Source organism: Acanthochromis polyacanthus, chromosome 7 (assembly GCF_021347895.1).
Source record: "Acanthochromis polyacanthus isolate Apoly-LR-REF ecotype Palm Island chromosome 7, KAUST_Apoly_ChrSc, whole genome shotgun sequence".
Taxonomy (NCBI): domain Eukaryota; kingdom Metazoa; phylum Chordata; class Actinopteri; family Pomacentridae; genus Acanthochromis; species Acanthochromis polyacanthus.
Window position 1 is genome coordinate 22,190,344 of NC_067119.1, and position 144,179 is coordinate 22,334,522.

At 40.2% G+C, this 144,179-nt stretch overlaps 6 protein-coding genes across 9 annotated transcripts; 4 read left to right on the top strand and 2 right to left on the bottom strand.

The window, feature by feature from the left end:
• Nucleotides 1-1,959: 1,959 nt before the first annotated feature.
• On the bottom strand, nt 1,960-9,108 carry LOC110950477 (uncharacterized). Of its 2 annotated transcripts, XR_007942870.1 has the most exons (11): nt 8,884-9,108; nt 8,290-8,429; nt 8,124-8,188; nt 7,910-8,044; nt 6,199-6,297; nt 4,118-6,111; nt 3,214-3,356; nt 3,055-3,119; nt 2,675-2,803; nt 2,478-2,573; nt 1,960-2,386 (listed from the first exon to the last, which is right to left on the bottom strand). XR_007942870.1 is itself a non-coding variant. In XM_022193065.2 (6 exons), the coding sequence occupies exons 1-6, from the start codon at nt 4,226-4,228 to the stop codon at nt 2,298-2,300; spliced, it is 633 nt and encodes a 210-aa protein (XP_022048757.1). In that variant the 5' UTR covers nt 4,229-4,319; the 3' UTR covers nt 1,960-2,297. The 2 variants fall into 2 exon arrangements, 1 of the variants encoding a protein (XP_022048757.1); XM_022193065.2 differs by lacking the exons at nt 6,199-6,297; nt 7,910-8,044; nt 8,124-8,188; nt 8,290-8,429; nt 8,884-9,108 and having other exon boundaries at nt 4,118-4,319.
• Nucleotides 9,109-11,172: 2,064 nt separating this feature from the next.
• ssbp2a (single stranded DNA binding protein 2a) lies at nt 11,173-68,957 on the bottom strand. Of its 2 annotated transcripts, none has more exons than XM_022193043.2 (17): nt 68,727-68,957; nt 43,064-43,136; nt 38,628-38,689; nt 38,207-38,291; nt 20,626-20,715; nt 19,290-19,349; nt 19,111-19,177; nt 17,847-17,917; nt 17,670-17,737; nt 16,651-16,699; nt 16,533-16,568; nt 16,385-16,439; nt 15,785-15,855; nt 15,542-15,620; nt 15,372-15,400; nt 14,496-14,594; nt 11,173-13,450 (listed from the first exon to the last, which is right to left on the bottom strand). In XM_022193043.2, exons 1-17 carry the CDS (start codon nt 68,780-68,782, stop codon nt 13,421-13,423), a joined length of 1,080 nt encoding a protein of 359 aa, XP_022048735.2. In that variant the 5' UTR covers nt 68,783-68,957; the 3' UTR covers nt 11,173-13,420. The 2 variants fall into 2 exon arrangements, with proteins under 2 accessions (XP_022048735.2, XP_022048726.2); XM_022193034.2 differs by lacking the exon at nt 68,727-68,957 and adding an exon at nt 62,288-62,409.
• Nucleotides 68,958-84,241: 15,284 nt separating this feature from the next.
• LOC110950449 (arrestin domain-containing protein 3-like) lies at nt 84,242-91,022 on the top strand. Of its 2 annotated transcripts, none has more exons than XM_051950424.1 (6): nt 84,242-84,660; nt 84,741-84,807; nt 85,011-85,158; nt 88,538-88,640; nt 88,751-89,016; nt 89,182-91,022. In XM_051950424.1, exons 1-6 carry the CDS (start codon nt 84,384-84,386, stop codon nt 89,278-89,280), a joined length of 960 nt encoding a protein of 319 aa, XP_051806384.1. In that variant the 5' UTR covers nt 84,242-84,383; the 3' UTR covers nt 89,281-91,022. The 2 variants fall into 2 exon arrangements, with proteins under 2 accessions (XP_051806384.1, XP_022048713.2); XM_022193021.2 differs by having other exon boundaries at nt 84,246-84,660; nt 84,738-84,807.
• Nucleotides 91,023-96,922: 5,900 nt separating this feature from the next.
• Nucleotides 96,923-111,652, top strand: LOC110950431 (arrestin domain-containing protein 3-like). Its single transcript, XM_051951125.1, has 6 exons — nt 96,923-97,004; nt 109,861-109,921; nt 110,036-110,180; nt 110,308-110,404; nt 111,040-111,296; nt 111,398-111,652. The coding sequence occupies exons 1-6, from the start codon at nt 96,923-96,925 to the stop codon at nt 111,650-111,652; spliced, it is 897 nt and encodes a 298-aa protein (XP_051807085.1).
• Nucleotides 111,653-121,594: 9,942 nt separating this feature from the next.
• LOC110950421 (arrestin domain-containing protein 3-like) lies at nt 121,595-128,916 on the top strand. The gene is made up of 7 exons (XM_022192994.2): nt 121,595-122,061; nt 123,701-123,745; nt 124,119-124,179; nt 125,248-125,398; nt 125,762-125,858; nt 125,938-126,194; nt 128,313-128,916. The coding sequence occupies exons 1-7, from the start codon at nt 121,644-121,646 to the stop codon at nt 128,577-128,579; spliced, it is 1,296 nt and encodes a 431-aa protein (XP_022048686.2). The 5' UTR covers nt 121,595-121,643; the 3' UTR covers nt 128,580-128,916.
• A 10,961-nt stretch (nt 128,917-139,877) lies between these two features.
• LOC110950612 (arrestin domain-containing protein 3-like) lies at nt 139,878-143,484 on the top strand. The gene is made up of 6 exons (XM_022193303.2): nt 139,878-140,196; nt 140,338-140,398; nt 140,491-140,638; nt 140,750-140,846; nt 141,957-142,216; nt 142,613-143,484. Exons 1-6 carry the CDS (start codon nt 139,938-139,940, stop codon nt 142,904-142,906), a joined length of 1,119 nt encoding a protein of 372 aa, XP_022048995.2. The 5' UTR covers nt 139,878-139,937; the 3' UTR covers nt 142,907-143,484.
• Nucleotides 143,485-144,179: the final 695 nt, after the last annotated feature.

The following is a 144,179-nucleotide window of genomic DNA, read 5'->3' on the forward strand; positions in this document are numbered from 1 at the left end:
AATTCAGTCACAACAATAAGATATATATTTTTCTTAACACAAATGTGTGTATTTCTTTTCTTCTCTTCTACATTGCTGCTCACTCAGTGCTTTCCTTGTTGTCAGGACACAGCTCTAAAAAAAACAAAGACAAACTGTGAGACTTGAACAGAAAAGAGCTAACATGATTCCATTTGGCTCCATTTTCTAAATGTCTGTCACTTAATTGCATGAATGTGAAAATAATTAAGTTAACTGAACAAAGACATAATGTAATCATATTTACATATTGCATTTTACAATACAACATCTCCACCTTGTGGCGATTTCTGTAAGATGCTGTGTCCAGCAAACATGTAGATTTACATGTAGAATCACAGATCCAGCATGGTTGCTGCAGGTTGCTGAATAGTTCCTGACCTGTTTTGCCATCGTAGCTGTGAAAGTTCTCTGGGAAGTTCAGACACCCAGCTTGTTTCTTGAAAATTTCAACATCTTTGGGATCTATTTTTCCTGTCCTTGCTGAAAAAGAAGCGAGGGTTAAAAAGGAGACTTTACATTTACATCTTGAACCAAAAGTGTTGATGAGGACAAGACTTACTAAACTGCATGATGTATCGACCAGTGACGTCCCCGTTTCTAAAGGTGTCCGTCCACAGCAGACAGTCAGAGCAAGTCTGCAGGATGTGTCCTTTGTGGTCCGACAGATTTTCTTTCAAAACAGAATGACTTATTATTATACAGCATTCTTTATACTGTTATGTCATTCTAAAGATAACTGCCTGTAGTTCACTTACTGCGAAATGTGGTGGCAATTCTTGAGATTGTTGCATTTACCTCCCCCAGTATACACCGGTCACTGAGAAGCAACAAGTTGAGACAGAATTCAAGTTTTCACAAGGTTAAAATTTAGCTTTTTATTCTGATACAGTGAAAGAAACCTATATGCAGACAGATGTACACTCACAAGCAATGATCTCCCCATCGTAATGTCACAATGAGACTGTTAGAAGTGGGAGACAAGTCGATCCAGGAGCTTTTCAGGGATGCCAGTGCATTGTGGTACGTCTTGGGGTCACCAGCACCCAGAACATACACCCATTTTCCAAATACCTTCATGCAAAAACATGTGTCTTAAAAAAATAGCTGCACATGCTTATTGTTTTAACACAAACTTAAATTTTGTTGTTATAAATAAGACTAGAAAAAATTGTCTTAAGCTCAACTTACCAGTTTAGGGTCCTCTGGCATAAACGGTTTGATCAGGTCCTTGCAGTCTGGTGCAGAAGCAGCACTGAGGGAAGTGAGAGTGAACAGAAACACAACTACAGCCAGAGCCATGGTCAGACAGAGGATGTTGCTGAACCTGCAACAGAAAACTTCTACTGCTGATTCATTTTCCCTCTGGGGGTTTCAGACAAAAGAAGTTGTTGTGCAAGTGCTTATACGGGGGAGGAGGAGGGGGGGTTCTTACATGCTCAAATGCCCCGGTGAAGGTTGTCACAGAGACGTAGAGATTTCTTTGGATTCGCATTGAAAGGCCACCTCAACGGTCCTCTGTTGCCCACACCGCTGCTCCTGAATGAACTCCGGCAAGGTGCCACGGCTCGTCTTGGACTGTTGAAACCTTTAAAAAAGGAACTTGAAGCAGCTTTTCATCAGTAGAACGAAGGTCGTTTTCCTGTGGGGTTGAGTGGACTCCTTGTGGCGACAGTTTAAAGTTTGACATCTTTTTCTTTCTTTTTTTTTTATTCCCCCTGACGGTGAAGTTACTCAACAACATTCTTTGTTGGTGTTTCAGAGAACAGTGGTGCACTTTAGGGGAGCTGTAATAGTTTTGATAAAGTGTTTAATCTTGACATATGTCAGCAATGTCTGGCAGCTTTCATTTCTTTAGAAAAAGGAAGACATGTTGGTGCTCATAAGCCAGACACTCTTACTGAATAGGAGTAGAAATAAATGACTGGAACACAACAGAGGCAGAGTGATAACCTTTTATTTTATTTACCACAGGCAGTGGAAATGCTATATACAAATATCCCTAAATAGATTTAATTGAGTTGTTCAGATGGATTTTTAAGCCTCCAGATTTCAGATCTGAGCTCCTCAGACTACACTACTGACTTTATATGACATGAAACCAGAAATCGTGAACTGTGTTTCTGCCTAAACCATGTGACTAAATAGTTATTCTACAGCCCAACATTATATCAGTGCATGTACAGATCACATTACAACATTATTTAGTACATGTTATGCTGGATTTGCTTGGATGTTTAGTGAGTGATCACAGAGCTGTGACTTCTCGGTGCTCCACTCTACACTGTAGTCGACTGAGTCTCGGTTTGATCATTCTCTGCTTTCTCCGAAGCAGGTGAAGCCGTTTCCCTGTCATCTGGACACAGATCTGAAATAGGAGAAAATCACAGAATGAATACAGAGTGCTTTGATCATTGCACCGGGTGCTGGGAAGATGCAGAGCTGAAATGACTGCTAACCTGTGCCTCCATAGTGGTACTCTGGGAGGAATTTCAGACATTCTGCCTGCTTCTTAAAGGTCTCTAACTCAGAGGGCTCCAGAGTGCCGGTTCGTGCTTTAGAAGAGGGATCAGAGAGAGAACAGAAGTGATTAGAAAAATATACGTGTTTATCAGTGTGTTGTTACTTAAATATGTGATGAAAGAAAACGCCTTACTGAACAGGAACAGGTATCGTCCTTTAGACTTGCCGTCAGGGAGCAGGGTGGTGTCTTCAGACAGCAGGCACTCGCTGCAGGTCTCATAGTACCTCCCATCATGATATGAAGTGTGGCCATTAATATTAACTGTGAAACAATAGGAAAAGTAGGATGCTGATTGTAACCTTCAAAGATGGAAAGCAGAGCTATAAAAATGTAAAAAAACAAAATACTCCAATAATTTGAGCCTTGCAGGACTATTTTTTTTTAATGAAATCCACCTACAGCTTGGTATAATGTGATTTAGCTGCATGCATCACCCACATCCCAGTGAGAGATGGTGAGTCAGAGTGCAAAAATAATGAAGCAAAATGCAGAGAATATTTTGAAACACATACAAGTGGTGTGACTGGTCATTCCTGAAATGGTGGCGTTGGCTAAACCCTGCAGGCATTTATCATTTCTGCAATGAAAGAGAAGGAGTAACAGTCAGCATCAAATTAAATTGCCATCTTAGCTCCGGACAGCTTTGGAGAGATAAATGCAATTTTCCTTACAGGCGGTCGGCCCAGTAGATGGTCATGACTCCGTTGTCTGAGGAAGCCGACAGTTCCACCCAGGAGCTGTTCACCGACACCAGGTCGTTCTTCAGCCCAGGTTGGTCCCATGACCCCACATGAAGCACCCACTTCCCATAGATCTGCCACGCACAGGGAAAAGTGACTGGACTTGCTTGTGTTTCAGTGTGACGCATCATTTTCCAGGACAATGCAACAGTTTGTGATGGACATAAAAAAGTTGTTTTCATGAGATTTATAGTTCATTTCTGGTCCTCCCTCCCAAAACAGCTAAAAATATTCAAGCTGGAGAAATTTTCTTAAATGTCCTTGAAAAAGAAAGATGGGAAATCTCACCTCTTGTGATGACTATGCAAATTCATCTGCGGAGGAGAAGCGGTTTCAAGCAGCATAATGTGAGGGGTACATGTTTTAATTACTAAACACTGGTTTATTTCCATCGAGGGAAAGTGACTTTGCTATTTGTTAAGAACTGCAATTTAGTTAAAAAAAAAAAGGACATTTCTTCTAAATTTCTTAGGTTTCTTGTGAAAAAATATTCAATTCCTACATATTTCTAGTAAGTGTGCACACAATGTACATTAGATATATACAAGATACATCAATGTGGACAGGAAAGTTAATCTGCATCAGGTTTACATATGCAAAATGATAAATTAAGATAATCGCTGCACAGATGCTGCAAGTTGCAACCATTAATGACAAATATACATATATATATTCTACGACCCCACAGTATCCTTGCCTAAAACATTTGTTTTACTTCCATTTATTTTTAATCTCATTATTGCAATTTCCAATGCAAGTAACTGCAAAAAGCCAAACCCAGCGCCGAGGCTCGTCACAGATGACCAGCTCATAACAAATGATCTCTGATACTCACAGGGCTGTGGCTGTCCAGTACCAGAGGCTTAACCAGCTCTTTACAGTCCGGTTCAGATGCGGCACCCAGGGAGGTGAGAGCCAGCAGAGCTACAACCAGCTGTGCAGCCATGGCTTGAGACAGCAGGCAGCCAGAGAGCAACGCTAATGTCAGGGATCCTGCTAGCCAGAGCCTCCGCAAAGGAACTGGGGGAAGTGTTCTGTAACAGTGGGCTGGACCGCACACACACACGCACGCACACACACACACACACACACACACACACACACACACACACACACACACACACAGGTTTTCTCTCTCTCCTCTGGGGACGAAGTGGTTCACTTTTCACATCCAGACAGCAGGGGCTTGTGTTCCATTTATCTTGTTACATAATAGCCAGCTGGCAGAGTCTGAATAGCGAGACCCATGCATCTTTCAATATGTGAAGAACACTCCCTTGCACAGAGTCTCTGTCACACACAAGGGGCAGAAAAATAGAAAGAAGGACACAAACACACCTACACAACCACAGAAACCTCTCCTCTCATTTCCCAGTGATGGTGATGCCTTCAAAGCATTCTGCACATTTCCACTGACTGCTGTTATTTGTCAGGACAGTGTGCATTAGAGTGATTATGTCGTGTGCTTTCAGTCAAAATGCCCCATTTGTGCATGTTCAGTGTTTACATTTACTATGCAGTTAGACCACTGTCTGATCTTTAACATCATTTAGTGTCTACAGAATGATAAAGAGCAAAACATGCAGCAAAAACCATTAAACTGTTTGCCTCTACTGGAATGAAAAAACTACACTGGCTTCCTTTAGGACTGGTTCTCATTTACCCAAAGTAAAGAACTATTATTTGGTGGCCAAAAGCAACAAAAATATAAGTTATATTAATAAACAGTGACTCCAACAGAGCACACAGACTCAGCATGGACAGAGCTTTTTGTTTTGTCAAACAGACTCAGCATGGACATTTGTGTCTTTGACATTAAATAACTTTTTGTTTCCTCATCCAGGTGCAATATTACATAACATGCCTTCACTTTTTTCCTCTGAAATAGTTTAGTATGATTATGTCCTGTTCTTTCCATTCTTTATTTGAAGAGGGAATGAACCCTTTTATACAATAAAAAAAATGGCCCCATAGAGATTATAGAGCAATATAGAACATAGAGATGCCTTAATGTAATTTGGTAAAATGGAGCTTTAAGAGAATCAAAAGGAAGGTAAAAAATCACTTTTTCTTCTTTCAGGTTGAGCACCATGTCGTGCAGAGCAGCTTGTGTGAAAGGGCTGCATTCCTGCTGAAGTTTCTCACAGCCATGTGAAGCTGTGGCTCTCCATCTTTCAAGGGGCCTTTCAACAAGCAGACAACATGAAAAGACTGCAGTCGAGGCCGAACAGGAATAAGCATGAATGAAACAAACAGCCTGCCCTGATTAGTATTTCTGGCTTTTTAGTCACAGTCGCTGTGACTCATAAAAAAACCAAAACTCTTACTTTGCTGCAGCCCGTGTTGACCAGTATTTAGCAGAAATCAGTGGAAGGTGCAGAGTAGTAACAGGCAGAAAGCACAAACAGATTGCATTTATGCAAAACATGTGAACGCACAGTGTCCTTTTATTAAGCTTTATGTGATCTTTTTCCATCATGATTTAAGTCATCTGACAGCAAATGTGAAATCATTTTATTCAGTTCCCTGTAATACAGCAAAAGGTATCTACTGAGGACAGCAGGAGTAATGATGGATCGCTTCAACAGTCGACTGTCAGCACATCTAAGTGGTACAGGGAGATTTGTCAATGAAAGGAAGCACATCTGAACACAGATTTGACTTGTGGACTAAGGATAAAGCGGTGTATAGAGAATGGATGGACTAAATTCAGGACTCAGGATAGATTTGAGGCGTACGTTGGGGGGCTGCAGTCTGTTCAACGTGGTTTTGTTTATTGGTTTTCCTTCGTCACGTCTGTGGCAGCCTCCTTCTCGTCAGGGCACAGATCTGAAACAGAGGAAGAAATTCAAGCTGATAAATGTCACATTCAGGTTACTGTTGTGTGTAAAGACAGAGAGAGAAAAAGCATTTTACCTTTATTCTCTCCAAAGTGGAAGTCTGTGGGGAAGTCCAGACACTGAGCTTGTTTCTTGAAAACTTCCAGTTGAGAAGCATCCAATGTGCCAGACTTAGCTGGAGGGCAGAAAAGGGGAAATGAGAAGTTAATTCATTGGCTAGCCACAGCATTGGCAGTGTGAAATAAATCATTAAGACAAATAATTTAAAAACATTTAACAATATTCAATTTTTTAAGGACCCTCCACAGCAAAAATAATATTTTTCTACCTTGCTAACATGTCTATATAGTGTTTTTTTTGTTTTTTTTTTGTTTTTTTTAAAAACATATTATGACCAGCATAAGCAGTCAGTGCAATGGTTGAGCATTTTATCATGAAAATGCAGTGTTCCTGTTAGAGTCTTAACCCTCGTGTCTTCCTGCAGGTCAAATTGACCCGTTTTAAAGTTTGAAAATGTGGGAAAAAACATTAATTTTCACAGTGAAAACCTCCACATTTTCAACATTTTTGGGAAATTTTTGAACATTTTTTGGTGGAATAAAAGAAATGTTTAAAAAATGTTTCTTTAAAAGCAAAATTCGCTGGATTTTTCCCCCCCAAATGTTCTTAAAGAAAATAGAACTTTTACTGATATATATGGAATCACTTTAGATATTTTTAGGATTTTTTTGGAAGATTTTCATTCATTTTTAAAAAATATTTATAATTTTAATTTTTAAAATTTTTTCCATTTCTTGCCAAATTTGGGGATTTTTTTTTTTTTAAATAAAACTTTCAAGGTAAACTTTTAAGGAGTTTCCTTCCTGAAGATTTGGGGAATTTTTATAAACTTGGGGAATTTTTTTGCTGAAGTCTTGGATTTTTTTTTCAGACAGGGAACAATATTTTTTCGTGCTGTAAATGAGGACAACAGGAGAGTTAAAAACACAGATTCTGACATTACAGTTTTCCCAAACTTTAAAAACCAATCCTGTCAACTATTTTCCATTAAAACTGATTTCCAGTATAATCATGTAATAAATCACTCCAGTGCTACCACTTGGCATTGTGAAATTGTCAGAGTTTGAGCAGAGTCTGAGGTGAGCTGGTGTGCTCGAGCTGCAGAGGAGTGGATGGGGAGGGAGGTGGGAACTTCATAAAGGATGCAACACTACAGAGTTACATACAATCGAGGTGGTCCTTTCCTGAAAACGTGTCTATCTTGTAGTTGATGAAGATGAAGACATATCGTGAGTGAAATTAGCACTCGTCGCCATGGTTCAACATCTCAACCATGACGGTGCAGCTTTGCAATTAAAGCCTTAAAAACACAGATGCTCACTTTCAGGTTTCCATGCCTATGAAAGTGAAGGAACCAAGTTATTCCTCTCTGAAATCTGACTAAACTACTCTAATACAACAGCTTATCACTGTGCAATGTAAAATAGTTTTACAGTGTTTGAGTAGAGTCCTGGATGAGCTGGTGCACTCGAGCTGCAGAGGAGTGGTCGTGGAGGGAGGTGGTAACTTCATAGATGTGCACATTTTAACGGATGCAACACGATAAAGTTACATCCGAACCCTTTTAAAGTAGGACGGGGTTATTTTTAGAGATAAGAAACTTCTGAATATGTAACTTTGATACACAGAGGTGAGTTTTAGAGATTAAATCAACATCAGAAAAGGTACTTTAACCTGAGTGAACATATAAGCAGCTTCAAACAGCTACTAACTAACTGTGAACTCACTGAAGAGGTAGATGTTTCTGCCTCTTTTGGTTTCCCCGCTGCCCACTGTCACTGAGTTGTCTGTCCAGAGGATGCAGTCAGGGCAAGTCACCAGGTGCTTCCCAACATGCTCATGGGTGGTCGAGTTGTAGAAAACTATTAGATGGAGATACAGAGCGTTAACCCATCGTCATGTACTTGGAGCATCACTGGTACTGGATGGTTATTTACTTACATGTCACGGCAGTAGAGTTTCCTGAGAAGGTGGCATTAACGCTTCCATAAACACATTTTCCATCCCTTGTATAAGGAAGATTAAACAGAACAAGCACATCAAAAAACCAATTACTTTATGCTCTGGCTGCCTATGTATTAACATTTTCTGAAAGATTATCAGTTACATTTTGTCTCCATAGCGCATTGTCATGTCGTCACTGTCAGGTATGGGTGAGAGTTCGATCCAGGAGCTCTGGATGCTTTTAAGATCCATGATCCCTTCAGTGGCTGATACTCCAGCGTAGTAGATCCATTTTCCATGAAGCTAAGAGACAGATGAGCAAAATTAAAACTCGATTTTCAAATGTGGACATGTACACAGACCTGACAATTCTCTTCGAATGAATAAAAATAGACTTTATTTATAACCATTTATTAGGGCACCGCATGTGTTGAATTGTCTGCATGTTTGTCTTGATATGTGTTCAAGTGATCCTGGAAAACTCCAACATGCAAGACATTGGCACTTCAATTACAACTACAGTTTCAATACACTTCCCTCTCCAGCTTGTGAGTACCTCCCAGATGTTGGAGGTTTGTGAAAACACAATAATATGAAGACAAAAAAAATCTAAATGTCTGTAACTTTTATATATTTCTTCAATTGGAAGTAAGGCAGGGTTGGATTATTACATGTAAACATACCAGCTGGGCCTTTTAAAACAAGGACAACTTGATTCTGCTTTATTGTAAATGTCGGCACTGAGGCTTTGACGTACCTTGCTTCGATCCTCCAGAGTTTTAAGCAGCTCTTCACAGCCTGTATCAGACGCAGCCGTCAGCGAGGACAGAGCCAGCAGCGCTAAACAAAACTGAACAGACATGATTAGAAGTCAAATGACAGTCAACTGGATGCCACAGCAAAAGCAGGACTGGCAGAAGTGTCGTCCTGCAGGGAGGCTGCTATGAAGAGAAAAAGTCAGATGAGAGGGAGACACTGAGTGAGGTCTGGGGAGGGAGGACTTATAGAGGTGAGGCTCGGAGGGGTTGTGTAATGGTGGGGTTATGTAATAATGATTAATATGAATCTCTGCAGAGATAAAAGCAGAGACCAAGCAATTCTGGCACTTTTCCATAGGTTTGCCATTCATTCCCAAATTTGCAGAACCAAGGAACAGTTATTTATTTAATGATAAATATCTCTTAAAGCTATCTCAGAGTGTAACAAGAGAAATACTGTATTTGTGGCTTTGCTGAGGCCCACTCGCATCCCCCCCTGCTGTCTTCTGTTGTGTAACATGAATTATTTCTTCAGTGAGTGATGGCGCTGCTTCTCTGTGTGTCTTGGGCTCCTAAGGACACAAAGAGACACAGAAACGTGTTTATGCCATGTACTTAGATCACACAGTCTGTGATGCGATCTCACTCATTATCTGTATACAGTATCAACATTTGGGTTGTTTGGAGATAACAGTCAGTCAGTAAACAACTTAACAAGAATCAAGAAGACTGATACCAGTCTCACATCAGTGTAAACATGTAGCTAAAGCCAGCAGATGGTTACCTTGACTTAACATGTAGCTCAGACAGTCTCTTTAAAGCTCACTAATTATCAAATTTTAAGTTTTTATGCCATTTTATGTTGTTTTAAGTCTGGTAAATGTTCCTTTTTCTCTCTTACTTTTACCGACTTATCCAGGCAGACTTTGTTGTGGCCCCCTTTTTGCAGGAATCGCCTGTTCACACTGACAGAGGCCATAAATATAAGCTTTCCTGCTTACTTGGTGAAAGGAAATGGCTAAGGGGCAGTACCAAATTTATGGTAGTGGCTGGTAAAATCTGGATCAAGGGGCAGCTTCTCAGACTGAAAAATGAAGCCAAAAACTTGTTCCTCAAAAGGCCGCTTGAAGCTAAATCCATTAGTGAGACCACAGAATGGTCTTCATCATTGTTCTGCCCTTAGGAGAAGATATGCTCCGGTTTGTTTATATTTCTTTAAACCAATCACAATCACATCGAGTGGAGCTCAGCGAAGAACGCAGCACATCAAAATAGCCAAAATAGTGGTAGATGAATTATTTTGGTGGAACGTTTGCATGCAGAGAGGCAAAAACTATCATTAAAATGGCTAATTCACTGACAAAAACTAGCACCTCAGTACGCAATCAAAAAATTTCAGTAGAACTTCAAATTTTCAGTGTGGTGGCCCTGAAATTGTTGTTTATTCTTGTGGCGATGGAAATCTTGAAGAAGGTGCCACACTGATGGCAGGAGGAGAAAGCTACGTAGAATGGTCGGCTAGTGGGAGGATAATCTACAGCCACGGAGTCAGACTATTCTTCATAGACCTCTATGTTAAAATGCTAAATGTAGAGCAGAAAAAACATGTTAACGGCATGATATAAACAAGGTTCTGGTCTCCATACGGTCTTAATTTCACTTTACGTACCCAGATATATCTGGTCAGTCCTCGCATTATGCACTGTAACATGATGGTTGGCAGCCAAGTCAAGGAACAAACCTCAGCTGCAAAATATCCTTTGGTAGGATTATCATTCTTTGTTGTGTTGTCACACAACACACAACTTAGAAACATGGCCTGTGCTAATACAGGGTGTCCCAAAAAATTGGCATCATTCCGCAGGTCAATAATTTTGGCAATTCTTGTTGAAATAACCTCAAATTTTAACAGAATGTACAGAAACAGATCATGATTTTAGATGTAATGTTTTTGTTCTGTTTTCAGGTTGAGCCATGCTGTTCACTCCCAAAGAGAAGTCATATTGCATCTTGGAATATGTCCGCACACAGTTACCCAAGACTGTGCAGCGTGACGTGTGACATCTCTCAGGTGGTGCACATATCGAACATTTATGAAATCGGTCCCATAAGAAACTTATGATGTTCAACACCTAAACTGTTCACTTTCATTGAGCTAGACTTAGTAGTTTTCAAGATAATTGCTTTTAAAATGACGTCAAATTTTTTTGGGACACCCTGTATATCTTTACACACACATTCAAATAGTCCCCGGCGTCCTCACAAATGAAAAGCGCTGACACCTCGGCTAAGGGAAGAGAAGCTTTATACCAGCATATTCAAAACCCATGAAACTTCTCTGTGTATTTACAAAAACATAATACAAGAATAAAAAAGAGAAAATGAACACATCACAAATGTCCCACATACTGCCACGAAACAGAAAACATGATCCAATTTACAAATGCGTCTTCTTGTACTCCCACTTATGGCTTCAATCTATCAGGGAAACAAAATATAACATCTCTGTTCAGTTGTGATGGTGCATCATCAGTCCTTTGCCCCCTTTAATTCTCTCCAGATTTATCTTTAAATAATAATAATAATAATATCAAATACACATACAAGACAGAGGAGCTACATTTGTGAGCTGTACACTTTGCAGTAAGGGAAGGGAAAGGAGAATGTTCACAGGAATATTGACCCTTTGTACATGATGAGCATCCATCCTGGGCAGTGAAAAAGGTTTAAAACATTAATCAAAAAAAGCTTATTTTAGCTTTCTGTACCCACCTAATTTTCATATCAAACTCAAATCACAGTTTAGCCGGATGTTAATTAAGTGACCAAAATGACTTTAAGCTTTACCATCCGTACTGGTAATCTGCCTCTCTTTCTCATTGTAACATTTCATGTCAAAAGAAAATGGATCCTTGTACCCATTTGGCCGTTGTGGCTCCAGGATATAAACTGATGAATCATTTGGAACCAGATTCAAAGAACTAGAGAGCAGAGAGGTATTAGCTAAACAAAGGAACAAAATATTTAACAACTGGTTCTGTTCAACTCGATAAAAAATTAGATCTTTTGGTGACCTTTTCTCAGATTTCAGGCCACGCTGATGCAGTCGATAGAGTGCAAAGTCCCTTAAAAGCTGTCTCATTACTCATACAGCGTAACAGGTTCAATTGCAACAAAAGTGTTCAGCTGAATACAGAAAGATGCATGACTTATTGTAAAAAAAACTGGCCAATCTTTTACTCTGTACAGTTGTATTGAGGGTATTGTATTATCCTTTTAAAACTGACCTCTCTCTTATTGTTACTGCATTGTCCAATTAATTCACAAATAGCATAGCGACTGGTCAGATATGACAGACAGGGAGACTATGGAACTTTTGAAGGCATAATTAACATCTGTTGCTCTCACAAATGGACAACTGAATTCATAACTAATAAAATGTGCCAGGGATTTGCTTTTACAGCCTTACTGTACTTGGTTTGGTATGACCAGTGGCTTTTGGTTGCTAAATGTTAGCTAAAGTAACAAATTTAATCTAGATATTGCTTTGTAATGGACATCAAAATGTAATTTTACCATGTTTGTGCACATTATTTCACCATTTACCATTTTTTACTTCCGGTAAAATGGCTTCAACAAAAGTTACATAGTCTCATTTTAAGCTCATTTTCTCAAGAACCATTTGAAATAATTTCAAAATGAAAGCACTTCAGATTGTGCTGAAGTCTATCTGCAAATTACACTTAATGTCTCAATGCTGACTTTGATCTGCGCCTGATTTGGAGAGACAGAGTGAATGAGCTCACATTTACCACATTTGTGGCTCAGTTTGTGGATGGAAATCAGAAACGCATAGTACTGAACCCATAGTAGTACAAAACATAAAACACCAGGTTAGTGGTCGTAAAGATTTAGACAACCACAAATTCTGAAAAGACTTCACAAATATCTGCACAAGTCTCAATGAAAACCTCATGGCAATATGATTGTGATGTCTCTCAAAGTAATTGTCAAGAAAAGAAAAAAAAAAGTCGAATTAATCAACTTATCAATCAAAAAGTGCCAATATCTATTTAAATCCACTGGAATTTAAACTTCATGATAGTGGCGTTTTGTTTTTTTGGGGTATTAAACTCTGTGACATGATGCAAAAGGCAGAAACATCTGTCTGTAACTGGAGTGTGTGAACTGTCTCCCACACACTGTATGCAAATATACAAAGAGTTCTCCTCTGGGTTGCTTCAATTTGGTTCCTTTGTACAGTCTCATAGTTGCAGAGGAAGAACTGATGAATGTAGCAGAGTCACCACTTAGAACGGGAGAAGAAACCGGGGGGGAAGAGACATGGACAGAAACCATGGAGGGGCAGGGTGGGGAGGGGTGGTAGAAGGATGGTGCCTGGGGCAACTGTCTGGACTGGGCAGCCGGTGGTGGAGGAAGAGTCACTGGCCTAGATGACATCCCATCATGTCTCTCTGCTTTTCACCGATCCACACCAGAATACCAAGCGACGGAGCAAACCTGCTTCCAGAGACTTCACACGCTCATCGTCATGTTTGGAGAATACTGCAGAGGGAGAAACGAAGGAACATTAATTTCAGTTGAACCTGCAGTACAAAACCTGTGTGTCCCTCTTCTGGTCGCGACAATAACAACAGCACAATCAACGTGTGACATACAGTTGTGAACAAAAGCTTCCGTAAACTGAATTTGAAACGACCATGTATATCATGGCAGTCCTGAGCTTCCAATGACTTTTATAAGTCCTAATATTCCATTATTGAATCACTGAAACACATTCGTCTTTGTCACGAAAAACAATCATATATTTTGGCTCTGACATAGATTTATTTTATCGGTCTTCCAGAACACATACAACAGTATACCACGCTATCCTTCATCTGACTGCAGAGTTTTGTTTTCATCTGGAGCATTAGAAACGTTTCTTGGACACGTGCTTGGTTTGTCTAACATTGGCCCCACTGTACTACTAGTTGCTTTAGCCTAGTCTCTGTTGCTACTGTTGCTCCTCTTTTCAGCCTTGACAAACCAGTCGTTGTGGGTACAAATGGATCGTGGGAGCGTTGCCATAGACATCAGGTTTAAAACTCTGAGATTTACCTGGCACTGACAGGCTTAATGAGCACTGTGAGAGCTTGTTTGGCGAGGGCCTTAGTAGAACAAATGTTCATCTGTATGAACAAGTCACTCACTCAAGTTTTAACACTACTGTATATTAGTCATCTGAATTATAAATTCATATAAAGTGGTATGAATGGGAATGTGTTATTTTTATTTCTTGAGACTGACAGTCTGCTGGGTCATCTGGAGGGGCTTAGCTAAACATAAATGCACGAAACCAGGGGGACTCCTTTAAAGCTCACTAACACAATATCTCCTGTAACCCTAAGTGACTACCTGGAGTATTGTTGTCCCAGTGACGTTGCTAGACAACCAGTAAAAATTAAATATTAAAATATGCATTTAAAAGTATTGCTATTTAAAAAACAAACAAACAAACTTGTTGATAATTTATTTTGGGGGAATTCTCATCATCAAACACCTCTGCATCCTACGAATCATCTCGGACAGTAGATCACAATTTACTCACACTTTCATTCTGGAAAGGGTTAAGGAAGTTTCCTCCCATCTCCCCGTCCTCCCTGGGGGTTCCAGGTTGGTTACTCATACTTAGGTTTCCAGGAGAGTTCTGTTGAAAGATCAGTAAAACATACAAAACAAGATGACGTCAAAAAATGTGAAACGACGCAAAATTGTATCAAATTTCAATAACTGCATTACATGGAACTAGACTAGAAGAGCATTTACTCTAACAATCAAAAACTACTTCTTTAGAGAAACAACATTGAAAATATAAAATCAAAAGTAGAAAACTCAGTACAACAAAAATGAACACGTCTGTGATCAGTAACACACAAGTTCTGAAAATCTGAAACTAAATTGAGCGCACTTGTAATTTCCAACAAGCCTAACTGCATCAATGCATAGCAGATCTGCCCCAACACTTCTGGAGCACTTTAAAGAGAAGGACAGTGCAACAGAACCCGCACAGCGAAGAACTGCTGAAAAATATGGCCTCTGAAGAATGGCAGAATATTGCTCCAGAAATTTGTGCAAAACTGGCATCCCCCATGCCCAGGAGGACTAAGTCTAATCAAAAACTAGGTGGATCTATTAGGGATTAAGAAAAAATATTTGAATATCAGTAATGAAAGGTGAGGACATTTTTGTTGAATTAAGTTCGTACTGTCTGGTAATTTTAAATTAAAGACCGAAATACCCTGCTGATAACTTAGAAGCCATGAAAATACTGAATGAAACATAATTAGAAATCATTTGGCAGGGGTGTATTCACTTCTTGTTGTACAACTCACTGGCCACTGCTATTGTTAAAGCTACAAAAATTAAAGCTACAATGCCATTGCAAACTGGAAATTTACAGTAGGTAAAAAAAAAAATCTCTTACCTTGGGGAGACTGTCCATATCACCCGACCCTGTTAGAGTAAACAAAAGTATGAAAATAAAGAAAATCACTATGACAAATGAAATGAATGCTAATTTTTCATAAGCTATTTGACAAATTAGAGACAACACAGGCAGAAGAAATTCAGTGTCACTGATAGACATTCCTCTACCTAAAGATCCATTCATGTGGTGGGGCTCCATTCCAGCCATTCCTCCTAATGGGCCGTCGGTACCTGCGCCCATAGGAAACTGAGGAGTACATACACAGGAAATAATGGTACACAGGTAAGAATATACACCATTAAAATAAATTCTACCACAGAAACAGTATTCGTTTTTGGAAATTAAAGAGCTCTTCCACACACAGACTTTGCAACCACTCAGTCACTGATATACAGAGAAAAACGTCTCACATTTGGTCGGCTTCCACCCGGAGGGACTGTGTTTATCATAGTGTACATGTTGTCACCAGAGTTGGTTGAATCTGGAAAAAAAAAAAAAAAAAAAACAAGGACACAATAAGAGGAAAAAGGAATTGTGGATCGGTGTGTAGTTAGGACACAGTGAGCCTTCTGAACAGCACGATGTTACCCCACTCATTTTAGCAAAGTACAGGGATCATTAGTGAATGGCCTGTTTCAAGTCCAGCTACAGATTGTTCATTGGATTAAGGTCTGGGCTGGGGCTTCGTCACTCCAGAACAAACACCTTGTTGTCTTTAAAACATTTCTGTTTAGCTTTGGCTGTATGCTTGAGGTGATTGATGGATTTAATTGCATCCAAAGGGATATTCAGGGACTTGGAAATGTTTTTGTTTAATTGATCCCTTGATTTGTGCTTTTCAAAAACTCTTTCACAATCTGCTTTTACTCTGACAGGCAAGAGTCCTTTTGTTTCGTAAATTCTGGTCAAAAAATCCTAATTAAATTGACCATGTTTCAATGTTGAAAAGCAACAAAAGGAGAAAACTTTCAATACTTTTTACAGGTACTTTGCATATTCACAGAACTTACCTGCTGGACTTGGCATTATTGGGGTTCCAGGTGGCCCCCCTCCTCCAGGAGGTCCCTAAAGTTAGAGTTTGGTTTTCATAAGATTACTTCATGAACTAATGAATTACAGCCTATTAAGCATAAATAGTTTAAAGTACATTATACACACCACATAGCTTCCTGGAGATGCAGAAGAATAAGGGGTCTGCAAAAACACAGAAGAAAAACATGAAGCTAATGAAATAAACATTAAGCTCTGTGTTAGCTGTCTTTGTTTGAGCACTTACAGAATTGGAGTTTGGAGGATTTGGCCAGGGCCTTCCTCCACCAGGTCCCCTGGAACACACAAACACACACTTTAGCTTTGTGCTTTGGCAGGCTTCTTTGTTTCCGATTCATTTGGGCAGAATTGGCAACAACAAGGTCTTCTGATGCCAGAGAAAGGTGATGGGAACAACAAGTTGAGGAAAAAAAACAACAAAAAGTAAAAATAAAAAAAAAAGGCAGCCACTTTCGAGTTCCACTTCCAAACCCAAGAAAATACAGCAAAGCTGCAGTAAAAGACAGTGTTAGAGTTGAACTTGTAAATACATTTATCATAATCAAGCCCTAGGGCATAACTAACTGTACATAGTGTCTTTATATAATAATTTTCACTAAATACCCACACACACACATATATCTTGCTCTCCTAGTCAGTATATTTCCACTCTTTCAGCTTAGCACAACCCCTTGTGTAACTCGAGCTATTTCTTATCTTACGCCATGTCTTCATTTCTGCTTGTGTATAAAATAAACCTTGTATGGGAGCAGTCTTTGTAGCTCGCACTAACGTGTTACACTGTGCTGTGCTACCCTTGCAAGTAAAATTACTGTCTCCGTGTGTTTTTCTGATTTGGTGAAGATCTTCTTATGTTATGTGGGAGCTCTCAGCGGAGCTTCTCTCTGACAGACAGTAAACGAGAGAGATTAGGAATATTTGGCATTGGTCGATGTCGTCTGAAGTGAGGGAAATCTGGAGCATTAAGTTACATGTCAGAGAGAGAATAGGAGGAGGACTTTCCTCTTTATTTTCACTCACTCTGGATGCCTGTCATTTTGTATATGAGAGAACTGGGTTAGATTATATATGTATAGGTGTATGTGTATATATATATAGACACACATATTTCTTGTGTATTCTTTATTATTGTTTCGGTCTGGAACAGGTGCACAATGCATTTCACTGTGCATTATACTACGTATAATTGTGTTTGTGACAAATAAAGGTCTTGAATCTTGATTATACTACGTTTGTACCACTCACATGCTCATGCCAGGCATCCCTGGACCAACCAAGGCATTCAGCGGTGGTCTCATTCCACCTCCATAATTCTAAACAAAAAGAAGAAAACACCCAAATTACACTTAGTTATATCCACAAAAGAATAACTATCAGCAGAAATGCTTTGTAGTTATCCCTACAAATCATCTCACCCCATACCTGCGGCCCTAGTGGTACCATTCCTCTGGGTGGAGTCATCCTCTGCATAGGTCCTCCCATGTTTGGATGTCCTTAAAGGAAAACAAAATCAATACAAAACCACTCAGTCAGTTTATTGCAGGATGGAAAAATTAGGATTTAGGCTTTCCTCGGACATTTTTTGTTTTTCAGCTAAGCATTTTTTGGACAATGAGTATTTTTATAATCTTTTTTTTTTTACTTTGGAAGCTCAGTATATATTAACTGAACTCTCTTTAAACAAACACTGTGCTGTTTCAGATCCATCGAACATCTTCTTCTGAGATTAATTTACACATCTACAGCAACTAAAGATCTCAAGTCTTTTTACCTCTGTATATGTTGTCTGGAGGAGTGACAATTAAGTGTACTTACATGATAAGAAAACACATTTTATTATCAACTGTTTTACCATGAGGAGATGACACTAACTATGAATGAATCTTGCCAACAAGTATTGTTTGTGTATCTACAGACTGATACAGCCTCTGTGCTCTAAAACTTCACTGCTGTCAAAGAAACTATTAAAAACACATAAACGTGCCACACTGTTGTGACACACCGGGTGACATGTTCCTTTGTTTCTTTGAAAAAGCAAATGTGCCGTCAATACATCTCATCAAAAACAGCAACAGTATATAAAACCTTTTTCCAGTGAAAGCTAAGCGATCGCTACTGTGAGATCAAAAGTACAATTATGCAACCGAGTTTATTGAAATGAAAACAGTGTCAGGCAGTGTAACGGTAAGGACGCTTTAATCTTTTTTTTTTAAAAATCCAAGCTAGTAATGTGGCTTGAGGGATGGAAAAGGAGAGTAAGAACATATTCTTTTGATCCTGAATGAAACATCTCAACAATTATTTGATAGATTACCATGAACTTTAGATTTCATGCTCCCCTGAGGAATACTCCTGACTTTGGTGATTCCCTGACTACCCTCCAGTGTCACAGTGAGGTTGAAATTTTTGTTGTATAATGAATTTTCTAGGATAAAGCGGTGTATAGAGGATGGATGGATGGATGAATTTTCTTGACAGCTACTGGATGGGTAGCCATGATATTTGGTGCCGATATCGGTGATTCTAATCATTTTTTTCTAAAAGGCAACAGTTCTTTCAGGCTTTGATGTCAGAGAAAACACAGCTTGGTTGGAATCAACAAATAAAACCATGTCAGTGTGATTTTTAACAAACTGGCTGTTGACCGAGCACGTGTATCACATCTCATGTCTGTGTTTGTGTGTACCTTGCTGTCTTGTGGGATCCATTCCACTGGGTAACATAGGCTGGCTACCTGGAACTCCTCCAAGTCCCTGGAGAGGGAATAGGATCCATCTCCAGCGTTATCATCACTGTCCCACACATGCAGCCCATTCCAACTGTCTAGCTATGTGTGCTGCCTGCAGGTGTCAGTGTGGCTCTCACCTGATTCGGTAATCTGAGAGGCGGTCTGGGTCCTCCGGGGTATCGAGGTGACATAAATGGCTGAAAAACAGGTCAAAGTATTTCCAACCAATCTTCAAGAACACCAGAAACTGTGGTGAAATGGTTGAATTGTCAGGTGAGGTGACAAATTCAACAGCATTACAACCATTCTCACAGAAACAAACGGCTTGTTAAAACGGCAGGGGGCCACAGTGGGAAGTTTTTCATGATCCAAAACAGGAAAGCGACCAGAGATATTCAACGTGTCCTCTGACAGCTTTAACGGTTCCATGACAGCACAGTGAGGAAGCTGACCGCATTTTGTACTGGACTGAATTTGTGGAAAAAGAATGAGAGAATAAAGGATGAGGTTTGTTAATAGTGATGTCAGTGCATGTGTTAACAGCGTGGAATTTGGCAGCGTGTGTTTGGAAGCTCTTTTGCAGCTGTCAGTGGGTTTTCACTCGTCCACACCACAGACAGTAGCAATGCTGTTGCTATGTCTGCTGAACTAATGCCACCGGGGCTAGAAAAGCCAGTCTGCTGTGCTGGAAGAAGCAATACTATACTGTGCCACTAGAGAGCAATGGTCCTCTTAATTTGATTTCTTAAATGAGTAGCCTCGCTGTGCCAAAAAGACATGAAATAAATACAACTACAGCACTTTAGGTCTATTGAAGTGCTACAATGATTTAAAATGTAGTTTTTATATTATCAAAGAGAGCAAACAATGGAGCAAAGAGAGTAGGGAATGAGTCGAGGAATGACTTAATTATTAAACAGAATCAGCCACTGAATAAATAAAAGATATGTGCGAGCACAGTAAATATTATCAGTGATCTGCTTGTGTTTAGTGAATTATACAGCAATGCAAACACCAACTGATCGGATCCATACATGAAAACATTTGACACTTAGGTAATAAATCCATTTCTTTAAGTGATAGGTTTTGACAAGCAAAGAGCAGCTGATCTTCAAAGGAGATAAAAAAGGATGTTGAGACTCACGTTTGAGTTTCTGAAAGCGGAACTAAGAAATGCCTCAGAAGGCTATCGATCTGCGTGTCAGATGTGAGGGTCTGACTTTGACCGATAATGACAGTTAATCAATGTACAACTGGCCTTCAGAAATGATCTGAGGCAATGCTGCATGTGTACGTTTATCTGCAAGACACTAATGTCTACTGTCAGACTGTTTTCTGCTCAGCTTTGGGGAACAAAAGAGTGGCGCACACGCAAATGCAGATCGAACACATACATTAACATTTAGAGTTACATTTGAGTTAGTGAGGAGCATCTAAGTCAATGTACTGTCCTTTCAAGTGATGGAAACATACCTGAAAGAACCCCGGGGGGACGGGCCCCACCGGCATGCCCTCTCCTGGGGGAAGGTTTCCCAGGACGGGGCTTGGAGCTGCTGCTGCACTCTGGAGGAGTCAAACGCACAGAAAGAAAAGAGACTTAACCTCACATCTCAAACTTGTCTGCAACTCAATAAACTCAACACTTCTCTCCTCAGCAGTGATGGAGACCGGAGAGCATGTTCAAGCACTATACTTAAGTACAAATTCAAAGCTTGATTATTTCCATTTCATGCTGCTGTATAATTTTAGTGCTTCCACTACAGTTCAGAGTGATATCTGGTACGTTTTACGCAACTACCTCTATGTGACAGCTTAGTTGTGAATAAAAATGATCCACTGATAGAATGCATTATATCACAGGCATCACATATATTTGATTATACTCGAGGCGTTTAAATGTAGAAATGTACTTGTAATGAAGTACTTTAGTGCTGCAGTATTGCTACTTTTACTTGGCTGCATCCATCCATGCTGCAGATTTAACAACTACAACACAAAAGCTCTTCTGAACTTACCACCTATGATAAGAACACAAGAGGCACGAAAACACACAAACAAACAAAGAAATTAGCAATCCGAGGGTCTTCCCCCGTCTCCCTCCTGCTGTCTCTCCCTCAGTGGGATATTTCCTGTTTCTGCAGATGCCCTGCCATGCTGGCGCAGGTTTATTTTTATACATTGTGTTTTTAGTTGTGCTTGTCCCAGACGGGTGGCGCTGGATCATTTCAGCACTGCCTCTGTCTGCTTCCTGTCGTATTGTGCTAGTAACCCGGTGTTACCACCCAGCACCGGCCTTCTTCCTCATCCTCTTTAGGCGCACAGAGCAGACAACACGCCGAGCGGGAGAGCGTGCATCCACATATACAGTGTGAGAATGTGAGAACACGTACAGCCAGGATGTCTGCATCTGTGTGCAGTTTTTTTCTTCTTTTTTGTTCTCCTGCCCACTCTCTGTTCTATTTTTCTGATCTTCTTCTCTCACTTTCTCTCCCCCTCCGAAGGCATCGGCTGGGTGCAAAGAGCTCCAGTGAAATTCACCCACAGTCTCTGAAGTTTCCGCCAGCTGACTTTTTAGGTCAGACAGGAACAAGGTTTAATCAGAGCCGAGATAAAAGCAGACTGACGACACTCCTGTATCCCTCTCTGCTCCACCCCACCACCCTCGCTATTCCCTCAGCTTTCCTCCTTCTCCCTCATATCTCCCCCATCGTTAATGTTCGGCAGCAGGGAGCAGGATGCGGCGCCGTTTCCAGGCTCCATATTCTGCTGCAAACATAGCATGCATTTGTCTCAGCAGATGAACGTACAGATGGACACAGACGGATATTGTATCTCCATGCTTCAGTGGTGAGACACATGGATTTGGTTTGCTTCTCTGTGCATACAACATCATCAAGTGTGTGTTGTGATTTTGTGAGAGTTTTTTTTTTCTCCTCCCGTTCTTTCCCCCCCTCTCACACCCTGGATTACCCAGAATGCATTTGCTCCCTGGCAGCCTGGAGGTCTGCTGAGTTTGCCTTCATGCACAGAAAGAGAGGGAGGGAAAGAGGAGAAAAGAGGACAAAGCAGAGATTATGAGTGTGTGTGTGTGTGTGTGTGTGTGCATGAAGCAGTGAGTGTGTGTGTGAGTGCACTTAATGTTTGTGCAGGAAAAGAAGAACTGTGGGAGAAAAAAAAAATCTACCTGACCTGCTGACAAAGCAGCATTTTCCAAATACAGCAACAAGGAAAAAAATAAATAAAAACAACACGGTAGGATATCTCCCGGCCCCAAAAAACAGCATCACCTTCCAACTACGAAAAACAAAAACAACACTGGAAACAACTGCTCTTGTACTGACAGTTTGTGTTGATTATGACAAATCAGATTGAGTCAAATGGCATTAAAATCAGAATGAATCACACTGGGATGGATTCACAAAGCCTTTTTCGAATAAAGGACGTGAATATTTTTCTCCTGTTTCTTCTTAAGAGAGGAATAAGTTGGAGGAGTCATAGTAGCATTAGTACAGTACAAATAGATTATGAAATAGACTTATTTGCTTTCTCACTGACTTAGATGAGAAGATTAATACCACTTTAATCCCAGTACAGCAAACGAGAAGGCAAAGCCAGCAGTTGCTTAGCTTAGCTTAGCAGGAAAAGGGGGAGAAAGGGGAGAAAAAAAGCTAGCCTGGCTGTTGAGGATAACAAAATCCACTTACTAGCACCTCCATACCTCATTAATTCATGTTAGAACACATTTGTTTATACTGTGCAAAAAGCGAAGTGTATAAATGGAAAATAAAAACGACAGAGGTAATGTGGCGAACCGTTTCTTGGCCAGTCGCACTCCTTTAAGTCTTTGCTGTTGTAACAAGAAACATAATTGCACTATGATTTATGGATAGAAACATGGTTGCACAGTTTATAGAATAGGCAAGAAAAGTCAAAAAATTATTTGTGTTTATGTAAAATATTTTACCTCAAACATTTACATCGATATTGAGTTTAAAAACCTTGCGTTACTTTGACGGCAGTAAAAATGAGTGCACAAGCTAAAATTATGCACAGACAACACCGTAGATTTTCAATCAAGCTCTGTAAACAGCACCTATAAAGTCAGTTCATTTGGAACAGATGGGAACAGTAGCGCTATGGAGTGTTAGTGGGCAGCAGTTGTTAAAGCTTACGAACCTGAAAAATCACAAGACCTGATATTACCTCAGAGTTTAATTCAATATCATTCTCGAAATCATTGCATACACAGAAAACAGAACTAAATCACAACCAATACATAAAACGTGAGACTATGAGGTGTCCCAAAACTAATACTGAGCAGCATTAATACTCAGACTGTCAACTAGGGATTGACCGATATGGGTTTTTCAGGGCTGATGCCGATAGCCGATAATTGAAGCCGATATACATTACATGTAATGTTTTGACAGCATGTTATGCCAGAGAACCTGTCATTTATAGCTGGGCTTCTTCATTAATAAGGTGAATGTAACTGAATATGTAAAACACAAATAGGACTGATTAAACCAGGACACCCTCAATGGAGATTTATCAGTTTGTCTCCTGCAGTCATGTTTGATGTTCTTCTCTATTTTCTTAATATTCCACTGTCCCTTCACTTTTTGTTACAAACTAAGGTCCATATCATAACGCATTATTAATAATTTTTATACAGTCTCACTGTAATCTGTGGGTGCCTTCTAATTTAGCCACAAACCGATAGCATAGCCTTAGCCACTGTGAGAGAAGCTAATTTCCTGCTTTCTGGCAACAACTTGTGTTCACTTTTTGCAGTTTCTGATTGAGAGACATTTCTGAGACTACAGAGTGACTGTAGACAGAGACAAGAGCTGCATCAGACCTGGAGTAGCTCATTTAATTCAACAGTAATCAGTCAATAATTTATCAATACTGATAACGCAGAAAATAACAAAATATCTGCCACAATAATCAGCCAAGCCAATAATCAGTCTATCCCCTACTACCAACTGAAGTCATACATACCTAAACATGAAACTGAGTCACTTTCTGTATTCTAAATACAAGCTACAAACCTTTACTAGTGCAGATTAGTGGTGACACAAACAGAACTAGTAGAACACAAACAAGCCACTTTTTAACTCAGCATTGTGTGGATGAACTTCCATTTTGTTCCAACTACCATTTCTTAAAATGTTTTAGAGTGGGTATAAGCATGTGAAACACATAATACAAACAAATAATATCATTCAGAAGGCCAGAGGAGGAGACTGAGAGGATCTGTAGGTCTAATTTACAGCCTCCTGAGCTCAGCCTGCTCAGGTGTTTTGCATCTCTGACAGCTCAATGCATTAACAGCATGGAACACGGGGAACAAACACAGCCAACAATGAAGGACAAGATAACAGCAACCCTGAGGCCGTCACAACATATATAATTAAAAGATGCTCATCACTGTCTCACTCATCTTTATCTGCTGAGTTGTGGATGTTGATAAAGAAGTGAATGTAATGTTTATTCCAGTGGTAACGACGTAGCATTACTGTGATAAGTGATAACAGTTTAATTAAACATGCCGATGTGCTCAGACCTTTACGCCGTCTCTCTCATTCACAAACTATGCAGTCAGTCATGGCTGTAGAGAATTATGTTAACAGTGAGATTGCATTGCTTCGCCTGATGTAATGTGACCACATCAATGCAGTGCAATTACCTTGTGTTACTGTTACTGTAGCTGCAACAATGCAGCGATCAGGAAGTTAACAGCGGCTGCTGGCTGTCATTCATACTCTGAATTTGACTTGGTAAATTCCTGTTTGCTAATTCTGTTTAAATACTGATTCACAGCCAAGCTCAACATATTCCAGCACTTAACCTTTGTAAACACAAAAGGCCCACAGATTGTTAAACACTGTTAATGAGTCTATCATTTACACCTCTCACACATCAGTGTTTACACTTTTCTGACAAGGCCAAGTGAGAGGAACAATGAGATATTGAGCTGGTGGCTCCACACATTAACACCGTATCAAAGTGTGCATTGTTGTGTGACTGCTGTGAGCAGTGCAGCAGCGCTGAGGATGCAGGTGGATTTAAAACACAGTCAAATGCTATTGCTAATTGTCATTGCACTTGATCTAATGGAGCTGGTTGCAGAATCAGTTTGTCAATAAATTGTCAGAGCTATTGTAAGACCCAGAAATCTCAAAACGGAAATTCTCAGCCGTTAAATGAAAACCAACTTCTTATTTTTAGTAAGTTTAAACATCTTAAACAAGAATAAGGCACAAGAGCACTATATTGCATCTGATCCGACACGGCTGCCCTGTTCAATCTGAACTCCCTTCTCTTTGCTCATTTCAGTCTTTTACTCTCTCTTCCGTGACCCTCTGTCTTCTTCCTTTTTCCAGAGAAATCCAGAAAGACCTGATTGAAGCTTAGCAATCTGAAAACAAGAAAATCAATTCATCCGTCTGTCCATTCTGCAGCCCCATTACATTAGAGCTTTTGATTTCATGAGTCATTGAATTGTTCAGCTATTTGCTCGCTGTGTATTGTTGTATGTTATGATCCCCACATTGTGGTTTACTGGCGCTCTAACCGAAAGGTGTTTGTGATGAAACCTGAGGCGGTGGAACGGCCCCCTCATGTCCTCAGATGAACACCTGCATCTCCTGGCAAACTCATTTGTTGCATAAATTATTCAAGACGCCTCCCTTCAGGAGGACACTACAGTACAACAGACGTACAGTAAGACCGCAACGCTACTGAATGTGCACTATTATGTGCTTTGTAATGACAAAATATCCAAAAGGGAATAAAATGAGATGATTGCCTGAAAGAAAGCTGTGCAAATATAGACACAAATGTCCACGATTTTGAAGCTAGTAAAGACAAACGTGTGTTTTTAAACGGGGGCGGAACAATTTCTGTGTAACCCTTTGTTCAGGTTTTGCTTAGAAAGCATTGAACACATAAAAAAAGACTAAATTTGCGCTAAATGTATCATATTCTAACATCAAAGACTGGTTCATATGTGTGGTGACTAAAACAAGACATTTTAGCCACCAGCTTTGTGGAAATGCACAGAATTATTCCATCAGAAATTATGCATTATACTCCTATACAGGAATATTATTTCTCTTATGAGGCATCTTCAGCTTTATGTCTGTAAAATGATCAAAACATGCTACGCTTTTCTCTAGAAAACAGAAAAATCCACTGAAGGAGCTGAAGACATTTAAAAGGAGTGCAATTACACCACAGCTCACCACTTTACAACTTAATCAGACTTTCTCCATATTACATTCACAGTACACTAATCTCATCAGACTAAAGGGCTCAGTAATACTTAATGAGATAACTTGCAAACTCTTTCATCCCTATATGTTTACAGATTCTGTCCCCCGCTAATGTGGGTGCGTAATGCATGTATACAGTACAGTGTGTGTGTGTGTGTGTGTGTGTGTGTGTGTGTGTGTGTGTGTGTGAAGGTGGGGAGTCATTTTCATTCAGTACCGCAGAGACTGAGAGACACTGAGAGATGCGTGAGTGGAATCTCAAAAGACTGTCTGTGTCCATCATCTCTCTCTCACTGTCTGTTTATCTGCCTCTCTCGCTGTCTCGGCCTGCATCGGTCGCTGTCTGCTTTCTCCACCTCTCTGTCTCTCGCAGTCACGCAAATCAGCTCTGTCTCATTTCTTTTCTCTGTCCATAAATAACGATAAGTTGCCATCACAGAACTAGTGACGTTCCACTTTTTTCCAATGTGGTCAAACCTTCCCTCCTTTATTGTTGTCCTGTTAGATACACAAAAATGAGCCACATTGTTGCACCTGAACATGAGTTTCTTCATCACAGATGCTGTAGTTTATTTTAATTCGATTCCACACGCATCGTCCTGCTGCAGTAAAAAACTAATTTGGGAGCCAAATGTTTACAGTTGAATACAGATAATATAATTTCCAAGAAAGACATTGTTTATTTACCGGTTTGTGAAAAAGCTACAGTGCCTGACTGTTTTAAGGAGTTACCCACTTTTTAAATAAATGGAACCACACAGCTGTTAATTATTTTCAAAGATTTGCACTACTGTTCAAAAGTTTGGGGTTACCCAGACAATTTCATGTTTTCCATGGAAACTCACACTTTTATTCCTGTGTTAATATAATTGCACAAGGATTTTCTAATCATCAATGAGCCAACATGAGTAGCTAACACAGTTTTCCATTAGAACACAGGAGTGATGGCTTCTGGAAATGTTCCTCTGTACCTCTATGTAGATACTCCATTAAAAACCAGCAGTTTACAGCTAGAATAGTGATTTACCACATTAACAATGTCTAGACTGGATTTTTGATTCATTCAATGTTATCGTCATTGAAAAAAAACTGCTTTTCTTTCAAAAATAAAGAAATTTATAAATGACCCCAAACTTTCTGAATGGTAGTGTAGGTGTTACAAATTATACGAAATTGGGACAAAATGCCACAAATAGGAATATGAAGGTGAGTATGAAGTATCAGAGTGAAAGTTATTGGCTATTCAACCCTCATCATATTTCATCCAAATCATTTTTTTCTGCATGTCTCATTTAAAAATTTGCCAAAGTCGGTTGCATGCTCTAACCATCCATCCATTCTCTATACACCGCTTTATCCTCACTAGGGTCGCAGAGGGTGCTGGAGCCTATCCCAGCTGACTCGGGTGAAGGCAGGGGACACCCTGGACAGGTCGCCAGTCTGTCACAGGGCTACATATAGAGAAAAACAATCACACTCACATTCACACCTATGGACAATTTAGAGTAACCAGTTAACTTCAGCATATTTTTGGACTGTGGGAGGAAGCCGGAGTGCCCGGAGAAAACCCACGCATGCACAGGGAGAACATGCAAACTCCATGCAGAAAGATACCAGGCCCAGGCCGGGATTTGAACCGGGGATCTTCTTGCTGCAAGGCGAAAGTGCTAACCACTACGGCACTGTGCAGCCATGCTCTAACCAGATTCTATAAAATACAAATAATTCTGTGAGAAGCCATGACTGGCTCAGTGGTAATCCACACTTAAGTTACAAAAATCAGTGACTTTAGGGCTGAACTGCAGGCTGTTTCTACGTAGATTGAATAGGGAAAAGTATGGAAACAAATTTAAAATGTAAGTAGTAAAATATCTATGTTTGCAAAATCACAATGTTTTTTTAAAGTATTGGCAACACTTGGGGGAACTTGGAAAACGTGCACAAATTAGAGTTTTTTTTTCATTTTGTAAAAGAAGTAAACAGATTTTTTTAATGCTTTTTGGCACTATACCTGTGTCACTCTGAACGCTATTTTTGACAGGAGTAAAAAACACACAAACAGCTTGGTGTTCAGAGAAATAATGGGACACACAATGGAATTTGCTGAGAAAATTATATGGTACACAAACATCAGCATATCCCTTAAACTTCTTCTCAGTCAATGTGACTACAGATATTTTGTCATTGTCAATAATTTGCCTCTAGTTTTTTCTATTAATTGATTCAAGTCTTGCTCAAAAATGTCCAAAAGCAAAAAGCATGCAAGAAAACAGACGAGTAAAAATTGCAGCAAATTCCTGGAGCCTTTGGGTGAGGGACAGTAATGGGGTCTGGATGGGATACCGCCAAGTCTCAAGGCCACACGTAGTACATCAGGATCCACAAATGACACACTACACAGGAAGGAACTCCGTCCATCCTCCCTCTCACTCTTTCCCGCTCCCTCTATCCTCTCAAATGCCATTAGTTCACTTCCTGAACGAGGGAGGGGAGAATGGAAAGAAGAGATGCTACCATTCTGCATGACACACACAGTTTCCCTCTCTCACATACGCACACGTGCACAAAGAAAAACACTCATTCATATACGGACATTAGAGCGTGAGAGCGGAAACACAATAAGGAGATTGATTTTTGCGTTAGTATATATGAATATAACTTTGTAGTCTGTCAGTCACTGTCCAAAGTACAACTACACAGTCTATAACTAAAGGTTTTAACTAAGAAATACATGCCAGGCAGCACAGAAGTAAAAGACACAGACTCAAAAAAACAAAGAATTTTAGCAGTGCAGAGATGAGAATGGGTTTGCTCTGTTTTTAACCATGTATTATTCACACTCTCTCGTGGCAAGACAGGTCAACTCCACTGTTGAATCCTGAGCCAAACTCACTTTTCAATTTCAAGGCAGATAGGCTTAAATTCACCCTCTGGCATTCAAAGCTCCCTTTCTTAGTCAAAACGTAGCATATGATACGCCAGTAAAACACAATGGAAAGTGGAAAGAAAGTGTTATTTCTGCGCACTTCATCCCAGGAGTCTGCTGTTTAGCCACAATGTGCGAGAGCTGCTGGTAAGTCTTTGAACCAACTCCAAGTCAAGTCTCAGGGCTGGTGGACCATCTCAAGTCACAAATCTCCTGGAGCAAATCCATATCATGCTTCAAGTCTGTACAGCGAGGGTCCAAGACGAGGCTCAAGTCTTTGAGATGAGACTCGCTGATCAATCAGAAAGTTTTTCTGGTCTATCAATGCCTGTGTGAAAGTTTACAACAGCACAAATACTTGAAAACATAAAATCAGAATGTGCACGGCGTCATTTCTCCTGGTTTCATCTGCATTTGATCACATTAAAATAAGCACCTGTCCTGATCCTGAATCTTACTAATTATTGTCATGTTAGCTTTTCAGTAAAACCTATAATGAGCAAAGTGCATGAGGGATCAGACTTCAAACTGCTCTACTGGTGTATTTCTAGAAGTCAAGATTAATTAGCAGCTTGTGTCAGTAACTCAATAGGTGCTGGCTGAACATTTTATTATTTGTTTTTGTTGCAAAATATTCAGTTAACTTAAAATTTTAAAGGCAAGGAAGTGGTGGTTCGCCATTTTTTTCTTTTTTCCTCTGTGTATATATAGAGTACAGCACTTTTTGTGATGATAATTCTGCACAAACTAATGACCCAAAATGTATGTTTTTAATGTTAAATGATAAAAAGTACCATCAGACTCCTAAGTGAAAATGGCAAAGATTAGTTTAGGATAGCTAACAACTGAAAGTACTGATAGCAATCATAATTATGAGACAAATATGAAAAAGAAATTCTTTTAATAACTACAAGTAGGAACCATCTCATAAACCAATGGTTTGTGCATTCTCACGACTGCCGGAAGGAAAACAGGCGATATCACGGATATGAAGTGGGGAAATGAGCTTTGTGTGTATAGACTAAATCATTTTGTAATGAAAAACTAATTTCCCTCATTGGAATTTGGTATTTTCTCTATTTTATTCTGGCACAACATCCTCGGCTCTCAGTGTTCTCTCCATCTCACTCCTTCTGTATCTTTACAATCTTTATCGCCTTTGGCAGCACATTATCCTGCACAACAGAGTTTCCACCAGAACCCATCCTCTAGCGTAACATTACAGGTGATTACCTGGTAAAACGGCAGCACAGCGCGAATCTATTTGGTCTCACTGGGCGATTACAGGTGGGTGATATCAACCGCACAAGGGGCGACGGTGAAGGGAGGGTGATCGGCCGTGTTTCCTTTATCACTGATGTCATTATCGACCCTTGTAAACATCTCTGAGGCTCCGAGGAGCTGTATAATATGTGAGGAGCCGCCACAGGCTGATGCTCTGTCAGATACACATCCAGAGTTGAAAATGATAGTCACTTTGGTGCTGGGGTGTCACACTTCTCCCACCACTATCTGCCTTGGTTCAATGACACCGGGGCAGATAAGGGAGATGGACTGAACACAGAGGAGAGCGTAGCAAGGCGCAGAGGAATATTTAAATGCCACGGCTGGAGATGAAGAAGAGACTGCATTATTATCTTTCCTCTTCTGGGAGATCATTGCACCACAGAAATTTAGAGGTTTTGTGATCTTTAATTGAATCAGCGCAAATATTTTAAAACATATTGTAATTAAATTGTAGAGACCGAGTTAGAGATCTGGCAGAAGTGTTTATAGAAAGACTCTAAGCGACAGGAACAACAAGTGAGAAGTTGTCTCATTTTGCAGCTCTTGTAGTGCTGGAAGGCCAGACAGCCTAAGATATGGGTGTCTACAATAGAAGAAAACACTTGGGTTAGTTGGGGTCAAAGAGATAACGTGGCATTCTGCTCGCGTCAGCATTCTCTCTGCCCTCCTACTTTCCTTACGTAGTTCTGTCGCCACTTCTGCAGCTCAGGTCTGGATCAGTCACAATAATCCCTTTCACACACATAACCCGTCAGGCTGCTGCTGTGGTAACTTTTGCAGAATTTCTAGAACTTTTCTCTCAGCTATGACTCCAGTTTAACAGAAATATTCTTGAAGCTTTGCTGAGTGAAGCTGCATTAGTAGGAGCTCAGATAACAAAAGAACCTTCACTCAGACTGTTGCAGACAAACAACATACGCTCCTCCTTAGTAAGCCCCTTATTTTCATAATCAATACCTGCAGTCCAACTAGAAACTACTCTCCTGTATTCCAACAGCTTCTTCTTATTACACCTTCTGCCTTTTGCTGCCCTCGGTTAACCTCTCCTGTTCACTCTGCACCACGGCCTCATCTTTACCCCGTGCCCGAGCGGCAAGGCGTGCATATGTCAACATCCCATAAACACTCCGCTTCGGCATGTCTAAACACGCATGTGACATGACTCAGCGAGATACGGCCGTGGAAAAGACACTCCTCGGAGACCACGACCGTGCAAAAGGCCAGCAAAAAGAGGAAGCAGCAGACAAAAAGAGGAATGAAGAGTGAAAGAGATGAGGGGCAGAGGGATGAAGAAGAAGAGAAAAAAACTGCTGATGTGAAGGAGACAGGATGAAACAGTGTAGAGGGTGATGGGGACGAGTAAGGGAGAAACACAGTGAGAGACTTCATGCTATCCTCGTATGTAAGCAGCCCAACAGACTGCAAGTATTCACTGAAATTTACTCTAAAAAAAAAAAAACAGGAGAAAAAATACAGTTGGAGATCGTGACAACCATTTCTATCTGCTCAACCTGTGGAAAGTCCCATTCTTTTTCTCCCCCTCTCTCCCTCTTCACTCGGCTCGCTCTTCATTGCCATGGCAATGATGTTACAGTGAGTCACCTCCACATCTCCCTCCTCCTCAACGCCGCCAAGACGGAACATGGGAGAGTGTGTGAGAGAGAGCGAGAGAGAGAGAGAGAGAGAGAGAGAGAGAGAGAGAGAGAGAGAGAGAGAGACAGAAAGAGAGAGAGAGGATGGTGGTGGGGTGGAGGGAGGAAGAGAAAGAGCTCTGTTTCCCTGGAAACAGACTGGGGGTCTCCGCAACCCCCATTGGTTCTCCACTGGTTGGAATCAGCTTGTTACCCACAATACTTGGAGCCAGCAGAGTCTCTGTTTCTAGGTTGTCTCTGTCCACTCTGTTATTTTTTCTTTCTCTGTTCAAATGCATGCACGCACAAACAAAACCCAAAATTCAGGTTTTGCACCGAATCAAGCTGTCAGTTGTCAGGTTTGCTTAGTGCCACTCCTCAATCAGATAATGAAACATCATGTCCCCATCAGGAGGAGTTATACTTTGAGTCATTTTTGCAGTCAGGAATGGCAGCTGCTTCTCTGAGCAAAAAAAATGCAATTCATAGCATTTTTTTTCCCTATTATTTCCTGATAAATTACAGTCATGTTAGAAAATTGCAAACCTGGGGGAAAACTGAGATAGAAGCCATCCAATATTTAGTTCATAATTTGCTCTAGTCAGGAAAAAACAAGTTATACGGTTGAGCTTAGAAGGCTACAAAAGTTTTGCTGACCTTTGAATTGGGGGACTTCAGGGGAAAGAAAGACCAACAGTTAATAGTGCAGGTCTATTTAATCCAAACTCCTGAGAGTGTCTCGAAACCGAATTATTTTAGTTTGAAAAGATCAGTACCTTTAATTCTTTTATTTTGGCCTTCATACTGTAAACATAAATCAAGTTTATTAGGCCTGTTAAATTATTGATAATCTTGTGTACAAGATAAACATAATGGAAAAACACCTGATGTAAGGGGGGAGGTGGAAATTACAGGGAGCATAAACGCGCTCAGTGAATTTCATGGCAACCTGCACAAGTGGAAATTTTAGCCAGAAAAGGTCAACCCATATTGCCATCCTTGCAGCGCTACAGGGAAATTAAACATTAATTATGAATCATTTTAAGATAACCACATTTTCCATTGCAACTTTCCTGGAAGAATTACAGTTTAACTAGTGTATTAAAGCTGCAGTGCATTAAAGAAAGCAACCAGAGTGAATCGGGTTAAAGACTTTTTTTATGGCTCATTCATAAATATTCTGGAACAGTGAAAACACATGAAAAATCTATGTTCAACTCTCTACACAAGTGTCCTTGTATTTAGTGTAGCAGCACACATTTATATTTTATGTTTCTCGTTGCAGATGGGAGCAGTTTGCAGGTAAACCCCGTCCTACAGGCTCTCACACAGAATGCAGCCTGTGTGCTTATCAAACAGAGTGCATCAGTATGTAAATGAATAAAGCAATCCTGAGTGTTGTTACATATTTACAAATCTGTGTATCCTTTAGCTTTGCAATAACGACAAAATACGTGCGCCGCTGTTAACTGAGCGCCGTGAATACATTTCCATGCGTGAGTGGGAGACAGTATGAATGTGAGATCCGGCAGCGTGAGACAGAGCTTTTGTATCAAAGGGGGTTGCTCTTGGCACTGCCTCTTGATCTCTTCTTCCCCTCTAACTGCTGTGTGCCTGCTATCTCCCACAGTGATGCCACACAATGATATCAGACCCCCCCCCCCTCGATATAATACTTGCCTGAAACACTGTTGCCTGTCTGCTGCACATTTTATGTCTGCTCCATCTCCACTTCATCCATCTGCTACTCTCTTTGTTCATCTTAACTAATTTAGCCTTGTACGGGCAGACAGCAGGGTGCGATCACAACTGTTTTTACTGGAGTTTTGCAAGTTTAGCAGCATCTTAAAACAGTAGGTCCCAATCTGGTGATGGAGACTCCTAAGACATGCGAAGATATCTGAGGGGTCATGAGTGCATAAAGAGGGTAAGGCAGAAATATAATGTACTGCAAAATGTAACTAAAGAGGAAAAAACTGCCTTTGCTTGAATTATTACTAGAGAGATTAGTCGATCAAGAGAAAAATGACATTATTTTACGTCTTTTTCTTGCACTGCAACTTAAAACACCCGCATCCATCAGTTGTCTTTTCCAATGATGCAGCGTGCTGAGCTCTCTTGGCCACCTACATTTTCATTTTCACATTTTATGAACCCAATGAATCATTAAAAATAATTGCAGATGAATCAGTAATAAAAATAACCGACTTAACAGCATCTATTTTATTGTGTTTTTTCTTCCCTCAGTGACAATCTACAGGTTCACACACTGATGAGACAAACAGGCACAGGCTCTTACAAAACACTTTCTGCCTACAACATGTAAGTTCAAAGCCCATTTTCATTCACAATGATCACTTTAAAAGAAAATGGTTTCGTAGAGGAGAATTTTTTTTTTCCAACCTACGACTTGCTGCAGTTAAAGCACAAGCCTTATCTGCAGGCTGCAGCGTAGCGGTGCAACTGTCAGACACCGATAATCTCCCGAAATCACAAGTGAGGCATCTTTCTCACTGGAGTTTAGTTCAGAGTGCAGTTCTCCCAAAACTCCCCGAATTTTTCCAACTCATCAACCCTTCTAGCACCAGTCAGCCTCTCTAAGCGTCTCCTCGAGATCTTGCCAGGAAATCCACAGAGGGGAATTTGTAGAGAGTATATTTATAATTATTCTGCAAACTCAAAGTGCCACACAAAAAAACACAATCGCGCACCAATGCACTTAACAGAATTCATAAGGGGGCATTTGTGTTTCAATTAAGCGGGCCATTTTTCATTACAGCAGATATTGTAAAGGGTCTGGAGTGATGCTAATGTTCCCAAAATGGTCATGCAGGCAATTTAAAGCTAAATTTACTGTTAAATTTGCTCATATCATGTAAAGAAATCACTCCAGTCATATTTCTCTACATGTATCATGGTGACACACTGTGACAAGTTTGTATTACAATGCTTCATCTAAGTGTATATTCAGTATTAAGATGGTTTATCTCTGTGACAGCTGTCGTCTGACAGCAGAAGCCTGAAATGACCGCCATGGATTTGCATCTTCTTCTTTAAAGACAGGAACGGTTTTGACTTTTGTCTCCAACAAGGTCATTTCCGGGCCAAGCATAAGAATTTAAAAATAACTTGTTTTTATGACTCCATGAGCCGCTGCAAATGGAAACCGCTCATTTAGTATTGAGAACACAATTTACAAAGCACTTAACAGAACTGTAAACGGCCTTTCTGATGCCTGAAAAGCCTTGTCTGAGGATGGAAATCAATAACGTTGCATCTCCCTTCACTTTGTTCATCAGTCTTTTCCTTCTTTCCTTTTTAACATTAGATTACTGTATTAATGCCCTAGAAGACCGTCCTCACACGCATACAATCTGGTACAGACAGCAGCAAAAACAGGAACAGAGCACACAAAGATCCACACAAAGCCAACTGTTTCAACATTAGGTAGCTTGAACTGGAATAAGCGTGCAAACGGAGTCAAAAAGCCTTGTCACAATCCCATCAATTACCGAAGGAAAGGGATACAAAGATGATGCGAATGAGCTCCTACATCTCCCCAGCATTAATTAGGACTTCACTCAGTAATTAGCTATCTGAAAATAATTACCATGAAAATGTCTGATTAAAATCTCCATCAGTCTCAAAGTCAGGAGAGTGAAAGAGAGACTCAAGCACCAAATTAAGGCGTGCTACTTTTTCCAACGACGTCCACCGCAGTTGTCCCCTCATTTTGTTTTAATTGAGCGGCAGATATGTGGGTAGTACCTCTGATTGGATCTGAGAAGCAGCGCGGCATCGGAGCAGTTGATTGAAAGTGACCTTGGTCTAATTACAATTGGTCTAATTATAATTCTCTGATTACATCCCAGCAGGAAATGTAAGAATAAGATGCTGCTGGTGGCCTTTGCTAATGACGTTAAGATACATTCGGAATGATTTCGGAGTTGAATTGATTCTGATCAGATACGTCGAAACTACACGATACTGCTGCTGTCAACTTGAGCACAATTAGATTTAATTACTGGTTTTTTTTGTGTGTGTGTGTCGAGACGTGTTTCAGATTAAGCGTCTGCCTTCTTCCATTTGTCCCTCTTTGTGTCTCCTTCTCTTACACCATCCATCTCTATGTTTTCTCTGCTTTTGCGTTCGTCTCTCAGGGCTGAGGTCGCGCTGCCCTCCAGCTCCCATCCCCCGGAGCTGGGATGACATCACCACATCGCCGCCTCGTCCTCGGAGTGCCTATTCATCACCCTGATCATCATCGCCGGCATCAGCAGCATCACCTGAACACACATCGGCGAGCTAGCACACCTACTGCAAGAAGATAAAAGAGGAGAGAGCCCCCGCCGCCGGTTGGACCAGCTTAAAGGAAGGAGGGAGCAAAAACCACAGAGAGGAGGAGGAGGAGAGAAGATCCTGCTGGGGTAGGCAGAAACCCCTGACCTGTGCACTTCCAACAATACATCTCAATAAACCACCGTACAGACAAATGTGATGAGTCAGACTCGAGGCTACAGAGGGAAAACAACAACATAAAAGGCAGGAGAGAGAAGACCCCTGCTCACCCACACACACACACACACACCTCAAACCTCCCCAAAAGGAGACTCGCACACTTCCTCACTCTTAGTCACCAGTTTAATCTAAAACTTCAGGAGTTCTGGCACCGCTCGCTGTCTTCCAGTTACCGGATGGCGCATGTCTGAATCAACCCGAGCCTTCATGTGCGGGAATTACAGCAGCTGGAGTGGAGTCACACTGAGAAAACACAGCAATAAACAATGTTTCCACCACGCGAGCCGCTGTCTCCCTGCCCAGTCTGCTCCTCGCTGTAATGTGCTCACTGTGCTTTATGCGTACGAGCCGCATTTCAGGGGCCGCTCTGGTGGAACACAAGCAGCAGATACAAACCCCTAAGCGAGTGCGACATGTTCTCCACACTTTATCGCACACTTTGAACATCGCAACAACAAGCGTTTAATTAAACACCACTTCAGATCAAAGATTCATAGTGAGATAAAAACCATTTTACGGGGTTGTAAAGACAAGTTGCAGCCATGCGGCAACCAAACAGTGGTAAGTTTATTGTTCTCAGATTAGATGTGAGAAACTGATAGAGGTGGTCTCGACTTTATGATCTAAATATGCAGTAAGACGCTGTCAGCCATTGTTGTCGTTAATATTGCTTTGGCTGTAATGTTTTTACAGCATAAAATGTCCAAAAAACACAAGCAAGTAGGAAGCAGACAAGGAAAAATTTAAAGTTTGTGTTGAGAATAATCTGAACATATTTCAGTTTTGTATTTTGAAACATGAATATTCAATTAATAAAAAGACATCATGAAATAAATACTTCTATAAATATATACACAAAATGCTGCTACAAAACCAGAAAATAGTGAAATAATCCAATTGTGTCCACTGTAACATAAAATGCGATTTAATCCCACTTCTTTCACTCCAGCAGTATACTTCAGGTAGCTTTCATTTCCCTCCCACAGTTTTTATTTCACAACGTACTTTTTCTAAAGTCTGCTTGTATTTCATAAAGCCTCTTTTCATCAAATGGCTTTCGTCTATCAATACGAACAGGAAAGAGCTGTGAAGGCGGTCACGCCGTGAGTTTGACTTCCCATCAAAGCAAGAGCCAAACACAAGTGAGAGACTCTATTGTTGAGAAAAGAAGCAAATGAAATACCATCTTATTGTAATGAGTTCAGTTGTACAAATTTCATTGGACTACTTCATAATTTCATGGCTTGAACGGTCACAATTTTCATGGATTTATCTATTCAGAGAGGGATTTATTTCGTAATATCTTATCTATTTATTGAATACTGAACACTTTTCCTGGTCTCCTTATAATACGGCATCTCCAAGCAGACATTTTATCTAAATGTGCCACAATGACATCAGTGCAAACTCACGTAGTCATGGAAGGCCTTCGCTTCACTGGAGTGTTCACATGTGTCTCTCCTCTCTGGAGCTGCACAGTACAGGTCCCAGAAAACACTACAACACAGAGAGAGCCAGTCAGAGAGAACAGCGACTAAATCCTGACAGATGAAAACACAAATATAACAGTCAGTTTTGGAAGTTTATGGTAATCCAGCATCGAGACAACATGTTTCTATTAGCAAAACTGAAATGGATGACTTCAAGTGCAGCGTTGTAATTTGCAAACAGCAAACTGAGGAAGAGCTTTCAGGGACAATTAATGAAATAAAGACAAATAAAAACAGGAGGAGGAGAGAGAATTACCATTTTATCCAGTAATGTCAGTGATGGAATGGAGAAAATGGCATTAAGAAGAGTGTATCGGGAATCATTAGACACGAAAACACTCACCACCACCATGAGTGGAGGAACCCCGGAGGTTCTCCTAATGTGATGTTCTTCTCCCATCGGATCTTGACAGACACAAAGAGAGGGAGAGGGAGAATGAGATGCTTCAGAAACATATTGAGTATAAAAACATGCCTGACATCTGAATTACCTGCTTTATAAGGTTGAAGAGGGTGCGAGGGAATTCTTATAGCACATGCCATTAGGTAATTATGTTATCATTCTCACGGAATCATAAGTGGATAAGTGGGTTTATGTGTGCCTGAAAGCCCGTAGATTCACAAGTATGTGAACACGTTGTGTACAAAAGTGTGTGTGTGTGTGTGTGTGTGTGTGTGTGTGTGTGTGTGTGTGTGTGTGTGTGTGTGTGTGTGTGTGTGTGTGTGTGTGTGTGTGTGTGTGTGTGTGTGTGTGCGTGTTTGATTGTGTGTTTCCTGAGTCAGGAGGTGTACAGAATATGAGGTTAGAGACATGTAACAGCCTGAGAAGCCCAATCAAACGTTTGTTCAACCCACGCACCCTCCAGTCTGTCCTCACTACATCATCTGTCCTTCTGCTTCTACCGAGTTTCATTCACAGTTTCCGATTTCTATCCTTTGCTTTGTCTTCACAAGTAGACCGTTCCTTCTTGTCTTCCCTCCCCCTCATTCCTCCCTAATAAATTGCATAATGATTGCAGTATGCTAGAAAACAGCTAGTTTGTATGACTGAATGAAAAGGTGTTTATAGTTAATTAGCTGTGCTACTTAAATATGGGCTAAATATTGGCTACTGAGAAATGTCAAGACAATCTTTCCTTAAAGGCATTCACCAAGTCCTGTTAGGTCATAAACCCACCTTAGCATTTTTTTTCTGCAAATGATAAGTTACAGAGCATTTTTTTGTGAAATGTCTAATTTCTCACCTGCCAGATCGTCAGTTTTAGAAAGTATTGTCCAATCACAGCTTAGTAACTGTAACTAGACCTGTACGTTAAGTAGAGCTGTCAAACTTAAATCTTTTGAGTTGTGTATGAGCACTAGGTGAGCTCGTAGGGTTATACCTCCATATGTAGGAGTTTTGATGGTTTTAAGGAGAGACACTACAAGGCTAACAGGGTGAATTTTTTGAACTCATATTAGTATGAAATGTCCCCACTTTATTACTTACAATATAGCGATGATTACTCGGTTTAAAAGTTTTCTCGAATACAATCCAGCTGAGGCACTATAAATCTAAAAATGCCCTAATTTGCATTAGTGTATAGAACATTTTTAAACACTGAATAAAATCACCTCTTGAATTTTCAGTTTCATATTTTTTGAGATGTTAGAAACTAAAGTTTTAACAGAATGGGATTTTGGATATCTGTTTTTAATCACTTTATAAAGCAGAAAATGCTGAATACAAAAAAAAATTAAAAACATTTTTGCCACATTTTTAGGAATAAAATGTTCTATAAAACAGTCTATAGTGGACATATATGAACAAATCCCTTTGTAACACTTTCAGAATATAGAAATTAATACAAATGCAAAGTCTAATATATGTAAGTCAAAAGGGAGTGGAGTTTATTTCTGGCTCGGGGTTGTCTGGATTGTAAAATTGCAAACATTTTTACATAAATCACTAGTTATGGGTTAAACTAATACATATGTTGCCCAGGTGATGACTTACATTTCGACAGCTGCTTTTATTATAATACAAGTTTAATCAATGTTATGCCTAAAGATGCAAATGAGGTATTATCTTCATACAAAATGTAGTGAAATAAAACCTAAATGTGTGTTTTGGGCGTGTTTTTTCCACTAGACTGAAGGAAGATATATCATGGAAGCAAAACTGACCAGTGCATGATATGCAATGATTTTGCCTATAGTAACCTGCCTTAACCAAAATCAAAACAGATGTTTGAAAGTATTAAGAATGTCTTATTTACACGCTGCAAAACCATGTCTGGCTATTATACCTGCAGTCTATTTTAACTCCCAAATCATACAAGTGAATTAAAAAAAAGCTCCTTCACAAACTATGCAGTGTTTTAAGAGTTAAGGATAATGTTATGGGTTCTGCCCTGATATTTACTGGATTATACACCTCAGCAACCACACAATCAAACCCTTTATCTGATATTGTTATTCTGCAAGCTAAAAGGCTTTTCTCGTGCATCATTAATAAGGAAAATACAAAGCATGAATCTAACCTTTGTCCTGTTTGTCCAAGGACGTCAGCTAAGCAGCAATATAGACTGATTAGAATATAAATCATACTGAGTTTAATTGGCTGACTAGTAATAGCAATTTCAGCCAACAACCAATGGCTGTTGGCTGGGAAAAAAACATTCTCATGTCGACCATTGTCCAAAATCAAGGGCCCACTGCTTCAAAAATTGTTATTACTGTAAATGTCATAAGGGCGGTGCAAGCAAGAAAACCAACTCTCAGCTTTGGGGAATTCCATAGTGAGCATCAACAAAACGTGTGGAGGGTTTCAGACACTGTTCCACCATCAGACAAACACTTTAACGCCTTACGTCATTGATGGATGACATCACCGACAACAGACACAATGTCCATGGAAGTGCACATTTGAACTAAGACACACAACTAGCAGTGAGCAGCGGTGAAACTCCTGCTATCAGACTATGACGCTATTGTTTAGTCTGCCTCTCCTCCACAAACACACATCATTTTCTAACTTTTACGTCTTGCTTTTCACTTTCCTTCACTGAAATGTTTCATAGGGGTAAAAGAACAAGACTATTGTGCCACCTGCTCTACTAGCAGCGTGAACAAGCTCTACAATAACAGGAAGAACTGAATCACTGCACTTTCAATCAGACCGTCCTGACCTCAGCTGCACATCAGACACAGTGACTTTTAGAAGGAATGCACCGCTTTGAAGTTTTTTTTGAGGAGGGACGGGAACTGCTTCTATTTGCTCTCAGTTTAACTTAGCAGTTCCTACAAAAGCATCTGTTAATTTCAAATATTACAGGCAGCCAGCGTCTTCTATACACACCATGACAAAGACGGATTTGCTTCCTCACAATTGCTCAAATGGTGCAAAACATACGCAGAATGGGCATGACGTCCCTCATTTCTCCACATTTAATTGGCTGTAGCTCAGTCCAAACAAGATTACAGACGGTTCAGGTCAGGACACTTTCTAGCTTGCTCTTTTATTCCCTCTTCATCTGGAAAGCGTAGGGGGGAAAAAAAATGCCCGCATATCCTGTGTTGTTGCGGTCTGCGCTCCTGGGAGGTTCTTTCATTTACCTTCAGCATGCTACACTGAGATCCCTGCAGCATGATTATTGGCAGATGTAGGCCGCACATTGTAGAGGCACAGTTTTCTTTCCACCCACACAAATACACTCATTTTATTTCAATCTTTGTATTTTTCTTTTCTGTGTTTTCTCTCCTTATGCTAAAGTTTACCTGTTCGAGCCTTTCGGTTGAGTTCGACCTGCCTGCGTGTTTCCTTGTTGCCTGCTTCTCCTGCTGTTTGTGATTTGGTATTTATGTTAAGGTATCTGGCTCTGATTTGTGAACTGCCATTCTGGCCTCTTGTTTCCGGAGCCTGAGGACACACTGAAAAGCGATGCGGACGATAAACGTGGACTTTAAAAAGCCGTGTTCTGCTCCACCTCGCTATTCCCAGAAAGAGCTACACTACACGCCATACTGTTTACCTCATGCATGTGTGCGCTGTATACAAGTGGCTGTGTTTATACTTGTTGCACTCTTAGCTAATGCGTTCCCACACTTGAATATGACACCGCCTATCCTTTTCATCCCCTTCATCTGCGGAAGAGAGCGCAAATGACATGGCAGGGAGGAAGGGGTGTCGGGGAGAGACGGAGAGGTGTATGTGCGCCAACACACGCCAAGCCAGAGCGATGAGAATCAGTGCCAGCTGATGATGTAACCTTTTTCCATCCCCCTCTCTTTGTTCTACTCTTCCTCTGGCCCATGTACAACAAGCCTCTCGTCTTCTACATTATAATTTACCATCATTTACAGCTAAGCACAATAATCAACTGACCTCACTTTCACCCCGTCACCTTTTATGTTTTTTACCTTTGCTTGCAAGTAGAGAAACCCAAAAAAAAGGAGAGCAAAGAGACAGTAAGAGAGAACAGAAGAAGAAAAAGAATAAGGCAGGAAAAGACTGACTGTGAGTGGATTAGACAATGATGTCAGTCCAAGATGTCAGCTCCAACTCATCCTGTGCTGCAGCTCCAGACCAACTAAATGCAGCACGAATGTTAAAAAAGCTTGTCTCCTGCACTAACCTGTCGGCTCAGCACTGTTAGGCCAAACTAATTCAATTAGCTGCTCCACTCATTGGACATATTGCATGAGGGTCAGACCGCCATTCAGAGTAGACACATAAAACACACGTGCTGCAGTCTGACACACACACACACGGACACATAAAGCATTTTTGTTGCTTACCTCTGAGAGAAAGGTCTGTGCTGACTTCTGTGCTCCTACATGCAGCAGGTACTCGTACACATAAAGCGCCAACCTGCACAAATAAAGAACACAGCGGGAAGATGTGGGTCAGTTTGTTAATCGAGACCCAAAAAGCAAGAAAAAAGAAAGAAAAAGAACTTGAGCAAAACAGAAATTGGGACATTTTCGAGAGTGGAGGCAAACAGACGAGCACAAAGAAAGAGAAAGACAAATGTAGACAGGGTTTTACAAGCACACAAAGGGGAATATATCCTATGATTGCCAAAAAAGACAGAAGAAGGAGCCTACACAGGGATACAAGTCGACAAGCAGCCCCCGAATGCTACGTGAAGTGATGTGTTGGAGCATCACGGTCCCTCACAAATCTCATGAGGAACAGAAAGACAAACACCACTGTAGGAGCGCTAATCACTTCCCAAATGCCAAACAACATTTAGGGCAACCTTTAAAGACATTTGAAATTCACCCAACATTATGCTAAATCTAAAACCCACCTGTTTAGGTGAACAAACAACATGGTGATAACAGTATACGCTTGGTTGGACTCCACTGTTCAAACACCTCACCTTCTCGCCTTGGGCTCTCCACGGACTTCCTCTCGTGGCTTTGATCACAGTAAGAATTAATTACAAGCCTGATTTGTTAATCAATTCTCTTCCTGGTGTGTCTGCGCTGGTACTAACAGCGAGTCAGAAAAGAGGTGATCTACAGGTCTATAAATACAAGATAGAAATTGATCCGCAGAGGATCAACAGCAGATCTCACTGACTCCGGATGGCAACGTGAAGATTTAGAGATTTAGACAATGAAATAACATATAGTAACTGTGTGGAATGATGAATCATGAAGTATTTGTCAGGCATTTCCAGTAAAAGTCTTTGTGAACTTGGTTTGGGCCTGAGTGGAGTGATTTCTGAGGTGTTCGCCAAACAAACTGTGGTGTATTTTCATATGTTTGAAATGTTTTTACTGTATTTAGCCATAGTACAAAATACACTGACTGTCAGAAGCCCTGAAATTATTTAATTCCGCAAACTTGCTAGTATTTTCTTATAGAAGGCTACAACTGCAATGTCAGAAAACTGTAAAAATCTTTAATTTTCCAAAGTCCAAGCTCTCACATTTAGGAAGCTAGAAACATGACGTAACACGACCTGTGTCGAGGCGTCTTTGTTTTTGTACATTGAAAGACAGTCACACCAGGACAGCACCTGTCCTCGAACCCCCACAGAAAGGTGCTACCAGTTTCCTGTCGCTGGTCCAGACTCCTATATTGAGGTAAAAATAAACTCCCCAGACAGCCCTGTCTGCCCGTGTGAAGATGATGGACTGCACACCTTTCTGCTCTGCACACAGGTACTCTATCCGCACAACCCGAACCCCTACTACTCTCCTCCATTTTCATCTTTCTTCTTTATCATGTTCATTCTCAGTGTCCCTTCATCTTCCTCTCTCTCTCTATAGATATATGTGTCTTTTCTGTCATGGTTACCCTGCTCTCCTCTCACGCTCTTGGTCATGTTTGTTTAATGATGAAGGAATAAGGGGAACCTCTTCCCTCACTTGTTCCATCCCTTCTTCTTCCTTCATTCCCCCATGACCTGGCAGTAATGTTTAACCAAAGAGATAGAGACAGAACGTTTCACAGGGACAAGGTTAAGGGAACAATGAGAGGCTTGACAAAACTCTTGACACCTCGACAACCGAACATGAATAAAAGATGTGCCCGTTTTTTTTTTCTCCTTTTTTCGAGGCACTGTACAACTCGGAACATTTCGAGGAACAAACTTGCTCATTCGCTCTGTTCTGCATCCCGTCGACCTGTCTAAATCTGTCACTCTCCCCCGTGAACCCCGACGTCAGCTACAGCAGCGTCACTATGGAGCTGTGTATTATTACTGAAAGATCTCGTGTATCTGCAGTGAATACATTCCCGGCAACGATGGGCTGCATGAATGAATTCATTGTGTGTCAGTGGGAATAAATAAAGAAATGAAAGCTTGTCCTCAGCACGCACTGGCCGGTATCCAGTCAGCTATCTATCACTGCACAAAAACACAGACTCGCACGGCAGCTGCCTTTGACTAAAAGGTTTAACCTATGATTGATTTCACAGGAGCTCTAAGATGTGACCTTTGGCCCTGATTGAGAAACAGGGTTGTAGAAAGTATGGAGAGGTGCACAGGTGAGGGCAGCAGCGGGAGCAAAGAATGAAAAACGGAAAAATATTAAGGTATCACAGGTAAGTGGGTTAATGCAAGTTTTAAAGAAGAGATGAAAGAAAAGAAAAAATAAAGGAGGTCCTAATTCATGTGCCGCTTCTGACCTTAAACACAGGGTTATGCACTAAGGCTTGCAAAAATACACTCATAAATCAGACTTAAACCACTCTTGTCTCGCTCCCTCCCTCCCTCCCTCCCTCCATTTTTTTCATTGAACACACTCCAACAGTAGGCAGAGTTGAAGTAGGACTGATAAGCAGACAGCGAAGCAGCAAAAGAAGGCACTTTGTTAGCATTCAATATCTGTTGAACTTTAACTCAAAACTACTAATTTTCTCAAAGACGAGTGATAGGCTTTGAAAACACTAAAACCCCACTTCACGCTGCTCTCTTATTGTTCAGTTACCACTTGTTCGGCTCAGCTTCCCACTGATAAAAACACCCGACTATGTGGAGCTCCACTGACTGACAGAGTCAAAACACAGAACGGAGATAAGGTTGGAGGATTAGAGGATGGCGGACTGTTCAAGGTTAAGAATCCTCTGAATTTAACATATTGAAATGAAAACGTTACAATGACTCTCTTGTCGTGTCAAATAAACTGTCACTTTAAGTAATCTCTGTAGCCAAAAGTGCTCAAATTGAGGCTTTTGTAACAGATTCTGGGGTCCATGTTAGTCGACTCACATTAAAGCTTTACGTGTTTGCCCTTGCTGTCACCAGGAAAATGAAGACACTTTTGATTTCTTAGCTGTCTGCTTTGGCAATTTGTGTTGCAAATATGACCCAAACTACATTAATCACAACTCCGACTAAGAAGATTAAAGACATCAGATGCTTTCCACTTTGTTTCCTCTCTCTTCCTGTGTGTGTCATGTGAGGTATTTGTGGTAAGTGGGTACAAGTGGATGAGGTAGGGCAGAGAGGGACGACTTTAAGCTCCACACCTGACCCATTTCTCCATCAAGTTTAGCTGGTTTTGCCTTCTGTGAGTCGCATTTAATTAAATTCATATTTCCAGCCGACCCCCACCCCGTCTGCTCCTGTAAATCTGCACAAGACCAGACAGCTACAGCAAGCTTGAACAGTCAGAGACAGAGCTTAGCCTAATGAAGGCAGCAGGCAGAAGCAGCGACCGGCTTCTGTGCTGCCTTGTTACTGTGCCCGCATTGTTGTTGCTGAACTGTCATACAGAGAGGAGATCAGACTGAAAGGCGAGGATCTCGGAGCTCACCCACAACCTCGGCTTAAAGCAAAGACATGAACCTGTTTTCCCAGGATCAGCATTTAGGAGTCCAGTGGATCTCTACTAATCAATTTACTGCCATGGCGATCAAAGTCTGGCAGAGCTTCAAATCACAACAGGCAATGGCTTTACTGATTGGATTTGCCTATTATAGTTTAGCTCCAGATTATTTCACCCTTGTTAAAGATGAAATGGAAAAGCGCTTAAAATTCTGATCTGAATCGACATGTTAAGTGACATATTTACCGTACTTGCTACTCGTTGACATACACTAATAACATACTTGACCAAGAAAATTTAATTAAATGTTGCATAAGCGAAAATAGAGGTAATCAAATCCTTCGCAAACTCCTGCCAGAGAACATGCTTTCCCCATTAGTAACGCACAAATCACTTCTTCAGCAGTCTATAGTTGCAGCACTATTGGTAAAACAGTCCTGCTTTTTTTTCTTTTGTAGCTTCCTAAACTTTTTTCTTTTTTTTTTTTGTTAAAGCTGCACCTGGAGATATTTTTTAGTAAAAAAAAGAGACACTAATGCCTCAAAGTCAAAGCACAGCAGACAGTGGTGCCTCATCCCCTCAGAATAAGATGCTATAAATTTGCCTTCTTTGGACAAATTAAATTCGGATGTTGGGTGTGGGCAGGAAATCGTGTCTCCTGTCTATTACACAGCCGTCCGTGACTGATGTGGTGAGAGAAAGATGTCTTTTCCCTTTTGGTTCTCAGTATAGATGATCACAGACTATAAGCTGTGCAGCAGAAGAGTGTGGCTTCGCTGGGTTAAATGGGATATATTTCAAATCCTGCAATATGTAATTGTGAACACGATATTGGACATAATTTCGCCTTAGAACATTCATGCGTTGAACTTGTTTAACAAACAGTGGATTATTTGCACATCCAGCAGGTACAGACTGACATTAGCATTCACCTGCAGTTGTATTTCATGTTCATGTTTAGCTCTGGCTCGTTAGTAGCTAAATGCTCCATCCGTCTTTTTTGCTAGCTAATTGTTGGCTTTGTTTGTAGGCTGTCTGATGCAGTGGTGCAGTCACATGTGGACTTTCTGTGTGGAGTTTGCATGTTCTGCCTGTGCAGATTTTCTCTAGTTGCTCTTGCTTTCTCCTGCAGTCGATTCCAAATCATAAGAGCCCTGCGATGGACTAGTGATCTGTCCATGGTGTGCCCTGCTTCCTGTCTGTTGTTAACTGGGATTGGCTCCAGCCTCCCATGACTCTCTACATGGTAAAACTAACAAATGGATAAGTGGATGTTGCCACTAAAAAGTTGCTACCCTCATGCTCAGTCATTCATTCCGACTTGTTTTTCCCTCTTAACTGTCCTGACATTTCAGATTCTTCCAATCCAACCTGCCCTGCAGGAACCTCAGCATTTCCCACCATTCACCACTATTCCTATCCACTGACTCCCCACCCCCATCTACTGACCTTTTCCCTATTCTCTCAGCAGCTCTCTCAGTATTTGTGCCAGCCCAGTTTCACTCAATCCTCCTGTCAGTCTAATGTAGCACATCTTTCTGACATTTTTTCCTGTCTGCTCAGCTGCTCCGTGTGCATGCGTTTCCTTTTTGCCTCCTCCCTTTGCTTGTAGAGCAGTTACCTCTTTCGAACCAACATTAAAAGTGAAGCTTTAATCAACTTCTGGGGGCAAAGATATGACTCCCGTGTCTTTGCCTGATGACTGTAATTTACCAGATGTGGAAATGTTCCATCACAATCAAACCAGTGCTGTTTGAAACTAAAATAATTGCACATACAGAGAATACTGAATATCTCACAACGCACTGGCAAGGGCATTCATCTGAGGTTTAAAGTCACAGCAGTGTAGCTTCCTCTAATAATGGCAGTCACATCGCACCCACTGTAGATCTCCTGTATATTTCAGGGACATTGGTGGTCATTTTAAATGCTTTAACATGTCATCAGACGTGGTTTCTTCCTTTAGACTGAATTTTCCCAATCTAGCATTTGTACAAGGGATAGAAACATTGTGAAATGTTACTGACAATGAAGTGAAACTAATTTAATTGACTATGTGAGGAAAAAAATGAGAATGTGTGAAAAAGAGAAAGGAGTTGAAATTGTGTGCTGTGGTAATCTATGAAGGAAGAGTTGTAGATTAGAAGCTCTGGAAGGTGTCAATCAGGGATTAACCTGCAATGTGTTTTATGAACAGGTCAAACACAGGTTGAACATGTGTTCTGCAGAGTGGTTCATACACAGATCTCCCGCTCTGAACAATAGAAGGCCTACAAGATACATTTTGCTTTTACATTTGGTAAAAACTTAACACATCTTTTTGGAGGTATAGAACTTCATCAGCCAAAGAATAAGAGAAAAAAAGCAACAAACAGTCAGAAAGTGAACCATATCCCTCGCTCCACGTCCAGTCTGGAGGAAAATTACAGAGAAATTGAGAGAAAGAGAGTGATGGCGTGACAGGAGCATAACAGAGTGAGATGAAAGGTTCTGGAGACGGGAAGAGAGAGAAGAAGGGGGATTAGAGAGAGAGAAAAAAGGCAGATCGGGAGGATGGAGGTGATGGGTGCTCGCGGATGAGCCCCAAGATGAATACTCGTGAGATCTGTAAACTTTCATATTCTAATGTTAGGGATTCTCACTGAGCGGTGTCTCGGTTAGCCAAGCACCCTGCTGTGCCCTCCTTCTGCAAATTAACACAAAACCCCGCAACGAAAACAGTCAGGCTAAAGCAGACCCGCTTTCCAAGAGAAAAAAAACACACAAATGACTATACACTGTGCTGCAAACATAACATACAGAAAAGGATGCAATGAAAGATACATAGACGTAGTATGCCTTGGAGTATGCACCGGATTTCATTATATTTTTATAAATGAATTTCAATGAGTTCTGTGTGAGCAGGAATAACAATGGAGAAGTAATCCTAGCTTGAACTAAGTCACAGACAGGAAGTTATATACTGTAATTATCTCTTGGACATGCTTACCTACCACAAAAGACTAAATTACCGTCCTAAATCTGTGCCGTGTGTGCTCACAGCAAAGAATAATTTTCGTAAAAGTGACACTGTGAAGTACCTACTGAGAGCTCTAGTGTCTTTGAAGCACTTTGCTTTCAAGCGAGCGAACACAAAACAATAAAGCAATAAAGAAATAATGTGACTCCCTTAAATTCCCCACAGATTAGACAGCAATAACACCATATAATAAATTAACCCTGCAGTGAGCTCCAGATCGGTAAAAGTCACACCATTTTGAGTGCTGTCCTTTATTTGTGTTACGTACAGTGGTTAATTACGAATCCTGCTCAATGTGTTTTAGAGAGTCTTGGTGAGGATCGACTTTTGCACTCCTCAGCGCAGCTTGTTTGGCAAATGTTTTCGTGATTTTTCAGACTCTTTGCTGTATTACATAATTTTGCAGCATATGTGACTGATGCAATACAGACAGCGATGGCAGTAACCACAAGTACAGAGGCAGCTACCCTGTTCATAACTGAGCCATATTAATACTAATTACAATTAACATTATGAATTAGCATCATTAGTATAATATATATATATATTTTTTTTAGCATAAACGGTTATTTGATTTGCTTTTTAAATCAATGTGATCAAGAATACTAAAGTGGACACTTCAGAATGTATAAGACAGCTTTGACAAACTATGTGATCGTGACAGTGTTTCTAAATTACCTGAAAACTACGTTGGCATTTCAGTACTGCGTTTTTTTGGACATGCACAAACACTAATATATTGAAGGGTGACAAATCAAAGGAAGAATCAAAATAAGGTGCTCTAATAGGGATTAACCCCATTCTTCTACAAGATATTCTCTCATTTGGTGTTTTCATGATGGTGGTGCAGACTGATGTCTCACATGTTAGTCCAAAATCTTCCATGAGTGTTAAACTGGTTCGAGATCTGATGACTGGGGACGGTCATAACATATGATTTCCATCATTTTCATCCTCATCAAACCATTCAGTCACAACCTGTGCTCTACTGTCATCCTAGAAGGGACCATTTTAAAGAGATAGAAATGTTTCATGACAGGATAAAGGTGACCACTCAGAGCGATTTTATACTGATTTGTGTTGAAAAGGGAAAAGTGGACCAAAACCATGCCAGGAAAACACACCCAACAGCATACAAGAGCCACCAGATCCCCTCACTACGTAGGGGTTTAAGGGTTCACGTATTTTCTTTAATTGGACTCCCATCTGTATCTGCAAAAAATCAGCAAGTAAACTGACCTAGCTCAGGAGAAGTCTGGCTTTCTTGCATGAGACAGCGGTAAAGAGCTGTTGTTTACGCTGGTTTACTCCTGCTTGTTGGTACCCTTGCTCACCGACTGAGGTGTTGTCAATGACTTCACAGCTCACCGCCACAGAGCTGCAGGCCACGAACTTTTGACTCAGAGGTGGGATCGTCAACATTATCATGGCCGGCCTACAGCCAAGCCAAGCGATCTCTCACTCTCCAGTCGAGTCCCCGAAAGCTTTGGCAGCTCAGGCTCCTGACAACTCTGGCGAGAACAGAGAGGGACCCCGCCATAAAAGAGAGAGCGCAGCGATCAAGCTGGTGCCCCCACTGAGGACAGCCCTGTGTGTGACAGCCAAACACTTTCCCTGATTAATCAAGCCTAGCAGTGGGGCTTTATGTGCCATTAAGAGCCCTGCTAAATGACTGCACTTCATTCATTAAAGCGGAGCATCCTCTGCGGGTAGAGAGCAGCCCTGCTCAGACAGACAGACAGACAGACAGACAGACAGACAGACAGACGAAAGCTGGGAGAGAGATGGTGGTGGGGCAGCAATGAGGGTGGTGGGGGCACTGAGGCAAGATAAACAACGACAAATATAGACCCATTACAATGCTGAATAATTCATCTTATACGCAGAGCTTCAGGAAAACAACGAAGGAAAGAAAAACAAGAGCCCAAACAACCATGGGGACTATGGAACCTTTATACAGGGAAGAGCATCTTCAAAACAGGACTATTTATGCACACACCTTGTCTGGGAAAGGTACAACACCAGGATCATAGCCAAATCACTTTATATGGAAAATTGCGTTCCACTAGACTAATCCTTGATGCATTTTCATTAGGCAAAAGTATAGTTTTAATGAATCCGTGGAGGGGAGTTGAACAGCTAAGGTTTGAGCAAATTAATTGTTTGAAAGTGCTGTTAGTTGCATAAAGTGTATGCTTTGTTTGAGCTATTCTTCTGCAAGCAAAGCATACACATACCCACAAGGAAGTGTACAAAAAAACCCAGAAAAGAGGGAGTTTATGGAATGTGTAGGAACATGCTGATGGTATTGAGAGAAGGACAAAGATAGGTAATTTACCAGCCAACAGAGAGATAAAGATGTAGCAATAGAGTGAAAGATAAAGAGATAAAGATTAGCAGCAACAAGAGATCCAGAGGGCAGAAAGGAAGAGAGAGACCAATGGGACAGAAGAGGAGGGAGACCGAAAGAAAGCCGGAGAGAAAGACGGAGGGGTAGAGAGTAAATGATTAATGAAAGGAGCTGCAAGGGGAGGTCAGCATGGAGCAGGAGAGGAGTGATGCTGCAGCCTGTGAGCAAAACTGAAAAGGACAATGTTATGAACGGCCTTGCTGCTGTCACACACCTACTGTAACACTGGATTTGTCGAAGCGGAGCTGAATGTGTGACTTGCAAACAGCTTGAGAAAAGGACTGAATTGAAATCAGCGAATGAGACACTTCATTCGATTTTCAAAGACAGATTGATCACTTGGGTTTAGAGAGGCTTTGTAGTGTTATTTACTCAAAAGATTGTCATGATTGCATATTACAATGACGGCAAGTGCCTCAAATACCACGAAAACCAACTTGAGAAGGAAGTTTATGGCATCATACCAGCTGTACAACTAAGCTGCCCTTTCAGTTATGTTTTAAGGAAAACATATTTTCTTGTAGATTATGCTGGTTTGTGATCACAAATATATTTTAAATCAACATGTCTTTGTCTTTACGGACTCTCCTTTTGTAGCCAACCAATCACATATTGGCTGGAACTGGATTTGTCACCCTGGCGACCCAGAAAGTACAGGAAAAGATTCAAACATGTTGTAAAAGGGTTGTATTTTAACTCAAACCATATTTCCAAAACCTAACCAATATGAAATAGAAAATTGAGAGTACAGATCCCATACAGGACACAATCCCCAGTTTCAGGGTGACAGTCCTGTTACAGGCTCATCTCACAAACGTTGTGGTGCTTCCATACTGGAAGTGTTTCCTAGTAATGTGCTTCTCTCACAACTTAAATGACAGAAAACTAGCAAAACTGAGATGCTTTACTGCTTGGCAAAACTGAAAGAACACTTCCACGAGATTCTTTAACTTCTAGCATCGTCTCACTCCAACACATGCCTTCAATTAATCCCCAACTGGCTGTGTGCTGTGGCTCTATTGCTGCCTGCTCACTGATGCATTTCTAATTGGCATTTTTGCTGATGGTCACAAGTTAAATCTATATTCTCCATTACCCTTCCACAGTATCCCCTGGGATCACTCTAATGGCTCCAGCCAAAGACAGAGCACTTGGATAAAGATATTCCTATGAAGTATATTCTCTGCGTACACGTCCGTTGCGAGGTTCGGTGTGTAGTTGAGAGTTGGGAGGAGCAGTGAAAAGTTCACTACAGCTTTGAAGATTAACAAAACACGTGTCATAATCCAGCATGGAAACAGCCGGAGGAGAGACACTCGTAGTCAAATAAACTGAGCTTTATCTGCTCGTGTTCTCACTTTTGTCTCCACTGAGATGGTCTCACATGCTGCTTTGCTGAGCAAATGTTTGTCGTAGCCTTTATCCCTCTCGCTTCCACAACACATAGTAAAGCCCTCAGTGGAGCTTTGGCTGGGTGACAGGCCTGAATGCTCCAGTACTGGCTTGGCAAAGAGCAGCGTAGGCTAAGAATGGTTTACTGGCTTACTTCAGAATCGTGTGAGAGGCTGACCAGCATCGCAAATCAAAATCTCTACGACATTACAGGTGGCTGTCGGGGCAAACACTCGAGTTATCTGAGAGATGAGGTGTGATGTTCAGACAGGATTCTTTCTGCAATTAGCTGATTAAAAACATTAAAATGAAATGTCCACATAGAAGACGTGCAAAATTGAACATGACTGGAAACACAGCAAGTTACAGTGCAAGTTTCCTCCAGCAATGAGAAGAATTTGCCCGAGGTGAAATGTCATGCGTAAAAGTATAAGTCCAAAGAATGAAGCTCATATCCTGACAGAGAGGAAGAATCCCGCATTCTCTGGCTCACCTCGCTGTAGACCTTGTGTTTACCTTTCATTAACTAGAGATCCCACAATCCTCCCCTCCCTCTCCCCACCCTTGGGACAGTCCAATACAAGGTGAAAATAAATGCTGTAAAAGACTCACTTGAAAGACAAACACTGAAATAACAGAGATAATAATGTTTGAGTTAGAACTTGTTTAATGGATGCCCAGGAACAACATTGTTAAGTTTAATGTATTTATATTAGCATCCTGGCTTGGGTTCCGTCTCTTGGCCACTCAATATTTAGAATATTTGCCTTATAGTGATAAATGCAGAACAGAACCCAAACAGAGTTATTAAAATAGCTCTAAAAGCCCAAAAGTATTCCATTTACACTGATGCTACAAGAGAAAACCATCCACAGTTTAGCAACTGTCAACAGAGGCAACATATGTCCACTATCTTTCTGCAAATGGACAAACAGATCACTGAACTACAGTGAATTACAACTATGAGACGAATAATGTCAGCTCATGCAATAACCCAAAGCTACAGGACAGAGACTGATAGCAGCCATCTTATCAAGATAGTCTGACCACAAGTCCAACTGTAGCTGCAAATCTCCACCCTGAGCTCCAAGGACAGACCACACTGCGTCCTCAAAAGGCTACACCCAAAACTGGCTATGAGCAGATGTGACTGTAAAACAGCAGACAGACAGGACACAAGTCCACTGTTTCCCCTGGGTTGAAATGGCTGTGAGGTGGTGGGGTGTAGGCAAGGGTGCCCCCCCCCCCCATAAAAAGTTTGAAAATCAAGATGCAAAATGGGGCATTCTGGCACAATTTGGAGCACATTTTGTTGTATTTGTAGTCATTTCCAAAAACTTAAATAAAATTTTTATGTTTCTTTTCGAAAAATTAGTGATAGGGAGAAAATATGACAAATATAAACCCACTTGTCCTTGCGATCAAAACATGTCAACTAGTCCAGTCTATTATATTCTGGTCAGATTTCCACAAGCCATTCCAAAATGCCACATCAGTTCTTATTACAAATTTGAAAAAGATGACAAAGGACTTGAATCTGGAATCAAGTGGTGACTTTTACTTTTTTTCTAAAAACAACTACATGTTAGGTACCAAATTCCCACTTCATTTTTATTTATAATAAAAAGGTTTTGTCATGACCTTCATTTTACTTAAAAATGTGAAAGAAAACTTCAACTCTGGGTTAACAACTGGTTTTCTGAAGGAGTTAGTTCTTTTTTCAAAACTGTTACCTTTTTGAACAAAGAAATAACTTCTTTAGAATACCAGTTGTTAACCTTGAGTTAGAATACATAATTTTGCACTGTGATATGTGTCAGGCAGCTGAATTAAAGACTTTAAGTAAACATTCTTGAAAACACAAACACCAAATTTGAACACATGCTCTCTTTATTACATGAGGCAAATCAAATATAAGTGGGGATTAATGTTGATCAATCTAAGCTTTCCATGGGTGTATAGTGTTTCTATAACCGCGTTGGCAGTGTTGTTCTATTTTGAAAAATGCTTATGCAGATATCAAAACGGCCCGCCCGCGAGACGCTGAACCATTGAAATTACAGAATTTGTTTTGCCATTGAGTGATATAATTTCGGGCACTCTATAAATCATTTTATCAAAAGAAACTAGGAACTTTATATTCCGTTGAAATCATTTGTCTCGTTCGTGAGAACGGGTTTTGTCGTGCCTAAATGTTTTAACGGGAGCCATTTTTACAGTCACTGTCAATTCGTATCGCCGCGGACAACAAAACAGTAAGCAAACTCAAGGATCGATGCCTACACTGCGTTGCTCACTTTATTTTGATAACATGCGATAGTTTTGATACTTAATTTGACATATGTCTGTGATACACACCTGCTTTTAGCCCTTAAAAACGAAACCATGGAGCACTGACGCTTCTTGTCCGCAACGGGGATGTACCTGCTGTCTTCAGCCACAGCGAGAAAAGGCTGCCATTCTGGCTTGTTGATTTCAGCGGCGAATATACCGGACTTATGTGTCAATGCTTTCTAATATTTAGCATTACTTTTTGTTTGTTTGTTTGTTTGGCGCGGACCAGTGAGGTGGCAATGTCGGCAAAATTGTAATAAGGCAGTGGCCTATACCAGCGAGGCGGCCCGCCTCGTCGGTCACATAGGAGGGGAAACACTGAAGTCTAACAGAGAAGAAAGTCAACTAAGTGTTTAGTAATGCACAAGCAACATTCATTAATTTAAATTAAAAAAGACAGAATGTCATTTAGAGGCAGTTTAGAAAATAAAGGTTACATTAAAAAATCTAATTCATATACACTGATAGTATATTCTGATTTAGCTAATGTCCAAGCAGATTCTTTATTCTAGAGAAATGTTAGAGTTCGTTATCGTATGCTTGCATGTTAGGTTTGAGGCTGTGAACATTTTGCGTTCACTGGACTGTTATTAATGACGACACAAAGTTTATTATTAGTCATATGAATAACAACAGTTACATTAGAACTATGGATTCTAGGCAGTTTAAGGTAATTTTGCAACTTTTTCATTTCTGATCTTGGCCATTCTGCTGGTGAACCATCCATGCTGTATCTCGTTTGGTTCTCCAGATCTTGCATTTCTTTTACTTGCAGATTTTAGCCCTGATATCAAGGCAAACAAAATCTGCATTATGAAAATGTCATGTTTTTACATGCATCTCACCATAAAATGCTGGCAGTAGAGAGGTCTAAGTCTTGAGATTCTCTGAATTTTGGCAATATCAGAACTACAAAAGTGGAATATTCTGAAAAAATATCTGCTTAGTGACATTACTCTGTGCTTATTTTTCATACACATAAGGAGATATCAGCCCTATGTGGGAAACAACACAGAAAATTGCAGTAATTTCAAAAGTGCATTACTCTTTCCCACACAAGAAAACAATAAATGTCATTGAAAAGGATAAGTTCTGCTGTTTATTTGGTGTGGTAGGTCTATGTTAATAAATGATAGGACTTAGCGACTCATTCAACCGTATCCAGTCATTGCATAGATATCCACCTATCTGGATTTTGACATACCTATGCAATGATGAGTTCATGAGTAATTTAAACAGGAGCGATGGGTGTTTAAACACAACCGTATGCAAGTTGTAACTACCTTTATAACATCTGAGGTAAACCTAAAATGATTTGCATCAAAAGCAGCTAGCATTGTCGGAGAGGTCAAGCTGTGTAGTTATATGTGACACCTCACTGCAATAAATACTTCAAAGGCAGTTTAACAGAGAAGAAGGGGTGTGAATTTAGACATAAAATATACCCATCAAGCTCTCAGCATTAAACATTAAATACAGAAATTAGAAAGTGATGTTCAGATACACATAGAACAATGTGAAAACAACTACTTGACTGTAAACTATGAGAAAAAGTGGATCTTCTCTGGATGCAAGTTATTCTCAGGTGGTTCCTTACAGTTATTTTAATTAATCTTTCATCTGGTAGCTGTGCTCTAGCCTATAAAATGTCAGAAAGCTGTGCAAAACTGAAACCAAAAGCATTCAATTCACTATGAAACGCAAAGAACGGCAGAAAATCCTCACTACTTGAAACCTGAAACTCGGTAGTGTTTGGTATTATTTATTTATCCACCAATCATTTTATTTAACACATTTTTCATCCATGCTACTTGCTAACATCCAACATGTGTTACAGCTCACATCCTAGTGGAGTGGTTGTAGTCGAAGCGTATTTTTTAAATTCACCATTTAGTTTGTGCATCAGTGGAAATATGAGTTCAGTGGTTGGTGCCTAACAGACGATACTGACTGACTGCTGGTGCTTCTGGCAGGATATTTGTTCCCCACCTTGTATGTTGAATACAGCAAATTAGAACTGCTGCAATTACAATTTGAACAGACATTAGAAAGGAAGCACCCCCCGCCTCATGCCAACACAATCAGACAAAGTGAAACAGTTCTTGTTCTGTCAGCAGTGCAGAGAGTCGACTGTCTCGCAGAGCAGACAACAATGCCCAGGGCTAAGATAACAGGAAATGCCAGCTTATCAGAGACGGGGAAGAAACAGAGAGAGATGGTGAAAGAGCGTGATGAGTAAACTCACTGTTTACCAACAGTCAAACTGGGGAAAAAAACCCACTTGTGTCCTCTATATGTACATCTGTAATTTACACAAAGGTCTCAGCCAGCAAGAAACCACCGTAATTTGTTTGCAGAGCATGTAAAGTGGATAGATCAAATAAAAGCGCCGGCAAATCCATCACTTTCTTAATTTGAGTTCCATTTCATTGCCTTTGATTTGTTTAGATTGAGTCACCTCTCGTGGGGAGTTTGTTTAATTTCACAGCTGAAAGAACACCAATGATTTTTAGGAGTATTTCCCTTGTTCAACTTTCTCTACAAGCTATTACAGTAAATCTTGAATGCAATACAGCCATAAAGCCCAGAATATTAAACTGCTGTTTACAGAGAGAACTTTGATGGCAACACTTAGTGATCATACAAGGTTAATTACTGTATTCTAAATCTTTTTTTCCCCCAGAGTTTCTTGGGAAAAGGGGAGTAAAATGGACTGTGAGTGTACATGTAGCACTGAGCTGCTGTAAATGTAACTAAAAATCCTCATCTCTGTGTTGTGTACATATTCTGTCAAGATGTCTGCATTTAATTTATATCACTGACCGTAGATGTAATAATTCAAAATATTTTTCAATATAACAGAATACATTTTAACAAATTGTTGTTTTTATATAAAAGACTCTTTATTATTAGCTATATTTTCTTTATTGTAGACTGCTATAACCTCTTTTCAAATACTAAAAAATACATCTCACGATTTCCCTAAGCCCAGTTTGATGTCTTTAAAGTTCTTGTTTTTTCCAACCTATAGTCAAAAGCAGAAGATATTGAATTCATAACAGCATGGTATAATGGGGGGAAAAAATGGCTTGACCCAGCATTTTGCTTGTCCCTGTCTCCAGCTCGATTTTCTCAGTTTAGCTATCAGGCTAATTAGGCCTGTGTTAACTTCAATTGGTTGGAAAAGCGGTCTCTGGTTGCTTCTCTTAATGTTTTCAGGGACTTGTTTTAAAATGAGAATGCTGTAAAAAAAAAAAAAAAAAAAGAGGTCTTAAATACACACTTGGTGGCAACACAAATGACATAGTGCGAAAAGACACACACACAGAAAGTCAGTATCTTCACCAGCAAAAGCTCAACGTAGAAAACACAGAAACTGCATTGTTCCTGTGTTGCTTTGATTAGGTTGGTCCTGACAATATGAATCTGATAAGGGAATAAATGTAAAATCACACTGCTCAGTAAACAGGTTTAGGGATAGTAAATTGTGCACTGATTTCCGACATGCAATCATTGCTGTGCCCAATTTCCTTATTCTGTTTTACTCGATGATCATATTCTTTTTTCCTCTCTTCTATTATTTTTAGTCACACCGACATTCATTTTTACACACACACACCAACACAGTGGTGTTGAGGTATTTTTTTTAGCTGCCATTCTCTGTGTTAGTACAGTAGTGGGTTATGCAGGACCTGGAATGTGACCGTCCAGCGGCTCGGCGTCATTGTTCAGCTCACACAATGCAACATTCCACAATCAACAGCAACTTTTACAAAAAAAAAAAAGAAAAACAGAAGGAGACGACTGAGAGAACTGCACTGCTCTAATCTTATAGGATTAGAATTCCTTTCTACGGGGCTCTAATAGGCCTCTATTCTTTTGAACAACAAAGCTTCAAGATGAGATCGAGAAAAAAAACGATACAGATGAAGGCAATCTGAAGCAATTTGGGGAAGAATGTGATGTTATTAAGGCCTGCACGGAGGCTCTGGAGGAAGTATAAATAAATGACTAACCATTCAGAGAAATATTTCCTTCTGCGAGCAGTAAAATTTATGCAGCAAGATGCCTGCAAATGAATAACATCATTTAATAACAAAACACACAGTAAGAAAAGATGAAAAGGCATGCACTAGTTGTACATATTCCCTGTTAGTATACATCCAACGCTGGAGCGAGTAGTCCTACTGCTGTCCTGCCACACGCCTGGTGCCACTCATTTATCCTTGCTGCTTGTCTCTGGTTGAAAAATGGGATTTAGTAGGGCCGAAAAAGTCAAGAAGTCCATGTCAGCAATTTGAATACTAAGAATGAGAATGCACTGCCTTGGTTTAGGAGGAGAGAAAGTGTCATTGTGGACTTTACAGGGATCAGTGGGCAGGCAGCCTGTCATCTAAGCATGGCAGACTTACAGAAAATTAAAGTGAACAACTCTGTGGCTTGACTTCACAAAACAGACAAGAGAGACAAGTGCAAGACAAAGAGGAGCTTGGGAGGGGGGCTATGTACAGAGAAGAGAAAGTAAAATAATGTGTGTGGGTGCAGGAGGGAGAGGGATACAGAGAGAGAGAGTGTCTGAAGCAGTTCCTAAGCCTGGCCGTCACGCATGCTTAACCTTGCGCTAGCGCCTGTGCGATGCAGCTTGCATATCAATGATGGAGGAATATCAGCAGAGAGGCCTCTAACCAACCTCCACTCTGCTCACCAGGCAGGGGGGGCACACCAGCATCCGCAGTTACGCTACGGCACCTACAATAGCGATGCAAGTTACACGGGTGAAGCACAAGAGCTGTTGTAAATGCATCCGTGGCAGAAGACAGGCTGATAAGACTGATCCGTGGGAAAAGAAGGACAAATATAGACTGCTAGATGGATGATGTGAATAAAAGAGGATGCTCTTTTTCACTGACAAACACAAATGTTCAAATCAGACACCTGACATACATATAACAGCCCTCTTCAACCGAGCCTGTGACTGTTGTTTCCAGCGACAGCATTTACTTTTAGCTGCAGCTCTCAGGTTACAGGAAGCGCTTTGAGGGAGAGCATCCCTAACTGTGCTGTGGTTTGGAGCAAAGCGCTGCATGTTTAGTGTCACCAGGGGCAACAAAAAAACTTGCAGACGAAACCACAAGATCCACCACTAACAACGTGAACAAAGCCTGACAGCATGGATCGTAGTTTCCAGTCATGGTCAACAAAGCGTGCTATGAAATGCACCCCGACTTTGCAAGTTTCGGAATTCTTCACTCCTCCAAATGTCAATATCTTAATCCTAAAGACAAACCAGATACAGTGTAACTATTGCAGAGAAGAGAAGAGGGAAGAGAAGAGAAGAGAAGAGAAGAGGGAAGAGAAGAGAAGAGAAGAGAAGAGAAGAGAAGAGAAGAGAAGAGAAGAGAAGAGAAGAGAAGAGAAGAGAAGAGAAGAGAAGAGAAGAGAAGAGAAGAGAAGAGAAGAGAAGAGAAGAGAGAAAAAATGGAAAAGATAGGATGTGATGGCGTGTTTCTAATTAAAACTGAAGCATTCAGGGACACCCATGGGGTCCTAAGGGACCAGCACCAGGTGATAAACTCACTCATCCGTACCCTCCGTCTTTTGAGGGGAGTGATAAAAGACTTTCCGGATGCTGTGCCCTCTCCCCCCTCTTCCCCTCCTCTCCTACATGCTATCTGATGCCGACGGAGACCTTTTGTCACGTCGATCCTTCCCAAGGACCCTGAGGCGTCCTGTGAGGGCGTCTTCCACAGGGTCCTGTCTGTTGATTGACACGTCACCCCTTCTTCTGCCTACGTCGATCAAAGGCTGCCTCCCCCCGACGCCTCATACAGCTCAATAAGAGGCCGCTGCTTTGATAGCAGTTCTGTGGCAAGTTACATCTCTGGCGGTGGGGATAAGAGACAGACTAGGAGGGATGCCAGCAGATAAAAGAGGACTTTTAACAGTCTCTATGTGTTCAGCAGGTTAAAAAGTGTTTTCTATCAGAGCCTTGTCAAACTGTCATCATCAGTTTCGTTTGAAGACAGCTCTGTACACCCGCAAAGAAAAGAAAACACATGAGGGCTCAATTTCGTCTCTGGTTTTCTTGTAATCCCAGATTGATGCTAATCTAAAACACCATGAGGATTACATTCACTGGCACCAGTTTTAAATTCTCTCGCCGGCCGTCAGTGTTGGTGAAAGACAACAAGAGGGAGCAGTGACAGTTCTCCGTGTTCTCGCAGTTGTTCACAAGCATCCCATGAGAGGCGGAGAGGCTATTAGCTGTGTAATGATCACTGGATGTTGTAGTTCACATTCGCACAGGCAGCGTGACAGACAGATGGAGGTTGATTTTGAGGGATGAAACATATGGGGAAAGTGCTGTGAGCAGACAGCTCAGATGGGATTACAGATTTACACATGCAGTATGCTCTCAGTTGACCCAAAGCAGCAAAGTGTGGATACGCACACATAAAACTGCACATTTTTATACTGTTTTCTGCCGACTTAAACAGGAAAGAGTAGCTTAAGCTCCACGTGGCTTCTCTGTATGGTGTGCACTGGACTCAAGCCAGCAGACCCAGGTGTGGCCACTTACCAGTGTAAGTGATCCACAGAGAGAGTGAGATGTATGCCGAGTGCAGAGGTCCGACACGTAGCCATTATGGAGCATTAGACCATGAGGTCCTGCAGGACAACTGACCCTGTCTGACCTACATGGAAAAAAAACTCCTCCTTGCCCGTCGACTCATTTCAGCTGCTGAACTTTCAAATTTCTTCCACCATTCAAGTTTCATGCTCGTTCTGCATAAACAGTCTCTCATTTCACCTGCCAAGTTGACCAGCAACATATGTTTATCCTCTGGCTACATTCTTTTGTTCATGCTATAACAAATGGTTTCCCTCTTTGCTCTAATGAGCGCACCGCCGTCATTTCTCAAGGACGACGAAATGCAGTAAACAAACAAAAATCTCATCAATTACATTCATCAGGTGGCAGCTGGCAAGGACAAAATCTGATTCCCTGCACAGTTGATGCAATGCATTGTGAGCACACAGCATATGTGTGTGTGAGATACTGCTCTATTTTTATTGTAGTTTCCCTGTAATGCGACTCACTGTCAGAGCCAGAGTGGCAGCCTGAATTGCCTCTGTCGGATAAACACTCCCAGCATGCACTGCTTTGCCTCAGTCTGCGCAATGCTGCATTGGCAGCCTCCTGGCAGGATTCTGAGGTGTCTCGGTTCAGAAGTAGCTGTGTGTGTGTCGTGTATGTATGTGTGTAGAATGATGATCCTTACAGGACTAGAAATGCTTAAGTCTGCACCAGACTGATGGTTGGCACCTGAACTACAGACTTTATTTTTGCAACTGTGAGTTTGCAGTTTGTGTTTATTAAAATGGTGTGGAAAAAAAACTAAATAAAAATAAAATAAGGTGCTGTATGTCTGCTAAAAAAAATTCGTGTTCGTGTCTGTGCATTTTAGGGAGAGTTTGTTCTATGGTTCGGTATATGCACAGAAAAGGGGGAAAAGGAATGTGCACTATGTGCTGCAATGCAACTCAGTCAGGACCACAATCCCAGAACTATGTGGAATGTGTCCTCTAACTGCCAGTGACTGAAACATACACTCGTTGAACAACTGCAGTACACAGTCGGTGGTTGTGTACTGTCGCTCCGAATCAAAATCAAGTGCGGACCATAACACAGGTAGACCCAGGCAGAGCGAGAGAGAGTGGAGACGTGGACGGTGTTGTTGTCTCAGAGCCAGAGAGAGTGTTCACTATGGCTGTATAGGTTGAAAGACTGCTTTATATTCCCAGCACACACATACATGAACTATAAATACATGCGACGAAGACGTATCCAAAAATGAATCATCAGGATTTTATTTAAAAACACGGGCATGCTATAAATATTGAAGGCATGTTCTTGACTTTTACTTAGCAGAATCCATTGACGTTACTGCCAGCAGTTTGTGACTGGAGCTAAACAGTCTAAATCTATTGATAGCTGGATCAGGGACCTTGGTACTGCACAGACATGTTTCCATTCAGTTTTTGAAATGTAATCTTTTGAAGCTTTGAGAACCAGAAACAAAATTCCATTCGTGTGTACTGAACTAATGTGCCCCTGCAGTATTTGTAGAAGCAGATACACACGTGGACAAAATTGTTGGTACCCCTCAGTTAAAGAAGGAAAAACCCACAATTCTCACTGAAATCACTTGAAACTCACAAAAGTAACAATAAATAAAAATTTATTGAAAATTAAATAATCAAAAACAGCCATTACTTTTGAATTGTTGATTAACATAATTATTTAAAAAAACAAACTAATGAAACAGGCCTGGACAAAAATGATGGTACCTCTATAAAAGATTGAAAACTATTTGACCAGAGTGACATGATTAACTCAGGTGTGTCATTTAATTGACATCACAGGTGTTTCCAAACTCATAATCAGTCAGTCTGCCTATTTAAAGGGAGACAAGTAGTCACCCTGCTGTTTGGTGAAAAGGTGTGTACCACACTGAACATGGACAACAGAAAGCGAAGGAGAGAATTGTCCCAGGACATCCGAAAAAAAATTATAGACAAACATCTTAAAGGTAAAGGCTATAAGACCATCTCTAAACAGCTTGAAGTTCCTGTGACAACAGTGGCTCATATTATTCAGAAGTTCAAGACCCACGGGACAGTAGCCAACCTCCCTGGACGTGGCCGCAAGAGGAAAATTGATGACAAATTGAAGAGACGGATCGTTGGAATTGTATCCAAAGAGCCCAGAGCAACCTCCAAAGAAATTAAAGGTGAACTCCAAGGCCAAGGTACATCAGTGTCAGATCGCACCATTCGTCGTTGTTTGAGCCAAAGTGGACTTCATGGGAGACGACCAAGGAGGACACCACTGCTGAAAAAAACTCATAAAAAAGCCAGACTGGAATTTGCAAAAATGCATGTTGACAAGCCACAAAGCTTCTGGGAGAATGTCCTTTGGACAGATGAGACCAAACTGGAGCTTTTTGGTAAGGCACATCAACTCTATGTTCATAGACTCAAAAACCAAGCATACGAAGAAAAGAACACTGTCCCTACGGTGAAACATGGAGGAGGCTCAGTAATGTTTTGGGGCTGCTTTGCTGCATCTGGCACAGGGTGTCTTGAAAGTGTGCAAGGTACGATGAAATCTGAAGACTATCAAGGCATTCTGGAGAGAAATGTGCTGCCTAGTGTCAGAAAGCTTGGTCTCAGTCGCAGGTCATGGGTCTTCCAACAGGACAACGATCCAAAACACACAGCCAAAAACACCCAAGAATGGCTGAGAGAAAAGCGTTGGACTATTCTAAAGTGGCTTTCTATGAGCCCAGATCTGAATCCCATTGAACATATGTGGAAGGAGCTGAAACATGCCATTTGGAGAAGACACCCATCAAACCTGAGACAACTGGAGCTGTTTGCTCATGAGGAGTGGGCCAAAATACCTGTTGACAGCTGCAGAACGCTCATTGACAAATACAGAAATCGTTTAATTGCAGTGATTGCCTCAAAAGGTTGTGCAACAAAATATTAAGTTATGGGTACCATCATTTTTGTCCAGCCCTATTTCATTAGTTTGTTTTTTTAAATAATTATGTTAATCAACAATTCAAAAGTGATGGCTGATTTTGATTATTTAATTTTCAATAAATTTTTATTCATTGTTACTTTTGTGAGTTTCAAGTGATTTCAGTGAGAATTGTGGGTTTTTCCTTCTTTAACTGAGGGGTACCAACAATTTTGTCCACGTGTGTATCTCCCAGATGTGACACATGCAAGTGGAACTCTCTGCAAGGGACGACGCCATTTAGGATAAGTAAGACAGTATGTTTTGTTGATATTTTTATGATTCAGTCAAAACATCCAACTCATTTACTTCTCTTTCTCTGCATATTCTCTGAGAAAGCCGCATATTTAATAAAGGGAATCAATAACGGTTATCAGCCTTTGCCACATTCAGTGAAATGCGTTTCTAATATTTTATGCAGTCGGAGTTTGTTTACTTTGCAATCTATGAAAAAAATAAGGCTTGGAGAAAACTCAGGTGTTTTTTAATATAATCTCTCCACAAGGGGCAACACTCAGCATAACATTTACAACAGTCTTGCAGGTAAATTAAACTGCAGAAAGAATGTTAAGTTGTGAAACATTACAATTATTAGTATGACATTTTGAGGATTATATTTTTATAGTGTGGACACAGACTTTAAATGGCTGCAAAAAATCTATTTACATTATTAAGTTTTGGCATCTCTGGCAGATTCAACATCCTGAAAATGTGCACGTTTATCAAAAATGCAACATTTTGTGATTCTTCTGAAGCAAGCTGCATTTGTATCAGGCAACATTACAATTTATCTCCAAGTCTAAAATCTACAAAACCACCAGATAAACATTTACAAATCTATGGTGTACCTCACACTGGTGGAGGGGGACAAAAATGTTCCCAAAATCCTTTTGCAGCAAGGACATACCACACAAATCAGATGCTTATCGCACACACGCAACAAGCAGTGAACACTCCTGCATAGAGGTCAGTTGCATTTAGAACTCCTCTACATCTACATGGGTGAGACGCCAGAGCCCCGTGTCTGTGGGGGTCCATTCTGAGGTCAATACTACAACACTGTAAACTAATGATCCAGCAAATTCCCTCAGTCCTGCTCTCTCCCCTCCTCCTTCTTTCCCTCAGTCTGTTGTTGCCCTCTGTCTCTCCCACTCTCTGATCCCCTGCTGCGCTGCAGAAATGAGAAACAACTGAAGACTCGGCAGCGCTGGTCCTGCTCAGCTTCTCTGATACACACAAGGCTGCTTGTTAAGAGACAAATGAAACTTCGGCTGGCTTGATTTTTTCGCGTTTCACCGCCTTTTCATCTGGTGTTTTTCTCGTCGCCTGTTCCTCTCTTCTGCCGTGGCCTTGGCAGTAACGCCCAATGGAACTTGCATTGAAATGTAAACACAGATAACGAAATGATCTGCGACAACACGGAAGTACAAATCAAACAATCAGAGAGGAATAAGAAGAAGTTTAGTGTGCAAGAAGAATCTTGCCTCTTTCAGTTTTAGAGAGACTAGTATCTCCTTGTATGTAAATTTGTGTACATGTTCAGGAAATAATAATCTGAAATATCAGGACAAGATGCTGTACACACAACTCAACAACAACACAAAAGCTACATTAAGTCAGGGTCTCATCATTACCTGCCTCCTTTTTTTTAAAGGACAGTTCAAGCTTCTCTAACCTGGGATCAAAGCTATAGATCACCAAACCATGCACCTATAGAAACACAGAATAGCCCATAATGTGACTCTATCTCAGCAAACTGCAGAAAATCTAACGCTCCCACACACAAAGATGTATGCATGTGATCACACAGAGTATCTCCCATCTCTGCCTGTGTTAGTATGCAACAAGGCAGCGATGGAGCCTCACTCCTCAGTCCTTTTCATATCGATTCAGAATAAAGAATGGGACTCGAGGGATGCAGATGAACTCTCAATCACACTGTTGACAAACATGAGTGAACTGGATTCAAAAGACAGAATAAATGCGCGGCGGTAGCTCGGAGTCGGAGCGAGATGATTAATCTTGTCTTTTATGGACATCTTCACAGGACAAATAACCCTAAACTGCTCTCACAGGTGGCACGAGCTGAAAAACACAAGTTAGATGTGAGGGCTGTCTGTGTTTATTATCTTTGTGTGGGTCTATCAGACTATTAGGCTCTTCATCTGTGTGGATGCTCAGACATCCAGGTTATGGCAGCTCCAGTTAAAAGCAACTGGATCTCTCTCTCTCTCTCTCTCTCTCTCTCTCTTGCTTTTTTAAATGCATTTCTTTTCTTTTTCTCTCCCTCCATGAATCTCTAATTGGTTGCAGAGGTCCCGGCCACAGAGACAAAAGACCGTAAATGTTTTAGTCTGTTCACAGTGATGGCACATCATCATCAATCACCTCCTTCCCCAGTGTGAGCTGATCTATGAACTCTGATAACTGACCCTGAGCGCCCAAAAAAGTAGTGAACAGTCAAAGCTAGTTGAAGGTCACTTTTACAGAATCATTTAAATTTTCAGTTTTTATCTCATGCATGACATCAGAAAAGGTGCAATGCTGCAAAGTAGAGTGAACAGACAGTGTCCCAAATTTCACATATTACCATGTGGAGTGTTTTTAAAAAAAAAAAAAAAAAAAAGTTAAGGTAATAACAAAACTGTCTTAATCCTATAATGTCTGACAAGGAAAAGCAGCTTCATTGCTTCAATTTGTGGGTCAAACTCATGTCTGAGCCCATGAATCCTTTAAAGTAAATAACAAAACACAGCTCAGCCATGACAAGCATTTCCAACTAAAAAAACAACAACAACTGCTGATCTTTCCTGGCTTACATGTAAACACACAAATCGCTGGACATCTTCAATATGGCTCAAAACAGCCGGATGGACGAGGATGACAAGTCTGCTGTCACAACACTAAAATCTCAGGGACATTCAACGCAACCACAATCTTCTTTTTTTTAATTTTGGAAAAGCGACACCTCCAAACACAGCAGCAGTGAAATGCGTGGACTTTCCCACCGACATCGTGGATCTGCGTGTTTACAAAACACTAAACAATAAAATTATAATAATAAAGCGCAAAATTACAGCGTCATGTTCAAAATGCTACATTCAAAGCAGACAGCGTGCAGAGAAAAATGCCAAGACATGACAAGACGAGGATGAAACATGAAATCAAATTGAACATGTGAGGCAGAAAGCGCGCGTTTCGTTCTAATCTTCTAGCGGGAATAAAACCCTCGCTGGTAAAAAATGCCTATCTTTCCTCCAATAAATGAAGCAGCCAACTTTCCACGCCGTGCAGAGCTGAGCAGAGAGCCCCACGCCGCTCACTGTTTCGCCTTGTGCCCTCCCCTACCGCAGCTCAGTGTGCGACTGCCCCCGGCCGCTCATGAACTTCCCTCACAGCCGCGGTTTCCTCCCCCATAAATAAAACTTACTTTTCTCTGGCTTGGCTGTCGGACGGCACGTTGCTACTCTTGCCTTTGGCGTACATGCTTGCAGAGAGCTCCGATTGTCACGCACCTGTCAACCCATCACAACCTCCCTGGGCACAGCCCCGTCACCATGGTGACACAAGCAGCGTCCGCTCTCATTGGATGCCCCGCTGTTCGGGACCGCCCGCTCACCATGGCAACCGCCAGTGAGTGACAGCTGCGTGGCCACGCCTCCTCAGCATGTAACTCCACCCACTCTCCTCTCTCTTTCTCTCTGCTCCACTCTGTCTCTCCTCATGCTCTACTAGTCTGTCTGTCTGTCTGCACCCTGTCTGTCTGTCCATCCTTTTCCCTGATTGGAAAGACTCTCCTGACATGCAGACAGACTGACACACACACACACACACACACACACACACACACACTCACATCCGCACTCCCTCCCTCTATTCTCCTCTCTCAGTGCATAAGGGGGGGATTTGAAACCGTCCAACTAGGATTTTAAACAACTGGCTTTGGCTGTTCCTTTTATAGACAATCACACCCTCTACCGACGCACACGCAGCGCACTGCGCAAACAACTCTCGCAAATATGAATTGCATTTCCATGCGCCGTGTTTATTTGCATAGGTGTTAAAATTTCCAAACTTGCGGGGAGTCGAGCACTACCGAGGGCCTCTACATAACAAACACACCCAGCAAGGAGCGGGGAGCTCGTAGGCCTGATCTGATAAGACGTAGGCGAGCTTTAATGCAAGCACCGACTGGAAACCTTTGGGAAGTCAGATGTCAGATAAATAAAGCGCAGGAGGACAGTGACGGTGATGAGCAGGAAAGTACAAATGATGACCTGTTGGAGTAACACACGTGTGTTCGTGGAGTGGTATGACCTTTCCCATGATCACGAGCAGCTTCAGTACATTTACATTCCTGCTTTACAAAAACTGGAGTCCATAATGATTGGAGAAACACAGTCTTCTTCCCACATCGCTGCCTCTGTGTGTGTGTGTGTGCTTTTGGATATGCAGCAGGGAAGAAGTGCTATGTCATGCTGCTGTCCAGCTTGGCAGCTAACAGAGAAGAGGGTTCAATCCACTGTCACAATGTACTTATCACAAGAGAGAGTGCACAAGAGAAAAAGAGATGAACCACAGCTTGGTGCCATCCAGGATGTGAAAAAAAAAAAAACACTACAGACTGTCATACAAAACGGCTGATTCCCAGACAGTCGTAAGCTGTGGAAAGACACAGATTGTGTGTGCGTGCGTGCGTGCGTGCGTGCGTGCGTGTGAGCTAAGGGCATAACACAGGGGCAGCAGTGTTTACGCTTACGCAATGCTCTCGCGATGTGACCCAGTTGGAATGGATGCATGCTGCCTCATTCTCTCTCTCTCTCTCTCTTTTCTCTCTCCCTCTCTCTGTCTCCCCCCTTGTCCTCCCTCTCTCTCTCCTTGACTGAGACATCTCTCCTTCATTCTTCCTCTCCCTCTGCTTCCCCCTCATGTGCCAAATGAAGCACCTTCCCCCCGGAGAGAGGCAGAGGTTCTATTTCAGACGAGCAGAACTTTTGGTTTTGGGATGAGTCCCTCGGGGTCGATCACCATGACAACCACTCACAGGCGATAACCATGTTCCAGGAGGAGGAAGGAGGAGGAGGGAGGAGGAGAGAGAGCGCCGGCGAGGAAGAGAAAGCAAGGAGGAGATGAAGAGAATGTAAAGGTTAAGAGGTCATGTTATGTAAAAAGAACATCAGATTAACATGATGTGATTGAGTCACTTGTTTGTTGTTATGCTCCCAGATAGATAGATAGATAGATAGATAGATAGATAGATAGATAGATAGATAGATAGATAGATAGATGCTTTGGTGTATAATAGTAAAAACAGCAGCAAATAGATTAACAAGTGTTTCCAGTCATACAAATTAAGTGTAAGAAGATGAATAAAAAGCAGCATTATTAGTTAAATTGACAGTAAGCGTAATCAAGGATAGATAGATAGATTTCCAACATCACCTTCTCTCTTTCTGGGATACTGTGATTGGCTCACAAAAGTCAGATCAATTGATTTATTAAAAACATATTAATGTAAGTAATCGTTTTTTTTGCAGCTTTAAACATTGACTAACAATTGCCATAATTTGGTATTTCTAATTCATCAACATTTTCTACAATCTCTCCTTTCTCTTTCCTAGCAATATGAACTTCCAGAAGCCTCAGGTGGGACATGGCGTAACGGCTTCAATTGTACTGCAGGGAGCTGCTGTCCGATCATAAGTAGGTCACCCCAGCCCCCTTTTTTATTCCCCCCCCAAAAAGAAGGGGATAAGCCCCGGAGTAGTGAAAATGGTTTGAAACCTGTCTGATACAGGCTGGTAAACTTGGTGACGGTTGGGCTGACTGATGGACTGGCTGGCTCGTTGACCAGCTGGCTGACTGACTGAAGGATTGACTGACTAGCAGGTTTCCTCCGCTGGCTCTTTGCCGGGGGAGGCAGGCTGGCTGAAGGCTGTGGATAGTCCATCATGGGGAACTCAGCTCCTTTTCCACTGACTGTGGCTCAGTGTAATCTGCGGGCCTGTGGTGACAATCAAAACGGAGCCCCAGCACGTTGCACTCCATCACTGGAACGTACAACTACATTCAGGAGAGCAAATGATCTGATCCAGACAGGGAGACGAGGCAGATGGAAGTGAGGCTGAGACAAAAGAGGTGAGGTTTTTTTTGTGTCTTTTTCAAAGTTTGATTGCAGATTTCGGTCAACTTGATTCTTCGGAATTACCTCCACCAAATTTTTTATCTCATCCACCGATCTCATAATCACTGATACCTTGATATGAGACAAACTGGAGAAGCTAAACAGAGGGAGAGGTTACTGTAACTCTTGCAGCTACTGTCAATAGTGTTGCATCAGTGTGTAAGCAGCATTTTATATCTGTAGCTGGTCAAGATTTAGCCTTTGCCTGTTTTACTTACTTTATATACAGTTAAGTAGCTTTACTCACTCCTCCGAAAGGTCACAGCTAAGAGGCTATGAGATGATTACTGGGAGAGGAAAGAAATAAATCTCCTGAAGGAATCTGATTCAGTTTCTGCTTTTTGTTTTAAACTTAGAACACTGTGTATCTTTTGACCCTCCAGACCATCTAAGAAATTTGGTGACCCCTGTTTATTGCAAGGACTACAAACCATTAAAGGCGGAAACCACACAATTGCATTGTAAAACACAGTTAGTTAGGATCCCTCCTTCTGAAACGCTATCATTCACTTCCCCCAACAGGTGCTTCCTCCCAGTTTTGCAGCATCAAGTCATCTAAGGACATCTCCTCCCGGCTGCAGTGGATTCTCAGTGCTGCCAATTTAAAACAACCTGCATATTCACTTAACAAACATCACAATCACTGTGAAAATCCCTCTCTCTTTCCTCTTTGGTACAATTTCTCTCTTTTGTCACATAAATATTAACACACACTTGCATACAGTGAGCTACAAGCACACACACACCACCCACACAAGTGATAGATTTGCCCCTCCACAGCTTTACAACAACTGCTTTGGCATTTTGGCAAACAGCCTTTGTTTACTGAGCCTGTCGATGGGCTATGTAATCGTATATTTCCACTGAGAGTGTCTGTTAGCAAGGACGCTAATTAGCAAACGATTAAGCTCTCACACAAAAGAGGTTCTTGAGATTAATTGGTGCTGAAGTTTACAAAAGCTTGTGGCTCAGTAAATAATTTAGCATGAACAATTGTACACCTTGTCACACTGTGTTTTGGTTTTCAGATGAGTAATTGCCGGTGTCACAACTAAGAATGTATCAGTGTTGTAAAACAGCGGTTTGCTGAAGTGGGCAGTGGGTGACAGATGACAGCGTGGTGACAATGCATGTGTCACCTTTTTGTTTTGTTTTTTTTACCCAGTGTATATTTCATTTTTGATGCTCAGTCATCAAGACAGCAAAGGTTCATTCATGCATACAGTCTGAAATATGAGACTCTGAGTGCAAATGTTTTCCTGGTTTTCCTGCACCTGTAAGATCTTTACACCATCTCGCCATCCATACCAGCTTAACTGTGTCTGTTCCTCGCTGAAAATGCTTGCAAAGAAAGTGGGACATACACACTAAACAGACACGGATGAATCACATGCGGGCATGGATGAATCACATCTACAGACGCGTGCATGCAAGCTCATAAGCACATATACAGCACACAGGAGAAAAGAAATACTGCTCCCAGTATCCTCTGGTCCAGGGGCATCTTGAAACTGCCTGCTCCAAAACAACATTTGCTGTTCCCTCCTCCCCCTCCTCTTCTCTCTGCTGATGAGGAGGTTGTCCCAGCTACAAGTTTTTGTTAATGGCGGAAAAAGTTACAAATCCCCCTTCTACAACTGGCTAAAAAACCAAAAAGTTGCTTTCCTAAGCACAGTGTTACTTCCAGTACAGCCTGTACAAACAATTTGCCTCTGGGTGTAACTTGATTAGCAGTGTAAACAGAGACGACTCACAATCTGGTTGCACAGTTTATCTAACAGGAATCAACACGGAAACACGCAGCCTCAAGATCATCTACACCGAGGCTGTGAAATAAACTTGGCATTCATGGGAAAAAATGTTTACTTTCAACATCTGATGCAACAGGAAAGCAAGACATGAAAACATCCTAATAAGCATGTTTCATATCATTCTACGTCTCACTGATTTCACAGACATCTAAAGTTAAGCGGTCCTGAAAATATGGGCCCTGCTGTGCCCGCTCTTCTGTTCTGATGATAGTTGACTCAATGGATTAATGCCTGTTTGCATAATAGCCTGTCAGTTCTTTGCAGGGGAGTCAACCAACCAATATGTGTTGAACTTGAGCTGCGATTCAAGAAGCCATTCATTATAAATGCACTGTATGTGTTTTTTCAGAGCTTGCCTATCTATGAAAGAGATCTTTTTTAGTACAACCAGCAAATATTTAATGGCAAAAACCACCAAAACAAACAAACCAACAAACAAAACACGCAGCAGTAGAATCTATAACGGCGCTGAAAACTCAGAAAGGCAGTTCTGGAGTTGAGCAGAGGCGTCATCTGTACATGTGGCTCTCATACAGTCACATTTGTTTCTCATTTGGAAGGAAGGATGCAGCTTTGGGAACATATAAAAACTGGTGATACGCTGTTAAGTTGCTCTAACAGACGGAGACATAAGAAATTAAGAATAAGAGAGGAGAACATCCATTGCATCTCTTAGACCATTTTACAGACTATGCTGATTCATAGAGCAATTAGACAGCTGTTAAATGGTTTATTACTAAAAGGGCCTCTGGCATTTCTACTCAACAGATGTTCAGAAATCGTACAGATGATATCACTTCATTCTGATGTCTGACTTGTATGCAGCGATGCCCACTATATATTAAACAAGATATGATAATGGATACGATGCAGATGTAAATAGAAATCCTACAGCTCATTGTAATCATCACTACATTATTGCACTGAAGACTCAAACAGTCACAGTTTGATGGTTGGAATATACTACATATATTATGTGTAATTAAGGGGGAAGAAAATCCAATCATCCTGATTTGAACATGCAAAAGAGTCTTTTTTCGCAGTTATTGCTGATTTAAATTCTTCAGTTAATTACACTGATGAGATGAAAGAACGTTTCGTCGAAGGACTCAGCAGAGAAAAAAAGAGCAGTTGAGCCAAGGTGGAAAACTCCATCACAATTAGATGTATGCACAGCCTTTTTCTGAATTCTGAGCAGGTTTCCCATCGGTGAAATTCCTGATGATCTGAGCTGGGTTGAGCGTGTGCTGGGTGCTGATGTGACAAACAGAACACTCCATCAGCGGAGCGCTGGTCGGGCTGCCACAGAGGACTCTGGGTAATAAGGCTGCAGATGAGTGTGACCCAAAAAACAAAATGGGAGAATAGGGATTGGATGTTGGTACGTGTGTGTGCATATGCATATGTGTGTGTGTGGGGGAGACATTTGTTAGCCAAAAACACATTCTCTGATCAATGAATCTGAGAGAAAGGCATGCTTAAGTGGAAGAATAGACAGTGCTGTTGGCATTCTTCCAGTTGTACACAAACACAAACCCCAGCTTAAACTATCACAACTAAATGAGTGATCTCAAACTTAATTTAAACCTTACCTTGAGTCTCCGCCCTGAAATACAATAATTTCATGCTCTGTGTTTCCAGACACAGCAAATTAGCAGCGACTATTTCTCTGATTCCCATATTTACGTTGAAAGAAACTGAAAAAAGAGGTTAAAAAAAGAGCAACTAGCTACAGGACTTGCTGATGTAACCTTATACCTGTTGGACTCTTAAACAGGCAACTATTTGCTAACATTTTTGCACTAACAACTTCACTGGGTGACAATTTGACAGTGTTACAGCCTGCTGTGCTGCTTTCAAGTGCCCAAAGTGCCTCAATGCACGTTTAAATATTAGAGTGTACCTTCAGTAAGAAAGGGCTGATTTACCTGTTATCGCCTGTTATCATTTCCAACACTTATTAAAAGATATCAAAACACCCAGAGTGGCAGAAAGTGAATGTAAAACACCCACGTTTGTCTCTTCCTAAGTGTGATATGTTAGATCGACTCAAATTAATCTGATTATGCAGCTCTTTTTTAAAGAAAAACTGGACTCTTCGGGTGTAACTGGGACTGGAGGAGAGATCCATCAGTGTTACCTGCCACGGTGTCTTTTTCTGAACCACCACCTCGGGGCACTAAAGTCACAAATCTTCAAATCCTGCACAGGCTCTTTAATGTGAAATCAGGACAGAGGCTTTATACTGGCTAAGATGTAGAGGCTCTAACCTGGGTTAAAGTGTCCTCCATCTGGATACACCTCTCACCCTCATGCCTTCTCTAAGCCAAGATGATGGATGGTCCTGCATCAAGGTCAGGACAGAGGTTGTGTGCCCATATTAACTACCCTCTTTCACTGATAGACTGTCAGACCCTTTGCGTCTGGAAGCCTCCCATTGGCCCCGATGTAAACAACTGCAGCAGCAGTGAGAGGCAAGAAGGGGAGGAGGTCGGTCTCCAGCATTCATCATGTGCAGTTTCCCGGAAAAAGGGTCATTTTCATTTTTTATTACAACCTGTCTTTTATGGTATTTTAGTGCCTCATAATATGATCAAGCCACTTTCCCCTTAAACAGGAAGCAACAACACATTAAGGAAGAGTCGGGACTACGGGGTTTTGAGCGACAACATCTCTTTCCTCACTGAGTCATAACGTGGAGTTTAGTGGGGAGAGTAAGTGGATTTGATTTCAAGGATCTCTGTTGTAGGCTGAAAGATTTGCCAAACAGTTCAAGGCAAATATTTGACCTTGCTTTGACAAGAAAACTGTGTGATTCTACAGCAGTGATGCTCTGAGTGATGATTATGATGAGATTTTAGAGCGTCGTGTGTTTGTGTTTAAGCGGCTGCATTTTTGTATGTAGGAAAAGGCACAGGAGAAGATTCATGAAGTCATTCAGCTTGGTCTGGGAAGATACCTTTTCCAGCGTCTCACAAAACATAAATGCCATTGTTGAATTATTGTGTGTAATACATACTTTAAGTTACACGTATCGGCTATAATAAGCAGAAAAGAGAAATTAACATCTGGGGAAAATAATCATATTTGTTTTTTAATGGTGTTGCTGGTCAGTTGGTCCACCAGATTGATCCAGGCTGATATTGTGCAACAATTAGATGATGATCGCCATGAAATTTTGAAAGATATTTGTAATCCCCAGAGGATAAACCCTAATGCCTTTAATAAGTAATCCTTTTCCTCTGTTGCTACAAGCAGATTGCAAATTTTGGCATAAAATGACATACCTTTGCAACAACTGCTGTCAGATTTCATGTCTCTACTCACATTTAGGCTAAAAGGGAGCACAATGGGCAATTTCAAATGATTTCTTCATGTTTTAGGTAGCGAACAATCATTTATATACAACATAACCGATGCCGTGCCAACTGAATCATAACATTTTGAAGCTTTGGTTATAGCCAGCTGAAAGAGAAGAGCGATCTGGCTTTGCCTGTAGAGTGCCTGTGTCTTCATGCTCCACTGCTTGCTTTAAAAGAAAGAGTGTTGCTCTGTTCCTCTCTGAGGTCTTTGGAAGGTGAACGGTAATTGCTGAGGGAGGATTTAGCCTGACAATGGAACAAAGCACCTCTTTTGTTTCACTGAGGTAACTCTTATACTCTGAGATGGAGCACTACTTTAGACATGAACTTTAGACATGAATATAGCATGTGGGCTGGCAGTTCCATTTTATGTTAACGTGTCGGGCTGTTTAACCACAGGGCGAGGGGCAGACCGGCCGACAGACACTGATGTGTAGGCTACATTACGAGACTGTACAGTTTCTGACTCATTAGCCATAGTGTTGGCCTTGTGGTCATGACATCATGGTGGCAGTAGCTTTTAAAGTCTGACCACAGAGAGGCAGAGACCACAAACTGTGATTCTCAGTGAAAAAAGGGAATCTTGCACTGTGACTTCATCATGTGGTAAACTTTTCAGGAAACCCCAAACAGGTTTTCTCCCATTGTCTGACTCGTATACAACAGTTATTGGTGGGACAGACTGCATTAACATACAGACAGACGTGGATTCAGACAAAGATTTTCCCACCCACACACACACAGCAAATGATATACAGACCAAGGAAAAATAGTTTGTATAACATGCTGACAACTGGATTGTGTTGTGTATGCTGTAAGAGAAAAAGGAAAGAAGCAGAGGATGAAATGAAACGACGACGGATGTGAAGCATTAGGAGTCGTGACTGTTTTGAAGTGACTTAATGCCATCCTTTCCTGGTTCTAAATGAACATGTCTGAGTGTTGATGAGTTGGAGGCTGACAAAAAGCTTGGCCCTGCCTGGTTGTCGGGTCTTTCAGCACCCTTCAGAAGCCTCCTCAGTTCTGACCAGCATTGTTTGTGGAGAAGAAAGCTATCAGAGGATCTGCACAAGATTAGGTTCGCCAACTGTTCCCTCTGTGGCTTCCTGTTTTGCCGCGGGAATTCTTTTAGTGTGTGCAAAGAAAAGAAAAAAAGAGCACATAACTGCACCAATCTGACATACTTAACCCTTTCCTCTCTTTATGAAATATTTAAACAAATCATCTGTAGATGCTTCATTTTGAAATATGTGTTACTCTAATGCTCCTCTATACCTCTTACGGACAGATGGTGTATGTGGGTGTGTGTATGTTGGTATGTTTGTGTGTGTGGGTATGTATGTCTGTTCGTATGTCTACGTATGTGTGTGAATGTATATGTGATTGTGTACCTGTGTGTATATTTGTGGGGGGTGGGAGGTTTCGGGTTTCTCACAGTGTTTTATATTTTGTTGTTCTTGTTTTTATCCTCTGTGAGGCACTTTATGTTACTGTATTGTATGAAAAGTGCCATATAAATAAAGTTGAATTGATTTGATTTGATTTGATATGCTCTAATGCTATGCTCAATAATTGCGGTTTGAAGGATTTTAACTGGCAAAGAAACCGCAGGAGGTAGGACTCTGGAGTCAAAGTGAAATTTATGTACAAAGTATGAAATTTAGTTTCTTATCACTGCAGAGGTAACTAACTCAGATCTTTAGTTAATAAAATGAGAGATCTTGAAAATGCTTCTCCTCTGAGTAATCTCTGAATCTGAGATCTACACCACATTACATTTAGGTTCACCTTGTTTCCTTTCTTCATGCTAAGCTTAGCTGGGCTGTAAACACATAAGAGTGGTATTCATTTTCTAACCTTCAGAAAGCAAATGCATGAGAATGAATGAACAAATTATGTGTTGTAATGTTATGCATTAAAATGTACACTTTGTCAGTCAAATCCTCCTTCTCTCTTCTCTTTATTTCGCTCCCCAAATCTTTTCCCTGCAGTCCACTCGTCCTCCTGCAGTCCTCTTTTCCTTTCCATTTCCCTCTCACTCCTTTCAGACCTCTTTTCCCTCTCTCCTTCACTTTCTCTCCTCGTTTTCACCCTCACATACCTCCTCCTCCACTTCTCCTTTCTCTCCATCTAAATTGCAAATGGCAGTAGTGCTGACTGCCAGAGGAGCTCCTCAATGTCATTAGAGCTGACCCTGTGGATTAACTAGAGGAGAGAGGCGGTGTGTAGAAACTACAGATCAATAACGCGGCTTATCCTCTGGGTTCTTTTACTTCACTTTGGATTTAGATCTGACCAACTGAAATGTCTGCTCGATTCTTGAACAACAAACAGCAGGGTTATAACTGGGTGACATTGTCAGAGATAGACACCATTATGGAAAAAGATTAAGGAATGATTAAAATGGTGAAATCTGACAGGAGAAGAGTGAAATACCAAGTGAATGCTCAGTGATAAAAAATGGACAGGTACACAGAAACTTTAATGATGAGGGAAGCTTATAAACCAATTGGCCAAATCAAAACACCAGCTGTTGTTGTGTGGATGCTCTAATTAACAATACGATGTGATATCTTAGAGATAAAGATATGAATAGAGAGATGGTGTGTGTGTGTGTGCAGTCATCATCCTATGTGTGGTTGATTTACCGAGTTGGCAGGCAAAGTCAAGTCACCATGAGCTCAACTAAACCTGATAGGTGCCCTTATCAGAGACAGCTAAAGTCAAAGCCTATTATAAATGGTTGTGTGTGCAAGTGCACTCAACCAACACACACACACACACACACACACACACACACACACACACACACACACACACACACACACACACACACACACACACACACACACACACGCACATTCATGTCCAGCATCCGCATCAACAGATCATGTTGCTCAGACTCTTTAACTCGATAGCAGAATTTGCTAAACACTCATCCACATCAGACTTCCGCATTGATGACAGCCGTATGACTTTTCCAAAACAAATATTACGACATACATTTTGGGATCTTTAAGAGATAAGTGTGTGTTTGAGTGGAAAAGGCCAAAAGATTTTTACATCCAACATGCATTTTTTTCCATTTTCTAATCGTTTTTCATGGTATATTTTGCTATTTTTGATGAGACCAGGTGGGATAAAAGCTGCAGAGAGATGCTCAATGTGCTCTTTATAATCTCGTATCCGTTAGTTAAACCTTTGTGTTGGAGTAAAACAATGTTTGGTGGTGTTTCATGTGAGAGCAGCTATGTAAGAGCTGTGTGTCCAGCACCATTGCAACAATGAATTCTTTCCACTGTTTATAAAGCTGAATGTCTTTGAGGGGAGAGTAACACAATAACAGACATAGTTAAAGTTTGTGGATTAAAGCAAGCTCTGCTTTTTCAGCTCTTTCTGTTTTAATGCGCAGTTGAACCACTACTAAATATTACAAACAGTCCTGTCAGACATTTAACTTGATAAAGTTTCACATTTAAACACGTAGCAAATAGAAGAGAAACCATAAAAACAAAGGAACTTTAAAATTTGGTATTAGAGGTTTAGTGTAGTGGAAGAAGTTGCTAAAGCTGACTTCTCACTAACAAAAGTGTGTCTCGCAGTGGTGTTTATTTAGTGACACTCCTCCTCATTGTGACAGATGACCATGACTTAAAAATGTCTCAGTGTTCGGTACATAATTACTAAAAAACTCTCAGTAAGCAACAAACGGCTTCCATACATCATAAACAAACTCTGATAGGTTATTTGTACAGTTTGCTGCACTTCACTACTATTCTCAGAAAAGAAAAGAGGCTTCTGACAGCTTTGTTCCCTTTTCAAACAGGACAAGCCAGCAGGTACGAAAACACATGTAGCTCCGTTGACTTGGGCCAGCAGTTTTTAAAATGCCTTTGCTGTCAGTTTTAATGGGTGATTATCTGCATTTTATGGCTGCATGGTGTACTATAAACCTATCAAAGGGCTGTAAAAACACTTGTTATGAAAGCATAACACAGCTTTATGTTTAAATATCACTGCGCAGCCTATTCCAACAGTGATTCTAAAATAACTGATTGCATCCTGAGGAGATATGACATTTGGGTTTGTAATTGCATGTTTTGCTGCCAGTAAGTTCTGTGTAGTCATGGTTTACACTGTATGAGAGCGAGCACCACAGTAAAGTATTTAGTGCCATCTAGTGGGGTAACCATTATAAACACTATTTTCTCACTTTCCTTGAAACGTGCACAAACCAATATTTACCGTTTCATCCTCAGACTGTTTTCATCTGTAAGGTTTTTGTTTTCAGGCCAATACATGCAAATGAATTCAATTTGTTCGTGGAACTCACAGTATTGGAAAAAAACCTCACTTTCATTAAACACAAATCAAAGTCAAACTTTCAATGCAAGTCATAAAACTTTTAAAACATTTGCTCCACCGTCTCTGAGCTGTTTGAAGTATTTCTAACATAAAATACAATTTATAAATATATTAGTGAAATTTTTGCTTGATCTGTCAAGCACTTTCCACGATAAACTGATCATCAACACACATTTTTTGTCACATATTGGAACTTGCAGTTATGTCTGAATCACAATATCTTAAGAATTGTTCATTTATATTTTCACTGTTATTTCTCACTACGACATTGAGACAAGTAGATCAAACAACCTGGGATTATAGGTTAGTTGCAATATGAAAAAAGTCTCATCTTTGAGCACGCATTATCAAAAGAAGTGTTAATGCAGAAGTAAACTGGTGATATTTTCTAAAGTTAATGTAGCTGCATGTCCCAATAATACAAAATAAAACATATAGAATGCAACTTTTAATAGGAAATATTTGATCACAGAAAGGAACAGAAAGTTATTTCAATTGAACTTTCATAACTGACTGAGCAGGTATGACAAGTAGTTTAATATAAAGTAAAATGCTGCTAAATAACCCGATTTAGTAGAACAGAGTTTCAAAATGGTTCCTAAGATATAACTGACAAAATGATGTTTTTAATAAGGGCACGTATTTTGTTTTTGAACCTCACTTTTATATATATATATATAAACCTTGGTTTGGAGGAAAGTTGTCATGTAGTTTTCTGTTATGGCACGCAATCTGATCACATTCTATACATTTTTCTTGGGTACACGGTTTGCCGCAGTTGAACACGACCCTCTGGCCACAATGTCAGGATTCATTTTTTATTACTGGAGAAAGAAAAGCGAGAAACATGCTCACTCGTGTCACGAGATTTATTGCCTTTAGGCTTCCCCTCGCTGTTAAATGCTCTTGTAGAAAAGGCCAAAGTCACCAGTTTGTCACTGGAATACATTTAGAAGTCAAACTGGAATAAATTACAGACAGATGACAAATTAGAAAAAGCTGAACAGTGAAGAGATCTGGTGGCTCTGTTATGCTGTTGGAAGCGTTTCGTTGGTATGATTTGGGCCCACTTGTCCCTTTAGAGGGAACAATGACTGTAAATCTACACAGAGTTGTTCAGTGTGATCACCTTTATCCTATCGTGAAACATTTCTGTCCTGATGGGAGTGATCAGTTCCGTCAGCGCAAAAGGAACGAGGAAAGCGGTCCAGAGGGTCGTCACCACTGCCCAGAAGATTATCGGCTGCCCTCTCCCCTTCCTGGAAGAACTGCACAGTTCCTACTGCCTCTATAAGGCCCAGAGCATTTTAAAAGACCCATTCCAACCTGGACACGCTCTGTCTTCACACTAAAAAGTCAGACTAAAAGACTAAAAAACTGTTTTTACCCAAAAGCCATAACTGCACTTAACACTGAAAAAACTTAAATGTGCAGTATCAAATGTCTTGCATGCATAGCATATTGTTTTTCTATTCCTTTTCCTTTTTAGAATCTTTGAATTTAAATCATCAGTTTAAAAGCAATTTTCTTTTATAGATTGATTGACTGACTGATTCATTGAATTATTACCTACATATACTGTATACCTCTGACTTGATACATTTTACCGTTTCGCACTTAAAAGGTTTGCGTCCTATTTTGTTGTACATATAAAAAGACAACTAAACATATTCCGTTCTATTATAGTCACCAGATCTCATCTCAGTAAAACATTTATGGGAGATTTTCGACCAGCGTGTTAGACATCAGTTTCCTTCAGCATCAATAAAACACCAAATGAGGGAATATCTTTTGGAATAATGGTGTTCAACCCTCCAGCAGAGTTCCACAGACTTGGAGAATTGCTGTAAAGTAGCACTGGAGCTGTTCTGGTGACACCTAATGGCCCAAGACCTTACTAGGATACTTAGATTTTTCCTTAAATTTGTCACCCATCTGTAAATGTCTATGTTTCTACAGGAAACCGAATTTAATGCAGGTCAAAACTGAATTTACATTTTAAAAATCAAGATAGTTAAATTGCAAAGCACGTTTAAGTTTATGTTCATGAAGAGCACAACATCAACACATCAAGGCAACAAACACAAAGTAGCTTTGATTTGGGCAAGAATTTGTCACCGCTGGATGAACCCTGAAGCAGATATCAGGCAGAATGGCTGATGTGTTTTATTAGATACAGCAGGATCTGAATACAATAAAAGTAAGCTGAACTCAGGAGGGCAGGAGGTGAACCACTCAGAGTGAGTAGGCTGCAGCCTAACTTGGATTTCTACTGACTGGCTAATTTAAGCAGGCTGTAGGTCTTATGACACACAATGTGGCACAAATCCACCAACTGAAAACCAAGCAGAACAGAACACAGGGGCTTGACTTGCAGAAATAACAAAAGAACAAATTTAGCACTTTATGCTTCGATTAGCTTAGCTTCGCAAGGTGCAGCTAAACAATTATGAAAACTTTTGTGGCTTTTTTTGTTGAATCTATAAATATGTTTTTTTGGAGTGGACTTTCCAATCTCACATGAATGGGCAAATATCACGTATGCATCATGGCTTAATGAAGCCATGAGGAACAATAATGGAAAAGTGATTTATGCCTGAATGGCAGGCAAAGATCACTCCAGTTAAACACACTAATGAAGGCAACAATCTTTAGTATCCAATGTCTGAAAATTACTTTAGCGCCTTCATAAACAAATAAAATAAGTAGTAAAAAATGTGGCTTGTTTATGAAATAATCCACTTGCACTAATTTGACGGAAATGATCAGTTTAAAAACAGTTATTAGATTAATAAATATATTATGTAATTAAATAGAAACTCAATTACCTTATAATGCATTCCTGTGCTGGTTATTGACAAGGACAGAGGAAGAAAGCAAGCAATAGTCAAAGAGGGCGTAGTGGAGTGACATACAGCAGATGGCCTTTCTGACATGACCACTGGTCTGTAGAGGGGAGTCTCCTCTTATAGCTTCCTGCTTGTGTTGCAGCCTCTAATGTTGAAGTGACAAGAAGCAGAACTGATTAATAACAAAGTATGAGGTGTGAAAATGACTCACATATGTTTTGATCTAGGACTTATATAGCTGATCTATACATTTGTATGGGATCTGACTGTACTTAACCAAAGGGGTTGACTTGTTATCGGGCTGTAGCTCCTCCCATCAGGGCTGGTCCCAGGATGACGCGCCTGTGGAGTCTTTTTTGCGCTTTGTTGCTGTAAAACCATTAATGCTTGCTTTCATCACTTTGCACGGACTTTTTGATTGCGAATTCCCGAACTGTTGCTCCTGTAAAACTTAGCTTGCATCCAAGCGCTTCGGATTCCTTGTTTTTGTTTCCTCCTCCAAACTCCCTCCCAGCGATGTTCGGCTCGGGGATCAAGAACTTGAGCGTCAGTGTTGACAGGCTGAATGAGAAGAACACGTTCTCCAGCGGAGACCAAGTCACAGGACGTATCTCCTTCGAGATCACAAAGCAAACGAAGATCACCTCAATAACGGTGGCGCTGGCAGGAGTGGCGCATGTCCACTGGTCCACCGGAGGAGGAGGAGGAAGGAGACGGAGGACAACCAGAAAACACCACTCGGCTAAAATGGAGTACTTTAATTACAAGGGGGTGATTTTGCAGGAAAACGGAGGTATGCACTTGTTTGGATCGCAAACAGTTTGATCATTGTCCACTTGAAAGTTCACTGAGTTTGTGTTTTCCTTGCAGCAGTTCGTGGGACAACCAAGCTGTCCCCCGGCACACATGTGTATCCGTTTACATGTCAACTCCCACAGGGGTGAGTATGAGCAGCTTCCTCTGTGGGTGTGATTTTTATTTCTCCTGTGTCTGCTACAGAGACAGCAAATCTGATGTGAATGAATGATCATAAACTTTAGGGTGCCAAAGCATGTCTCACTCTGCTTTCTGCCATGCCATAGTATCTGAAGGTGATGAATCTGTTTTGTTTCCAGATTGTTTACATTTTGGTTTGGTTTGCAGAGATTTCCCATCCACTTTCCACGGCACCAGTGGGAGAATACTATACACCTTGAAAGTGGACATCTACAGACCCTGGCATTTGTCCAAGAACTTTGAGACAGAGTTGAACTTTGTGCATCACATCAATACCAACCTGCCAGACTTGTGGGTAAGTGATGCTCATGAACGATCAGGGCAAAAAATAAAAAAAATAATGCTCAGTCGTTAATCTAGCATGTTTTTCCTGCTTTATGCGATTTTCCACAGCAGACTCCATGAAGCTTCCCCAGTGAACAAACATGTCCAGTACTAACCACACCTTAGTTATCTTTCACCCACATGTCATGTCTGTTGTGGAAAAGTTCTTCTTTGCGATGATGTGATTGAGCACATTAACTGTGGAATAAGTGTAACCGCGCACAGGAATCATCTTGGAGACTGATCCTCCAGATTAACCCTAAAGGCCTGGAATGACAAGTTTATATATGAAGAGTTTATTTGCAAAAACAGGTAACTCCATTTTAGAAATTTTCAGGAAACTTTTTTTTATTGTTTTCTTGAGATAATAATTTAGTTTTTCTCTATTTTGTCATATATTTTTTTTACTGGGTCAAGTCCACTCAACTTCAGTTTGATATTATCTGAAGTAAACAATGAAAGAAAAAGTTTTCTGAAAATTTATCAAAACGAGTAATCTGTTTCTGCAAATAAACTCTTCAGTTAAATTTAATAACCAGGAGACACCAGCTGTGACTCCATCTAATCCCACAAAGTTCCTGAATACCTGCTACACACGTGGACAAAATTGTTGGTACCCCTCAGTTAAAGAAGGAAAAACCCACAATTCTCACTGAAATCACTTGAAACTCACAAAAGTAACAATAAATAAAAATTTATTGAAAATTAAATAATCAAAATCAGCCATTACTTTTGAATTGTTGATTAACATAATTATTAAAAAAAACAAACTAATGAAATAGGCCTGGACAAAAATGATGGTACCCATAACTTAATATTTTGTTGCACAACCTTTTGAGGCAATCACTGCAATTAAACGATTTCTGTATTTGTCAATGAGCGTTCTGCAGCTGTCAACAGGTATTTTGGCCCACTCCTCATGAGCAAACAGCTCCAGTTGTCTCAGGTTTGATGGGTGTCTTCTCCAAATGGCATGTTTCAGCTCCTTCCACATATGTTCAATGGGATTCAGATCTGGGCTCATAGAAGGCCACTTTAGAATAGTCCAACGCTTTTCTCTCAGCCATTCTTGGGTGTTTTTGGCTGTGTGTTTTGGATCGTTGTCCTGTTGGAAGACCCATGACCTGCGACTGAGACCAAGCTTTCTGACACTAGGCAGCACATTTCTCTCCAGAATGCCTTGATAGTCTTCAGATTTCATCGTACCTTGCACACTTTCAAGACACCCTGTGCCAGATGCAGCAAAGCAGCCCCAAAACATTACTGAGCCTCCTCCATGTTTCACCGTAGGGACAGTGTTCTTTTCTTCGTATGCTTGGTTTTTGAGTCTATGAACATAGAGTTGATGTGCCTTACCAAAAAGCTCCAGTTTGGTCTCATCTGTCCAAAGGACATTCTCCCAGAAGCTTTGTGGCTTGTCAACATGCATTTTTGCAAATTCCAGTCTCGCTTTTTTATGAGTTTTTTTCAGCAGTGGTGTCCTCCTTGGTTGTCTCCCATGAAGTCCACTTTGGCTCAAACAACGACGAATGGTGCGATCTGATACTGATGTACCTTGGCCTTGGAGTTCACCTTTAATTTCTTTGGAGGTTGCTCTGGGCTCTTTGGATACAATTCCAACGATCCGTCTCTTCAATTTGTCATCAATTTTCCTCTTGCGGCCACGTCCAGGGAGGTTGGCTACTGTCCCGTGGGTCTTGAACTTCTGAATAATATGAGCCACTGTTGTCACAGGAACTTCAAGCTGTTTAGAGATGGTCTTATAGCCTTTACCTTTAAGATGTTTGTCTATAATTTTTTTTCCGATGTCCTGGGACAATTCTCTCCTTCGCTTTCTGTTGTCCATGTTCAGTGTGGTACACACCTTTTCACCAAACAGCAGGGTGACTACTTGTCTCCCTTTAAATAGGCAGACTGACTGATTATGAGTTTGGAAACACCTGTGATGTCAATTAAATGGCACACCTGAGTTAATCATGTCACTCTGGTCAAATAGTTTTCAATCTTTTATAGAGGTACCATCATTTTTGTCCAGGCCTGTTTCATTAGTTTGTTTTTTTTAAATAATTATGTTAATCAACAATTCAAAAGTAATGGCTGTTTTTGATTATTTAATTTTCAATAAATTTTTATTTATTGTTACTTTTGTGAGTTTCAAGTGATTTCAGTGAGAATTGTGGGTTTTTCCTTCTTTAACTGAGGGGTACCAACAATTTTGTCCACGTGTGTATATGAGTGCACATTGGGAAAGTGACAAAATGAAGTAAAAGCCACTTCATATGCCTGTACTTTTGAATGTGCTCTCGTTATTGCATCACCATCCATCCATCCTGTGGACTGATGAGTCAAAGGTGGAACTTTTTTGAAGACCGATGACGTATGAGTCTGTCATATCTTGTCTAAATTGAATACAGAATTCCACAGAAGAACGTCATACCAACAGTTGAACATGGTGATGGTAGTGTGATGGTTTGCTTTGCTTCCACAGCACATGGCAACTTCTCAGAAGTGATGGAGCCACGAATTCTGCTCTCTATCAGAAAACCCTCCTGGAGGATATCCACCCATTAGTTCATGACCTAAAGCTCAAGCACACATGGTTTATGCAGTGTGACAGTCACCCAAAGCACACAAATAAGACCACCTCTGAGTGGCTCAAAAAGAACAAAATTAAGGCTTCAGAGTGGCCAAGTCAAAATTTCAGTTTGAATCCAATTAAAATGCTCTGGACAACCTTGAAAGTGCAATTCATGATTGAAAACCGTATATTGTGCCATGCTGGCCACAAGAAGTCTGACAGAGCCAAGCAGCTGAACATCAGCCGGATGACCGTCCACAGAGTCGTGGAGAGGCTGAAGAATGGTGAAGATCTTTCAGTGATCTTTCAAGAATGGTGAAGACCTGAAAGATCTTCACCATTCTTTAGCCTCTCCGCGACTCTGTGGACGGTCATCCGGCTGATGTTCAGCACAAAGGAGAGCAGATATCTCCACTCTTTTGACTTCCATCTTGATACAACTTCACCGGAGAAAAAAAATTGTATTAAGGACACCTGCCTATAAGGTAGAACTTTCAGTTTATTTAATGGAATTTTTCACTCCGACATGTAAAAGTCTCTAAAGATCATGAAACCGAGTGTAACAGAACTTTTGTAAAGCCCAGTAGTAGTACATACTATCCAACTCTACAATTAATGTATATATACAGCAAATAATTAATATTTAGTTTGGATTTTGGCATTTCTGTGATGGACTTTTGTCTATATTCTCTGTACTCTAGGCCTGAACAATCAGTTGATGATACAAAATACACAGATCAAATCTAATTGTCACTGTGCTGTTTTTCTACAGGCTCCCCTCTCAGGCACAAACAGCATGACGCTGTGCTGCCTGTGCTGTGCCTCGGGTCCTCTCACAATGACAGCCACTGTAGAGAAGAAGGCCTTCATCCCTGGTATGGGTTTTTCATCCATACACCTGTGTAATGAAAAAAGGAGGATATTGAGGTTTAGAAGATTTCATTGAAATTACCCCTTCCTGACTCTGTCTCTGTTCTCCCACCAGGTGAAACTGTAAAAATAAATTGCAACATTAGCAATGGCTCGTTTACAACCGCTACTCCGAAGGCGAGGCTGGAACAGAAACAGACTTTCTATACCCAGAGAAGGGAACGCCACATCCAGGCTGTCAAACGCTTTAAATCAGTGTCTGGAGAGCCTGTCGTCGCTCACACCTCTGTTGTGCAGACTGAGATAAGGCTCACTCTTCCCTCGTCCGCATATCTCACCATCTCAAATTGCAGTATCTTGGAGGTTGAATACAAAATCGAGGTTAGTACCAGAGCTATCAGCTGGTGGAAGAAGGCATATATTTGTAATCCAGTCTGCTGTTCATTTAGGCTTTGTGGGGCAAATTTGGATTTATGTGTATTTCTTTCATTCGGCCTCATGATGAACTTCAGGCATGTTCATCTTGTTTTCTTGTGTTTCCTGTAGGTGAGCCTTTCTGTGCGAACTTTTCCTGACGTCACTGTACTGGTTCCCATCATCCTTTATGATGGCTCTGCACACACCAACTCCCTACCTTTATCGTGAGCAAATTTCTGAATTGTATCGATTATTTCTGCTGGGAGAGCCTTACGGGATTTCCTCTGCCTGGGATTGACCTCCACCACTAATAATTTAATTTTTTACAGCTCAGTGCAGGTTTTGCCTGGTCTCATTTTCTTATCTTTAGCTTTTCAGGTGCAAAATGTATTCTTCACATTGTCAAATATTATCTCAGCTTATTATATTGTTTACTCCTTGATGTTTTGCATGTGTCAAGGAGTTTTTATACCATTGTATTGATTAACACATAACCCTGTTTTGCTTTATTATTGCACCTACAATAGTGCAAATGAATTGTGTGCTATTAACAGACAGTAACAGTACTTCAGTTGTATCTTCATAGTATCATTCTGCTCACAGGAAAGCTGTTTGTAGAAAGATTGTTGATATTTAGTTTGTTAGTATATTTAATATGTACCAGATTTACTGTCCCCGTAAGCCCCCATTCCCCCTTTCCTCCCATCTCACCTCCCCTTCCCTTCCACCTTGTCCTGTCCATGAGCACAAACTGAAGCATGCACAGGACAATCAATCAGAGCCACTTTGTTTGGTTTCCCTTCACAGAGCCAGGGCTGGGTACACAGAACCAACAGGTATAGTGAACCATTTGCTGAAAATGGCAAAAAAAAAAGTTTGGGATTAGAATCACACACTGCACCTTTAAACATGGTCTTCCCATGTTTAAAAGTGGGTCTGACATTTTTTTTTATTATCTGTATATGCCTATGAAAAGTGTAGATTTAACTCATGCAGAATGTCATTACACATTTGTCATGACAACTGTGTGTTCATTGTGTAGAATGAAATAGTTATTGCATATTACTGTTTTAAAGACGCACACAAAAGGTTTTTAATCTATGTCAGCATATCAGTGTAATGGTAAAAATATTGTTTTAAATGTGTATACAGTATACACCATAGTGTCTTGTTTATATGCCAAAGAATTCTTTTGGATATTTAATAGAAGCCAAAGACATAACTGCTTTGTGGAAGCTGCCTTATAACATCTGACTGCCAGTAGACAAGCTTTCATTAAGCTTCAGCAGGATCATGGTGATAAAGTATTCCACGATCATGACACAGGCAGCCGGGAGAAGTGGCTGACAGGGTACATATCAGTGGAGATATAGAACTCCTTGTAAATCTAAACGCCAGCTTGTTCTGAATTTACATGTTATCAGATGAGATGTTGTTTCTGAATTGACTGAACACCAGTGCAACGCTGGATTCATGTTATACTGGACATAAAATAACTAAATAACTTGTTGTAGATACAATCTAGTGTTTACAATGTGTTCATTCTGGTACTATACTGAACAACCACTGAATTTTTAACCCTCACACTTCCACTATGATGCCTGAGAGTATTCGCCAACTAGTGTAGTTTGAAAGTATTGGAAGTAATGTGTGGAATGAGAGAAGCGGCTGAACACGATGACGTGCAGCTACAGTCTGCAGATGTCAGGTCACGTGAACACGCACAAGTTGTAAACATGGGCAGTCTTTGGCAGAATGTTGTACTATGGGTAGGGATGAAAGAAATGTTTTGTGATGTACTTTTTGATGTTGAAAATTGTCCATTGCTTTGATGAATTTGATACGGTCAATAATGCAACATCTGCTGGCCAAACCTTAACATTGTATACGATGACTCAGGGTACAATGTGATGTAACAGTGAGGAAAACATCTCTTTCTAATGTTTTGAACAATAAAGGTCATATATGTACTTTGTCATAGTTCCCGTTTTCTTCAAGATTCATTAAAGCCTGTGACTACTAAATCAATATATGCAGGCATAGATAAATTGCTTCTCATTAGCTTTAGCTTTTTGTTATAAACGGAAAATATTTGAGACGTCTGGGAAATTGCCTGACTATAAGTAAAAGCATCAAAATGTGGTTACCAACTCTTTTTTTGCCTTCTGCTACGTTTTATGAATACAACTTTGTCCAAGACTTGGACCAAGGACTACAGATGGAAATTAGCTTGAAGCTAAATCTGGTGCAGCCATCTTTTTAATGTAACTGCACCCTGTCCTTTTACAAATAAACTTGAAAAAAGAAAAAAAAAACTCACTAGTCACTTTTTTAGGTACACCTGTTCAATTGCTTGTTCACACAAAAAGCTAAACGTAGTCTAGACAACTTTGAAGTTCAAACCGAGCATCAGAAAGGGGAAGAAAGTGGATTTAAGTGACTTTAAATGTGACATGGTTGTTGGTCCCAGACAGGCTGGTCTGAGTATTTCACCAACTGAACTACTGGGACTTTCACACACAACCATCAAAAGGGGTTATAGAATGGTCCAAAAAAGAGAAAATATCCAGAGAGCGGCAGTTGTGTGGAAGAAAATGCCTTGTTGATGTGACAGCTCAGAAGAGAATGGGCAGACTGTTTCGACATGACAGAAGGGCTACAGTAACTGAATGCAGAATACCGTCACATTCAGATAGTCAGAATTTGGTGTCAACAACATGAAAGCATGGATCCATTATGCCTTGTTTCAATGGCTCAGGCTGCTGGTGGTGTAATGGGGTGGGGGATATTTTCTTGGCACACTTTGGGCCCCTTAATACCAACTGAGCATGGTTTAAACACCACAGCCTACCTGAGTATTGTTGCTAACCATGTCCATCCCTTTATGACCAAAGTGCACCGTCTTCTGGTGGCTGCTTCCAGCAGGATAATGCTCCATGTCACAAAGCTCAATTCATCTCAAACTGTTTTTTTGAACATGACAATGAGTTCACTGTACTCCAACAACCTCCAGAGTCACCAGATCTCGATCCCTTAGAACCTTTGGGATGTAGTGGAATGGGAGATTGGCATCATGGATGTGCAGCCCACAAATCTGCAGCGACTGCTTGATGCTATCATGTCAATATAAACCAATGTCTCTGAAGAATGTTTCCAACACCTTGTTGAAAGTATGTCATGAAGAATTAGGGCAGTTCTGAAGGCAAACGGGGATCCAACTTTTTACCAGCAAGGTGTACTAAATAAAGTGGCTAGTGAGTACATGTTGTAACATGGTTCAACCAGAGACCTGGCCTGATCCTATCATCTGCAAAACATTTGTGGATAAGAAAAAAAAGACCCTCTATGCTATTAAAAAAAACAACTAACAAACAAATCTGAATAAAATGTTACCATGTACACTTACAAAAATAAAGGCACTAATGGGAACCAACTAATGTTACCCTCAGAGACACACAGTAAAAATAAACACACAGTCCTTTGCTGTGATGGTCACATAAACATCTACAACCTTAAGCTAATTAGTCAATCCAAACTGAAAATCAAGAAGCACTGAGTGCATTTGACAGCTAGAGACACAGAACTTTTAAATACGAATTGTTTTAAGAATTTGCTGCATTTTTCAGTCCCATTCATTATAATTTATTTCATTTTATTTTTTTTACAGAACAATATAAGACAAGATGCCTGAAATTGTAAAGATCATTGCTCACTGTTCATGATGATTGTTGGATTCATTAGTAATATAATCTGTTCTAATTTCATACTATATTGAGAGGTTCTTCAATTGGAGCTGGTATTTGGAACAACCAGGGAACCTTCTGAAGAACCAATAAAGAACCATTATTTTTCTGAGGTTATATCCTGCTGGACCACATATGATAAGTAGAAACATTTGTGCATCCTAAATTTAAAAAAAAAAAATCAAAAGATGAAATGAACATTTACAGTATATGTTTATATACATGTGATGAATAGCGTTTGTACTTGAGTTTCCCTTTTTCACTTTCTGGTATCCGGCCTTGACTGTTTTTGGTCATTTTGTTCCCATGTCGGCTATTCTTTAGATAAATGTCTTATATTCTTTTCAAACATATATTATGCTAAACCCCAGATAAATTATCAAGGGATTGTCTCAGGTTGTGTGAAGAATGTAATACTAGAAATGTGCATTGTAATATAAACATCATGAAAACAGTGATTTGGGATGTTATTTTAAGTGTATTCCTTGAGTTCTTTTTTCCATCTCAAGTTCCTTTCACCTTTTTAGCCTGATGTGTTTTTACATAGTATATATTGTACATATTAGAACACGCAAACATGTGATCCTCTTTGAAAAAGTGCCTATTATTAAAAGCGACATACTCACTGTGTGCTGTCATCATTCCAAGACCTAAAGAGCTCTTTAAGGCTTTCAATGAAGGGTTGTGAATGCCTGTTAGTCTAGCAAGTGAATTAAAAGGGATCTTCAATTTTTTTTAACACAACTCAATGTACTGTAGTGGAATTATCTATAACTGGTGTTGATTTTAAATGACTGTCAGTTTGTCCAGGACTGGCTATTTGCAGCCCAAGAGCAGACCGTTTAATGCAAAAGAAAGTCTCTATGAACCCTAAAGTTTTATTACAGAATCTGCAGCTGTTGGTGTCAAAGTGCTGCAGATTGGACGACTGGGAATAATGGCTCTGGACAGATAAATCAAAGATAAAACTGTTTGGCCACAGCAACAGCAGACATGTTTTGAACAAACCAAAGACAACTTTTTCAGGAGAGACTTACAGCACTGGTAAAGCAGGGTGATGGAAATGTTCTGGTTTGGTGTTGCTTTGCTGCTTCAAGGACTGGACAGCTCTCAGTCGTTGATTCAACTATAAATTCCGTATCTTATTAAAGAGTGTCTGAAGATTATCTAAGGGTGCCTCAAAGCTGAAGCTAATCTACAAGTAGATATTTAAACAGGATAATGACAGCAAACCCACAAGAATTGGCTCAAATATGAAGGGTTATGCATGGGCCCAGTCATGAAAAAATAAATAGAATTGAGTCCCACTGAAGACTGGCGACCTGTCCTGGGTGTCCCCTGCCTTCGCCCCAGTCAGCTGGGATAGGCTCCAGCACCCCCCGCGACCCTAATGAGGATAAAGCAGTGTATAGAGGATGGATGGATGGATGAGTCCCATTGAAATGTTTAGTGACTAAAACAGGCAAAACCCCGCCACAAGCTTCTTGTTGCTGAGAGGATTTTGCAGAAGTCTGTCCTCTAATAACGATGATGACGATAAATATCTGTCATGCAAACAGCTGAAGTAATTCAATATGATGCACCATATTCCCCTTTGACAACAGTCAGCAGAGAAATCATTGCAAATGTGCAAAACTAAATGAAATATTTTTAACCTAATTATGCATCACTGCAAACATCATCAGCTTAATTTCCTGGAGGAAGGTTGCCTCTTCTTTGTTATTCAGCCGGCGCTCTGTATGTTAATGTTAACTTCAGATGAGTGGCTGATAATAGCTGAGAGCAGCTCCCCACATCGAATCATTTCACCGATTTTTGTCGAGTTTCATTATTGGATTGAAATGAGAGTTCACACCATCTCTGGCTGCTGCTTTCATAATATTGCTGTATGAAAATGAAAGCGCTATTGTAAATGTTTAATGTATGAAACTAGTTTACTGTGTTGATATTAAGCTTCCTTCCAGAGTCAGTTAACACTCTGACATGCAATTAATAGCATTAACAACAAGCTGTAGCTGTTGCTGCACCTCAGGGTGGTTTGTTAATCAGAAATTAAAGGTGGCTTGATCGCTTGAGCAATATATTGCCATCTGCCTGTCTTAAAAGCTGCTATATGTTCACTTGAAATCATATTATTTGAGATGTCTCTACCCTAAACATGATGAAGATCCTCAACACAGGAGCAGTAGAAATGGATGGAGATACTGAAAAAACAGGCTTCCACCAAGGTAATTTAGAATTGTATGCAATCTAATGTTATTGAAATCTCCTCAAAATTTACAGATTAACCCAACAGTGGGGCTGAAATGGAAATAAACTCTTGTCCTGCAGTTGATCATTGTGCAGCTCAAAGTCTGTTTGTTCATGGAACCTTTTAATGGTCTACAGATAAGCCACTTTTAAATGAGACACCCAGCAAAGACTCAGATTTTTCCTTCAGTGTTTTCTTTCTAAATCTAGGTTGCATCACATGTAGACTTTTAAGATTAATGATATAATTGTATTAATATTATCCTATGAAAGTGGAATTAAATCTGTGTGAGTCATCAGACCTATAAACATGTTGCCTTTGCTGATTTAGAACTGCATCATGGTTGCAAATGTGTTGCAATCCATCTGTTTTCCCACAGGGGGCAGCAGTGCACAGGAGAGAAGAGCGAGAAGAGCAAAGATGCTTCTCTTATTATGTAATATTTTTCAATACTGTCTGCTGTTTGTGTCATATCATTTTAGTGTGGCCTTTATGCGTTTTTTGGGGAACACTTACCCAGTGTCTTTTTTTTTCTTTGGTATTGAGCTGTACAAAGTGCTGAGAATGAACCAGTCAAAGCCCTGATTTTTAGTTGTGAAAATCCTCAAACAAGTGCAGATACAAAACAGTAGGAGACTGGTTAACTAAACCAACCCTTCCTACTGCCCTCCCTCTCCACTGACTACTTGGTAGAGCCTAATAATGTAACTGAAAGCTGCTGGAGGCCTTTGGCTGCATCGTCATTTGTGCACTCCATGAAAACATGCCTCAGTTAGTCGACATTAGAGAGAAAGTGAGTAGCTGGACTTACCATTGAAATAAATACACACTATAACACAAAGATAACTTCTGGCGTCTTTTTTTCACCACAGTGAGGGGGCAGCTTCTCACTGCGACTCACAAAGTTCCACAATCTTGTCAAAAACATTACCACACTTATTCCCAGGGAGACCGCGGATGTCGCTGTCAGAAGTGCACAAGTAATGAAATCAATGACAGTCGATTTGTCCAAAGGCTCACAGCTGTTCTCAACACAGCTGTAAGGGCAGTTTGATCTGTCCAGGCACCTATTAGGTTCATGCCAAACAATCTTTTGGACTATGGTAGGCAATATCAATTCATATCATAGCAGTATGAGTCACTTTTTTAGGGCATTTATGTAGCATGGCTATACACGTGGTTGCTTATTATGTATTCAGATGTATTTATCACTTTTTAATTTTTATAAATTGTTTTTGCAAACACTAAGATGGTTTGGGTTCATGATTTTGAAAAATTCTGTATAGATAAAGCTTATTCACTCAGAAAGTCTCATCAGAATAAGATGACTAAGGATTCCTACAATGAAAAGAGCCAACAGCACCATGTAGTAGCGTAATCAACCAGGCTTTTTGTACGCAAAGTAAGCATGAGATTGTTCTGTAAACTGCATTCTTTCACCAATAATGCAGTGGAAATAAAATTTTATGAACACCAATTTTCTTCCTCAAAGCTACATTTTATATTCTTAGACATTATTTTGTTTTGGATCCACCGGGCTGTTTCTAACCGGTGAGCATGATTTAATTGTGCCATGTGGTTTAATGATTACCAAAGTCAAAGGATCTAGTGTGCATGGGCGCTTACTCACGTCAAGACATATAAAACCACTGTGCTATTATTTCACCTGTACCATTCCTGTCCTTGCCGCTTTGCACAGCGTATAATGCCAACCATTAAGAGCTTTCTAGTTGGGCTTAGTCCCGATGGCAACAGCGATAATTTAAGAAGGGGTGATACTATGATGGGACAGATTACATTACAATTGTCAGAAGAGTGCCAAATAGATTCGCTCATCGTAAACCTGAAGGGAAAAGCAATAGTCAAATGGTCAGGAATGGTGGGATTATCAACTGGAAAATACCACAGCAAGGAGAAGTACTTCAGTGTCCAGCAGTCTATCATCAAGGAGGGCCAGGGTAAGTGACTTGTTTACTCTATATCATTCGGTTTAGAAACCTGCTATTGTGATTAAATTTTGCTTATTTGAAATATAGTTTATTAATGTGCATATGCTGTTAAAAGGTCTCTTCCCTTTAAATCTTGTGTCTAAGGGGTATTTAAATTGTTTCTTCACGGCATTTAATAAACAGTGTCAATTTTTAAATGAGCAACCATTCTGAGAAGAGGTTAATGTAGCTGCAAATTAATTTATGATCAGATTTACAGGTGGAAGCCACACTGAGTGACTGTTTTACTGATTTTCAGGCAATAATATTGTTGCCCAGGGCCTCCATGTTTACCAGTTCCCCATTCAGATTCCAGCACAGTAAGTTGTCTCTAAAAAAAATGCATTTTAATCAACAATTGTCATATTTTAACCACTGGCTTTAAACTTGAACATATTTATGCTGGCTCTTTGTTCCCTAAAAATGATCCTGTCACTCATCCAGTCTGGTTGGCACCTTACCATCCTCCTTCCATGGCAAGTTTGGAAAGATCTTGTACACACTGGAAGCAAGTCTGAGAAGGTCAGGGAGAGCAGACAGGAAGGCCACGGCAGAGTTCACCCTCGTCCACGAAGGAAACCCAGATCCAATGCTGATGGTACCTTTTATAATCTACCTTACAACAACTCTTCTACCGCTACCTCTCCACCTCTTCTGTCCCTCTCAACCCGCCATCCGGCAGGCAGATGAGTCCCCCCACATACAGAGCTCAAGGTTTTTTTCCCTGTTAGAGGGGTGTTTTTCTTGCCACTGCCGCCTCAGTCCTTGCTCTGGGGGTTCAGGCACATGTGTTCTGTAAAGCGTCTTGAGACAATTTAACCTGCAATTGGCACTATAGAAATAAAATTGAATTGAACTGAACACACACTCACAATCAGATGTCCAAGATGCCTGCTAACTTGGATGCTGCTAAAACCATGAGAACTAACACAATATGTAACCAATTTGTGATTTTCCTGTCAGTCTCCACAGCAAGGCAACGTTGGGAAGAAGATGAAGGTCCTCAACACAGGAGCAGTAAACATGGATGTAAATATTGAAAAAACGGGCTTCCACCAAGGTAGTTCGGAATTTTATACAATCTAATGTTATTGAAATCTCCCCAAAATTTACAGATTAACCCAACAGTGAAATGAAAATAAAGTCTTGTCTTGCAGTTGACCATTGTACAGTTCAAAGTCTACTTGCTCATGGAACCTTTTTATGGTCTACGGAAAAAGCCACTATTAAATGAGACATCCAGGAAAACCACTGGTAGAGATACAATCTACCTCTGTTTTCTATGTTACTTCCTTAAAACACACCAAACAACGTCAAAATGCCATTTGTAGGTAAATGTACACCTTTAAGTCTGAAGGTGAAAAGTTAAATTACTTAGCATTAAAATGCAAATTTTTTCCCCCATATTCAGTACTGATATACTGATTTGGCTGCTATAGCTTGCTTGGCTTGGCTAATGGTCAGTAATTTATCATGGGTAATGTCAGCAAATGCTACTCATTCAAATGTTAAAGTGATTATTACTACACTTTCTGAACTGTGATTTTGAAGGCAAAAAATGCCAGCTAGCTTGTAGATATTTTTCACATGTACTTTGAGTTAAAGTGAGTATTACCGAATTGTGATTTTGAATCTGATTGAAACAGCTTTTGCAAAATTACAATTTTTTTAAAGTTATTTTTTGGCCTTTTATTGATGGGTACAGTTGGAGAGGCAGACAGGAAAGTAGCAGGAATCAAACCCGGGCCACTGTGGGGACCAGCCCCTGTACATGGTTCACCCACTTAACCCGTTGAGCTATGCAGGCACCCAAAATGATAATTTTACTTGATAAATAATCGCAGAAACACAAACAATAACAAACTAAAAGACAAAACATTGTACACTGAAACATGACAATTAAAGCATTGTGACCCAATGCTGAAGATTTACATTCAGTGGATTTCATTTGTCATCTGCCTACAACTAATGCCAGTGTGAAGTGCAGATTTAAAAATTTTCCTGTACATATGCACATCTTAAAAGTTCCATATTCTGTACATAGTACACATTTATTTTGCTTAGGCTTCAGGCTGATAGTACAACTTCTGCATTAAGCATGTTCTTTTTTTCCAGGTGAAGGCATCAGGGTTGTGGCCTCCATTCAGAACCAATCATCCTCAACAGTTAGGCTCAAGTACTGTTTGGATAAGAAATGCAGTTACTTTGCAAAGGGGAAGAGGAAAGTTGAAACAGAAGAAATCCTGAAAGTATGGGGCGAACTCCTCCCACTTCATGCAAATCGAACTGTCACCAAGATCATCACCGTTCCTCCCACCACACCAGCATCCATCTTAAACTGCAGCATCATCAAAGTAGAGTACAGACTCAGGGTGTGTATCTGTCTTTGTTAAAGTGTGTCATCAGCATGTGTCTGTATGTCAGCAGGGCTGCATGACACTTACCATATTTACAGACTATTTCTGTACCACAGGTTTACCTGGATGTCAAGTATGTTTTAGATCCAGAGATTGAGTTCCCCATCGTCATCCTGCCTGCTCTAGGAGGGTCTGAGGAAGTGCAGTTACCTCCCTATCCTGCTGATGGATTTGAAGCATTTCCAAACTCGTCAATGTCAAGAGGGACTAGCTTCTTACAAAACTCAACAGCCTTTGATGCCTCTGATTCACCACCAGCCTATGGGTCATGGCTGGACTCCTCTTCGACTGATTTTGATTGAAAGTCCTAGAGCACAGGGCTTTGCTTTAATTCACAGTATAGGAATTTTCATGATTAAGCATTGACCAAGTTTTTGCTTAACCCTTGATCTCATGATAAATGGTAGGAATGAAAGCACTGCAAAACTTGTCTGTTCTAAACTACAGAAGAATCTCAAGAGAATAAATAAAGGGAATTGATTGTTTTAGTGGCTAAAAAATAGATAACACTGAAAGTACTCAAAGAGCCACTGATAGAAACGATAAAGTGCATCTTTAATCTGCTATATAGTAAAAGACAGTGTGTCAGGATATGTAGCTATGCAGTGTATGTGCAGTTTAGGCTATTTGTGAAGTGCTTTGAATCCTGAAGACCCAAGCGAAGGCTCCCTGTCTTGCTTGCTATCTGCGTATAAAAGTGAAAGGTTTTGGCTTTGGATTTGATGGCAATTTGCCTTGCAGCAGAGCACACATTCTTCCCTGTGCTTTCAGATAGTGGTGATGTTAACACAGATTTAGATGCATAATTTAATTTTAACTCTGTCATTTTTGCTTTTAACCTCTGCCATATTGGCACATTCATTTGTATACATGTTCAGTTCTTGTACTTCTTGTATTACTAATAGTATTTTTTCCATAGGTTTGCTGTTGTTTCATTATTTTCATTCATTTTTTCATGTATTTTACCAACTGACTGGTAGTGAAACAGTGTTCATAAATATATTACTTGAAGGTGGTTTCCAGTATTTATTCTCCTGTCCTCTTTTTTTTAACTTTATTTTTCTTCTGGTCATTTTACTATTTACAGGGTAAGAAAACCCATAAACAAACAAACCAAAAGAAAGAAGAATATAACACTGAAAATAGAACAAATAAGGAGCTTACAAGAGGTACCAGAATCAACCAAACAATAATTAAAGCGATACTATAGAAGTAAGTAGAGGGTCAGATTCTGTCCATAGCTTTCAAATATATGCCCCATTTTTCCCAGAATGCATCAGCCTTTTCTTTGTGAAGTCTCAAGTTGAAAGTCAAGCGTTCCATGCATTGAATATTGTTGACTATGGCCGTCCACTGGTTAATAGTTGGGGGTTCCTTGCTTAACCAGCGCTTGGTTATAGCGCTTGGTTTTCTTGCCGTCATAAAAATTTTTAAAAGGTACTTGTCAGCTTTGGACAACTATTTGTCAATATTTCCTAAATAAAAAGATACACACGTAAACTTAATATCAAAGCCCAATACCTTTTTAATTATATACTGAACACCCTTTCAAAAAACATCAAGAACGGTGCATCTCCAAAACACACGTGTGTGGTCCGCAGGGCAGTGACGACACTCTCGCCAGCATTCGGGTGTTCGACTCAAGGGCGTAGGTTTGGTCTCAACATTGGTAGGGACGATATAACAGCATAACCTGCATGTACACTTTTTGCTGGGGACGGGGCATTAATAAGACCAAACAGATTGGGTGAATGGGGGTCAGGACTACATTTCTCACAAATATGAACCTAATTAATTGATAAGCTAAATGATCAATGCAAAATAAATCTGTATTGACTTATACTAACTTTCGTGTGTATTGGTTCAGGTGATAGTAATTAAATACATTTTAATTAATAAATAAATGCACTAATAGGTATTTGGTTTCAAAAGTGTAAAGTCACAACATGCTCTAGCCTTCTTTCCTTCTAAACCAGGCCGTTTACAAGAAGAAAAGCAGCAGCATGTGTTTTTTTTGTTTTCTTTGACTGTCAACACTTTCCTGGGAAACACAGACTGGGACCTCTCTCTCTAAGCAGCTTCTTGCTCACGTTTTTCTGGTTCTATATTTTCCAGCAGAGTTCACTACATTCCTCACAGTTTAATTAACGTTAACAGTAGAAAACACATACAGGAGGACAATTCTCTCTAAGCAGCTTCCTACTCGAGTTTTGCAGGTTAGCAAGTTCACACAGTTTAATGTTATGCTAACTCTGATGCAGGTCGGACTTTCAGTAGCAACATTAGTGGTGTGTTCCCCACGTCCACAACATTGACGTCTTTTTACATTACTTACAGTGTCGTCTGCTGCTGCTGCTGGCCGAAAAAAACTTCTAATATCCCTCCTCTTTGAAGGGGGCGGAGAAGGAAGGCGGCATGTTTATTTCTTGTGTATTTCTGTCGGGGCTGTGTGAGTGGGCGGCGGGGGGGCGGGCGGAGGGGGGGGTCAAGTCATCAGCCAATCAAACGCACGTGTGATTGGACCGGCACATTCAGCAAGTGAAAAGGGGTAAATGTAAGTCTGAACCTGGTCTGAACATAATGAAAATAATTCACTTAATAATGGTAGGGTCAATTCTATCCTTATAACATATGGGAAGACAATCAAAGTTACCTATATAACTGAACTCATTATATAATGCAAATAAGGTTGCTTAAAAGTTGGTGGGGACAATTTGACCCTCTTGAAAAGTTGGTAGTGTTATGTCCCTACTGTCCCTATGCAAACCTACGCCTTTGGTTTGACCCAGGCGTAAACTAACCGTGACGTCACCCGTTGGTTTCAACGGTGAGAAAATGAAGCCCGGATTTTGCTACTTCCTGGTCGCCGTTTTGGATTTTTTGGAGCCAGTGACGTAAAAAGCGTCATCAAACAGACTGGACCGGAGAGCAACTAGGGGCAGGATTGGCTGAGAACTCTCTTATCCCGCCCACGTTTTACCGCAGAGGCTTCTGTTGCTGTCTATCAAGTATAGCCACGCCCCCTGGCTCCGCCAACTTTAACGATTTATTTAAAATTCAGTATTGATTTATTTTAAGATCGGCCACCTGATCTCTCATTTTGACCATGAAAACTAACAGGGAAAAAATCCTGAGCTGTAGAAAATCAGTCTATCAAATTTTATTTTTTCCAAAAATGAATTGGGGTCTATGGAGCAAAAGCTTTTTGGAGCCAACCCTAGCGGACGGCGGGATATTGCAAGTTTTTGACACTTCCGGGTGGACTTCAATTCTGGAGCCAGATGCTACGTCCACTATATATACAGTCTATGGTTTGACCTGTCTGTCTAGATTTCAGTTTAGGGGTTACAAAGTATCGGACAATATTTTTCCAGGAAAAGTCCCTCCACATTTGTGAGGTTGTTGTAGTAACCTGAGTACCAATAATATTTTCCCATTCGTCTAGCACTATTTCAACTCCCAGTTCCTTTTCCCATTTCTCAAGTAGTGGAATGACCTCTTAAATTTGTTATGTGCCCATATAATTCACCAATTATTTTCTTAAGTAGTTTTGATTTATAGGCCTTTACAAACATTTGTATAATACCCGATAAGCTGTCCAGTTGTAGGATTTTAATATTTTTATTATAATAATGTCAAAGCTGAAGGTATTCATAAAAATCATGTCGGCCAAGGCCATATTTTTCAGACATCGTTTTGAAGTCAATAAATTCCAGATTGCCCATCAATAGGCACAATGCCGTAACCCCTTGTTTTTCCCACTGAATAAAACTTTTATCCAGCATAGCTGATACAAAATGAGGATCATGTACTGGCCACATAAGACAGCAAGTTTCTTTTTGAAGTTTGAGTTGTTTCACTAAATCCCACCAGACAGTAAGAGAAAATCTAACCCATTGGTTCTGCACCACTCCGACTTCCTCCCACAGACCAAACATATGCAGAGGTTAATTGAGTACTCTAAATTGCCGTAGGTATGAATGTGAGTGTGATTGTGTGTCTGTATATGTAGCCCTGTGACAGACTGGCGACCTGTCCAGGGTGTCCCCTGCCTTCGCCCAAGTCAGCTGGGATAGACTCCAGCACCCCCCACGACCCAAGTGAGGATGAAGCGGTGTATAGAGAATGGATGGATGGATGGTTCTGCACCTCATGTGTTTTAACCTGAGCAGGGTTACCTAGCAAGCTCTGTAGTGGTTTACTTGACAGTGACAACTCTATAGTCTTCCATTTTGCTATGTACAGTGAACCCTCGCTATAACGCGGTTCACCTTTCACGGCTTCGCTGTTTCACGGATTTTTTTAGTGCAGTTTTTTATGCTTTTTTAAACAGTGCATTGTGTTTTGCATCCTGATTGGCTAAGGGACTGACCAACGTGAACAGTCTCCGCGCCTCGTCTCCTCTGCCATACAGGCCAGCGCTGCCTGCTGTGGAGCGCTGGATCATTTCTCTCCTTGGTCTCCATGTCGTGAGACACCCTGAAAGACGGAGCCGACAGAGCAGCTGTAGCGATATCGCTTTATTAAACGTTAATTTAATAAGTATGCACTCGTTGATTGTAGTTTTATTAATCGGGGCACCACCTGACGTTTAATTGAGTCAGGAAATTATTAATTAACCTTAATAAAAATATTATTAATTGATTGAAAATTTTGATTAGTTAGTCAGTCTAATATCTAAATGTCGAGAACCCTCGAAAAACATTGACCCCAGTCAACACATATAAACGCAAAAGAGACTGTAATTTTGGGTTAAATGAAAGATATTTATTAACCAATATAATGATAAACACAAGGATTAATACAGTGACAAATATGGAATGAATAAATGCTGTGGGTGTATGTGTGTGTGTGTGTGCGTGGTGTAGGTGCGTGTGAGTGTGTAGGTTATTTATGTTTGCATTTCTAATCTGAGATTATGGCACTGAGTCATCAGACCGTGGAAAAAAAATATCGAGGAGTTTAATAATTTGGAATATGAACGACGGTAAGTGATTAAACGGAGTGATTAATATTAAATCAAGCTATTATTTTTGACATCAACCACTAGCTTAGATCACACGTCAGCTGGTCTTACTTTGCGTTGGCGAAGAGGGATCACACGAAGCTCAGAGGCTGGGACGGGTTGCTGTGGCAACGGCACTCGTTGGTTCCGAGAGTCGGCTCGGGAGCTGCGCTGTTTGGCTGCTATGGCAACGTTTCGTGGTCCTGCCTACTTCGAACCCCGAGTGTCCTAGGGGGTCTGGCTTGACCCGGTTCGTCTGGTGGTCAGCTGACGGTGGCGAGGGCTGGAACAGCCTGCGTTCTTCTGGGTTGATTTTGTCAAAAATAATTATTTGGAGGATGAAGGCTCACGTTCTATTTCTGCCGGTCAGTGTAGCTGAGGCCGCACAGACTGGAACTCTTCAGCGGGAAAGATAAAAACGACGGAACAAAATCTAATTGGTTCCTATCAAAAATAAATCGCAGATAAAACAAAGGTAGTGTCTACAGATACGGACCCGGACCCGTAGCCTGTGGCCTATGGATACGGCACTTTCCCTTATCATAAATATTAATGAGACGGACATGAATATTAATGAGCCGGCTGATGAACGCGCTTTGTGATTGGCTGGTAATCCGACATACATAAATATTAATGAGCCGGTTTGGTAATCCGAGTGATGAAGGCGCTTCCGTGATTCGAGGTGAATCTGCGTGCCGAGCCTGTCATGTCAGTCATCTGCTGTTCTCTTTTCTATCATGCATAATGTCTTATAAATATCATTATCTGACTTTTTCACGGACAGCGATTTGGGGGTTGAAATCAGCACTACTATTAAAAATAGCAAAACTTTTTATTCACGTGACCCTGTTCTAATAAAGCACAAACAGCAAACAAAACAAATGGCGGAACTAACAGCCAGCAAACTAAAAGTATTTTTTTTACCTTCAAAAGTAGCGACAGACTATTACATATTAACAACCTAAACAAAACCCTGACGTATTTTCTGCGTCTGTCAACACAGACACTGCACGTCAGTCACTTTAATGTTAGCGGACTCTGTTGAATGGCTAAGTTACATAACCACAAACAAATCTCACAATATCACAGTAAATCGAGTTTGTGGGTTTTTTTAAATTCATGTCGAATTAAAGAGCTGCTCCTCACCATTCACGAGTGTTTGTTTCATATTCGACATCCTTAATTTTATCTTGTAAATTAGCGTCCGAAATTAAATGGGAACATTTGCAATGGAGTTCGTCAGCCGCTTCCACCACTGAACGCGGTAAACTAATTAATAGGAACTGGACTTCAAACAATTTAGACACGGCGTCTAAAAGCGTAAAAACTGCAATGTCTAAAGTGTGAGAGGAGACGGTGTATTTTTGGTTAAATTATACAATGTTCGCCGTCAAAGTCATTCATATAAACTGCCTGTAATGTGCAGCAAATAGGAGTTAACCGGCGCCAGCTCTTCAGTGACCGTAACGGGTCCGTACCTCTAGTACAGATGCTACGGGTACGGGTCCGTACCCGTAGCATCAACCTAAAACAAAATTGTAGATCTGGTTGTTGGAGATGAGCAAAAATATCTATTCTGAACAAAAAGAAAAATTGAATAAGAAGTTGTGGTTAACAGAGGGCCAGCCTCTATAACCGCGAAGTTTGAAGAGGGAGAAAAAGAAGGGCGCGCCTAAAGAGAAAAGAAGATTCGCTTGAAGTAATTCTTATAAAAGAGGTAAGATCATTAGAGTCGGAAAAGGTGAAAAAAGAGAGCAACGTAAAATGGCTGGTTTTAAAGATTTTCTCTGAGAAGGGGCGGAGAGCTGTCGGCTGAGGCGCGCCTCCCACTTTGGCTCAGAGAGGAGAGACGAAACCGGATCAAATAATGATTAAAAATATTAAAACGCGTTTTCACTTCTTTGAAACCTGGATAAAGCGAAGTTTTATGATTTATACACTGTAAATCTCGATAATGTCATGGCATTCCGACGTCAATAGGGGGCAATGTTGAGCTGTGGAAGCAAAATGTACTGTTCATGAGCAACACAATAGGTTTGATAATTTTCGATCTAAACCAGCTAGAAAAACGGGAGTTGGTTCAAAATGCATGTTGACATCTCACTATATCTTTTGTAAACACAGAATAACACAAATACATTTCTGAATATGAGTTTAAGAAGTTTGGTGACTGAACAAAGGAGAAAGTCTCTGCCAGCCTCTGCAGAGGTGAGAAGCAGGTCATTAGAATATTTATGACCCTGCTTATCTGATGGCAGACCGGGAGAGCAGCAGAGGTCCAGCTGTGAGGACACTTAGTTCATCAAAGTAGTTCTGTCGGTGTGGACCACAAACATTTGAATGGTAATTAAATTTAAAGGTGTTAACATGTATCTGCAAAAGTCTGTATGTGAAGTTAGAAATACACGAAAGCCTACATGTCCCAATTTAAGACAGAAATAGTGATAGTCTGCAAAAAAGAGTCTCCTAAGCAATGTCAGAGGTCGTCATAAACATGACTCTAGGGTGTCCTAGTGAATGGTACAGATGTCTCTGAATCGCATCTGGGATGATACAGGGCTCTCTCTGGTCATAAAAAAAGCACTTTGCGTGTTTACTTAGGTCTTTGAGAGAGAGAGTTTGTTGTTATCTGAGGAGGGGATCTCCTGTGGCATGTTAAGTGATCACTTAAACCTGGATCTCACTACACAGCCTTCTTTTCCCCCGCCATCAACCGGACAGTGGACGTGGTCCCCAGCCGTCTCTGGCCACCGCAGCCGCGCTCCCCAGGAGAAGAGCACTGGCGCGAGCCTTCCCCACCCCCGACTGCTCCGATTGATTCAGCCGGCCCGCTCTCTGAGGCAAGAGTACCGCTGCGGCGTCCACCTGGCTGCAGCTGCAGCGCTCCCCCAAGTGCAGTATTGTATAATAGCTGACTACTTCACGGATTTCACCTATCGCGGGTTCTTTTTGGAACGTAACCCCCGTGATAAACGAGGGTTCACTGTATTCATTATTGCACCAGAGCATTAACACTCTTATCTGTGCTGCAATATAGTAATCCTTCAGACATGGTAAACTCATTCCTCCTTTGAATTTAGGTAACTGTAATGCTTTAAATCTTATTCTTGGGACTTTGCCATTCCAAATAAAACGGGAAATGGCCTTATCCCATTCTCTAAATTGAGAGTCAGGGACTTGGATAGGTAAAGATTGAAATAGATAGAGTAATCTTGGCAAAATGTTGGTTTTTATTACCATTATTCTATTACCCAGATCCAATGTCAATGAGGCCCACCTGTCCAAGTCATGTTTAATACGTGTATTAATCGGTTTGTAATTTTCTGCATATAGTCTAGGTAAGTCTTTTGTCAATCTCCCAAGTATTTCATAGAATTAGAATCCCAATTGAATTTATATTTGGTCTTCAAGTCAGGCATTGGTGTAAAATTAAAAACCAAGGCTTGTGTTTTTTCAATGTTGAGAGTATAGCCTGATAGATTCCCATATTGCAGTAACAGATCCATCAATCGTGGAATCCCCACGTCAGGATTTTCAAGACTAACTAAAACATCATCTGCATAAAGAGACATACCCTATATTCTGTACTTCTTATTTTTATACCTTGTAAAGTTGAATCCTGTCTTATAGCCTGAGCAAGTGGTTCAATAAACAAATTAAAAAGGCTCGGACTTGCCGGGCAACCCTGGCGGCACCCTCGTCGTAGATGAATGGGATCTGACAGGCTCCCATTCACTTTAATTCTGGCTGTGGGACCTGTATATAATGTTTTAATAGTCTGGATAAAACTCTGGTGGAAACCAAACTTTTCCATGACTTTGTAAAGGAACTCCCACCCCACAGGGTCAAACACTTTCTCTGCGTCCATACTCAGTAATATGGCTTGTAGTTTCTGATTTTTTATGTGTTCTATTATATGAAGGGACCTCCTAATATTGTCCCGGGTCTGCCTTCCCTGGGCAAACCCCGTCTGATCTTCATCTATTAAAAAAGTCATAATCTCCTCCATTCGTTTTGCCAGTATTGTAGCAAAAATCTTATAGTCTTGATTTAAAACGCTAATGAACCTGTAAGACCCGCACTCTGTCAAGTCCTTTCCCTCTTTTGGAATCACTGAGATAGAGGTTTCCTTCCAAGAAGGGGGAAGAAAACCTTCTTTAAAAGCGTAATTAAAACTATTCACCAACAATGGTAACAGTACGTCTCTCAGTGATTTGTACCATTCCCCCAGGAAGCCATCAGGTCCCGGGGACTTGTTAGATTTTAAGGAGGAAATTACTTTATCAACTTCTTCAGTTGTTATTAGTTTAATTAATTTGTCATTATGCAGTTTACCAAGCAAAGGCAGAATAAATATTTGGAAGAGTAACTTCTTTACCATCTATTTTCCCTTTCACAATGACATATCTACCTTCACGGTCCTTAATTTCTGCTTGAAACTCAAAATGTACAGAATTTGGTATCATAATAGCCACACCTCTTTTTCGATCCGATTTAAATGATGAGTAATGTTCTCCCGTCCTCTTGATTTTGTTTTGCTGACGTGAATGTCAAGTAAAATAGACTTTCAACCCAATAAGCATCAGGCCCGGTGGTTTAATGTTTACCAAAGCTCGCATGCGTAGACGCACCTCACAACAGATAAAATCTTTCTCCTGATCTCCCCTGCCATTTCTGGTACTTGTCACTTTGTGCAGTAAAAGGTATAATGTCAAGCAACGTGAAGAGCTTTTTAGTGGGGTTTAATCCCATAAACGAAAGCAATACTTTCTCTAGTGGTGACATGATTACAGGGCAAACTACATTAGAATTATCACAAGAATGCAAAATAGATTCACTCTGCATAAAACTGAAGGGAAAAGCAGAAGTTGAATGGACAGAAAGTTATGGAAAAACGGTTGTAACATACCATAAGAAAGAAAAATACTTCAGCATCAAACATTTTATCATTCAGGAGGGGCAAGGTGAGTAACTTGCTTACTGTGTGTCATTCACTGGGGCAGGCTGGTATTGTGATCAAATTTTGTTAATTTATAATAGATTTTCTGTCTCATGTCATTTGCATAATTGTTTATGAAATATGACTTGTTGTCATCAATATTATTCTGAGTGTTTTTAATGGTGTATTTGTCGGATATAAAACTGGGTAAATGAATGCCTCCATCATTTTTTAAAACTATTTCAACTTGAAACTGCATCTAAATTTATCTTCTGGGTTTTCAGTTTTTCCTTCAGAGCATCTAGTAAACAGTTTTACTATATAAATGAGAAACCATACTGAGAAGAGTAATCCAACAGCTTTGGATACATTTACTTGCAAATTTACAAATTGATTTGTGGTCAGATTTACAACCTTTAACCAATGATGGAAGCCACACTGAGTAACTCTTTCATTGTTTTTCAGGCAATCATACTATTGGCCAGGGCTTCCATGTTTACCCGTTCTCCTTTCAGATTCCAACACAGTGAGTTTTTATATCTTAACACTGGCTTTGTTCATCAACATATTCATGTTGTTCTCTAAAGATATTCTGTCACTCTTCCAGTCTGATTGTACATTGTGTTGTCTCATCTTACAGGGAGCTGCCATCCTCCTTCCATGGCAAGTATGGAAAGACCTTGTACACACTGGAGGCAAATCTGAGCAGGTCCATGAGAATAGACAGCAAAGCCAAGGCAGAGTTCACCCTCATCCACAGAGGAAACCCAGATCCGATGCTGATGGTAATTTTTACAACACACCTTACAACACACACTCACAATCAGATGTCCAAGATGTCTGCTAACCTGGTTAATGCCAAAACCACGAGAATTAACCCAGTATGTAAGCAGTTTTTGATTTTCCTGTCAGATTTCACAGCAAGGTAACATTGATAAGAAGATGAAGCTCTTCAACTCAGGAGCAGTAGGCATGGATGTGAACATTGAGCGAATGGGTTTCCACCAAGGTAATTTAGAATTTTGTGGTTGATCTGACGTTACAGAAATCTCAGAAAAATGTCAGATTATCTCAACAGTGGGACTGCAATGAAAATAAACTCTTGTCCTGCAATTGACTGCTGTGCAGCTCAAAGTCTATTTGCTCATGGAACCTTTTTATGGTCTACAGATAAGCCACTATTAAATAACACTTGCAGGAGAAACACTGGTAGAGAGGAGATTTACGTCTGTTTTCTAGTTTACTTCTTTAAAGCACATCAAGCAATGTCAAAATGTCATTTGTAAATAATTGGTAAATTTTAAATTATACGACAGGCACGCACACACGCACACAAAACAAAATAAGAGACATGACTTTGTAAATTGAAATACAATCATTTAGATGTTCGGACACAGCATGAAACTTAAAGATTTAAGGTCAAATAATGAAGTGGATTTCATTTGTCATCTGCCTCCAATTAATGCAAATGCAGGGATCATGACATGTGAACTGCAGATTTTGGTTCTGTACTGGTGATACGCACATCTTAAAAGTTCCATATTCTATATGTACTACAAGATAATAAGCTATCGCTAGTATACAGGCTTCATGCTGACAGTAAGACTTGTATTAAAGTGTATTAAGGGATGTTCTGTTTTCCAGGTGAAGGCATCAAGGTTGTGGCCTCCATTCAGAACCGATCATCTCGAGAAATTAAGCCCAAATACTGCTTGTACAGGAAGTACAGTTACTTTGCAAAGGGGAACAGGAAAGTTGATACAAAAGACATCCTGAAAGAGGAGGGCGAAGCTGTCCCACCTTCTGCAGGTCAGACTGTCACCAAGATCATCACCGTTCCTCCCACCACACCAGTGTCCATCTTAAACTGCAAGATCATCAAAGTAGAGTACAGACTCAGGGTGTGTATCTGTCTTTGTTAAAGTGTGTCATCAGCATGTGTCTGTATGTCAGCAGAGCTGCATGACAGTTACCATATTTACAGACTATTTCTGCACCACAGGTTTCCCTGGATGTCAAGTATGCTTCAGATCCAGAGATGAAGTTCCCCATCGTCATCCTGCCTGCTCTAGAAGGACCTCAGGAAGTGCACTCACTTGCCAATCCTGCCTATGGATTTGAAGCATTTCCAAACTCCTCAATGCCAGGAGGGACCAGCTTCCTACAAAACTCAGCAGCCTCTGATCCCTTTGCTCCTCCACCAGCCTATGAGTCAGGGATGTACCCCCCTTTGACTGATTTTGATAGAAAGTCCTAGAGCACAGGGCTTTGTTTGAATTCACAATAAAACTCTATGTTAGGAACTTCCATGATTAAGTATTGACCACGTTTTTGTTAAACCCCTGTTCTCATGATAAATGTCTTGAATGAGAGCACTACAAAACCTCTGTTCTAAACTAAATAAGAATCTTAGGAGAATAAATAAAGGGAATTGATTGTTTTACGGGCTAAAAATTAGAGAACTGTACCTTGAAAAGAGCCACTGATAGAGATGATAAAATGTATCTTTAATCTCCAATATGGTATAAGGCAGTGTGTCAGGAAATGTAGCTGTTTAGTGTATGTGCAGTTTAGGCTATTTGTAAGTAAATAAATCCCTGGAATCTTAAGGACCCAAATGAAGTTCCCATGACTTGCTTGCTGTCTGCTTATTAAAGTGAAGGGTTTTAGCTTTGAATTTGATGGCAACTTGTACTGCAACACATTCTTGCCTATGCTTAATTTGAACTCTATCAATTTTGTCTTTAACGTGTGCCATATTGATGCATTTATACACATGCATATTTTAGTCTGTACTTCTTGTACTGCTAACAGCATTTTTTTCTGTTTACTTGTTGTGGTTTTATTACTTTCATTCAAAATGAAAATGTATGTTTAATTTATATTTTCTTTAATGTTTTGTGTCATGCATTATTATACACACAGACTAAATGTAAGCTTTTCATGTATTTTACCAACTCCCTGATATTGAAACAGTGTTCATAAATAATCTACTAGCAGATTTCTAACATCTTCATCTTGTCCTCTTGTTTCTGTTTTGTTGATGCATTTAACTTCATTGTCTATTGTTAGTTTTACCACAAGATAGACATGGCTGTCAGGCAGATACAAATATATTTCAGAGAACCTACCAGTGAACATGTAAAGGGAATATCTTTAAGCTATCCACACAGTGTTCTCGTCTTTTGTGATTTTTATCTTTTTGCACCCCTGAAAATTATTATGAACGTCATAAGCACATCAAAGTCTTTGCAAATTTGAAAGCTGTCTAAAAATTGTTCTTTTCATAATTGGAAGGGTTTGCACTTGTCATGCCCCCTCCCGTTCCTGTGCTCTGGCTCGTCAAACTAATGACGAGCGGCTGTGGTTCCAGCACAGCTGGCGCAGATTAACAATCAGCACAGCGTAAGAGCCTGGCTCTCTCCTCTGCACCCTGCTGGATCATTACAAGTTGCACACACTTTGCTGTCTGGACTCTGCTTCATGCCTCATGCCACACACCGTTCATTCCCACGCGCATGCCACTATCTGGACTTAGCTCTCACGTTGGATTACCCTAGTGATGGTGAAATCAAAGCTTCATGAAGCAGTGAACCACTCTGCTTCAAGAATGACACATTGCTTCGAAGCATTTGACACAACCAGAAGAGTGACATCTGCTGGTCCTGTGTCAGAACTGCATCTAAGTGGAAAAAACTGAAAAAGCCTCAGGACTGCTTGTCTCACACTGCTTTGTACTTGCAATAAATGTTTTAAAACGTTATATATGTATGTTTGTGTGCATATATGTGTAGTGTGTTTCTATGAATCTATGTGTGTGTATGAGTGAATCTATGCGTATGTTTCTGTGTATTATTTAATGTATTTAATGCAACTAGATATATCGAAACTAAATTCTAACTAAATGTATACTCTCCCTAACTTCTCTCAAAATGACAAATGGCAAATGCGCTAGCGTAATCTCCTCCTCTCAAAAACCACAATTTGAGGAGTGAATCAGACCGCTATGCCTTTTAAGACCTGGACAGATTGAAATGTCCGACCCCTTCAAAGTTCACGTGAAGCAACGCGATACGCGATGTGACGTAACGAGGCCTCGCTCTCGATAGTCACGTGATTGTGGGCCTGCTGAAGCAGGGATCGAAACACCGTCTCGGAACACTTTCGCTTCAAAAGCTCAGCACTGTGTCGAGCAAATTGGCTCGAGCGTAACATCACTAGATTACCCTGCCGGCTCCGTCTTCCTTCCTCACCCCGGAACCCCCACTCTGCTCTGCATCCCTCCTCTGTCTGCTCTCGGTCTGCCTGCTTCTGTCCTCACCACATTCACCATCGGCTCCCTCAGCTCAGCCCCCCACCTCGCCTCCTGTTCCATGGACATTTGTGAGTCTCCACTCTCCCCTCTTTAGTTTTGCTTTAGCCTTCATCGCGGCCCTAGGCCGTCGCCCTTAGTTCAGTTTGGTTTCTCCCATTCTGTCTTCCCCACGCCTCCCTTTGAGTACCTTCTGTTAATAATATATGCATATATATATATATATATATGTATATATATATATATATATATATATATACATATATTAAATCATTATTATTTCACTTGCCTGTCTGTTCGCCTGTTGCTTGGGTTCGACCCTGTCTGGTTCGTGACAGCACTGCTCTTGCATTCACAAAGATGTAGGATCATCCAGCCATATTCAGCTTTAAAACAGAGAAAGATCAAGCTTTCATCTATTTCAAGTCATCTTCCAGACATCAAGACACCTCACCAGGTGTGGAACCGCAAAGGAAGAAACCTTTCAGATTTGGCAGGATGGTGTTAAGATTGTGCTATTGGGAGGAGGCCACCAGAAAGCAGACATTCAGCAGAATCCACACCACACACCTCCAGACATCCAGGACATCCAGTCACTATCAAGCCTCCAACAGACAAAATAGCTGCCAGAACCACTCTGACCACCTGCTGACACTGCAGGAAGTGGGGGTCAGAGTGGAATAACAACATCAAACAGATTTCACCACCACTGACAATACTGCAAGGCACACTGGTCACGTTAGAACAAAGGAAGGCAATTTCTCCACACTCCTGGATTTATATTTAGGTTCATTTGACACACTAATAGGTCCATGTCTGATGTCATATATGTGATTAGCCTTGCTGTGATCGTCGTAAAAATGCAGGTGAAAGCATCAAGGTTGTGGCCTCCTTTCAGAACTGATCATCTCGAAAAATAAAGCCCAAGTACTGTTTGATGCAAGTGTACAGTTATTTTGCAGATGAGGAGTTGCAAATGGAAGTGAAAGACATCCTGAAAGAGGAGGATGAAGTCATCCCACCTTCTGCAGGTCAGACTGTCACCAAGATCCTCACCATCCCTCCCACCACGCCAGCGTCCATCTTAAATTGTGGCATCATCAGAGTACAGACTCAGGGTGTGTATCTGTCTTTGTTAAAGTGTGTCATCAGCATGTGTCTGTATGTCAGCAGTGCTGCATGACACTTACCGTATTTACAGACTATTTCTGCACCACAGGTTTCCCTTGATGTCAAGTATGCTTTCAATGGAGAGATCAAGTTCCCCATCGTCATCCTGCCTGCTCTAGAGGGGCTTGAGGAAGTGCACTCACTTGCCAATCCTGTCCATGGATTTGAAGCATTTCCAAACTTCTCAATGCCAGGAGGGACCAGCTTCCTACAAAACTCAACAGCCTCTGATCCCTTTGCTCCTCCACTGGTCTATGGATCATGGTTGAACACCCCTTTGACTGATTTTGATAGAAAGTCCTAGAGCAGAGGGCTCTGAAGGTGCTGGAAAAAAAGTGTTACAACCATACCCGGTCTGCCTATGTGATTAACCTTCTTGTGATCGTCTATCTACCAGGAAGTAAAAATATAGAAATGATGTGTCCCAATACTGAACTGAGTCGAAACCATAAACTTAAAATTTATCTGAAAATGTAACTGTTATAAAATTAGAACTATCCTATAAAAAGTGCTCTTTATGATTTCAAACTATTGTATAACTGTGTGACTGTGAACTCATAAAACCCAATGCACCCAGGAAATTTCCATGACTTATGTAAAGCCATTTGTATCATATTTGATACATGAGTTTCTTAAACCCTTCATCAACATGATAAATATTTTTCTTAAAGACCTTTTGTATATAACCTGATACATGTTTTCTGTCCACTTGTGGATCATCATTCCACTAAAGGCAGTTGAAGTCCTATTTTGCCCCTTTTCAAAATGGCTACTGGCATGAAATTGTCCAGGCACGTTTTTCAGTAAAATCATTGCTAAGTTTCAAGAAGTCAAGGTAAAAATAACATTTAAATTGTTGTTCATTTTTTAAAATAAGTATTTCCTACATTGAATGAATGCATATTTTACCAAGTAATTAATTGTTTATATTTCAATTAACTTGTGTTAAATTGTCTGTATCAAATTTGATGCTCCAGGTTTATAACGTGCTTTTTCCTGAATTGTCATATGCCATTTTTTGTGTGTAATCTACATTATACCTATGAAAATACAAACACATACCACTTTAACTACTTAGTTAATTAATGAATGTAATACCATCTTCAAATGCATTTTGAGTATTTTTACACTAACAATTCCTCTGAACATATAATCACTATATTGCATACTGTACTGTACTGAAGCACCCCCAAAAATGGGCTAGAAACGCCTATGATTTAAGGTCAAATAATGAATTGGATTTCATTTGTCATCTGCCTCAAATTAATGCAAATGTGATGTTACAGGGAGGGTCAGAGAACCCAGGTGCAGGCATAGATATGACAGAAAGGTGGCAAATAGAAACAGGTTTTATTTAAACAAGACAGGAACTAAACTAATAAACCAAATATAACTAAAATAAGCTATAATACTAAACCTACAAAACCTACAACTAAACTACAAAAACCAGACAGCAAAACAGTGTACTTACAAAAAAACAACAACAACAACAACAAAAAACAAAAAACAGGGAAAACAGAACTAAGGGGGGAAAGGAAGGCAGGCAGGGGGAATCCAGAAGTTGGTGGGGGGCAAGACTGGCAGACAGAGGCTGGAGACAGAGGGGACCGGTGGTTATCCAAGGATGGGGGGCGACAAGAGTCCAAGTGGGTCTATGGCAGGCTGGAGACAAGCTGGGCTCAGTGAGAAAGCAGAGTCCATGGCGTCTGAAGCAGAGCTCAGTGGGGAAAACAAAATCCATCTGGGAACGGTGATTGGAGGAAAGCAGGAACATGACAATGATCCAGCAGGGAGTGAATGAAGGAATGAGGTTTATATAGCTGAAGGTGTGCTTGGAAACAGGTGAGCTGAATGGGTTGATTGCTGAATCACATTGTCTTAATCAGACTGCAGGCAGGCAGGAGATGCAGGGAGAAGGGAGAGAGAGATGAGAGACAGATACAGGGAGGCAGACAGGTCAAAATAGATACAGAGGGACAAAGAGGTAGAAAGAAGGAAAAAAGAGGGGGAAGAGGGGGAGAAACAGGGCCTGGAGCAGGGATCATGACATGTGAACTGAAGATTTTGGTTCTGTACTGGTGATACGCACATCTTACAAGTTCCATATTCTACATGTACTACAAGATCTATCGCTAGTATACAGGCTTCATGCTGACAGTAAGACTTGTATTAAAGTGTATTAAGGGATGTTCTGTTTTCCAGGTGAAGGGATCAAGGTTTTGGCCTCCATTCAGAACCGATCATCTCGAGGAATTAGACTTAAATACTGTTTGTACAGACAGTGCAGTTACTTTGTAAAGATGTCGAGCAAAGTTCATACAAAAGACATCCTGAAAGTGGAGGGCGAAACAGTCCCACCTTCTGCAGGTCAGACTGTCACCAAGATCATCACCGTTCCTCCCACCACACCAGTGTCCATCTTAAACTGCAACATCATCAAAGTAGAGTACAGACTCAGGGTGTGTATCTGTCTTTGTTAAAGTGTGTCATCAGCATGTGTCTGTATGTCAGCAGGGCTGCATGACAGTTACCATATTTACAGACTATTTCTGTACCACAGGTTTCCCTTGATGTCAAGTATGCTCTCGATCCAGAGATCATGTTCCCCATCGTCATCCTGCCTGCTCTAGAGGGGCTTGAGGAAGTGCACTCACTTGCCAATCCTGTCCATGGATTTGAAGCATTTCCAAACTTCTCAATGCCAGGAGGGACCAGCTTCCTACAAAACTCAACAGCCTCTGATCCCTTTGCTCCTCCATCAGTCTATGGATCATGGTTGAACACCCCTTTGACTGATTTTGATAGAAAGTTCTAGAGCACAGAGCTCTGAAGGTGCTGGAAAAAAAGTGTTACAACCTGCCTATGTGATTAACCTTCTTGTGATCGTCTATCTACCAGGAAGTAAAAATATAGAAATGATGTGTCCCAATACTGAACTGAGTCGAAACCATAAAGTGTTAAAATTGATCTGAAAATGCAACTGTTATAAAATTATAATTATGATATAAAAGTGCTCTTTATGATTTCAAACTATTGTATAACTGTGTGACTGTGAACTCATAAAACCCAATGTACCCAGGAAATTTCCATGACTTATGTAAAGCCATTTGTATCATATTTGATACATGAGTATCAAATATGATACAAACCCCTATCTCATCAACATGAACCACCAGTTAACGTGTCAGATTTTGACAGCAAGCTCTAAAAACTCATATATATATATATATATATATATATATATATATATATATATATATATATATATATATATATATAATATGGCATGCCATATATATATATATATATATATATATATATATATATATGAGTTTTTTTTTTTTTTGCAGTATAACTCCAAGTTAGGAACTACCATGATTAGCATGTTTTGCTTAATCTGTGTCACTGCAAAGACTGCTCTGTTTTATAATATAGGATCATAATAAGAATCTTTCGAGTAGGAAATGATTGTTAAATTGATTAAAAAAAAGAATAGACATATACCTTGAAAAGACTCCATGAGTCGCTGTCTTTAATCTGCTGTAAAACGTTGTCCGCATCACATTATAATAATTTTTGTAGTACTAAATGTTGTGTAGTTCATAAAGTTACATCTGTAGTAGAGAATGGGTTGACTTCAGTTGTCTTTGTGTTGTCAGTCAGCTCCTTTATTCCAAAAATGATTTGATTTGCAATGACTTTCTTTACTTGACGTGATGGTGTTCTAAGATGTTATAAATAAATGATGAAGTCACAAAGCTTGGCTATGCTTGTTTCTCTTAAACAATAAATATCTATAAGCACAACACTGAAAATCTCTTCTTCCAGATTCCACACAGTGTCACAGAAAATGCAGAAAATGTGCAGTACATGACCAAAATGTGTGATAGCTTGGTATCAGAGGGATTTTTAAGTGTTTGATGTACCCCTGCAGAGCCATAAACAGCTCTCATTTATTGTAAGACAATGTTGCACGTCAGTTAATTTCAACCTAAGAAATAAACTGTCAGTCACGGCCTCTCAGCAAACCATGACACATTATTTCCACCGGAAAACAAAATGTGAATGAGTCACATGCTGGTTGTAAGCATAGTTCCAACTGGGAAGTGAGCTTATGTAACATTCACTGACCTTCCTTTATCACCTCAGTTTATGATATCCTGACAGCTATTGGTGTAGTTCCTGGTAGAAAAGAAAGATTCACATGACTCACGTGTCACTGATTTGCCATAATTCAGAAATGTATAAAAATATAATTAACACCTCCATAATCCTTGATAATGTGCAATATACAATATTTTACACAATCAGGTGTCTAAGTGGCTATAAAAATCTAAGTAAGCAGCACATACAGCCCCTCCTATTGTTTTCCAACACAACAATAAAGCCTGATGAAGGTGATTAGTTCAGGCACAGTGCCACGCAAATGTAGTTGTTGGAGCATGTGTTCTCTTGGACTGCATCTGTGAAAAACGTCACCACAGATCAACTTAAAATCATTACGATCAAGTGTTAAGTCTATCTATTGTAGTTGTGTGGAAATGTCATTGTAGTAAATTGTCGTAAACACCACATTTAGAATTATAATGAGAGCATTTGTTAACGCATCACTGGCAAAACCTTTCACCTCCTGCATGCCACACTGACAGAGGACAGGGCCACCACAGAACGCCAAAGGTGGTCTATCCTCCCTGACTGTATAATTCCTCGCTCTTCTGCAGGAGGGATGCAGAATCAGTGGACTTATTCAATTTCATGTGCAGCATTATCAGACTTTTCTACCTCTTCTGCAATGTTTAGGTGCAATAGTCTCACTATCAATATCATCATTGCCAAGTGCAATATTTCTGGGAAATACGTCTGTTTGCATTCAATTCACTTTCTGTTCATCTATCTGCTTCTTGTTATTTAGTTTACAGTTATTTTATTTATTTTACACACTTAGATACTTTACACACCAAGATACACTTACATACATTGCATTTTGTTCATAGAATTTTTTAGAAAATGTATTATTGTTATTATTGTGATTATGATTGTTTTGATTATTATTATTTATTTATTTAAATTTCTATTTAATTACTAACCTTTCTGTTATGATGTGTATATTTCACTAATCTTTGTTCATTGTGTTTGACAACAAAATTTCCTGCAGCATGGATAAAGTTTATCTTATCTTATATCAAGTAATAGTATATTGTTTCATGAAGTACATTTTTAAGGGCTGCTGTTCAGTCCTGTAGTATAATATTAGCATGTGTTGCATGTTGATAAACTTAAGTATATCCATTTCAGAAACATGGTGAGAGGATCAATCAGGATCTAATGAAAAGTATAAATGTAATTCGAGATCAATTATAAAAAAATATGATTATTATCCATCCATCCATCCATTATCTATACACCCCTTAATCCTCATTAGGGTCGTGGGGGGCTGGAGTCCATCCAGCTGGCTTAGGGCAAAGACAGGGGACACCCTGGACAGGTCACCAGTCTACCACAGAGCTAACCAGAGAGACAAGCAACTCCTCTCATATTCACACCGACGGACAGCTCAGAATCACTGATTAACCTCAGCATGGTTTTGGACTGTGGCAGGAAGTCGGACTACCCGGAAAAAAGCCCACGCATGCACAGGGAGAACATGCAAACTCCACGCAGAAAAATCCCAGACTCAGGCCGGGATGCCAACCAAGGATCTTCTAGCTGTGAAGGGACAGTGCAAACCATCAATCCTATACGCAGCCTTTTATTACCATTATTATGAACGAAAAATGTAATCATACATGAATTTTTAGTGTTAGAAGCATAAATACGCCTAAACTGTTGATGTTGAGGCCTATTTATTGACCCTACAGCATTTCTTCTCCCAGGCTATTTTGAATGGTGCTCACTATAACAAGCAAAATACTAAGTGCACCTGTATTAATCCATGTATTACAGATAATTAGCTATATTAATTATAAAATGAGAAACCAAAGTTTATCAAAGTAGTCAGTGTGATTACTTACATCTCAGTATCTCAGTATCATAAAAATGACTTTTGGCTTCTGTGAGGGACACCACGGTTTCCAGTGGCCCCATCCCAGCTAGATCGTACGTCTTCTAAAAAGTTCTGGGGACGTTTTCACAGTAAAGTTCTCTGTTAGTCCCCAGAATGTTCTTTTTAAAGGCAGAATAACTAAAGAAAATCTAAAAATAGTTGGTGATGACATTGCTAGATGCTAACATACTTGACTTGTGGAATGTTGCTTCAAGAATGTCCCTCTGTCATTATGTAACAACAGGGGAATGTTTTCCAGAAGATGTCGAAGCTCTAAAATAATCCCAAATCACCCAAAACATCCTCAGGATAAACATAATGTTCCTCCTTTTTTAATATATTATTGGAACATAAAAAGTCCTGTTAAAAAAAAAAGTCTTGAAAACATTTTTTAAAAGTGATGATGTAACATAATCCATGGCCCCGTAGCATTCTCCAAACATCCTCTGCAGCAGAAATGGATCTTATTCAACTTTTAACCTTTAAGGGACATTACTTGAAGAGAGAAGCATTTTTTCCACATTCGTCGTTTTCTTGTAAACATCATTTGAACATATAAGTAATGTTCACTAAATACTGTGGGAACATTTTGTTCTTACTGAGATTTGGACACCTGACAAAAAACTTCAGGAGGACCCACTGTTTGTTTGTTCTTTCATTTTGAAACAGGACAGACGGAAAAGCGACTTCAATGTTTCTGAAGTTGACTTGATACATGCGGAAATGAACGAAGAAAACAAGGCAGTGATGGGCGGAGGCGGAGCAGCTGTTATTTTCCTCTTCCACATAGGACACACCCGTCGAAGGTGGAGATCTGGCCTCCGCTGTTTTCGTTGCTTTGCTTCGCCTTTCGTCCGGAATTTTATCTCCAAGCTGCGCATCATGTCGTCCACTGTGAAAAAACTGGAAGTCACCTACAATCCCATCAATAAGAGCAATACTTTCACATGTGGCGACACAGTTTGTGGTCAAGTCACGCTGGAAGTGGCTAAAGACTGCCAGATAGAGTCTCTCTCCATTAAATTCAAGGGCAAAGCAGAAGTTTTGTGGACTGAGAGACACGGTCAAACTACTGTAGTGTACCACTCCAAAGACAAGTACTTCAGCGTTAAGCACTACTTCATTGGAGGCAAAACGCCAGGTAAGTTTGCATTTCATGCTTTTCTGCTTGCAGGTTTGCATGAAAACAAGACTGTTTTGGAGGGAAATGTTGACAAGTTTTGCAGGGGGAACTGTGCAAATAAATAGATATTGTGCAATCAGCAGAAAGTGTAGAAATGTTAGTTTTCTACAGTCAGCCCTCCTCCCCCTGCTGCTTTGTGGGTTACAGGCAGACGTTCAGCACATTGTTCACAGTAAAAAGGACAAGCAATGGAAAGATGTGAAAATGGATACCAATCTGGAGGGAAGAGACACTTTCATGTCAAAGTGAAAACAGATTTCAAGAACATAATGTGAAGTGTCTTGTCCAGTTTTCTCTCCCCTTAAGCGACTCACTGAATTCAGTACTTTGTGCTACTAGAAGACAGTTTCAAGTCTCTGAGTTTCTCTCAGAGTACAGATAAATCCATCATGAAGAAATTGAAAACTATAGCACATTTTTAAGTCTGTCAAGTGCAGATCATCCTGAAAAACTGAGCGACTTTGCAAGAAAGAGACTATTGAGGGAGGCCACTAGGACTTTTGTGATTCCTCTGAATGAGGTAAAAGCTGTAGCAGCTGAAATGGGAGAGAGTGTACATACAGCTTTTTCCTGTTTTTCACCAGACATTGCTTTATGAGAGAGAGCCACTATTTACAAAAGCTTACAGTTCACTAGAAGGCATGTGGGTTTGGTGAACATCATAACAAACACACCTCCCCCTGTGTGAAGCATGGTGGTGGCAGCATGACGACGTGGAGATGATGCCCTGGAAGGCTTGTTAAAGACAGAGGGTTAAGTGACTGCAGCAAAGTACATGGCAACCCTGGCAAACAATGTGATGTTGTCTGCAAGATGATGGTCACTTGGGAGAAGATTTGTTTTCCAGGAATGCAAGGACCGGAAGCATACAGCCAGAGCTGCACAGACATGATCTATCTGTTTTCACTATGACATGAGAACATCTGCATTTGTAAATTCTTTTCATCAAAGCCAAATTATATTTACCATGATTCAGTGTTGAAGAGCAACAGGTGGAAAATATCCAAGGGGGTATTACATCAGGCAGAGCACACATTTAAAGCATTAACTCACGTTCACTCACCGTGTTGTGTGTGTGTGAGTGTGTGTGTGAGTGTGTGTGTGAGCGCATGTGTATATACATTGTATGTTGTGTATGTGTATATGTGTGTATATATATATATATATATATATATATGTATGTGTGTATGCATATATGTGTGTGTGTGTATATATATGTATATATATTGTTGGTTACACTATGTTTTTTATTCTCTCTGTTGTTTTATTCTTTTATTTTGTGAAGCACTTTGTGTTGCATTTTAAATGGATGAAAGGTGCTATATAAATAAAGTTTGATTTGATTTGATTTAATGAATTGACGAACTGATTAAGTAATTTGTCAGACAACAACAACAATCCCAAACATTCTCCGCTTTCAGTTTATGAATTGTAATGACATTTTTGGATCAATTCTAAATTGGTTATTCAAGAATATAGTATATGGTGTGATCATTTTCATGGTTTATTCTATAAATTAATATTTAGATTTTTGGCCTTTTGCTCTGCCTATTAATGTGTCATTTTGTGTTAATTCAGTGTGTTGCTTTTTGTTCAGAGGGTGACGAACAGACTCTGCTGCCAAACCAGAACTTCAACACGTGTAAGTATTTCCACATTACATCTCAACCTGTAGAGATCACTTCTGTTTTTACTATCTGTCTATGACTGTGTGTGTCCAGTCCATAGTAGCTTGAGACTGTCGTCTTTTTTCATATTTCAATTGCTTGGCTGCATAATTATATTAATTTTTAGTGATAAGAACCTGAGTGCTTGTTGACCAATCCAGTGTCCCATTGCAAGTCATAGCAAATCTCTAAAGACGTTAAGTTTTGCCAGTGTGTATTTCCTGTGTGCTGTCTGCCATGAAGCTTGAGGAATTGGGCCTGTCCAAACTTGTCAGAGCTGTTAACATGTCTCAGTGTTTCTTCATGTTCTTTCCCAATAAATTTACAATTTCTTGTTGTTTTTTCTAGACAGCAATGTTGTTGCTCCAGGAAGTCATGTCTACCCCTTCACTTTCCAGATCCCTCACCAGTAAGTTTTTATTTATTTATTTATTTTATTGATCCATAATTAGTTAGAGCAGACACACATGACAAACCTATAAAAAAACATCTTAACATATCATCCTTGTATTATGCAACTACAGTAACAAAAAAGAGGCAACCTTTTGGAATTAATTCCATGTGTGATTGGTTTTAGCTTAACATATGGTCAGATCATCCCGTTTTTAATAAGTCAAGCACAAATGATTAAATACTAACATTTATGGAGTTGGCTGGGAAAAGTATGTAAACCAGCCATCAACGTAAGCTAATTTGAATCAGGAGTTAGAAATCCTGGAATCATACAAATGGTATAAAGGACACTGCATACTAACATGCAAACCTCATCACAGCAGTAATGTAAAGGCTGCTTTTGTTTAGTTTATTCAAGTACTTCAAGATATTTTTCAGGATAAGTGATGAGTTCAAACGCAGATCTGCTTTTTGCATGTAGAAGGCACTTAACTGTCTGCCAGCTGAAGGTCAGTGGGTGGTGATGCAGCAGAACAATAACACTAAATAGTGAAATAAATCTACGACAGAATGATGCAACATCTGCCTTTTGGAGTGGCCCATTTGGAGCTCAGGCCTTAAAACAGTAAGGATACTGTGGTACTACATCAAAAGAGCAGACATGCCAAGGAAATATCTAATGTGGGCAGGAAGTTCTGTAAATTCCTCCCAGATGTGCAGGATTGATCCTTAAAGGAGATTTGACGAGTTATTTAATCCAAATTTCCCGACCAGCGCTGGGAATGTATAATGGGTGTATTTGACACACACACAAAATATTCCGATTGTTTGCATTGTAGTAGTTTATAAACATTGTGTTGGCCTGTATTTGTGACTCAGATAATCATCAGATTATGTTTATGATGAATTAATGCAGAAAACCAGGTAATTCCAAAAGGCTCCTATGCTTTTTATTGTCATGCATACTTGATTGTGACTGAATGGATTCTACTATATCATTTCAAAACGGTGAAAAGCTGCTTTATTTATTTCTGTGCATAAAGAATGTCTGACTTTTGTCTGTCTTTCTGTGCTTGTACATCAGGGATATGCCCTCCTCCTTCAAAGGTTCTTGTGGTAAAGTTGTATACTTGCTGGAAGCCACGCTGAGCAGATCAATGAGGATTAACAAGAAAGATTCAACTAAGATCAACTTTGTGTCAAATGTAGACTGGAACAATGTCCCTGGACTAATGGTATGTATGGGCTATGTCTCCATTCCTGTCATTCTGAAAGGGAGAAACATCTGTGTGGGTTGGATAGTAAAGGCTGGCCCTTGCACCTGCCTAGACATGTGCTGAACAGTCTGTTTAAAACCACTGAAGCATTTGCTTTGAGCAAACTGGGCCTTTAAAAACACAGGGTTTGAAATTCACATAACATTGTGCTAACAGCAAAACTCTTTGACTACGTACTGAAATGCATATAGTTGACATCATTTGATGAATCGAGCCACCATTTTGGCAACAGAGACGCCAGAATGAAGGCTAATATGTTGAGTTTTTTTTTTTGTTTTTGTGCATATTTGTGTTGCTTTCATTAATCTGGTTTTCTTTCAGACTCCACAGCATGAGTCTAAGGATAAGAAAATGAAATTTTTCAATTCAGGAACCGTGGCCATGGATGTCAATATTGAAAAATCTGGTTTCCTCCAAGGTGTGAGCCCTCAAAGTCATACTGATATTTGTTAATCTAATAGCGAATCTTGTTTTGACATTTCTGCTTTCTTTTGCAGGAGAAGGATTAAAAATCGTGGCCTTAATTCAGAACAATTCATCTCGTGAGATCAAGCCCAAGTACTGTGTGTACAGAAAGCACAGCTTCTTTGCAAGAGGAAAGAGAAGACTGGATACTAAAGACCTCTTTAAAGAGGTGGGAGATCCCATCCCTCCATCTTCTAATGAAAACGTCACAAGGGTCATCACCATTCCCCATGATGTGGAGCCCTCCATCCTCAACTGCAGTATTCTCAAAGTAGAGTACAGACTCAGGGTAAGCAGCTACACAACCAGGACAACTACTGAGATGTGTGTGACTGCACTTGTGTATTGTGTTTCCTGAGAACGTGCTTCTTGAAAGTAGTGGGAATTGTTATCAATAAATAAGCATTTCAAGTTAAGTTTTTCCTATACATCCCCAAATTACAAATTTGTCTCAGAGAACTTTGCAGCAAACAAAACTTGACATTCCTTAGATACTCAGTTTGGAAAAGAAAATCTACCAAAGCATCAACCTCAAAGGTTACAGTGTGTAGAGAAAATGATTCACCCCATTGGAGGTTAGAAAGTATCTTTTTAATCGCCTTTCATGCAAGAAAGACACTAGTGTGGGTGACCACCTAGACACCTATGACTTCTCTGAAGGAATGACAAGTTTCAGCAGACCAATTCCGTCTGAATTCACAGATGGGGGTTGCAGCACCATTTTCAATTTGGCTTTGGAAGATAGTGGTGGGAGATCATGATACAAAAACTTTATGTGCAAAATTACAGGCATCTACTCCCAGTAGTTTTTGAGTTATGGCATTTTCAAATTTTAATAATTCAGGCCAAAATGCCCTCCCCCCAATCCTCGCCTGGAATTTTTAGGTTTTAAAATGCTTATATCTCTGCTTCTGGTTATCACAGAGACTTGAATTTTTTTCTCCAAGCTCTCTACATGTTGGTGATGTCCTAGAAACAACACACACACTCAGGAGAAGTCTCTACAGAGCAGGGGGGCTTGCCCAAAATGTATAAATTATTTGTAAAAACCACTTGCGAGTAGGGTTAAGGGTGTTAAAAATACTAGAAATCCTACAGATTAATGTCTTAGCACCATTTAGTATTGCTCTAGACCAGACTGGCTTATAACTTATACAGGGGGAGGCACATTGTTTAGAGAGATATGGACTGCTGAACATTGCCCCCCATGAAAAGTGCCTAATTTTCAAGGACCCTGAAGTCAATGTAGCACATGTGGTAGAGATCTGCAAATTTGCACAGAAACTCATCTATCCTCTTACTATAGCCATGCAAAGTCCCAACTTCTAGCCATCACTGCATCATGCTCAATTTTACCCTCAAACTAGGCCATTTTTGGTAGTCACGAATCTGAACATTACCTGTTATGCATATATAGTGTGCATATTTATGCTGGTGTGTACAACTGGAGTTGAAAAAATAACTTCCACATTTTTTAGATAACTTGCAAGGGCTGAATTGTGCCCATTGAACTTCTGAATTTAATAGAATAAGCATACCTACTTTCATTCAAGAAATTACAGAACAAATGTGTGACAGTGTATGATCAATACCGTTTTGTATCATTAGTGGATTGTTATGCACAAAGCCCCAAGTATTTTCCAACATAATTACCACACCAGTGGATACACATGTATTTTCATCTTATTGTACATAGTACCCTATAGCGTAGATTAAGATTCGCCAGTAGCCAGTAATGGCCTATTTCTTTTTTTTAAAATCATGATCTTCCACCACCAGCACCCACAGTAAAATTGAAGATGGTGCTGCAACCACCTTCCTGAATATTTGGTGTTTTAGGATGGAATAATCCAGCCGCTTGATTGGGAGAGACTGCATACAACAACTGATGTCTGTTCTTCAGCAGTTTATGGGAGAGCAGCAAAGAGAAGGGCACTAATGAATGAATAATGTTTTTGTTAAATCTCAACTACAGTTTGCCAAAAAGCATATGGGGGACATTGAAGTCCACTGGAAGAAGGGTCTTTGGTTTGATGAGGCCAAAACTGAACTTTTACACCATCCCCACTGTGAAGCATGGTTTTGAATACTAGCTTGTTACTCCCTCAGAGGAATCATAGGACTTCCCTCACTAATGTTCTTACACGGTTCTTCAGTTTTTGAGAATGACCTGTTCTTGGCAGATAGATGCATGTGACATATTCTTGACATTTTTAATGATGGATGCAACTGTACATAGTTACAGTTGTTGTACATATTACACAGGTTGATAAAATTAGCGAATAATTTGCTGCCTAATTCGACGTGTTGATTCATTAACATCTTGGTAAAACCATGGAAGAATCCTCCAGATACAAATGATAATTTTCCTGGAGTTTCACCAACTTAATGACAACGCTCTTCACAGGTCTACCTCGATGTCAAGTATGCTTCAGACCCAGAGATCAAATTTCCCATTGTCCTCCTGCCGGCCTATCAGGGCTCCGCTGCTGCAGCTCCACCTGTCGCGGCTGGCTTTGGATTTGAACCATTTGGAAATCCAAACCCTCCAGTTTGGGGCACTGGAGCACCACAAGCACCACCACCAGGAGCAGCCCAATACTCGGATCCTCCTCCTCCTTATGGAGCATATGGATTGTATCCTCCTTTGACGGATTTTGGTAATAAATTTTAGTGACAGGACTGAAAAAAACTTTGTAAGAAGCATTTCTCTATAAGGCTCTGCTTTGCAGCCTTTTGTTACATACAGCATGGCATAAGAATAGATTTCTGCTGATAGCTTCAATATTTTTACATCAGCAAAGGCTTACCGCGTGAAAACACAGAAAATGTTATACGGCACTTCCTCTTTTGATAAACATTATGCAGGTTTGACTGATGTATCTTTCCTGTACATGTGTTTTTAGAAAGGTGTTAAAAACACTTGGTGGTCATAATTGGCAAAAGTTTATTATATGTTTAGTTCACTTTTGGAAATGTAAGATATTAAAGTAAAGAATATGTGGTTTTTATATCTTTGTTTTTATTAATTGTATTTAAAATGATCAGCAAATGCTTGGTTGAAGTGACTACATGCACTTTAATTTACATATGCTGACAGGGTACAGTGCAGATATAAATTCCATTTAATTCACACTGTAAAACATGTTTGACCCACATGTGCTGCACCTAAATTAAAGAGAGCTCAATGACATCATCAGCCAGAGGATTATTTTAAGGTTGGCTTCATGTGGTTATACAGGTAGTCTTAGTTTCGTTTTGTGAGGTTTTAGACCCCCTCCACCTAAACGTAGGCTGCCACCTACAGTTAGTCAATGATATACTGTTTATAGCGCTTATGATACTGAATTTTTTTCCTTTTGTTGATTTTTAACATTGACCCATAGTAAGTTTAATATGACCAAACAAACCTAACCCAAGTTGTTGACAAGTATTGCAAGAATCCCTGATTTGCTTGGCATTCAACTTTGGTAACTGTAGTCTGTAGACTTGGCTCAGATTGGGAAATCCCATAGTGCTGATCTCTGGGTTACTATCATGAAAAATAGTAGACCTTTATTGCAACTCTAAAACCCTTATTACACTGCCTTGAAAATACTTCTCAAGACAACAATAAGATGAAATTTGCTGGCCAGAAAGGTCTTTGTCAGTTGCAAGTGGCAGAGTATTTAGTACAGTGGCTCTAAGCCATACCTGTCACTGAAGCAAAGATTTGTTTGTTTAGCCTGTTGTAAACCTACCAGGATGCAAGGTTTTATTTTCATCATCAGTGAGAAGTGCGTATATCTGAATCAAGAACTGATAGGGTGGCCAAATATTCTGTTTTCCCCAGACATGTCATGTTTTCACGTCCTGTCCTGGACGTCCTGTTATTTATTTATTTTTTTGTAAGTGATGAAAATGTCCTGGTTTTCATTGTTTTTCACTGGGGGACTAACCCAAGTAAACTTCGAGTATCTTTTGAGTTTCTCATTGCTGGGCCGAACGTCCTGGTTCCCAGTAATGCACTTCAGTAGTCCTCTCATGTATGAAGCACCAAATGTTTAATCCCCTGTGTTATTTGTGGTTTACTGTGTTAATGTGAGCAAAAGTCCATTTTAATTCCTTGACGATAGTCTGTTGTTTAGCGAAGGCGTGGCTCTTAGCAGGTTGGTTTATCAAAACAGACTATTTGTTGATTTTTCAGAGTCTTGAGTTATTATTTTAGTGTTATGCAGCGTTGTCTGATATACCTGATACTGCAGGGCTGCCACCAAATGGGAACCACAGGCATCCCGGAAATCTCATCGATCGACCCTGGGCCAGTCTCAGTTCACACCTTGAAACAACAGTGTCAGTGAATGCAGCCAGTTTGTGATAGTACAAAAGACAGTATTTGCCTCTTGTTGACAGGCAAACGCGTCTAACAAGGTGAACCGGAGGTTAAGTTTAGTTTGTTGCTTCCAGCTTGTTTGGTGAAGTCAACAGCAGCAGGATCCACACGAATGTCTCCAAAAGTAGAGCATTGCTTGAATTTACATGCACACAACACAGCATAAACGTCATTATCCAGTAAAACGCTGATGACCAAGTTTCAGTGAATGTGTAGTCTCTCTCTCTCCATTAAATTCAAGGGCAAAGTAGATGTTCAGTGGAGCCGGAGATATGAACAAACTACTGATGTGTATTAATCCAAAAGTTGTGTATTAATCCAAAGACAAGTACTTCACTGGAGGCGCACATCATCAGGGTAAGTCTTTCTCATTTTGCTCTACTTGTGCAGTGTCCAAGTTTGCATGAAAAATAATAATTTCAAATCAAGTGTTGGAAAGTGTAGGAGTTGCAGAAAAATACTGTGCAATGGACATAGGTATAAACACTGCTGCTCTGTGGGTTCAACTGGGTGAGGCCAGCACAAATCCAACAGACGATCCTTGAGAGTAAAAACAGCATGCCACAGAAAGATGTTCAAATAGAAAACATTCTGAACAATAGAAGCTGATGCACTGCCACAATGGTGATGGTTAGTGATAGGATGCAAAATTCCTTAGAAAGAAATCAAATATTTTTTTCTGTGCATTGTTACAAACCATGCAGTGCCTATAAAAAAGGAATCACCGAGCAAATTTCTCCTTTTGTTGCTTTTCAAAATTGAGTAGCAACTTACAGAAACCGATTTATTAAATTGTTCTATGCATTTATGCGTTTCTCCACAGCCTCTTAAAATTTTAACTATGAGATGGCATCCTAGTATAAAGATACTCTATGCCAGTGATTGGTGATCTTTGTTCATCATCAAACGTCTATTTTTTGCATGGTATCAAATCAGCATCAGATTTGTTTACCGCTGTGCATAAATCAGGTGACTAAATTTGTCTCTCTTGAACTACATAATTAAATTGAAAACACCACTAGTCAAATTCATTATAGTCAAATAATCACCTGCCAAGCTTCATGGCAGGTGAAGAGGAAGTCACTGTTGAAAAGCTCATATTAAGGCTCAGCTGGAGTTCACCAAACGGCATGTGGGAGACTGTGAAATGGAAGAAAATTCTTCTGATCTGAAAAGACCAAAGTTGAACTTTTTGGCCATCAGACTAGACAGGTAGATACAGTTAAAGACAAAATTATTAGCCCACCCTATGACATTTTTTATTTCCAAGGACTGTTAAACAGATGAAGACATTTTTAACGCAGCTTTTCCAAGCATCCTAGCTTTATTCTTGATCAAAGCTATTAGCCCCCTTGATGCTAATAGACAGTTGTGTATCCTTTTTGCTGTAGAACAGCTTGCAGTCATTTGTTGTAGTTTGAAACAAATCTCTGACACATCTCTTGAAGAATCCCAACCCATTGTTCTTTGAAAAATCCCTCAAGCTTGCAGTGAACAATGGGGTAAAACTGCAGCTTCGAGATGTGCAAAACCAACTGACACCACACAGACTCAAGGCGATAATTGCGACCAAAAGTTCATTTAATAAATACTGACTTGTAGGGGATAAATACTTATGCAATCACTTATTTTATGTTTCACATTTTTAATTAAGCAATCTCTTTGTAAAAATCTGTTTTCAGTTTGACATGAAAAAGTCCTTTTTTTGCTTTCTGGTCAAAAATCTGAATTAATGGTCCATGATTCAATACTAAACAGCAACAAGGGGAGAAAACTTCCAAAGAGGGAGCACACACATAAATCAAACAAAACATTTTAGATAAGCTCTTGGGCGGTTTAAAGCAAACACAAAAAAGTAAACACAGTGGGATGGAAATATGATTCTCTCAAATGTCAGTGAATAGCTATAGTTGAAATTCTCTAGTTTTAGCTTCTGAATTGTGAGGCCATTTTTCAATCAACTATTATTAATTATTCATGAATATTAATTGTGATGTAATAGTTTTAAAAAGTCAGAAATTACATAAATTAATATTATGATTTTAAGTTTTTGTCCTGCCTAATTAACGTGTCAGTTTGTGTTAATTTAGTGTGTTGCTTTTTGTTCAGAGAGCGACGAAAAAAATATGTTGTCAAACCAGAACTTAAACACGTGTACGTATTTCAAACTGCAGAGCTCACATCTGCTTTTACTGTCTGTCTATGACTGTATATGTCCAGTCCACATTTGCTTGAAACTGTTGTCTTTTTTTCAGATTTCACTTGCAGGCCTGGATAATTTAAACATCATACATTATTGTATTCAGCTTCAGTGAACGGAGATCCTGAGGGCTCGCTGACCAATCCAATGTCCCATTACAAATTCTAGAGGGTGGAATAGCTCAGTGGGTAGAGTGGCCGTCTCGCAACCGGAGGGTTGTGGTTCGATCCCTCGGCCTGTCGTGCTCATGTCGAGGCGTCCCTGAGCAAGACACCTACCCCCTAATTGCTCCAGGGGCGCTGTACCATGGCTGACCCTGTGCTCTTACCCCCTCAGATGGGGGGATATGGGAAAATCAGAATTTCCCCTCGTGGGATTAATAAGGGATATAAGAGTCTCTAAAGACACCAAGTTTTAAAAGTGTGCATTTCCTTTCTGCTGTCTGCCACAAAGCTTGAGGAATTGTTCCTAGAATGAAGACTTTGTCTTTTTAAATCTTTTATTATATCTCACTGCATCATATCGATCATCTTGAATCTAAAGGCGTCCGTCCACAATTTTAAGAGCTGTACAGTAAACACGTCTCATTGTTGATTTTTATTCCATTACATTTTATCCAAGTACTTCAAGATATGTTTCAGGATCATATCAGAGTTCCTACCTGACGCAAATCTACATTTCGCATAGTGACATCACTTCTGTCATCTGAAGCTCAGATGTTGAGTGATGCAGGTCTGAACCTTATTGCAGGACAAAGGAGGTTTGAGGAGTTGCGAAAGCCAAGCACCACCAGCACTGGGAATGTTTAATGGGTGTGTTCGAGAAACACAGAAGATTGTGATTGTTTGCATTGTGTTAGCTTACACACACTGTTTGTTTGAACTATGATGAATAGAATGCAGGAAGCCAGTTAATTCAAAGGACTCCCATGCTTTTTGTTGTCATGTGTATACTTTATTTGGGTTGAATGGATTCTATTATGGAATTTAGAAAAGGTGATAAGCTGCCGCATTTATTTCCGTCCATAAAAAAATGTCTCACTTATCTGTTTTTCTGTGCTTGTACATCAGAGATATGCCCTCCTCTTTTAAAGGTTCTAATCCTAACCCTTTATTATAGAAGAGTTATAACACTTAAAGGGAAACTGGACTGAGGGGGAACCAAAACTAAACTCACTACAAAAATTCACAACTAAACTAAAGGGGAAAACATACAAAAACTAATGCAGACTTAACTAAACTATCAGAAGGGGTACTCACAAGAATCAGGACTGAACCAAAGGAGAGAGGCACGCTTGGGAAATCCAGGAGCTGATGGGAGACAAGACAGAAACAGGGTGAGAATCCAGGAGAAGAACAGAGTCCATGTGGGGAAATCCAGGGGAAAAACTCAGTCCAAGAGCGGGGAAGCTGAGTCTATGGGGGGCTGAAGCAGTCGGGAAGGACGCAGGGCTCAGTGTCAAAACCAGAATCCACGAGGGAACAGAATCTGTGGTCTGGCAAGGAGTGACTGAATGAACTGCATTTTATACTGCATGAGGTGATTGTGAACAGGTGTGTAGAGTCAGCTAATTACCGCAGCTGATTCACGTTACTGCAATCAGCAGGGAAGGCAGAGCAGGACTGACAGGGAGAGCAAGAGGAGGAATGAGAGACAAGGGAGAGAGAGAGAGAGACAGAGGAAGGAGGAGGAGGGACAAGGAGGGAGAAGGAAGGCGAGGAAGAGGGACTGGAGCAGGGATCATAACACTCTGTTTTTCACATATTTTTTTTTGTGTGGGTATTTGTATTGCTTTAATTAATGTAGTTTTCTTTCAGATGCCACACCATAAGTCTAAGGATAAGAAAATGATGTTTTTTCAACTTCGGAACTGTAGCAATGGATGTGAATATTGAAAAATCTGGTTTCCTCCAAGGTGTGAGCTCTCAAAATGATACTGATCAGGGTTCCTTTCCACAGGGTGCGGCTCCTGGAGAATGGATGGATCATGTGCCAAGAGATATGGACATATCTGTGCACCACCCAAAGGGAGAACTGGGTCTAAACCATGGTCCATCTCCACCTTCTGACCATTCACGTTCCATTATTTGAATTATATGTGTATGTTCTATAGCACAGTGCACCATGTAGAATAAAATGTGTTCACATTCAGACCTCATCCTTTTCTGGGAGGCTGTTCCAAACAGAAGAGGTCCTTGTGCAAGATTTTTTTTGAAACACTGATGTTATAAATAAACAGCTTAATTCGAGTGAAGTAGTTTGTCTTCTGTCTCAAATAACGAACACAAGATTCTACACATTAACCTAATATCTACACTGCATGATGTAACTGCTGACTGTGTTTTCAGATGAGCTTGTTCAAATATACACACACACACACACACACACACACACACACACACACACACACACACACACACACACACACACACACACATATAACATTCAGGATTTAAAAAGCTATTTTCAACTGGCCATTCAATGAATGGGTTGTACAAGTAAAACCTGCAATAAAGTGTCATTTATTTATGCGTCATGACTCCCTGGAGAGCCTGCCGCCGCTGCTGAAAAAATCCTAGAGGAGACACTGCTGATGCTTGTTAGTCTAATAGCGAAGCTTGTTTTGACATTTCTGCTTTGTTTGCAGGAGAAGGATTAAAGGTTGTGGCCTTGATTCACAACAATTCATCTCATAAGATCAAGCCCAAGTACTGTGTGTACAGAAAGCACAGCTTCTTTGCAAGAGGGAAGAGAAGACTGGATACTAAAGACCTCATTGAAGAGGTGGGAGCTCCCATCCCTCCATTTTCTAGTGAAAATGTCACAAGGGTCATTGCCATTCCCCATGATGTGGAGCCCTCCATCCTCAACTGCAGTGTCCTCAAAGTAGAGTACGGACTCAGGGTAAGCCTTAGCATTTACCTTTAACGTGCTTCTCTATAATTTTCTTTCTAATCTCCTTAGACAACTCTCTCCTTTGCTTCTTCTGGTCCATGTTTAGTGTGGTACACAGCATGTCACCAAGCAGCACAGTGACTACTTGTAACCCTATAAATAGGCCGACTGACTGATTATAAGTTTGTAGACACCTGTGATGCTAATTAGAGGACACACATTGATTGAACATGTCCCTATGCTCACATTATTTTCAGTCTTTTCTAGGGGTACCGTCATTTTTGTCCAGGCCTGTTTCACGAGTTTATTTTTTAAAATAATTTCGTTAAATCACGGTTCAAAAGCAATGTCTGATATTCATTGGTTAATTTTCATAGAATTTTTATTTCTTATTACTTTTGTCAGATTCAAATTATTTCTGTGACCATTGTGGGTTTTTCTTTCATTAACTGAGGGGTACCAACAATTTTGTCCACATGTGTAATAGGGGATCATTTGAAATACTCATTAGAAAAGCTCAGCACAGATCTGCAAAAGCAAATCACTGACTTAAACAAGTCAGGAAAGTCACTGTCAAGCATCGTCGTGGTAGTATCGTATTCAGGGATTATTTTGCTGCGACTGAAACTGGTCTTTTACACAAAGTACGTGGAATAATGACGGAGGATTGCCTTCACATTCTTCAGGAAAACCTAAAATCATCGGTAAGGACATTCAGTCTTGAACACAGCAGGGCGTTCCTACAAGACAATGACCCCAAACACACATCAAAAGAGATGAAGAAAAGGCTAAATCAGACTACAATTAAGGTTTTAGACAAGTGTCTGTCAGAAAAAGATGTTATATGCCTGTATGAAAAAATATATTTTTCTGTTATTTTTGGAGAACTGTTTTAAACTTTAGAACTGTCTTCTACTTGGATTGGACAATATTTTTGTTCTTTTGGTACAACTAATATTGAGAATGATTTCAATGTCTGAAAGGCGACAAGATATTATTTATTGCTATCTCTGACAGCTGGCTGGTTTCTGAGCACAAGTTTAGCATTGCAGTATTCAAAGCTGTGTCTGTGTTTCCAATTCACCGCTGTTTGTTTTTGAACAAACCCTGTTGTCATTATTCACACTGTTTGCTTAAGGAGTCAGTTAAGCACACAAGGTGACACTATTTGATAAACAACATGCACTTCAAAGGTTGCCCTTCTAGAGCCAGCATCCAAAACAAACCCTGGATTATTTGCTCATTTCTGTTGAAAAGAAATTAAAAAGTGATATTGGTGTAACTATGTTTTTGAGTGACTTGCTCAGTATTTATGTAATTCTTTTACAGGATAACTTGTCTTGTCAAAAGAAAAAAATGTGAAGTTCAAAAAGATCAAATCCTAAATGAGCTTAACAGTGACAAGTCCTCATACGCATGATGCAGGTTGATAAATTGAGCAAAGAAACAACTTCCAAATTTCACGTGCTAAAATATTAACACCTTGTTACAAAAACCGAACAATACTTCAACAACATAAGGGCAATGTTTTTCACTGGTGTAGCTTGATGTCAAATATGGTACAGACCCAGAGATCAAATTTCCAATTGTCATCCTGCCAACCTATCAGGGCTCTGCTGCTGCAGCTCCAACTGCTGTGGCTGGCTTTGGATTTGAATCATGAGGAAATCCAAAGCCAGCAGCAGCAGCCCAGCAATCTGATCCTCCTCCTTATGGAGCACATAGAATGTATCCTCCTCTGATGGATTTTGGTAATAACTTTTAGTGAAAGGACTGCAAAGATACTTTATAAGGAGCATTGGTCTGTGCGACTAAACAGAGAAATTTGACATATATAACCACTTTCTCATTTCATAAACATTAAGCAGGTTGGATTGACTTATTGTTCCTCCAAATGTTTTCTCTAAAAGATGTTAAAACCACTGGGTGGTCATAATTAGTAAAAATGTCTCATCTTTTCAAATCAGTGGTTTCCAGCAGTTTGTTTTTGTGATTATTTTACATTTATGTAACATAGCTTACACTCCTTTTGTCTTTTGATTTGTGTTTATACCTTTTAAAATTAGCACTGCTAAAACAAAGAAAAAGTGATTAACCTGAATGATTAACGTATTAAATATTTTGGATATTAACATCATCCTTGGTTTTGTCTGAAAATCGTACTAAACAGCAAATGACTGGCTGAAATGACAAAATGTCTAATTCGAACATGCTGACAGCGTATGTTTATGGTTTGATGTGGCCATGAAGGTAGTTTTTGTTTTATTTTGTGAGATTTGAGATCTTTTCATGAACTTATGCTGCCACCTAGGGTTTGAATAAATGAAATACCGTTAGTTGAGCTCAGAAAATTCAAAGAAACATATCTGAAAAGTTCAGCAGCATTGTGTGATTCCGGAAATGTTGTAGCTCACTTAACAAACACCACGGACACTTTACAGTATTTTTAACAGCATCCACAAAAGTTATTTCCAAATGAATGCTGTTCACAGTTGTGGATTATCCCGAGTAATAGCAACTCTGTGTCAATTCAATGAAGTCACCTGCACTGATTTACTGGAAGATATTCTTTGCTGTCTGTGAGTATTATTTCCAATTGCCAACTTAGAATTTTCCAGGCTTCATTAGTGTCAACACTGTGGGGGGGTGTGGAGTCTGGAACACTGCCACTTTACTGAAACATGATTTTATGTCCACACTTTTTTGACATATAGGAGTGGACTTCTCTTGTAGGTTCTTGGAAGACGTTTTACCTTCATCCAAGAGGCTTCTTCAGTTTTAACTAACTAATGAGGAGTTAAAGAATTTCTAGTCACTCCAGCTCACGTGGCTAATGGCCTATTAATGACCTGGGACTCATGAATCAAGGTGGATGAGCTCAGGACACCCAGATAACTCAGCTGGATGAGCGGGTGACCCATAAACAACAACAGCAATCATGGTGATAGAGATGGCTGTTCCAGTCTGACAGAGATGGCTTGCTTTACTCCTTTCTCAAACCATCTATCTGCTCCTGTATTGAGCGATGCACTTGTGAGGCTCTTGTTTAGTCTCCCATATGTGCAAGTCTGTGACCTGTTCGCTACATTGGACTGCATATACAACGTTGTTCCTCTTTTGTGTCGTTGTTTTATCCTTGGGTGAACCAGTTGTTGTCTCAGAGTGTTACTGGGTGTGAATTGCACTGGTATGTTCTCTTTGGAGAAAATCCCTCTGAGTTTTTCAGATACTCAAGCTACTTATGGCATACCAATGTTATTCTCCTGTAGAAACATGTATAAATATAGCCTAGATCAAGTTTAAGATCCTACATGGCCTAAATCTGTTTTATTGTGTTTGTGGTTGCTATAAATGTGTAGTTTTCCTGAGTTGCTATGTTCCAACCGAAGAGACCAAGAATTGTCTCACTGGCTTTGCACAATCCTGTCCCCTCATTGTGTGCGGTTTCCTGGTGTGTCATTGAGAATAAGTAACACTCTAGAGCTGCTTCTGTCATCTCTGAAATGTCTCTACCACAAGTAAAGCACAGCCAATGTTCCGCTGTTGGCTGCAAGAGTGAACAAAAGAGTCTTCACGCACCCCTAACATCTGAGGAACTTTTTTGATGGCAATTTTTAATGACAATGTTTCCACAACAATATGAACATCATTTGTGGTTTTATGTATATCATTATCTTTATCCAGTCTGTTCTCTGAGCCCTGAACTCACAAGACAAGGGCTCCACTTTCCTCACCAAGCTCAAATTATTCATTCATTTTATTGGCTAATTTTGTTTTCAGCGTTACTTTTTGCAAATGTTACTTTCCATAAGTGAATCTTTGGCAATAAATTAATTCAAAAACATAAAAATATAAACAAAGAACATTCAAGTCTTGCTTAATGTGATGTGAAAATGTACTTTACAGGCACTAAAAGTCTGAAATCTGTATTTATTAGTATGGCATTAGACCTGATATTAAACCTGATATTATTTACATGCTGTTTACATATATTAAAAGTGAAAAGGCAGGAAATTATGATTGTTTCGCAAGGGGAAATGACTTGCAGCACACTGCCCCACCCTCTCTTCACTTTAAAAAAAATGTAGTTGCTTTTGGCAAGTTGTAGTTGTCACACACCTTAACTGAAATGCTTTCTGTTTTCTTTAGATTAAATAAACATATCTTGAATATACAACGAGTAGAGATTTGGCTGGCACTGCTGGAAAATATGTCAGATGACACAATGACAAAAGGCAGCATGTGATATGAAATGGAAAACTAGTAATAATCTCCTCCCACTAGCGTGACATTCAAGAGAGCATGCTGGTTTCTCGATTTAATCTATCATTTCTCCATTATCTGTTAAGTCATAGTGGCTTTGCAGGCCCGAATGTTTTGAGTGGGTGGCACCCTTGAGTACAAAAAGTATACAAGAAAAACAGGTTCAACATGATTTGCATTCTTAAGCCTGGATATAAACGGTGCTGAACAGGTGAATAGAGCTTACAGGGCTTGAATTTCACCTTAGTTTTTAACGGGAGATTTCAATTTTCCACGTTCTTTTCTTTCTTTCTGTGTTGAAAATGACCATCACAAATTTCTCAATTGAATATGATGCCATCAACAGCAAAAACTCGTTCACAAATGGAGATGCCATCAACGGAAGAATCATCGTAGAGGTTTCTAAAGAAACTACAATCCAAGCGCTTGTTTTCATAGCTAAAGGAAAAGCTCGGGTTTGCTGGCATGAACACTATGGGCAAAATCGTCATCACGTTTACTGGGCAGATGAGAAATATTACGAGGTCAAGCAGCACATCTTGAGAGAATCAAGACAAGATGGTAAAGTATTGCATCAGCAGTTTTTTATATGATAAAGGCATAAGATGCTGATATTATCTAATTTTATGGCTTTTTGTTAATATGCCATTGTATACTCTTTAAAAATATGCACCAGACTAAACATAAGTATCTCTTTTCCAGGTACTGAAGTCATCGGACAAGGAAGACATGTGTTTCCTTTTACCTTCACTATTCCTGACAGGTACCTGTTTTTGACCTAATCTTTTTGTTTTTGTAGATTCGTACATTACTCCTTTTCATTTTATTTACGTTTTCTGTTATTGCACTTAACAGGAAAATCCCATCAAGTTTTAAACACAACATTGGCAAAATTGTCCATAAGGTGAGGGCAGAGCTTAAACAGTCAATGAGGCTAACAAAAAGAGCCAAAGCCTACTTCACATTTGTGTCCAAAGCAGACATGGATATCCCCGGACTTATGGTAAGAAATCATTTTGAACTATGCAATCATTTAATCAGATAATTAATACTGTTTATGCAAAAGAGACCAAGATCTTACCACATTATTATAACAAGTAGATTTGCTATTCAGGACCCTCAATATGGCTGCAAGGACAAAAGCGTCAGAGCTTTTGGCTCTGGAAACGTCTCACTGGATGTCCATACAAAGCGGATGGGATACAGACAAGGTAAGAATCTTAGCTCGGTGGAGAATATTGACTCATTGAGTTTCCTTATTCAGGCCTCTATTATTTACATTGGAAAGCAGGCGCTGAACGTAGTTTTGTTTGTTTTGTTGAGTGGAGGATGTTGACTGACATATTTAATCCAGGAAATGTTTGTTAGGCACTGTACTCCTCCCTTCTCTGTTGCCTAAAGTATATGAAGACAGAAAACCAGTTATTCAAACTCTGAAAAGTTAGAAATATTCATTTTTTTTCTGCATTGCTCTATCCATCCTAGTGATATTGGTTAGCTTTGAGTTTGAGCTGCAAATCATTATAGGAAGAGGACACTTCCAACTACAGCCATTCTCACTGCAGCTGTCAAAATGCCTCTTTAGTTTGTGTCATAGAGGCCCTGAATGGATTCTGAAGGGAAATGGGGCCAACTAGAAGGATACTGAGAGTAATGCCAGTGAAACCATAATATGACCCATAATGATGGAACCTCTCTGTGTAGATGCATTCATTTGGCCAGTCTACAGCTAAATTACAAACTAGTGTGTGGGGTCTATATGACTCTTTAACAATTTTAATTTTTGCTTCAAGTTATGGAAAGGACAAGGTTATATTTGGCACCTTACATTACTGAAACTGACCAATCAGCACCAGAGTCTTAATCCCATAATATGTATTTTCTCCCATGATTTTACCATAGTAGGAATATAGATGAAAAAGACAGTCATTGGTAATATTTATTTTTGTACATTGAATGTGATGACTTAGGTTTCTGTGATTAATCTGTCCAGCCACACATGGAGAAGTGGTGCAGCCGCACAAATTTTCTAATCGTATTTCAGAAGGGTTTTTATTATTATTATTTAGCAGATTTTAAGGGTATTGCTTACTGCCACTTTTGCCTTTATTAGGGTTGACAAAGTGGAATCAGATAATAAATGTAAGAAAAGAGTACAGGAGAAAGCCCTGGTCACTCAGGTTTACCACTCCTCCATTGGGTTACCCTAGTTTCAGCACAAAATACAATACCCATCCATCCTTAACTCTTGTAAAGATATATTCTTTGAATGTAAAGTAGCACCTTTGTGTAGTTGGTGACTAGCTTTCTCCATTTTCCAGGTGACCCTATCGAAGTCACACTTGAAATCACCAATAACTCCAGTCGTGCAGTGAAGCCCAAATTCATACTGTACGAGAAGATGAGCTTCTTTGCCCAGGGTCGAAGGAGAGTAAACACGCATGAGATCTTGAAGGAGAAGGCTAAGGCTGTTGAGGCTTCCTCTGGCAAAAAAACTGTGACCAAGATGATCACCATCCCCAAAGAACTGCTTCCCTCCATCCTGAACTGTGCCATCATCAAGCTAGAATACAGGCTGAAGGTAAAAACTGCACTATAATAACCATTCTTTTGTTTATATGCTTGATTACTGCTTTGAGTGAAGCTATTTTTTTCCTATTCATACTTTCAGTTCGTAAATGAAGTCTCATTTTTTTGTTGCTTGTGACTTAACAGTCAAACTCTGACATAAACTATCTCTCTCCTGGGAAATTCTTTGCTTCTACTTCCTCATTTCAGTGTTTCTAAACGAAGGTCCTCAAAGTCTACAAAGAGAAAACTGTCCACAGAGGATGCCTAGTGACAAAACAAAGGAATAAGAAATATAAGAAAGTGCAACTGACTTGAACTAGCTTCATATGAAAACTTTACAAATATGAAAATCAATATTTATGATGAAATAAATGTTTTTTGTTTGTTTGTATGTTTGTTTTTACAGATCCAGCTGGATATCAAATATGCTACAGACCCAGAGGTCAAAATCCCTATAGTGGTCCTACCTGAGTTTTCAGATGTAAAGCAACCACCTGCTGCCACTTCTTCTTTTGGATTTGAAGCTTTTGGGAACCCAAAGCAACCACTGAGCACCACGCCCCAATATGCACTACCTCAAGCTATGTGGAACACCGCACCCCAACCTGGAGTACCCTCACCTATGGATCCCCCTCCTCCCTATGGAGCGTATGCAGGCTACCCCTCCTTCCCTTCTGACACGTATAGAAATGCTCTGTAAATACCTGCCTTAAAAGAATATACCATCATTATAATGTTGCATGTCTATAACTCTGTCAGACTCAAGGTGGTCAGTTTTTTACAGCTTCTCAATCAGAACCAGAGGGATCATCCTTTTTACTCCACAAACTCCTCCTCTTTGCTTAAGCCTACATTATCCACAGTGCAATACAGTAATCAAAAGCATGTTTCGAGACTCATGTGTGCAATTTTGTGGCCAATAAATCTTCGAGCTGCTGGCCACCTTCCCTTTGTTACTCCACACCCCCAGATCAAGAGGACTTAACTTGGCAGTTATCAGATGTCCTGCAGCTCCCTCTGGAGCCACAAAGAGGTTTATACAGCTTTTATTCCATATATGAAGCAGTGCTGCCCAGTAACTGTTCACTATAATGTGTAAAATCAGTAATTCTTTTCTTCTTTCTTATTTCAGTTCACAATATTGCATGAATCTTATGTCCTTGAAAAATTATACATAAAGTGTTTTGTACTTGGTTTATGTATCAGATGATTAATCGTCTTTTAGTTACACTAATTGTTCATGTTTAGATTGTTGCTTCGGAAATTGCTTGTTGACCAAATTGGAGAAGTCATTGCAAATAAAGTCATTCACTTAAAGTCGATGTTCACTTTTTCATAAGCTCAGAATCACCATGAGATAGATAGATAGATAGATAGATAGATAGATAGATAGATAGATAGATAGATAGATAGATAGATAGATAGATAGATAGATAGATAGATAGATAGATAGATAGATAATGTCCTGACTGTGAATGTGTCAGTTGTGTTAAAGCATATGTAATCTCATTTAGCATAAATTTATCCATACTGGGAAAAAAATAACGCTCTACATACTAGTTTGCATTTCCTTTATATGCACACATAGCATCTGCATCATAAATATTGCATTCCTTTTATGTGAACGTTCTGTTTTATTCATCCATTTTACATTGAAAGAGAGATCTGAGTCAGTCGCAGTATCTGCCTCATGTGCTTCTATCCTGTCTCATGATTTAGAGAGAATAAAGTCATCTTATAAACATAATGTCATGCAGTATATTGATAACATAGTGTATGAATAATGCAGTGCTGTAATGTACAGTAGTTTTGGCATTGCTATTAAGAGTCTTCACTCAACAATACAAATGATTTAACACACATACAGCATAGCACACTGTTCATTCATTTAGCCTAATTTAGCCTGCAAGCCTGCTGGCTAGAGTTACCTGTGGGAAAGTGACACCTGCAGGCTGGATCATGTGACCATGTGT

Excerpts from the sequence above, each read along its gene's own strand:
- LOC110950477 (XM_022193065.2), bottom strand. The coding sequence starts at position 4,228 with ATGGCTGCACAGCTGGTTGTAGCTCTGCTGGCTCTCACCTCCCTGGGT. Across the intron at positions 2,804-3,054 it reads AATGACCAGTCACACCACTT|TTAATATTAATGGCCACACT; the intron begins GTATGTGTTTCA and ends ATTGTTTCACAG. Across the intron at positions 2,574-2,674 it reads ACGATACCTGTTCCTGTTCA|CACGAACCGGCACTCTGGAG; the intron begins GTAAGGCGTTTT and ends CCTCTTCTAAAG.
- ssbp2a (XM_022193034.2), bottom strand. The coding sequence starts at position 62,352 with ATGGCTACGTGTCGGACCTCTGCACTCGGCATACATCTCACTCTCTCT. Across the intron at positions 38,690-43,063 it reads CACAGACCTTTCTCTCAGAG|ATCCGATGGGAGAAGAACAT; the intron begins GTAAGCAACAAA and ends GTGTCTGTCAAG. Across the intron at positions 17,738-17,846 it reads TGGTACCACTAGGGCCGCAG|AATTATGGAGGTGGAATGAG; the intron begins GTATGGGGTGAG and ends CTTTTTGTTTAG.
- LOC110950449 (XM_022193021.2), top strand. The coding sequence starts at position 84,384 with ATGTTCGGCTCGGGGATCAAGAACTTGAGCGTCAGTGTTGACAGGCTG. Across the intron at positions 84,661-84,737 it reads GATTTTGCAGGAAAACGGAG|CAGTTCGTGGGACAACCAAG; the intron begins GTATGCACTTGT and ends TTTTCCTTGCAG. Across the intron at positions 84,808-85,010 it reads ACATGTCAACTCCCACAGGG|AGATTTCCCATCCACTTTCC; the intron begins GTGAGTATGAGC and ends TTTGGTTTGCAG.
- LOC110950431 (XM_051951125.1), top strand. The coding sequence starts at position 96,923 with ATGGTGGGATTATCAACTGGAAAATACCACAGCAAGGAGAAGTACTTC. Across the intron at positions 109,922-110,035 it reads TCCTTTCAGATTCCAACACA|GGAGCTGCCATCCTCCTTCC; the intron begins GTGAGTTTTTAT and ends CTCATCTTACAG. Across the intron at positions 110,405-111,039 it reads GCGAATGGGTTTCCACCAAG|GTGAAGGCATCAAGGTTGTG; the intron begins GTAATTTAGAAT and ends TCTGTTTTCCAG.
- LOC110950421 (XM_022192994.2), top strand. The coding sequence starts at position 121,644 with ATGAACGAAGAAAACAAGGCAGTGATGGGCGGAGGCGGAGCAGCTGTT. Across the intron at positions 123,746-124,118 it reads AAACCAGAACTTCAACACGT|ACAGCAATGTTGTTGCTCCA; the intron begins GTAAGTATTTCC and ends TGTTTTTTCTAG. Across the intron at positions 124,180-125,247 it reads ACTTTCCAGATCCCTCACCA|GGATATGCCCTCCTCCTTCA; the intron begins GTAAGTTTTTAT and ends CTTGTACATCAG.
- LOC110950612 (XM_022193303.2), top strand. The coding sequence starts at position 139,938 with ATGACCATCACAAATTTCTCAATTGAATATGATGCCATCAACAGCAAA. Across the intron at positions 140,399-140,490 it reads ACCTTCACTATTCCTGACAG|GAAAATCCCATCAAGTTTTA; the intron begins GTACCTGTTTTT and ends TGCACTTAACAG. Across the intron at positions 140,847-141,956 it reads GCGGATGGGATACAGACAAG|GTGACCCTATCGAAGTCACA; the intron begins GTAAGAATCTTA and ends TCCATTTTCCAG.